The sequence below is a fragment of the Scyliorhinus canicula genome, chromosome 19 (assembly GCF_902713615.1).
Source record: "Scyliorhinus canicula chromosome 19, sScyCan1.1, whole genome shotgun sequence".
NCBI classification, from domain to species: domain Eukaryota; kingdom Metazoa; phylum Chordata; class Chondrichthyes; order Carcharhiniformes; family Scyliorhinidae; genus Scyliorhinus; species Scyliorhinus canicula.
In genome coordinates, this window is record NC_052164.1 from 3106055 (window position 1) to 3245957 (window position 139903).

The following is a 139903-nucleotide window of genomic DNA, read 5'->3' on the forward strand; positions in this document are numbered from 1 at the left end:
GCTGCACTGTCAGAGGGTCAGTACTGAGGGAGTGCCGCACTGTCAGAGGGTCAGTACTGAGGTAGTGCTGCACTGTCAGAGGGTCAGTACTGAGGGAGTGCCGCACTGTCAGAGGGTCAGTACTGAGGGAGTGCCGCACTGTCAGAGGGTCAGTACTGAGGGAGTGCTGCACTGTCAGAGGGTCAGTACTGAGGGAGTGCTGCACTGTCAGAGGGTCAGTACTGAGGGAGTGCCGCACTGTCAGAGGGTCAGTACTGAGGGAGTGCTGCACTGTCAGAGGGTCAGTACTGAGGGAGTGCCGCACTGTCAGAGGGTCAGTACTGAGGGAGTGCTGCACTGTCAGAGGGTCAGTGCTGGGGGAGTGCCGCACTGTGGGAGGGTCAGTACTGAGGGAGTGCTGCACTGTCAGAGGGTCAGTACTGAGGGAGTGCCGCACTGTCAGAGGGTCAGTACTGAGGGAGTGCTGCACTGTCAGAGGGTCAGCACTGAGGGAGTTCCGCACTGTCAGAGGGTCAGTACTGTGGGAGTGCTGCACTGTCAGAGGGTCAGTACTGAGGGAGTGCCGCACTGTCACAGGGTCAGTACTGAGGGAGTGCCGCACTGTCAGAGGGTCAGTACTGAGGGAGTGCTGCACTGTCAGAGGGTCAGTACTGAGGGAGTGCCGCACTGTCAGAGGGTCAGTACTGAGGGAGTGCCGCACTGTCAGAGGTTCAGTACTGAGGGAGTGCCGCACTGTCAGAGGGTCAGTGCTGGGGGAGTGCCGCACTGTGGGAGGGTCAGTACTGAGGGAGTGCTGCACTGTCAGAGGCTCAGTACTGAGGGAGTGCCGCACTGTGGGAGGGTCAGTACTGAGGGAGCGCCGTACTGTCAGAGGGTCAGTACTGAGGGAGTGCTGCACTGTCAGAGGGTCAGTACTGAGGGAGTGCTGCACTGTCAGAGGGTCAGTACTGAGGGAGCGCCGCACTGTCAGAGGGTCAGTACTGAGGGAGTGCCGCACTGTCAGAGGGTCAGTACTGAGGGAGTGCTGCACTGTCAGAGGGTCAGTGCTGGGGGAGTGCCGCATGTGGGAGGGTCAGTACTGAGGGAGTGCTGCACTGTCAGAGGGTCAGTACTGAGGGAGTGCTGCACTGTCAGAGGGTCAGTACTGAGGGAGTGCCGCACTGTCAGAGGGTCAGTACTGAGGGATTGCCGCACTGTCAGAGGGTCAGTACTGAGGGAGTGCCGCACTGTCAGAGGGTCAGTACTGAGGGAGCGCCGCACTGTCAGAGGGTCAGTACTGAGGGAGTGCCGCACTGTCAGAGGGTCAGTACTGAGGGATTGCCGCACTGTCAGAGGGTCAGTACTGAGGGAGTGCCGCACTGTCAGAGGGTCAGTACTGAGGGAGCGCCGCACTGTCAGAGGGTCAGTACTGAGGGAGTGCTGCAATGTCAGAGGGTCAGTACTGAGAGAGTGCCGCACTGTCAGAGGGGCAGCACTGAGGGAGTGCCGCACTGTCACAGGGTCAGTACTGAGGGAGTGCCGCACTGTCAGAGGTTCAGTACTGAGGGAGTGCCGCACTGTCAGAGGGTCAGTACTGAGGTCGTGCTGCACTGTCAGAGGGTCAGTACTGAGGGAGTGCCGCACTGTCAGAGGGTCAGTACTGAGGGAGTGCCGCACTGTCAGAGGGTCAGTACTGAGGGAGTGCTGCACTGTCAGAGGGTCAGTACTGAGGGAGTGCTGCACTGTCAGAGGGTCAGTACTGAGGGAGTGCCGCACTGTCAGAGGGTCAGTACTGAGGGAGTGCTGCACTGTCAGAGGGTCAGTACTGAGGGAGTGCCGCACTGTCAGAGGGTCAGTACTGAGGGAGTGCTGCACTGTCAGAGGGTCAGTGCTGGGGGAGTGCCGCACTGTGGGAGGGTCAGTACTGAGGGAGTGCTGCACTGTCAGAGGGTCAGTACTGAGGGAGTGCCGCACTGTGGGAGGGTCAGTACTGAGGGAGTGCTGCACTGTCAGAGGGTCAGTGCTGAGGGAGTGCCGCACTGTCAGAGGGTCAGTACTGAGGGAGTGCTGCACTGTCAGAGGGTCAGCACTGAGGGAGTTCCGCACTGTCAGAGGGTCAGTACTGTGGGAGTGCTGCACTGTCAGAGGGTCAGTACTGAGGGAGTGCCGCACTGTCACAGGGTCAGTACTGAGGGAGTGCCGCACTGTCAGAGGGTCAGTACTGAGGGAGTGCCGCACTGTGGGAGGGTCAGTACTGAGGGAGTGCTGCACTGTCAGAGGGTCAGTACTGAGGGAGTGCCGCACTGTCAGAGGGTCAGTACTGAGGTAGTGCTGCACTGTCAGAGGGTCAGTACTGAGGGAGTGCCGCACTGTCAGAGGGTCAGTACTGAGGGAGTGCCGCACTGTCAGAGGGTCAGTACTGAGGGAGTGCTGCACTGTCAGAGGGTCAGTACTGAGGGAGTGCTGCACTGTCAGAGGGTCAGTACTGAGGGAGTGCCGCACTGTCAGAGGGTCAGTACTGAGGGAGTGCTGCACTGTCAGAGGGTCAGTACTGAGGGAGTGCCGCACTGTCAGAGGGTCAGTACTGAGGGAGTGCTGCACTGTCAGAGGGTCAGTGCTGGGGGAGTGCCGCACTGTGGGAGGGTCAGTACTGAGGGAGTGCTGCACTGTCAGAGGGTCAGTACTGAGGGAGTGCTGCACTGTCAGAGGGTCAGCACTGAGGGAGTTCCGCACTGTCAGAGGGTCAGTACTGTGGAGTGCTGCACTGTCAGAGGGTCAGTACTGAGGGAGTGCCGCACTGTCACAGGGTCAGTACTGAGGGAGTGCCGCACTGTCAGAGGGTCAGTACTGAGGGAGTGCTGCACTGTCAGAGGGTCAGTACTGAGGGAGTGCCGCACTGTCAGAGGTTCAGTACTGAGGGAGTGCCGCACTGTCAGAGGGTCAGTACTGAGGTAGTGCTGCACTGTCAGAGGGTCAGTACTGAGGGAGTGCCGCACTGTCAGAGGGTCAGTACTGAGGGAGTGCCGCACTGTCAGAGGGTCAGTACTGAGGGAGTGCTGCACTGTCAGAGGGTCAGTACTGAGGGAGTGCTGCACTGTCAGTGGGTCAGTACTGAGGGAGTGCCGCACTGTCAGAGGGTCAGTACTGAGGGAGTGCTGCACTGTCAGAGGGTCAGTACTGAGGGAGTGCCGCACTGTCAGAGGGTCAGTACTGAGGGAGTGCTGCACTGTCAGAGGGTCAGTGCTGGGGGAGTGCCGCATGTGGGAGGGTCAGTACTGAGGGAGTGCTGCACTGTCAGAGGGTCAGTACTGAGGGAGTGCTGCACTGTCAGAGGGTCAGTACTGAGGGAGTGCCGCACTGTCAGAGGGTCAGTACTGAGGGATTGCCGCACTGTCAGAGGGTCAGTACTGAGGGAGTGCCGCACTGTCAGAGGGTCAGTACTGAGGGAGCGCCGCACTGTCAGAGGGTCAGTACTGAGGGAGTGCCGCACTGTCAGAGGGTCAGTACTGAGGGATTGCCGCACTGTCAGAGGGTCAGTACTGAGGGAGTGCCGCACTGTCAGAGGGTCAGTACTGAGGGAGCGCCGCACTGTCAGAGGGTCAGTACTGAGGGAGTGCTGCAATGTCAGAGGGTCAGTACTGAGAGAGTGCCGCACTGTCAGAGGGGCAGCACTGAGGGAGTGCCGCACTGTCACAGGGTCAGTACTGAGGGAGTGCCGCACTGTCAGAGGGTCAGTACTGAGGGAGTGCCGCACTGTCAGAGGGTCAGTACTGAGGTCGTGCTGCACTGTCAGAGGGTCAGTACTGAGGGAGTGCCGCACTGTCAGAGGGTCAGTACTGAGGGAGTGCCGCACTGTCAGAGGGTCAGTACTGAGGGAGTGCTGCACTGTCAGAGGGTCAGTACTGAGGGAGTGCTGCACTGTCAGAGGGTCAGTACTGAGGGAGTGCCGCACTGTCAGAGGGTCAGTACTGAGGGAGTGCTGCACTGTCAGAGGGTCAGTACTGAGGGAGTGCCGCACTGTCAGAGGGTCAGTACTGAGGGAGTGCTGCACTGTCAGAGGGTCAGTGCTGGGGGAGTGCCGCACTGTGGGAGGGTCAGTACTGAGGGAGTGCTGCACTGTCAGAGGGTCAGTACTGAGGGAGTGCCGCACTGTGGGAGGGTCAGTACTGAGGGAGTGCTGCACTGTCAGAGGGTCAGTGCTGAGGGAGTGCCGCACTGTCAGAGGGTCAGTACTGAGGGAGTGCTGCACTGTCAGAGGGTCAGCACTGAGGGAGTGCCGCACTGTCAGAGGGTCAGTACTGTGGGAGTGCTGCACTGTCAGAGGGTCAGTACTGAGGGAGTGCCGCACTGTCACAGGGTCAGTACTGAGGGAGTGCCGCACTGTCAGAGGGTCAGTACTGAGGGAGTGCCGCACTGTGGGAGGGTCAGTACTGAGGGAGTGCTGCACTGTCAGAGGGTCAGTACTGAGGGAGTGCCGCACTGTCAGAGGGTCAGTACTGAGGTAGTGCTGCACTGTCAGAGGGTCAGTACTGAGGGAGTGCCGCACTGTCAGAGGGTCAGTACTGAGGGAGTGCCGCACTGTCAGAGGGTCAGTACTGAGGGAGTGCTGCACTGTCAGAGGGTCAGTACTGAGGGAGTGCTGCACTGTCAGAGGGTCAGTACTGAGGGAGTGCCGCACTGTCAGAGGGTCAGTACTGAGGGAGTGCTGCACTGTCAGAGGGTCAGTACTGAGGGAGTGCCGCACTGTCAGAGGGTCAGTACTGAGGGAGTGCTGCACTGTCAGAGGGTCAGTGCTGGGGGAGTGCCGCACTGTGGGAGGGTCAGTACTGAGGGAGTGCTGCACTGTCAGAGGGTCAGTACTGAGGGAGTGCCGCACTGTCAGAGGGTCAGTACTGAGGGAGTGCTGCACTGTCAGAGGGTCAGCACTGAGGGAGTGCCGCACTGTCAGAGGGTCAGTACTGATGGGAGTGCTGCACTGTCAGAGGGTCAGTACTGAGGGAGTGCCGCACTGTCAGCAGGGTCAGTGCTGAGGGAGTGCCGCACTGTCAGAGGTCAGTACTGAGGGAGTGCTGCACTGTCAGAGGGTCAGTACTGAGGGAGTGCCGCACTGTCAGAGGGTCAGTACTGAGGGAGTGCCGCACTGTCAGAGGGTCAGTACTGAGGGAGTGCCGCACTGTCAGAGGGTCAGTGCTGAGGGAGTGCCGCACTGTAGGAGGGTCAGTACTGAGGGAGTGCTGCACTGTCAGAGGCTCAGTACTGAGGGAGTGCCGCACTGTAGGGAGGGTCAGTACTGAGGGAGCGCCGTACTGTCAGAGGGTCAGTACTGAGGGAGTGCTGCACTGTCAGAGGGTCAGTACTGAGGGAGTGCCTGCACTGTCAGAGGGTCAGTACTGAGGGAGCGCCGCACTGTCAGAGGGTCAGTACTGAGGGAGTGCCGCACTGTCAGAGGGTCAGTACTGAGGGAGTGCTGCACTGTCAGAGGGTCAGTGCTGGGGGAGTGCCGCATGTGGGAGGGTCAGTACTGAGGGAGTGCTGCACTGTCAGAGGGTCAGTACTGAGGGAGTGCTGCACTGTCAGAGGGTCAGTACTGAGGGAGTGCCGCACTGTCAGAGGGTCAGTACTGAGGGATTGCCGCACTGTCAGAGGGTCAGTACTGAGGGAGTGCCGCACTGTCAGAGGGTCAGTACTGAGGGAGCGCCGCACTGTCAGAGGGTCAGTACTGAGGGAGTGCCGCACTGTCAGAGGGTCAGTACTGAGGGATTGCCGCACTGTCAGAGGGTCAGTACTGAGGGAGTGCCGCACTGTCAGAGGGTCAGTACTGAGGGAGCGCCGCACTGTCAGAGGGTCAGTACTGAGGGAGTGCTGCAATGTCAGAGGGTCAGTACTGAGAGAGTGCCGCACTGTCAGAGGGGCAGCACTGAGGGAGTGCCGCACTGTCACAGGGTCAGTACTGAGGGAGTGCCGCACTGTCAGAGGTTCAGTACTGAGGGAGTGCCGCACTGTCAGAGGGTCAGTACTGAGGTCGTGCTGCACTGTCAGAGGGTCAGTACTGAGGGAGTGCCGCACTGTCAGAGGGTCAGTACTGAGGGAGTGCCGCACTGTCAGAGGGTCAGTACTGAGGGAGTGCTGCACTGTCAGAGGGTCAGTACTGAGGGAGTGCCGCACTGTCAGAGGGTCAGTACTGAGGGAGTGCCGCACTGTCAGAGGGTCAGTACTGAGGGAGTGCTGCACTGTCAGAGGGTCAGTACTGAGGGAGTGCCGCACTGTCAGAGGGTCAGTACTGAGGGAGTGCTGCACTGTCAGAGGGTCAGTGCTGGGGGAGTGCCGCACTGTGGGAGGGTCAGTACTGAGGGAGTGCTGCACTGTCAGAGGGTCAGTACTGAGGGAGTGCCGCACTGTGGAGGGTCAGTACTGAGGGAGTGCTGCACTGTCAGAGGGTCAGTGCTGAGGGAGTGCCGCACTGTCAGAGGGTCAGTACTGAGGGAGTGCTGCACTGTCAGAGGGTCAGCACTGAGGGAGTTCCGCACTGTCAGAGGGTCAGTACTGTGGGAGTGCTGCACTGTCAGAGGGTCAGTACTGAGGGAGTGCCGCACTGTCACAGGGTCAGTACTGAGGGAGTGCCGCACTGTCAGAGGGTCAGTACTGAGGGAGTGCCGCACTGTGGGAGGGTCAGTACTGAGGGAGTGCTGCACTGTCAGAGGGTCAGTACTGAGGGAGTGCCGCACTGTCAGAGGGTCAGTACTGAGGTAGTGCTGCACTGTCAGAGGGTCAGTACTGAGGGAGTGCCGCACTGTCAGAGGGTCAGTACTGAGGGAGTGCCGCACTGTCAGAGGGTCAGTACTGAGGGAGTGCTGCACTGTCAGAGGGTCAGTACTGAGGGAGTGCTGCACTGTCAGAGGGTCAGTACTGAGGGAGTGCCGCACTGTCAGAGGGTCAGTACTGAGGGAGTGCTGCACTGTCAGAGGGTCAGTACTGAGGGAGTGCCGCACTGTCAGAGGGTCAGTACTGAGGGAGTGCTGCACTGTCAGAGGGTCAGTACTGAGGGAGTGCTGCACTGTCAGAGGGTCAGTACTGAGGGAGTGCCGCACTGTCAGAGGGTCAGTACTGAGGGAGTGCTGCACTGTCAGAGGGTCAGTACTGAGGGAGTGCCGCACTGTCAGAGGGTCAGTACTGAGGGAGTGCTGCACTGTCAGAGGGTCAGTGCTGAGGGAGTGCCGCACTGTGGGAGGGTCAGTACTGAGGGAGTGCTGCACTGTCAGAGGGTCAGTACTGAGGGAGTGCTGCACTGTCAGAGGGTCAGCACTGAGGGAGTTCCGCACTGTCAGAGGGTCAGTACTGTGGGAGTGCTGCACTGTCAGAGGGTCAGTACTGAGGGAGTGCCGCACTGTCACGAGGGTCAGTACTGAGGGAGTGCCGCACTGTCAGAGGGTCAGTACTGAGGGAGTGCTGCACTGTCAGAGGGTCAGTACTGAGGGAGTGCCGCACTGTCAGAGGGTCAGTACTGAGGGAGTGCCGCACTGTCAGAGGTTCAGTACTGAGGGAGTGCCGCACTGTCAGAGGGTCAGTGCTGGGGGAGTGCCGCACTGTGGGAGGGTCAGTACTGAGGGAGTGCTGCACTGTCAGAGGCTCAGTACTGAGGGAGTGCCGCACTGTGGGAGGGTCAGTACTGAGGGAGCGCCGTACTGTCAGAGGGTCAGTACTGAGGGAGTGCTGCACTGTCAGAGGGTCAGTACTGAGGGAGTGCTGCACTGTCAGAGGGTCAGTACTGAGGGAGCGCCGCACTGTCAGAGGGTCAGTACTGAGGGAGCGCCGCACTGTCAGAGGGTCAGTACTGAGGGAGTGCTGAAAATGCAATCTTTGAGGTGAAACCATAAACAAAACCCTCGCCTGCCCCGTCGGTTGAAGTAGAAGATCCTTCCTTACTCCAGTCTACACAGCAGGGCAGTTATTCCTGGTGTCTCCATGTCTGGTACTTGTTGGATACAATCTTTAGCCAGAGGGCAGTTCTGGCATTTAACAGACTGGTCAAGTTGTGCAGACAGCTGCACCGATTGTAAATTACTGGGAGGCGAAAGGATTCTGAAAGAATTCCTGATGCTCAGTCTTAATAGCCGAGAGTTCAGTAATGGAGAGCTCAATAGTAGTGAAAGAGAGGGAGACGTGTATCTGTATAGCTGACCTCAGGATTGCACCTGCCCCCTCTCCCCATTGCCCCCTCACTCACAAAATGCTTCACATGTAACCATTGGAAGTGTAGTCATATGGTCAGTTTGCGCATAGCAAGCTCCCACCTACATCAATGTAATAGTGACCAGATCAGCTGCTGTTAGTGGTACACGATAAAGAGAAGAAGAGGTAGAACCTCCCCTGGCCTTCGAAACAGTGGTTAAGGGACATTTTACCTAAAGCTGAGAGTAGATGAGGCCTCAATTTAACAGGTGAAAGACCCACCTCCCTCAGTGCTGGGCTGCAAGGGTCAGCATCGATTAGATTCTCAAATCTCCAGAGTGAGCTTTGAATCCGCGACCTTCTAAGAGGTGGGATCACTGATCATTATTCACAAATAATACCTCCACAAATGGCAGCTCCAGTAGCAGAGCCGTGACCCACTGACCTGTGTTCAGTATGACCAAAGGCTGTATACCACCACAAAGCCCATATATAAAATTATCCCACTGAGCGTACATTGCCTGGAAAGATAACAGAGCTTCCGAACCCATTACTGGCCCCGTCTTCCTTCCTGTCAGCTTGTCAGCTCACATATATGGTGGCAGAAGTCAGAACAGACACTCAGTAGTTGATTCATAATTAATCCCTTCATCACCGTGAAGAGAGCACAAATTATTCACGGGAAAAGATTTAAACAATATTCTATCCATAAGATGCTGGGCATGAGGCCAGACAACCTTGCGAGAGGAAACCAGCCTCGTCACCGCTCATGAGATCTAACGGGATCTCGCGAGGCATCGTGATCCGGATCCCGCCCATAGAGGTCAGGACCCAGATTTCCATATTCAAGTGAGCAGTTAATCCCACTTGAATGTGTCAGCGCTGGATCTACCCAGTGCCCGGGATCGACCTGCCCCGCCTCGGAAACCCCGAGCGGACGCCATTTAGCATTGGTTTCCATAAACGTGCACCAGGCATACCACCAATTAAGGGGGGTCTCCGAGGCGATTGAGTGCTGGTGGGTGTTCGGGCTCTGGACAGGGTGGTACCCTGGCACCCCCCTGGGCACTGTGGCAACCCAATCTGTTACTGCACTGACGAGAAGAGCTTGTTAGTACAGGAAACGGAACTAAGTGTGTCCTCCGCGGAGATCTCGCCCTCCGCCAGCAGCACCAACCAAGACCCAGCTATTCAATGAGGCTTTGCTGTTTTTCTGGCCTCGGCGAGGCCAGTGGAGGAAGATATTCCCGGACGTTGGCGCCATTTTTAAAGGCAAGTCCAATCATTCGATTCCCCCTCAACAATCCCACCACAGCCTCTGGAACATCCCCCACTGCACCCAATGTGTCTCCTACTGGGTCCTTAAGCCCCCAAACCCCCTTATCCGACCTCTTATGAGCAAGGAATCCCCGTGCCCGACCTCTACCACAGGCAACATGGCACCCGGGCACGTTGACATTGCCATCTTACCACCCTGGCAGTGCCCCTGCCAGTCTGGCCGTGTCACCCAAGCACCCTGGCAGTTCTAGGGTGCCCAGGTGGTAATGCTGAGGTGCAAGGCTGGCAGTGCCAAGGTGCCTGGGTACCATCTGGAATGCCAGGGTACCATCCTGCCTAATGCCCGACCACCCAGTGGTCTCTAATGGCTTGGGTGCCCTCGAGGGTCCGTTATGCCTGTTACACATTAGGGGCAGCATGGTGGCACAGTGGTTAGCATTGCTGCCTCCGGCATTGAGGATCCGGGTTCGAATCCCGGCCCTGGGTCACTGTCCGTGTGGAGTTTGCATATTCTCCCCGTGTCTGCGTGGGTTTGACGCCCACAACCCAAAGATGTGCTGGTTAGGTGAATTGGCCATGCTAAATTGCCCCTTGATTGGAAAAATGAATTGGGTACTCTAAATTTTTTTTTTAATGTCTGGTACACGTTTGTGGAAACCGGTGGTAAACAGTGGCCTGGCAATGTCTCCCAGTTGCAGAGTTAGGTCCTGTGTAGCGGGAGATCTTGCAAGTGCAGATTTAGGATCTGGCCCAGTGAGGGTGAGATCCAGATCGCAAGGTTTGGTTGATTCTCACGAGACGTGAACACGTCTCGAACACGTGAACCTCGCGAGATTCAACAGCCTTGTTGCAACGCCAAGCCGGGAGCAATGAGGTCAGTAACTCACACCAATGGTGTACTTGAGATGTTTCAAACAGAAATGTAAACTAATGATCTTTCACCTTCAAAACAACCATTTGATTCTGACACAAGATGAATAATATATCTCTGATGGGATAACTGTAGACATCCAGTCTCTACAAGAGATCAGGGGTTTGCCACCCATTATTTATTGAGTTTCCTCACTCCCAACTCTGCACTTGCTACATTTTTGATTTACGGGATGTGGGCTTGGCTGGTTAGGCCAGCATTTATTGCCCATCCCTAGTTGCCCTTCAGAAGGTGGTGGTGAGCTGCCTTCTTGAACCGCTGCAATCCACGTGATGTAGGTACACCCACTGTGCTGTTAGGGAGAGAGTTCCAGGATGTTGCCCCAGCGACAGTGAAGGAACGGTGATATATTTCCAGCAACTCAATCGGTCTCCCCGCCCCCCCCCCTCGAGAACTGTTATTGCTAAAGGTCTACATGATTTATACTTACTTTTGGTTTGTTTATTAATTCCTCCACCAGCTGTTTCCATTTAAAAATTCCACTCCCCAAACTAAAGGTTATCTCCAAAATATTAACATAAACAATGAAACAAGAGGATTTTAACGCTGGGCATTGTCTGAACCAAAACTCTTTGCAAACGAGTTGAGTTTCTGCTTTTACACCTGTTCCTTTTTACTTTCACCCCATCATACTGCTGTCTGTGCTCAGTCCCAGTGCATCAGCTGGAGAAACCCTCATTCATACTTTTATTATCTCTAAACTCAATCATTTCTGTGCTCTCCATGCTGATCTTTCACCTCAGACCCTGCATAAATTTGAAGCCATCCAAAACCTTGCTCCTTATATCTAACTTGCACCAAGTCCCATTCACCAGCACCCTGTGCTCATTGATGTCCTTTGGTGTCTGGTCCAGGAATGGCCAACATTTTGTTTTTATAAAGTTAGAGTACCCAATTCATTTTTTCCAATTAAGGGGTAATTTAGCGTGGCCAATCCACCTACCCTGCACATCTTTAGGCTGTGGGGGCGAAACACACGTAAACACGGGGAGAATGTGCAAACTCCACACAGACAGTGACCCAGAGCCGGGATCGAACCTGGGATCCCGGCGCTGTGAGGCAGCAGTGCTAACCACTGTGCCACCATGCTGCCCCGAATGGCCTACATTTTCAATGATCATGCTTCTTTTTAAATTCCTCCTTGGCTTTGCTCCTTCCTGTCTCATTAATCTCCTACATCCCCATAATCCTCCCTGATCTATGCGTTCCTCTACTTCTGGCCTCTTTTCAAAAAAATTTAAAGTACCCAATTCATTTTTTTCTAATTAACGAGCAATTTAGCGTGACCAATCCATGTACCCTGCACTACTTTGGGTTGTGGGGGAGACACCAACGCAGACACGGGGAGAATGTGAAAACTCGGGTCCTTGGCTCTGTGAGGCAGCAGTGCTAACCTACTTCTGGCCTCTTAAGCATCTCCAAATTTGACCTACCATTGGAGGCCATGCTGTTAGCTGCCTGGGCCCTAAACTTGAGATTTCTTTCTGCTCCTCTTCCTCTTTTCTTTCTCCTTTGGATATCACTTTGATCAGACATGCAACCAGCTCTCCTAATATCTCCTCATGTAACTTGATGTCAATTCTTTGTCTGATGAAGTATCTTAAAACATTTTTGCTACATTCAAAATGCTCCATAAATATAAATTGCATTTGTTGTTGTTAATTTGTTCCGTTTAGTCCATTAGATTAGGATCAGTATAATTTCTCGCCAACATTGTGTGAGTAGTTTGTACAATTAAAATGGGTCACCTGTTGAATGTTGAGCTGAATCTGTCTCTTTCCCTGTTTTCCTGTTTCTCTGAATATTTATATTTTGCCATCAGAAAATTTGGCCTCAAATCCAATCTACCCTCAGCTAGTTCCTCTGAGGCGTTGAGGGGCCTCAATACCGCAGACTGACCTATTTAAACAGTGAAGCTACCTGGACAGGTCTAGTCTGGTAAATCTCACTGCTTTGCATACATCACACAACAGGCAGTCAGACTGGTTTGGATGACCTTGACTACAGTAAAATGTTTGATAAAGTATTTCCTGAAACTGTCTGTGGCACAGGTACAGACAGAGTCAGAAAGATAGAGACAGGGACAGATAGCTAGCTGTAGATTCTGTATCAGAAACTGAGAAACTATCTCAATGTGAGAACAATGATCAAAGAAGAACTTTTTTCAAAATTTGTTTAACCATTTGTATTAATTTCTGTGCACTGCCAAACTTCCTCCCCAACCGCCCAGCCCTTTTACACCTTCCCACTATCTTCCACACATCCGATCCTCCCTCACTCCACAATCCCCTCACTCTACCCTCCTTCATCCCACTCTCACCTCCCCTGACCCTCCACACATCCGATCGTCCCTCACTCCACCCTCCCCTCACTCTACCCTCCCTCGTCCCACTCTCACCTCCCCTGACCCTCCCCACATCCGATCCTTCCTCCCTCTGCCCTCCCTCATCCCACCCTTCCGTGCCCCACTCTTATAGAATCTTTACAAATCAGAACAAGTTCATTCAGCCCATCGGATCTGCACTGACTCTCTGAAAGAGCACCTAAGCCCAATCAGTCTACCGATCCCCATAACCCCACCTAACCATTGTACACTTAGGGCAATTTATCACGGCCAATCCACCTAACCTGCACATCTTTGGGCTGTGGGAGGAAACCGGAGCACCCGGAGGAAACCCACGCAGACACGGGGAGCACCCAAGGTCACAATTGAACCCGGGTCCTTGGTGCTGTGAGGCTGTAGCACTAACCATTATGTCACTATGCTGCTCCTCCCCTTACCCTCCACATATCTAATCCTACCTGGTTTCACCCTCCCTCACTTGGCCATCTGACTTCACCCTCACCTAACTCTCCCACAGAACCGCCCCCCCCCCCCCCCTCCCCCACACAACCTGCACCCACTCTCCAGTGACATGATAGAAATCCATGATCAGGAGGGTGAAACCTGACTGAGTCCTCCTCCCTGTCCCGAGGGCACAGAGCTGAAATTCATTATCTGGTTGTTGTCAGAGTGGGACATGAGAAATGGTGCTTTTTGTTTTGGATACAGGGTCCCTAGTATAGCACAGGAGGGGTGGGATACAATCAAACTCCGTCAATACAGCCCCACAGACATGCCTTTAATGCACGCTGACAAACATGTCTCCACTGCAGCAGAAAACAGAAACTATCTGTGATCTCCAGGAGGAGATTGTGATTCCTGAATGACTCAGTGTGTATATGTTGATAATGCATCAGTGAGTTCAGCAGTTTCTGCCTGCTCAGTGCTCCAGTGACTAATCAAAAGCGGCTTATAGCAACTTTTACAAACTTAGGATGTCGTAAAGCAGTTTACAGCTAATGAAGTACTACCTTCTGAAGCATAGTCACTGAGAGAACAGGGCAGCCAATTTGTGCACAGCAAGCTCCCACAAGTAATGTGGTCAAGACCAGATGGGGCAGCAGGGTAGCATGGTGGTTAGCATAAATGCTTCACAGCTCCAGGGTCCCAGGTTCGATTCCTGGCTGGGTCACTGTCTGTGCGGAGTCTACACGTCCTCCCCGTGTGTGCGTGGGTTTCCTCCGGGTGCTCCGGTTTCCTCCCACAGTCCAAAGATGTGCGGGTTAGGTGGATTGGCCATGCTAAATTGCCCGTAGTGTCCTAAAAGGTTGGGTTACGGGTATAGGGTGTATACGTGGGTTTGAGTAGGGTGATCATTGCTCGGCACAACATCGAGGGCCGAAGGGCCTGTTCTGTGCTGTCCTGTGTTCTATGTTCTATAATTAATTGTGTGTAATTGTATTCAGCTGGTGGGTATTAGCTGCTACCATAAATAGGTGCAGGCTGTAACTGTGGTTGTTGGATAAGGAGGTGCGTGCTTGTACTGTATATCCCAGTAAATAAATGCTTTTTTCCCTGCTTGGGCCAGCATTTATTGCCCATCCCGAATCGACCTTGAGAAGGTGGTGGAAGGGCAGCACGGTGGCACAGTGGGTTAGCCCTGCTGCCTCACAGTGCCGGAGTCCCAGGTTCGATCCCGGCTTTGGGTCACTGTCCGTGTGGAGTTTGCACATTCTCCCCGTGTCTGCGTGGGTTTCACCCCCACAACCCAAAGATGTGCAGGGTAGGCGGATTGGCCACGCTAAATTGCCCCTTAATTGGAAAAATGAATTGGGTACTCTAAATTTATTTTTAAAAAGAGAAGGTGGTGGTGAGCGGCCTTCTTGAACCGCTGCACTCTATGTGATGTAGTTACACCCACAGTGCTGGTAGAAAAGTATTTCCAGAATTTTGAGCCAATGACAATAAGTGAGTGTGTTATATTTCCAAGTCAGGATAGTTGTGTGAAAATTGGCTCCTTCATCACCTTGCCTTGTGGATTAGGCCAGAAAATGTCAGAGTTCTTCAGAAATAAGAACTTCTCTATGGCAAGCAGAATGAGATGAATAAAATATTGCATTTGGCCAGTGTTGCTATCTGGATATGAAAGTTGGAAAATAAGCAAGATAATGGAAGATAAATTAAAGATAACAGAGACATTGGGCTTGATTCTCCCGCCCGCCCACCCACCGCAAGATCGCCACGGGCGAGCCGCGTACAATGGAGCTCGGACAGGATTATCCGGTCACTGGGTGGACCCGGCTGGAGAATCCCGCCCACGGTTTCTGAAATGGAAGATGAGGAACAACAAACACAACGAGTGAGGAAGCTTTGAGGAAAGTGGGCCGACAACATTTCAGATGATCACCAAGAGACAGCTACATATGTCGGAGAGAAAAAATAGAAAATCATGACCAGTAAAGCTGAGGGCAGCACAGCAAGAGGTAGATAAAGGAGGAAATACACCGACTGTTCAAGACGTGATGCAACACCCTGGGCAAGTACACGGTCAATTCCAGACCCACATGACCCAGAGATGCAACACAAGTGAATTAACCAATAATTCTTATAAAAATACCCAAAGTCTTTGGCCCTTTGTAAATTTAAACACAATTACTGTTTATTTATAAGAAGAACTCTAATGGAATATGCAGCAAATAAACTGGTTAACTATTACCTAATTCCTAATTCCCACTTTAACTGCCCCCTCTACACACATACACAAGACACACCACACTCACAGGCTTTCAGAGAGGGAGAGGGAGAGGGTTCTTGTTGTTGTTTGCAGCCTGTAATGGTTTCCCTGTAGATTCATTTATTAATTCAGGGTTTTCTGCAGCCACAAGAATACTGCCTTTCTGGAGAGAACATGGAAGACAAAGAGTAGCTGAACTCATCTCTCTGCTGCCAGGATTAAACTGAAACCCCTTGGGACTCTGAAAATCATTCCACCTGTTACCGGGCAGAGTACGGCCTTTTGGGCCAATTCATTGGCAACCAGCCAATCAATTAAACCAATCCCACACCAGATTACTGATGAGATGTGCCTTTACATTACTTTTTTCTAATTACTAGATCGGAGCTTTTCATTTGAATCATAAAAAGGTGTAGCTACCCCGGGTGGAACACACCATTACAAGGGGACATAAATTTAAGATAAATGGTGGAAGATATAGAGGGGATGTCAGAGGTAGGTTCTTTACCCAGAGAGTAGTGGGGGCATGGAATGCACTGCCTGTGGTAGTAGTTGAGTCGGAAAATTTATGGACCTTCAAGCGGCTATTGGATAGGTACTTGGATTAGGGTAGAATAAGGGAGTGTAGGTTAACTTCTTAAGGGCAGCACGGTAGCATTGTGGATAGCACAATTGCTTCACAGCTCCAGGGTCCCAAGTTCGATTTCGACTTGGGTCACTGTCTGTGTGGAGTCTGCACATCCTCCCCGTGACTGCGTGGGTTTCCTCCGGGTACTCCGGTTTCCTCCCACAGTCCAAAGATGTGCAGGTTGGGTGGATTGGCCATGACAAATTGTCCAAAATTCTATGATTAACCTAGGACAAAAGTTCGGCGCAACATCGTGGGCCGAAGGGCCTGTTCTGTGCTGTATTTCTCTATCTCTACCGGGCAGCACGGTAGCATAATGGTTAGCACAATTGCTTCACAGCTCCAGGGTCCCAGGTTTGATTCCCGGCTTGGGTCACTGTCTGTGCGGAGTCGCACATTATCCCCGCGTGTGTGTGGGTTTCCTCCGGGTGCTCCGGTTTCCTCCCACAGTCCAAAGATTTGCAGGTTAGGTGGATTGGCCATAATAAATTGCCCTTTGTGTCCAAAATTGCCCTTAGTATTGGATGGGGTTACTGGGTTATGGGGATAGGGTTATGGGGATAGGCTGCAGATGTGTGGTTGGGAAGGGTGCTCTTTCCAAGAGCCGGTGCAGACTCGATGGGCCAAATGGCCTCCTTCTACACTGTAAATTCTATGAATCTCTCTCTCTCTGGTACCAACAAGGCTGGAGCTCCTGTTTAAACCAGCAGTGATTAGCAAAGGGTTCTCTCCTGTAACTTCTGAATTCTACTGCTTGCCTTAAAGAGACATGTCCATTAATCATCCATAGATCAACAATCACAACGGCAAAATAAAAGAGAGGGGAAAGAAGGAAATAAACAGGAAGGACCCTTACAGAAGCAAAACAGGGTTAAGATTTGAGGATAACACAGGAGGTGTTGTTTCTATCAAGGACCGTGTTAGTGGGAGAGACATGATCACTGATATTATAGGGCAGCACGGTGGCGCAGTGTTTGGCCCTGCTGCCTCACGGCGCTGAGGTCCCAGGTTCGATCCCGGCTCTGGGTCATTGTCCGTGTGGAGTTTGCACATTCTCCCCGTGTCTGCGTGGGTTTCACCCCTACAACCCAAAGATGTGCAGGGTAGGTGGATTGGCCATGCTAAATTGCCCTTAATTGGAAAAAATTAATTGGTACTCTCAATTTATTTTTTAAAAATGATGATAGATATTATTAAACCTGAAGAAGAAGAATTTGTTTTCAGTTACGTTGCTCAATATTTTCTCCAAAATTGTGATTTCTTCTGTCCAACCAAGAAATGAAATGAAATGAAATGAAAATCGCTTATTGTCACGAGTAGGCTTCAAATGAAGTTACTGTGTAAAGCCCCTAGTCGTCACATTCCGGCACCTGTTCGGGGAGGCTGGTGCGGGAATCGAACCGTGCTGCTGGCCTGCCTTGGTCTGCTTTAAACGTCAGCGATTTAGCCCTGTGCTAAACCAGCCCCAACAATTTAAGCTCTCATTTGACACTCATCGCCCAGGCCAGGCAGGATGAAAAGTTATTTCTGGGTGAGATAATTGATGGTGAGAGCCGTGGGTTCTTTACCCGAGCATAAAATCAGCTGCCTCAGGAGAGGAGGAAAGAAATTAAAATCCCTGCAATGGAATGGAACCAGACACAATCCCAGAGAGCCTCAGGCATCAACCCTCCCTTTAGCTATAATCAGCACACATTAAAATCTCTGTCCAGCTGCTCCTATCACAGTAAATCAATAGACAGTTCTTCCTTTATCTGGTATTCTGATAATAATTATCTTATATCAGTAAAAATGATGTAAAATGTACAGGGCTGTGCCGTTGCTCAGGGATTTGAACAGAAAATAACCGCATCTCCATCACCAGGGTGAAGAGATTTAGCAAGTATCCTTTGCCTATGTTATAACATTATTATTAAAATCTCCAGAATATTCAGCCTCTCACTCTGTAAACTCTCTCCATTGCCACACGGTGAGAGTCTTGTTGCTAGGGAGCAGGAGTTGGGATGCTCAGGCAGGCTTTGTGTTAGAGATATTACCAGATCCCTGTAAAAGTGCCCAGAGGCACCGTCAGCAAGCGACAGAGCTGGCTACTTTCGAGAGGAGGGGGAGGTGAATTTTCCATCTGATTATCCTGCGTTGGGTACAGTTATCGAATCATTGAACCCGACAAGACAGAAAGAGGCAGTTCTGTCCATCAGGTAAGTGCTTTGATGGAGATATCCAATTAGTCCCAATCTCCTGCTTATTCCTCAGAGCTCTACAAATTCTTCCCCTTCAAACGTTCACCTGATTTCCTTTCGAAAATTATCGTGCTCCAGTTCACAACTCACTGAGCACAAACAAAATTCTTATCTGGGTATTTTCCCAATTATCTTATATTGGTGTCCTCTGGTTTCTCCTTATTAACTCTATTAAAACACCTCATCAATTTAAACACCTTTAATTAAACTTTAATTAAATATCCTCATTCTTATTTGCTCGAAGGAGGGAGATTCCGGCTTCTTCAGTGTTCCCACGAGCTGCCTCATCCATGTTATCCCGGGGAGAGTGGTAAAATGGTTTGGTGGCACTCCTGGGGGATGGACCCTCAGGGAGAATGTTATTACTGAAACAAAATACTGCAGATGCCGGAGATGTGAAATAAAAACAGAAAATGCTGGAAATACTCGGGCAGCTTCAGTGTCGACAAAAACAGTCACTGTTTTAGCTTTGTGACCTTTCATCGTACCAGCCATCTGCCTCAACTCCTCTCTCTGCCATTCAATACAGATTTATCCCTCCGCAATGGTAAAACTAACATGAACTTGCATTTATCTAGCGCCTTAAATGTGGCAAATTGCCGCAAGGCATTGCGCAGGAGTATAATAAGACAGAAAATTGATACTGAGCAAAGAGGGAGATATTGGAACAGGTACGATTTAAGGAACAATCAGTAAGGACTGCCAATTTACACTTCAAAATCTCCCACAAACAGCAATGGGATAATTTCATAGAATTTACAGTGCAGAAGGAGGCCATTCGGCCCATCGAGTCTGCACCGGCTCTTGGAAAGAGCACTCTACCCAATGTCAACACCTCCACCCTATCCCATAACCCAGTAACCCCACCCAACACTAAGGGCAATTTTGGACACTAAGGGCAATTTATCATGGCCAATCCACCTACCCTGCACATCTTTGGACTGTGGGAGGAAACCGGAGCACCCGGAGGAAACCCACGCACACACGGGGAGGATGTGCAGACTCCGCACAGACAGTGACCCAAGTAGGAATCGAACCTGGGACCCTGGAGCTGTGAAGCATTTATGCTATCCACAATGCTACCGTGCTGCTTTTAAAAAAAAAAGATTACTTTTTTAAAAAAATGTTAATTAAGGAGTAAATATTGGCCAGGACGGGGCAGCACGGTGGCGCAGTGGGTTAGCCCTGTTGCCTCACGGCGCCGAGGTTCCAGGTTCGACCCCGGCTCTGGGTCACTGTCTGTGTGGAGTTTGCACATTCTCCCCGTGTTTGCGTGGGTTTCGCCCCCACAATCCAAGATGTGCAGAGTAGGTGGATTGGCCATGCTAAATTGCCCCTTAATTGGAAAAAAATAATTGTGTACTCTAAATTTATTATATAAGAAAAAAAATATTGGCCAGGACACTGGGGAGAGCACCCCTTTCTCTGAAATCATGCTTTGAGATTTCTTTATATCCACCTGTGAGGACCTTGGATTCATAGCCCCATTGGGCCCTAACCTATTTCTTTACTGTAAATTGTAAGTGGTTCTTTGCTGATCAAGGTTAAAGTTGTGGTTTGAAGGTGTGTCTGTTTTCATTCTGGCTGGAGGTGGAGGCAGGGCTGAGGGTGTGGAGGGTTTAAGAGGTTTTGCCTAGTGTAAATCAGCACCGCACCCAATGACGTAACTTACAGGGAAATAAAATGGGAATGTTCGTTAACTCATTCATTGCTTAATATTCTCTGACTAAAAGAAAGTCCTTTCATATATACAGTAACCTTCACCACCTTCGGACATCCAAAGATCCTTTTAAACCCAATGAAGCACTGATAAACAAAATTGTTGTTGCAATGCAGGAAAACCAGCATCCGGTTTGCATACAGCAAGCCCCCACAAACAGCAATCTGATCTTAGAAGGAGGCCATTCAGCCCATTATTCCTGTGCCAGCTCTTTGAATGAGCTGTCCAATTAGTCCTACTCCACTGCTCTTTCCCCACAGCCATGCAAACATATTTTCTTTTCAAGTATTTATCCAATTTCCTTTTGAAAGTTATTATTTAGTTTGCTTTCCTTTTTTTAAAATAATTTTTATTGAGAAATTTTGATTTTATACAACATTGACGCACCTTAGTAAAATACCGAAAATAACAATAATATTAACAATCATATACATTCGCCCCATCCCCATGAACAACCCAGCATTTTAACAACAACGTAAATTAACACACTATAAAGTTACAGAATAAACACTGCAATAATGCCCCCCCCCCCCCCCCCCCCCCCCCCCCGGTTGCTGCTGCTATTGACCCAGTTACCTATCTCTGAGCCAGGAAGTCCAGAAAAGGCTGCCATCGTTTATAGAACCCTTGTATTGATCCTCTCAGGGCAAATTTGACCTTTTCCAATTTTATAAAGCCCACCATGTCACTGATCCAGGTCTCCACGCTTGGGGGCCTTGCATCCTTCCATTGTAACATAATCCTTCAACGGGCTACTAGGGACGCAAAGGCCAGGACACCGGCCTCTTTCGCCTCCTGCACTCCCGGCTCCACCGCAACTCCAAAAATCGCGAGTCCCCACCTTGGTTTGACCCTGGATCCAACCACCCTCGACACCGTCCCCGCCACCCCCTTCCAGAATTCTTCCAGTGCTGGGCATGCCCAGAACATATGGACGTGGTTCGCTGGACTCCCCGAACATCTGGTGCACCTGTCCTCACCCCCGAAGAACCTACTCATCCTAGTCCCGGACATGTGGGCCCGGTGCAGCACCTTAAATTGGATGAGACTAAGCCTCGTACATGAGGAGGAAGAGTTGACCCTCTCCAAGGCATCCGCCCAAGTCCCGTCCTCTATCTGCTCCCCTAGTTCCTCCTCCCATTTAGCCTTCAGCTCCTCCACTGATGACTCCTCCACCTCCTGCATTACCTTATAAATGTCAGACACCTTCCCCTCTCCTACCCACACCCCCGAAAGCACTCTGTCCATCGTCCCCCGCGAGAGCAGCAAAGGGAATCCCTCTACCTGTTGCCTAGCAAACGCCTTTACCTGCAGGTATCTGAACATGTTCCCCTCGGGAAGGCCAAATTTATCTTCCAGTTCCCCCAGGCCCGCAAACCTCCCGCCAATAAACAGGTCCCTCAATTTGCTGATGCCCGCCCTTTGCCACCCCCTAAATCCCCCATCCGTGTTCCCCGGGATGAACCGATGGTTGCCACCCAGTGGAGCCTCCATCGAGCCCCCTGTTTCCCCCCGATGCCGTCTCCACTGTCCCCAGATTCTTAGGGTCGCCGCCACCACCGGGCTCGTGGTAAACCTCTTAGGGTAGAGCGGCAACGGTGCCGTTACCATGGCACCCAGGCTCATACCTCTACATGACGCCATCTCCATTCTTTTCCACGCCGCCCCTCCCCCCTCCATCACCCATTTACGCACCATTGCCACATTGGCCGCCCAATAGTATCCCAGAAGGTTGGGCAGCGCCAGCCCGCCTCTATCCCTTCCTCGCTCCAGGAACACCCTCCTCACTCTCGGAGTATTTAGTTTGCTTTCCTTTTGGTAGTGCCACATCACAACAACTGTGTGTAAGAACAAATGTTTCCTCGCATTGCCTCTGGACCTATTGCCAATCACCTCAAATGTGTGCTTCTGGTTATTGATCTTGCTTCTGGAAACTCATTTTCACTCTCTGTGAACTTGAACACTTCTGTCAAATATCCTCTGACATAGTCTGATGTGTGGGTGGGGTGGGGAGATGGATTAGTTATGGAGTGAATGCTCCATAGAGATAGAGTGGGAGAAAGAAAAATGAAAGAAAGAATTCAGGTGTTTTCCTGTTTCTCACCCACTGTATCAGTGAGAGAGGGTGGGCTGGGGGATAGTGATCTGAGCCTGTGCAACAAACCCAAGGACAAAATTTTAGTTCAGGGTCAAGCAGAAGTAGGGCCATTAGGGATGGGCAACAGATGCTGGCATTGCCACTGCAGTGCCCCATCCGTGAAAGAACTTTCAAAATCCTGAGACTTAAAGGAGAGTTGCTGTTCCTGGGCAAGTTTTTTTTGTTGCAATAATTACTCCCCACAATCTGCAGAATATATCCCCCCCCCCCCCCCCCCCCGCCCCGCCCCCACCGCCCCACCACACCTCCATTCCCTTGTTCCAAGGTGCGATCTTCGACTATTAGTATCTCAAAGCTATTTGACTATGGGAAGCATTGCAGTAGACTCACTCACTCACTCACTATTCAGGTGTACACACAATGCAGTGGGCTCTGATGTACACACACTCGCTATTCACGTGTACACACAATGCAGTAGGCTCTGATGTACACACACTCACTCACTATTCAGGTGTACACACATTGCAGTGGGCTCTGATGTACACACACTCACTCACTATTCACGTGTACACACAATGCAGTGGGCTCTGATGTACACTCACACTCGCTATTCACATGTACACACATTGCAGTAGGCTCTAATGTACACACACTCACTCACTATTCAGGTGTACACACAATGCAGTAGGCTCTGATGTACACACACTCACTCACTATTCAGGTGTACACACATTGCAGTGGGCTCTGATGTACACACACTCACACTCGCTATTCACGTGTACACACAATGCAGTAGGCTCTGATGTACACACACTCACTATTCACGTGTACGCACATTGCAGTGGGCTCTGATGTACACACACTCACTCACTATTCACGTGTACACACAATGCAGTGGGCTCTGATGTACACTCACACTCGCTATTCACATGTACACACATTGCAGTGGGCTCTAATGTACACACACTCACTCACTATTCAGGTGTACACACATTGCAGTGGGCTCTGATGTACACACACTCACTCACTATTCACGTGTACACACAATGCAGTGGGCTCTGATGTACACTCACACTCGCTATTCACATGTACACACATTGCAGTGGGCTCTAATGTACACACACTCACTCACTATTCAGGTGTACACACATTGCAGTGGGCTCTGATGTACACTCACACTCGCTATTCACATGTACACACATTGCAGTGGGCTCTGATGTTCACACACTCACTCACTATTCAGGTGTACACACATTGCAGTGGGCTCTGATGTACACACACTCACTCACTATTCAGGTGTACACACATTGCAGTGGGCTCTGATGTACACACACTCACTCACTATTCAGGTGTACACACATTGCAGTAGGCTCTGATGTACACACACTCACTCACTATTCAGGTGTACACACATTGCAGTGGGCTCTGATGTACACACATTCACTTCCCAGCTGAGAGTTTTGATAGTAATGGAAATAACTCTGTCTGCTGGCCCAACTCCCACCCCAGCTTTTCAGGTCAGGTACTGAGGTTAATTCGATCTCTCCCTGTTCGAGATTTGTCTCGCTGTGCTGTGTGACCAAATACCACATTGGACACTTTTGTACCTGTAAATCCAGACATTGCCTCTGTCTCTGTCTCTGTCAGACTGTCCAACCAAATTAAAATGATGGTCTGGGTCTCTGAAAGCCAACAACAATCTGGAAAGCATCAAACCTACACTGCCTGCAGAAACAAATCAATGTGAATCTGTACGCTATTCAGTTAACATTTCCTCACTGCACAATATTGAATACTCACTCCAGGGATCAAACAATATCCCCTGATCTCTCTGCACGCAATCTGCTCATTACAGCAATTTATTGGATGGGCTCTTCTCCGCCCCCCCCCCAAAACCTCCCCCCTCCCCCACAACCCCACTCCATTTGCCCCCCAAAACCAAATCTCCCTTTGCTCCCTCTGTTTTTTAAATCCACACACTCCTCCACTCCCCCCTTCATCTCACCCGATCAAGATGTGCGACTTTCCCCCCTCATGTGTTTATCCAGCTTCCCCAGTAATGTACCGATTCAATACCACTAACCACTCCCAGTGGTAGCGAGTTCCATATTCTCACCAATCTCCGGGGAAAGTTTCTCCTGAATTCCCAATCGGATTCATTAGTGACTTATCTTATATTGATGAACCATTAGTTCTCATCTCGCCTACAAGTGGAAATATTTTCTCTGTATCTCAGAGGTGGATTTACAGTGAAATACCCTGGGTCTGATCATAGCGTCCTGACCAATGTGCTGTGCTGTGCTGTGCTGACCTCCTGTGCTGACCAGTGCACTGGGCATCCAATCAGAGTCTGATTGCTCTGCATTTGCTGATAGGCTCATTTCTTAACAGGCAATTCAGATCAAAATCAGACTCTGTTTGGCGATTCTGAAAGAGCAGGAAATCAGTGGTCTGAACCGTACGAATGGTTAACTTGAGGTGGGCCTGTGTGCAAGAGGACCAAAGAGAGGAGTGAGTGTTGCTTGAAATCCAGAGTCACTACTCGTTTTTCTCCCACGTGCATAAGGCCTATTCCAGGATCGATTTTTTTGTCCTGAGCAGGGGGCTGATTTCGAGGCTGGAGGATGCCGAATACTCTGCCATAGCCATTTCGGATCATGCCCCGCACTGGGTGGACCTCGGGCTGGGGGAGGAGAGGGACCAGCGCCGGCTCTGGCGCTTGGAAGTGGGGCTGCTGGCAGACGAGGAGATGGGCGAGAGGGTTCGGGGGTGTATCAAGAGATACCTTGAGGCCAACGATAACGGGGAGGTCAGAGTAGGGACGGTTTGGGAGGCATTGAAGGCGGTGATTAGAGGGGAGTTGATTTCCATCCGAACCCATAGGGAGAGGGGAGAGCAGAGGGAAAGGGAGGGATTGGTGGGGGAGATGGTGAGGGTGGATAGGAGATATGCGGAGGCCCCAGAGGAGGGATTGCTGGGGGAGAGGCGTAGCCTTCAGGCCAGATTCGATCTACTGACCACCAGAAAGGCGGAAGCTCAGTGGAGGAAAGCACAGGGGGCGGTGTATGAATACGGGGAGAAGGCGAGCAGGATGCTGGCACACCAGCTCTGAAAGCGAGACGCGGCCAGGGAGATTGGGGGAGTGAAGGATAGAGATGGGAAGGTGGTGCGGAGGGGGGTAGACGTTAATGGGGTCTTTAGGGAGCAAATGGAGGAGGAGTTTAAAAGGTGGGATATGTTACCGCAAGAGGAGCTGGGTGAGGAGATTGAGGAGGGGACATGGGCAGATGCCCTGGAAAGGGTGAATTCCTCCTCTTCTTGTGCGAGGCTTAGCCTCATACAGTTCAAGGTGCTACATAGGGCTCATATGACCGGGACGAGGATGAGCAGGTTCTTTGGGGCGAGGATAGGTGTGCCAGGTGCTCGGGGAGCCCAGCGAACCATGCCCATATGTTTTGGGCGTGCCCAGCGTTGAGGGAGTTTTGGAAGGGGGTAGCAAAGACGGTGTCGAGGGTGGTGGGTTCCAGGGTTGAGCCAGGCTGGGGACTCGCGATATTTGGGGTTGCAGTGGAGCCGGGAGTGCAGGAGGCGAAAGAGGCCGGTGTTCTGGCCTTTGCGTCCCTAGTAGCCCAGCGGAGGATTCTTCTACAGTGGAAGGATGCGAGGCCCCCAAGTGTGGAGGCCTGGATCAATGACATGGCGGGGTTCATCAAATTGGAGAAGGTGAAATTTTCCCTGAGGGGATCAGTACAAGGGTTCTTTAGGCGGTGGCAGCCTTTCCTGGACTTCCTGGCGGAACGGTAGGGAAACAGGCCGACAGCAGCAGCAACCCGGGGGGGGTGGGGGGGTGGGGGGGGGGGGGTGGGGGGGGGTGGGGTGGGGGGGGTGGGTGGGGGGGGGTGGGGGGGGGGGGGTGGGGGGGGGGTGGGGTGGGGGTGGGGTGGGGGAGGGGGGGGTGTTATCACTTTCCTTTTTGTTGTTTGCTTTTTTGCTTTTGTAGTTGCTGGGGGGGGGGTGTTTGGTTGTTGTTCTTTGGTTTTTACTATGGTTGTCTTGTTAATATTGTTTTGTTGTTTATATTTTGTGAAAATCTTAATAAAAATTATTTTTTTAAAAAAGAAATCCAGAGTCACCGCTTCATAGTTGGCGAAAAGTGGCAGAGTAGTCAGCACTGTTGCCTCATAGTGCCAGGGACCCGGGTTCAATTCCCCGCTGGGTCACCGTCTGTGCGGAGTCTGCACGTTCTCCCCGTGTCTGCGTGGGTTTCCTCCGGGGGCTCCGGTTTCCTCCCACTGTCCAAAGACGTGCAGGTTAGGTAGATTGGCCAACCTAAATTGCCCTGCAGTGCCCAAAGGTTAGATGTGGTTATGGGGATGGGGCAGAGGAGTGGGCCTAGACAGGGTGCTCTTTCAGAGGGTCGGTGCAGACTTGATGGGCCGAATGGCCTCCTTTTGCAGAGCTTGAATTGAAGGTGATAAAGAAACGTGGGGTTGACTGTGCAAATACCTGCTCTTTCAGACACTTCATTAAAATCAAAATTAGTATTGTCGTGTTGTTCACCCTGGGGTAACACGGACTGCAACTGGATGCAGTTGTACTTGAAAGTAGACACCCAACTTAGACGTTGGTTCAATACGCTTTATTGAACTTGTTAAGCAGTGCACACAGTTTGCTGTGGGTTTGACACTCTACTAATCTAAGCGTGCTAACTATAACTAACTAGACCAGACTAGCTCTGAGCCACGCGTAGAAGGTGCTAACTGATATATACACCCTGACTGTCACTACAGTTGTCACCAGTGGAAAGAGGCGGGTGCTGATGCCTCTCGTGTGTGTTATAGTGGGAAACCAATCTCTAGTGTTCTGCCTGGTGATTGGTTGTGTTCTGTCCTGCATGTTGATTGGCTGTACTGGGTGTCTATCACTGCCTGTCTGTATCTCATTATGTACATGAGTGCATATCATGACAAGTATCTTTAGCAATATGAAGTGACTATCAATTTGGCTATCAAAAACACAGAAAATTGAAGGTGAGGAAGAGCTCAAAGCCAGACAGAAAGACAATTTGTCATTTTACTTTTAAAAGTTTGAAATATTGAACAATGCACAAACTGCACATTGATCCTCATCCAAAAGTATGGCTGAATTATCTGATGACTTAGATTTTCACAGATACCACATTATCTGAAAAAGTTTTTTTTTAAATTTAGAATATCCAATTCTTTTTTTCCAATTAAGGGGAAATTTAGCATGGCCAATCCACCTGCCCTGCACATTGTTTTGGGTTGTGGGGGACGTAGACACGGGGAGACTGTGCAAACTCCACACGGACAGTGACCCAGGGCTGGGATTGAACCTGGGACCTCGGCGCCGTGAAGCTGCATCATCTGAAAAAGCTGAATAAGAAGCGTACATCAGAATTACAAGATATTGCCATTTCTTTGAGAGGGAAGAAACCTACCCTGGAGACATTGCCTTGTGGCCAAAATCTGTTCCAGTGGGAATGGGAGAATATTTCACATCAAATAAAACAGAAAACATAGGAAATCTGGAATATTTGAGAAAAGAGTTTGAGGTTGGATCAGGTTAGAAATCTTCACAAATCCCATTTCCTGAGGGTGAAGAGAAATGGGATGACAGGAATTAGAAATTGGCTGATTTTGTTGGAAACCTCTAAGATAGTCACTGTTACATTTGCAAATTATTCCCAGACCCTGGTAAAGAGAAACAAGTATTTTTCGACAGGTACTCTAACTGGAGAAATGATGGAAGGTATATTACCGATCAGGAAACTTTCAAAGCTAATGCTAAAGCTGTGTGTGTGTTTGTTCAAAGAGGTCAATTATCAGGAAGAGAAGCTGTGTGTTGGGGGGCCCAGATATAAAGGTGAGCACATGTCCCCACTAACTGTAAATCCACCTCTGCTGTTTCTACTTTATCAAACCTCTTTGCCATTTTTGAAACCACTGTCAGGTCACACCGTGGCTTTCTCTGTTCTAGAGAAAAGAGCAAATCTCTCTTGATACTTCTTTTTTTTTATATATATATATTTTTAAATTTAAGTACCCAATTATTTTTTCCAATTAAGGGGCAATTTAGCGTGGCCAATCCACCTACCCAGTACATCTTTGGGTTGTGGGGGCAAAACCCACGCAAACACGGGGAGAATGTGCAAACTCCTCACAGACAGTGACCCAGGGCCGGGATTCGAACCCGGGTCCTCAGCGCCGTAGGCGGCAATGCTAACCACTGTGCCACCGTGCTGCCCGTTCTCTTGATACTTCTAACCTCTCTCTTCTGGCATTGCCTTTGCAAATACCCAGTTCATTGATGTCCTTTTAATAAAACGAGGACCTGGAAATTTCACATTGCGGGGAGGAGAGCACGGTGACGCAGTGGCTGGAACTGCTGCCTCACGGCGCTGAGGACCCGGGTTCAATCCCGGCCCCGGGTCACTGTCCGTCTGGAGTTTGCACATCCTCCACATGTCTGCGTGGGTCTCACCCCCACAACCCAAAAGATGTGCACGTAGGTGGATTGGCCACACTAAATTGCCCCTTAATTGAAAAAAAATAATTGGGTACTCTAAAGTTTTAAAAAAAAGTTCCCATTGCTGCGAATCCAGCAATGGTTTCAGCTTTGGTCATGTCAGACTCATAGACCAATGGAAAACATACATAGAAAATTGAGGCAAGTATAGGCCACTCGTTCCCTTAGGCCTGCTCTGCCATTCGTTATGATCATTACTGATCATCAAATTCGTAACCATGATCTCACCTTCCCACCATATCCCTCGATCCCTTTAGCCCCAAGAGCTGTATCTAATTCCTTCTTGAAATTACACAACGGTTTGGCCTCAACTACTTTCTGTGGTAGTGAATTCCACAGATTCACCATTGTTGATCTCCCTGTAGGGCAGGGCAAAGTCGGGGTGGCGACCCGCGGGTGGGTCGCAGACGGGTGTGGGGAGGGTCGCGGAGCCGTCCGTAGCAGCGCTCCCAATTGCACAAATTCGCGGATAACAGCCGCAGCAGCATTCCGCTATTAACAATGTCGGCTGCGAGCAGCCTTCAAAAAGCCTGCGACCACGTTAAAAAAATGCGGCCACACTGCGCATGTAGAACAGTACAGCACAGAACAGGCCCTTCGGCCCTCGATGTTGTGCCGAGCAATAATCACCCTACTCAAACCCACGTATCCACCCTATACCCGTAACCCAAACAACCCCCCCTCAACCTTACTTTTTAGGACACTACGGGCAATTTAGCATGGCCAATCCACCTAACCCGCACATCTTTGGACTGTGGGAGGAAACCGGAGCACCCGGAGGACACCCACGCGGAGGACGTGCAGACTCCGCACAGACAGTGACCCAGCCGGGAATCAAACCTGGGACCCTGGAGCTGTGAAGCATTTACACTAACCACCATGCTACCGTGCTCCCCTAAGTGTGCCCGCGTATTGGTGTGCATATGCAGAATTTTGTGCATGCACACCGATAAGCGGGCACGCATGCGCAGTGCAGTCGCAATTTATTTATATGGTCGCAGCCTTTTTGAAAGCCGCTCGCAGCCGGCATTGTTAAAAGCTGGACGCTGCTGCAGCTGTTGCCCGCGAATATGCGCAATCCACGACACAGAAGATTTTTTAAAAAAAATTCTCTGTAATCTTCCTGCCTCAAGGGAGGCCGAGAGCAGGTCACGGCCCCTGAACTTCGACATCACGTGCTTTGGGCGCGATTGCGATGCCTCCGTTTTGTCAGCAAACAAGGTAAGAGAAAATGGTGGGACCTGCAGGTCTGCCGGCGTGGGCAGCGATGGTCAGCCGGCGTAGGTCGCGAAGGTCGGCCGGCGTGGGCAGCGGTGGTCAGCCGGCGTGGGTCGCGAAGGACGGCCGGCGTGGGTCGCGAAGGACGGCCGGCGTGGGTCGCGAAGGTCGGCCGGCGTGGGCAGCGGTGGTCAGCTGGCGTAGGTCGCGAAGGTCGGCCGGCGTGGGTCGCGAAGGTCGGCCGGCGTGGGTCGCGAAGGTCGGCCGGCGTGGGCAGCGATGGTCAGCCGGCGTGGGCAGCGATGGTCAGCCGGCGTGGGTCGCGAAGGACGGCCGGCGTGGGTCGCGAAGGTCGGCCGGCGTGGGCAGCGGTGGTCAGCTGGCGTAGGTCGCGAAGGTCGGCCGGCGTGGGTCGCGAAGGTCGGCCGGCTTGGGTCGCGAAGGTCGGCCGGCATGGGCAGCGATGGTCAGCCGGCGTGGGCAGCGATGGTCAGCCGGCGTGGGTCGCGAAGGACGGCCGGCGTGGGTCGCGAAGGTCGGCCGGCGTGGGTCGCGAAGGTCGGCCGGCGTGGGTCGGAAAGGTCGGCCGACGTGGGTCGCGAAGGTCGGCCGGCGTGGGTCGCGAAGGTCGGCCGGCGTGGGTCAGAAAGGTCGGCCGGCATGGGTCGGAAAGGTCGGCCGGCGTGGGTCGGAAAGGTCAGCAGGGTTGGGTCCCGGAGGTTGGCCGGTTGGTAAAAATGGGTCCCTGGAAGAACGTCTGAAAAATACTGCTGTAGGGTCTTATTGGGTTCATCAAATTAACATAATAAAAGAAACAAACTCGGGGACAAACTAAATGGGGCCGCTCCTGGAAGGGGCAATGCCCCAAAATAGCAAAGAACAACAGAACCTTATCAACATCAAATGATAATCTGAAAAGAGGGATTGATAAAACAATCCAACCCCTGCGATACCCACCAGGCACGGAAGATCTCCCTGTAGGACTCATAGGACTTTTGGGCAGTACGGTAGCACAGGTTGACAGCACTGCCTTCACAGCGCCAGGGTCCCAGGTTCGATTCCCCACTGGGTCACTGTCTGTGCGGAGTCTGCACGTTCTCCCCTGTGTCTGCGTGGGTTTCCTCCGGGTGCTCTGGTTTCCTCCCACAGTCCAAAGATGTGCGGGTTAGGTGGACTGGCCATGATAAATTGCCCTTAGTGTCCAAAAAAGGTTAGATGGGGTTATTGGGTTACGGGGTTAGGGTGGCAGTATGGGGCTTAAGTTGGTTGGTGCAGACTCGATGGGCCGAATGGCCTCCTTCTGCATTCTATGTTCATGGGCTGGGTGTGGTTAGTTTTCCCAGCAAGGATTGTACTGGGAGTGAATGACTGCCTAGAGCAGGAGTTAGTAAATAATTGAATAAACCTTCTCTTGGGTATTTTAGTTGGTTTGATTATTTGCAGCCCTGTTGGTTTGTTTTGTTTTATGGCTGTGTTTGATGTGTAAATATAGAAATGCCTCCGTAAAATATTTTTTTAAAACCTTATGATCTGTAAAATGGAGAGATTAGAAGAGGGTAGGAAAGACCCTCCTGTCCGGTTATATTTCCTAAAGCCTATGGGCGGCATTCAGCCTGGGGCCATGCCGGAGAATCCCTGCCACTGGTGCGAATCACGCCATGCCACCCCCGGTCCACGATGGGCCGAGCGGCCACCTGTTTTCAGCCAGTCTCGTCGGCGTGAATTACACAAGGTCTGTACCGGCGGGCCGTGGCTCTGAGGGAGACCTGTGGAGTCCTCGGGAGGCACAAGGGGATCCGGACCCGGGATGAGCCGAGCGGCCGTTGTGATGGCTCTGGGAACACGCTGGCGCTCCTGCACATGCGCCAACTCGCGCCGGCCAGCGGGAGGCCCTTTGCCGCCTGTTGTCGCGGCGCCAATCACTCCAGCGCCGGCCTAGCCCCTGAAGGTGTGGAGGATTCCGCACCTTCCAGGCGGCCCGACGCCGGAGTGGTTCACGCCACTCCTTGGCGCCAGTACGGCACGCCTGCCGGGTACCGGAGAATCCGGCCCCTCAAGTTACTAAAACCTCTCTAGCTGAAGAAAGTTCTCCTCACCTCAGTCCTAAAAGGTTTCCCCCTTATCCTCAAACTATGGCCCTTTAGTTCTGGACTCCCCCACCATCAGGAACATTCTTTCTGAATCCACCCTGTCTAATCCTGTCCGAATTTTGTCAGTTTCTATGAGATCCCTTCTCATTCTTCTAAACTCCAATGAATATAATCCTAACCGAGTTAGCCTGTCCTCATATGACAGTCCCGCCATCCCACAGTTGGCATGAGCCGCTGAGATGGCTGTCCTGATAATTAAAACTTATAAATGGAAATAGTCTAAAGAAGAGTCTTGGAGATTTCCAGTGATGGGGCGGTGATTTTCCCCTTGGGCAGTTTGTTCCATTGTGGGAAGATTGTTGATACACTGTCTAGGGATCAAATGGCCTTTGTTATTTGTGAGGATGGCTCCTTGCTGTTCTCTCACTCAGAGGACACCAGGAATTTGTGTCAGCCAATTCCCGCCAGTCCATTCAGTTTTTCCAGAACCTGGTCATTCTATGTTTCCCTCCTCTGCTGTAGTGACAGTGTTGATTGAGCTGTTGGGTTGAATTGACTGTAAACTGACCATTTGTGTGACATGAAGGCTCTGCTTTAGAATTCTATTCCTTTAGAAATGAGTGCCTGTGTTTCACATGTTTTTATATCTTTGTTAACCTGTGTCACTACGTTTGGTGATTAGTGTTGTTGTATTATATTACTGGCAGCATGTTACATTATTTGAAGTAATATATGTTACTCATTTGTTTATGCCGAGAAGTTCTTAATTTGATGATGATGAATATTCAATGTTGTCCGGTGATAACAAATAATTTATTTAGTAACTAACCAATTAACTTGTGAGTTTGATTCTTTAATTCTTTTACTAGCAGTTAAATTAAACAAAATAGAATTAGATTAAACTATGAATATTATACTTGCACTCTGCGCTAACGTTACACTTATTTTTTTTAAATAAATTTAGATTACTCAATTATTTTTTCCAATTAAGGGGCAATTTAGCGTGGCCAATCCACCTACTCTGCACATTTTTGGGTTGTGGGGGCGAAACCCACGCAGACACGGGGAGAATATGCAAACTCCACACGGACAGTGACCCGAGCCGGGATCGAACCTGGGACCTCAGCGCCGTGAGGCGGTTGTGCTAACCACTAGGCCACCGTGCTGCCCTAACGTTACACTTATGGGGCGCGAATCTCCGCGATGGCTCGACATCGGCGTAAAAACCAGCGTGAACCACTCCGGCGTCAGGCCGACTGGAAGTTGTGGAAACCTCCACACTTCCGGGGACTAGGCCGGTGCCAGAGGGGTTGGCGCCATGCCAACAGGCGCCGATGGGCCTGCGCGAGTTAGCGCATGCGCAGAACCGCTGGCGTGGTTCCGCGCATGCGCAGACCGGCCGGCGTATTCTAGTGCATGCGCAGACCGGCCGGCGTATTCTAGTGCATGCGCGGGGGGGGGTGTCTTCTCCGAGCCGGCCATGGCGGTGCCCAAAAGGGCCGGCGCAGAAGGAAGGAGTGCCCCCATGGCACAGGCCCGTCCACAGATCGGTGGCCCCCGATTGTGGGCCAGGCCACCATGGGGCCCCCCCCCTGGGGCCGGATCCCCCCCCCCCCCCGGGCCGGATCCCCCCCCCGCCCCCCCCCCCCCCCCGGGCCCGGATCCCCCCCCCCCGGCCCGGATCCCCCCCCCCCTCGGGCCCGGATCCCCCCCCCCCCCCGAGGACCGCACCAGCCGGCCTCCTAGCCAGGTCCCGGCGTGTGGGACCATGTCCGACCGACGCCGGTGGGACTGGCCAGAGATCGACGGCTGCTCAGCTCATCGGGGCCCGGAGAGTTGCCGGGGAGGGGGGCGCTGCTGGCAACAGCCCCATACCCGGCACAGCGTGATCCACAGCCCCGCCCCCGCTCGAAAACCGACGCCGGAGAATACTGTATTTATTCTCCCTGTATTTATAATCCCTGTTTGTGTTGCCCTGTAGTAATCATTTGACTGTATTGACACATTAACCCCTTATGTACAGATACAGAGATCACTAAAAGTGCAGCTTTGTTTGTCTGCCCATCCTGCCAATTCACACTCTCATTTTCTAAGGAGGATTTCCTTCACCCAGGTTTGCACTCCAGTCCCTGCTCATCTCAGTGTTCCAGCTTCTCAACATAATTCACTGACCCCCAACGGAAAGTGTGTCTTTGGCCAGGCAGGATTCAGCCTCCAGCGTTGGATATCCCACTGCGTGAACAGCAGCTGATACTGTCCTGCAGTGAGTCAGCGTTAATTGCAATGGGCTGACAATAAATGGTTGCTGCACAACATTAAACTGGTGGAATAATTCATGACAATACATTTTCTCTCTGCCTAACTGGAGCTGGAACATCCAGCTGCTGTACTCGCTGCTCCCCCTTCGGGAGGGGCAGAGAGATCAACAAATAACGGGAACAATTCTTTCCCTTCCTCAATCGCTCTCTCCAACCCCGGGACAATGAGATAGCAATTTTAACCTGGTGTTGTAAGACTTCTTACTGTGCTCACCCCAGTCCAACGCCGGCATCCCCACATCATAGCAATGATTGACAGATAAGGTGAGAATGCAAGAGGACAGGCACTAGCTCCACCGTCCAGGTGAAGGTGAGTGACCCTGTTTGAATCTTTAACATTCCCATCCCTGTGAGTGTGGCTGCAGACCGGTCTGGGTCAGGTTTTTCCTGATAGGTCAGTGATGTCCCTCTGGGCAATAGAGATCCAGAGCCATCCTTCACAGAACATTCCAGACCTGATCAGTCAAAGCTCAGAGTCCCTGACCAATGGCTAAGCAAGACTGGACCCCAGAGAAATCCCAGAGTATCAGGGTGGGTGGGGAGGTGGGGGCAGAAATTTAATTTTTGAAATGGGAATCAAGAATCGTGAAAAACCACCTTAAATCCAGCTGATGAAATCTAATTATCAAACTCAACCAGGGACTGGCCTGGGATATGAGATAAAGGCAGCTGCAAAGTAAATGTGATAGTCAGATTACCCATTACTCCCCAAAAATGCTGTCTATGATTGACAACTTTTGATGTTTCCTTAACTCCAGTCACTGCTTTCTAATAGGCCACAGGGTCTTTCGATATAAACCCTCACCGAAAAGACATCACCTTCGACAGTGCGGCACTCCCTCAGTACTGACCCTCCCACAGTGCGGCACTCCCTCAGTACTGACCCTCCCACAGTGCGGCACTCCCTCAGTACTGACCCTCTGACAGTGCGGCACTCCCTCAGTACTGACCCTCCCACAGTGCGGCACTCCCTAAGTACTGACCCTCTGACAGTGCGGCACTCCCTCAGTACTGACCCTCTGACAGTGCAGCACTCCCTCAGTACTGACCCTCTGACAGTGCGGCACTCCCTCAGTACTGACCCACTGACAGTGCGGCACTCCCTCAGTACTGACCCTCTGACGGTGCAGCACTCCCTCAGTACTGACCCTCTGACAGTGCGGCACTCCCTCAGTACTGACCCTCTGACGGTGCAGCACTCCCTCCGTACTGACCCTCTGACGGTGCAGCGCTCCCTCAGTACTGACCCTCTGACAGTGCGGCACTCCCTCAGTACTGACCCTCTGACAGTGCAGCACTCCCTCAGTACTGACCCTCTGACAGTGCGGCGCTCCCTCAGTACTGATCCTCTGACAGTGCGGCACTCCCTCAGTACTGACCCTCTGACAGTGCGGCACTCGCTCGGTACTGACCCTCTGACAGTGCGGCACTCCCTCAGTACTGACCCTCGGACAGTGCAGCACTCCCTCAGTACTGACCCTCTGACAGTGCGGCACTCCCTCAGTACTGACCCTCTGACAGTGCAGCACTCCCTCAGTACTGACCCTCTGACAGTGCGGCACTCCCTCAGTACTGACCCTCTGACAGAGCAGCACTCCCTCAGTACTGACCCTCTGACAGTGCGGCACTCCCTCAGTACTGACCCTCTGACAGAGCAGCACTCCCTCAGTACTGACCCTCTGACAGTGCGGCACTCCCTCAGTACTGACCCTCTGACAGAGCAGCACTCCCTCAGTACTGACCCTCTGGCAGAGCAGCACTCGCTCAGTACTGACCCTCTGACAGTGCGGCACTCCCTCAGTACTGACCCTCTGACAGTGCGGCACTCCCTCAGTACTGACCCTCTGACAGAGCAGCACTCCCTCAGTACTGACCCTCTGACAGTGCGGCACTCCCTCAGTACTGACCCTCTGACAGAGCAGCACTCCCTCAGTACTGACCCTCTGGCAGAGCAGCACTCGCTCAGTACTGACCCTCTGACAGTGCGGCACTCCCTCAGTACTGACCCTCTGACAGTGCGGCACTCCCTCAGTACTGACCCTCTGACAGAGCAGCACTCCCTCAGTGCATGTGTCACGCCGTGTGGCACACTTTGTAGGATGCTGCACCCTTCACAACCTGACTCTGGGAAAAGGGGGCCCTGTGGAGGCTGCACTGGCAGCGGCACTGGAGGCTAAACTGGCGGCTGCACTGGAGGTTGCACTGGCAGTGGCACTGGAGGCTGCACAGGCAAAGGCACTGGAGGCTAAACTGGTGGCTGCACTGGAGGCTGCACTGGCAGCGGCACTGGAGGCTGCACTGGCAGCAGCACTGGAGGCTGCACTGGCAGCGGCACTGGAGGCTGCACGTGAGGCTGCATTGGCAGCGGCACTGGCAGCAGCACTGGAGGCTGCACTGGCAGCGGCACTGGAGGCTGCACTGGCAGCGGCACTGGAGGCTGCACTGGCAGCGGCACTGGAGGCTGCCTGCTGTCCCAGTGGCTGTGATGACTTTGCCGGTTGACTTCTGCCTGGTGCAGAATGAACAAGCTCCGTCTGGGTGCGCCTGTGGAGCCAACGACCTAATGCCCTCTGGAGTATCTGAGCCGGTGCCTGGTTCACAGAGAGGGTGTGACGCTGGAGCAGGTGTCAATGTGTCTTCAGAGCTTAAAGAGGGGCTCATCGTGGTCACCAGCAGGCTTGCAGACAGTGACTCTGTGGCATGAAGACACATCTCATTACATTCAATCACCAACGTCACAGAGCATGTTCGTCAGACGGCTGAGGCAATGCAGGTTGCAGCTGGTGGCTATCTTCACTGAAGCCTCAATGGGGACAATGACTGCGTACCACAGGGATCAGTGCTGGGTCCAGTTACCAGCGGTGTACCACAGGGATCAGTGCTGGGCCCAGGTACCAGCGGTGTACCACAGGGATCAGTGCTGGGTCCAATTACCAGCGGGGTACCACAGGGATCAGTGCTGGGTCCAGTTCCCAGCGGGGTACCACAGGGATCAGTGCTGGGCCCAGTTCCCAGTGCTGTACCACAGGGATCAGTGCTGGGTCCAGTTCCCAGCGGGGTACCACAGGGATCAGTGCTGGGTCCAGTTCCCAGCGGGGTACCACAGGGATCAGCGCTGGGTCCAGTTCCCAGCGGGGTGCCACAGGGATCAGTGCTGGGTCCAGTTACCAGTGCTGTACCACAGGGATCAGTGCTGGGTCCAGTTCCCAGTGCTGTACCACAGGGATCAGTGCTGGGTCCTCTGCTATTTGTGATTTTTATCAATGACTTGGAGGAGGGGGCTGAAGGGTGGGACAGTAAATTTGCTGATGACACCAAGGTTGGTGGAGTAGTGGATGAGGTGGAGGGCTGTTGTAGGCTGCAAAGAGACATTGATAGGATGCAGAGCTGGGCCGAGAAATGGCAGATGGAGTGTAACCCTGATAAGTGCGAGGTGATTCATTTTGGTAGGAAAAATTTGAATGCGGATTACAGGGACAACGGCAGGGTTCTGAGGAATGTGGAGGAAGAGAGAGATCTTGGGGTTCATGTCCACAGATCTCTGAAGGTTGCCACTCAAGTGGATAGAGCCGTGAAGAAAGTTTATAGTGTGTTAGCGTTTATTAACAGGGGGCTTGAGTTTAAGAGCCGCGGGGTTATGCTGCAACTATACATGACTCTGGTGAGACCACATTTGGAGTATTGTGTGCAGTTCTGGTCACCTCATTACAGGAAGGATGTGGAAGCATTGGAAAAGGTGCAAAGGAGATTTACCAGGATGCTGGCTGGTTTGCAGGATAGGTCTGATGAGGAAAGGTTGAGGGAGCTAGGGCTTTTCTCTTTGGAGCAGAGGAGGATGAGAGGTGACTTAATCGAGGTTTATAAGATGATGAGGGGATAGAGTGGACGTTCAGAGACTATTTCCTTGGGTGGATGAGTCTGTTACAAGGGGGCATAACTATAAGATTCAGGGTGGGAGATATCGGAGGGATATCCGAGGTAGGTTCTTTACTCAGAGGGTGGTTAGAGTGTGGAATGGACTGCCTGCTGTGATAGTGGAGTCGGACACTTTAGGAACTTTCAAGCGGTTATTGGATAGGCACATGGAGCACACCAGAATGACAGGGAGTGGGATAGCTTGATCTTGGCTTCGGACAATGCTCGGCACAACATCGAGGGCCGAAGGGCCTGTTCTGTGCTGTACTGTTCTCTGTCAATGATGAGCTTCGAGCAGCTGAATGTGGCAGCACAGAGAAACCTGGTATATATCACCACCTGGTGGCTGCAGGGAATACCACCCAGAACAGGGAACCTCTCCCACCGAGATTAGCAGCTAAATCACACAGAGCAGCAAGATCGATCCTGTTTTAGGATGCATTTAGAGAATCTCATTTAGTGACATTAAATTGTTCTCGATTCCCCTAACGTTTGGGAAGTTGAAATCATGTTTAATCAACAGCATCTTGTGTTTAACACAATAAACATCGAAGGCCTTTCACAAGAGAATTATCAGTCAAAAATTGACATTATGACCAAAAGTCTGGTCAGAGAGGAAGGGTTTACAGAACAAAGGAGAGAGACACAATGAGAACTGGGTCCAGACAGGAGACTTCTGGGTCAGATCACTTTTGCGCAACACGAAAGCCAGGCAGATTGTCAGAAAAAACACCAACTTTAAAATCATCGACATCATGTAACGGGACACATTGTGCTTTGGGTTTTGACTGTAAATAATAATGACCAGATCATTCTCAGGTCTTAATGATCCTGTTCAGGGGGCAGCACGGTGGCCTAGTGGTTAGCACTGCTGCCTCGCGGCGCTGAGGTCCCAGGTTCGACCCGGCTCTGGGTCACTGTCCGTGTGGAGTTTGCACATTCTCCCCGTGTCTGCGTGGATCTCACCCCACAATCCAAAGATGTGCAGGGGAGGTGGATTGGCCATGCTAAATTGCCCCTTAATTGGAAAAAAATGAAATATATTTTTTAAAAAAGGATTCCCACTCCATGTTGTATCCGGTGAGACTTGCTGAAGGTTTTGGGTGTCCGGTGAGGGTTTCGTGTTTGTGGGATGTGTACGGCAGTGAGAGTCACTGTGCATGAGGAAGGAATGGTTTTGGACAGTTTGGATAAGGAAACTTGCAGCAGGTGATCCCACCTTCACAGGATCAGCTTCTGTCAGAAGCTCCCCATTTTGAAACAGAGAAAATAAATCGGAACAAACTCTAAATTTTAAATACAAAATCTGACTTTTATTAAATTAATATCCACTTTGCAGCAAAACCAACAGGGAAAGACCGACTAGTCTAGTCGTTTTACACAACCTGTGTCCCACATCACAAAGCAGCTCCTTACAAACAGGCCACAGCCCAGGCGGGTTTGCCAATTCGCCACTAAATAGAGATTATTCTCTCGGTTATTGTTGAAAACAAAAACCCAGGAGATTGAGGCCATTAAAAAAAATTCTCCCCATTTCATTTGAAGATTTTTCATTTATTAAATATAAAAACATTGGCATTAGGAAAAACTGCCAGTCAAACGTGATCCAATTTTGTCTGTTTCCCTGGAGACCTGCACAGGGATAACTCACTCACATCTCTGAGAAATACCGAGTCTGAGAAATCCATTCAGCCTCGGTGGATTCAATGATGTTATTCCCATTTCACACCAATCACCAACATGTTACAAACTCAGCATGTTTGTTATCTTGGACCTTATCACTTTGTTGTACATCAGCTCGGTCCCCCACCCACATCAGTACCCCTCCCACCCACATCCCTACCCCTCCCACTGAAGGCACGAGACCAGGATATTCCCCTGTGGAGAACAAAAGGCACAAATACAACCGGGATTTGGATACGTATCAAAGAGGAAAACATGTGCAGTGCTTTGGAGATGGAGCAGGGGCCGTGGGATTAAATGGATAGCTTTCTCAAAGGTTAACTAAGGCACGACGGACCGAATGGCCTCCGTCTTTGCTGCAGAATTCTGTGGATGCAAGCTCTGACATGGTTTATTACAACAACGAGCTTGTCACAGAGCTGCTTCAGAAAGAATACAGTACAAGTCTCCGTTTATCCCTTAAAGAAAATACCCTGGATTCTGAAAACCTGAAAGCAAAACAGAAAGTGTTGGAAATACTCAGCAGGTCTGACATCGTTTGCTGAAAGAGAAGAACAGAGTTAACATTTTAAGCTATTTGAACTGAAGTAAAGTAATATTCCTCTTGGAACATTAATTGCAGCCTAATTTTTTACCGCAGAGAGGCATTCTGTGAAAATGACAGCAGACGCCCAAATCCTGAAATCCCATTCCCAAACCCCGGTAATGAGAAATGAAATGAAATGAAAATCGCTTATTGTCACAAGTAGGCTTCAATGAAGTTACTGTGAAAAGCCCCTAGTCGCCACTTTCCGGCGCCTGTTCGGGGAGGCTGTTATGAGAATCGAACCATGCTGCTGGCCTGCCTTGGTCTGCTTTCAAAGCCAGCGATTTAGCCCAGTGTGCTAAACAGCCCCTGGTGGGGGACGACCGGTTCCATATTGCACATCCGTGGTTCATGGAAGGCAGCTACCCTATGGATCAGCAGCTACCTCCACTCACATGTGAAGTGGGTGTCTTAAACTCAGTGTGCAAACGAGACCAGGTAGGAGCAGGTCTGAATCTTGTGAATTTGTTTAGATAGCCATGGTACTGGATAGGTAATGTACCCCTCTGGATATGGTCCTGAGACATCTCTGGGAGAGGTCGGAGCTCTTTGGGGTTGCTAACAGTAGACATGATTGTGTGCAAAAAAAATGCATAAACTTATTTCAAACTGTCAAAGAACTGTCAAGCTGTCAAATCACTATCAAGCTGTCAAAGAAAATATCATAGCTGCTGAAGAACAGAAAGAACTGTCAAAAGCTCATTGGAACTGCCAAAACTTATTGGAATTGCCAAAGCTGTCTAAGGCTTTAACTATGTTGGACTTTATTTTTTGGATTGGATTTTTTAATGTGGAGTTTTTTTTAAAAAGTGCTTGCTATTCTGACTGTTAGGCGGCACAGTGGCGCAGTGGATAGCACTGCTGCCCATGGCACTGGGACTCGGGTTTGATCCTGGCTCTGGGTCACTGTCTGTGTGGAGTTCGCACATTCTCCCCGTGTCCGCGTGGGTTTCACCCCCACAACCCAAAGATGTGCAGGGTAAGCGAATTGGCCACGCTAAATTACCCCTTAATTGGAAAAACAATTGGGTACTGTAAACTTATAAAAATAAATAATTTACTCTGTCTGCTGATTGAGATGAGGATGGTCATTATAGGATTTATGCTGTATGACCGGTTTAACAACTTAGCATTATTACAGTGGAATGCCTGATAAATGTGCAGTTTGATTGACAGCTCCAAGTGATTACAGAATAGAAATATTTGTTTTCATAAGAGATTAAGTACTTAAGTGAAACGTTTGTTTTCATAAGCAGTTAAGTTAGTTAAAGGGATCTCAATGTATTGTTTTTTTTTAAATTTGCGAGTGTTTCTTAAATAGTGAGGTTATAAATAGACACATGGCGTTTGTGATGAGTTGGCACAGAGAGACTATAAGGGAGACATTATAAGGACAAGGGGGTGGGGAGACTGTAGCTGGGATGGGTTAGCATTAAATTGACATAGGCCAGGATTCAAACCCGGGTCCTCAGCACCGCAGTCCCAGTGCTAACCACTGCGCCACATGCCGCACTTTAGTTACTGATTTTAAAGGCTGAATTCAAATTCTTAAACTGCAGGGCAGCATGGTGGCACAGTGGATAGCCCTGCTGCCTCATGGCGCCGAGGTCCCAGGTTCAATCCCGGCCCTGGGTCACTGTCCGTGTGGAATTTGCACATTCTCCCCATGTTTGCGTGGGTTTCGCCCCCACAACCCAAAGATGTGCAGGGTAGGCAGATTGGCCACGCTAAATTGGAAAAATTAAATTACCCCTTAATTGGAAAAATGAACTGGGTGCTCCAATCCCTACACAGTCCTCAGTGTAGACGGTGGGACAGAGCAGAGATCCAACAAGCTGGGCTCTTTCACAGGGAACTCAGAGTGACATGATGCAACCTGCTCTAAAGAGAAGTCAATATAGTTTTAAAAACTGACTGGAAAGTGAGGCCAATTGTGGGTGAATGGAAGGTGATTCATTGTGGTTCCAAGATTGAGGAAGTGTGATTTGGGATAATTTGGCACTTGTTTCTTGGGATAGCTTGTTTGTTCTCCTTCTGAAGCCCATTTCCTGATCAGAGGAAGCAATGATTTAGACCTTTCAAGGAACAACAGTACCAGCGACATTTCAGAACATTTCCTTCAACTTCAAGCACCTCCGGTACGTGTGCTTTCTCTGTCATCTAAACATTCCATCTCTCCCTGCCCAGTGTAAAGCATAGCAGACATGTAAAAACACACTAATTTCTCTCTCAACTCATAATCTTTGGCCACCAAACTGAACTTGGGAGCCACACCCGGGTATCAGCCGCATCGTCCAATCAAACTCTAATTCGGTGCGTCATCCAAATCTCCTTTTTCCCTTGGTTCCTGCCACCAGTCCGCAAGGATGGTCTCCTCGTAATCCCCGTCTCCCTCAAATTCTTCGTCAGTTATTTCCGCCTCACTGTGGGAAAATGTCTCATCCAACACTTCCATCTGTCAACAGCACAGGAAGGTGAGAGTTAGAGAGAGACTGCCTTCCATTTGTGACTGCCGTACGCAATGCAACAGAACAACAGAAAAACACCATTGTTTCCCCCCCCCCCCCATTCACCTCCATGTTAAGAGCAATGCAAAGGCTGGCTGGGGGGGAATATTCCACATCATTCCAGATATAATAGGTGTGAGATTAGGAAGACTACATTCCCACAGTATCTTTCACAACATCACAACCTGCCTCACGGGCATTAAATTGTATTTTAAAAAGATTTTCTTTTCGTAAATTTAGAGTAACCAATTATTTTTTTTCCCAATTAAGGGGCAATTTAGCGTGGCCAATCCACCTACCCTGCACATCTTTGGGTTGTGGGGGTGAAACCCACGCAAACACGGGGAGAATGTGCAAACTCCACACGGACAGTGACCTAGGGCCGGGATTCAAACCCGGGTCCTCAGCGCCGTGAGACTGCAGTGCTACCACTGCACCGCCCACCGCCCGATTAAATTACTTTTTGAAATTTCAGTATTGAAATGTAGGGAATCCAGCAGGTTATTTGTAAATATGCATCATTGTGTTAATGACCTGATAATCTGTTTGTGCTGATATTTGTTGAAGGATAAATATTGACGAGGACACCAGAGGGAACTCCTCTCCTTCAAAATATCAGTCAGTTCATTGTAGTGCTAATGTAATAATAATTTATTAGAGTCACAAGTTGGCTTACATTAACACTGCAATGTTACAGTGAAAAGCCCTTAGTCGCAACACTCCGCCACCTGTTCGGGTACACAGAGGGTGAATTCAGAATGTCCCAATTACCTCCCAGCACGTCTTTCGGGACTTGTGGGAGGAAACCGGAGCACCCGGAGGAAACCCACGCAGACACGGGGGGCACAGGCAGTGACCTAAGCGGGAATCGAACCTGGGACCTTGGAACTGTGAAGCAACTGTGCTAACCGCTGTGCTGCCACGCAGGCAGAGTCTTGGTTTAATGTGTCAATGAAGAGTCCGACACCTCCTGCAGTGCAGCGCTCCCTCAGTACTGACCCTCTGGCAGTGCTGCACTCCCTCAGTACTGACCCTCTGACAGTGCGGCACTCCCTCAGTACTGACCCTCTGACAGTGCGGCACTCCCTCAGTACTGACCCTCTGACAGTGCGGCACTCCCTCAGTACTGACCCTCTGACAGTGCGGGGCTCCCTCAGTACTGACCCTCTGACAGTGCGGCACACCCTCAGTACTGACCCTCTGACAGTGCAGCACTCCCTCAGTACTGACTCTCTGACAGTGTAGCACTCCCTCAGTACTGACCCTCTGACAGTGCAGCACTCCCTCAGTACTGACCCTCTGACAGTGCGGCACTCCCTCAGAACTGACCCTCTGACAGTGCGGCACTCCCTCAGTACTGACCCTCTGACAGTGCAGCACTCCCTCAGTACTGACCCTCTGACAGTGCGGCACTCCCTCAGTACTGACCCTCTGACAGTGCGGCACTCCCTCAGTACTGACCCTCTGACAGTGCAGCATTCCCTCAGTACTGACCCTCTGACAGTGCAGCACTCCCTCAGTACTGACCCTCTGACAGTGCAGCACTCCCTCAGTACTGACCCTCTGACAGCGCGGCACTCCCTCAGTACTGACCCTCTGACAGTGCGGCACTCCCTCAGTACTGACCCTCTGACAGTGCAGCACTCCCTCAGTACTGACCCTCTGACAGTGCAGCATTCCCTCAGTACTGACCCTCTGACAGTGCAGCACTCCCTCAGTACTGACCCTCTGACAGTGCAGCACTCCCTCAGTACTGACCCTCTGACAGTGCAGCACTCCCTCAGTACTGACCCTCTGACAGTGCGGCACTCCCTCAGTACTGACCCTCTGACAGTGTGGCACTCCCTCATTACTGACCCTCCGACAGTGCGGCGCTCCCTCAGTACTGACCCTCTGACAGTGGAGCACCCCATCAGTACTGACCCTCTGACAGTGCGGCACTCCCTCAGTACTGACCCTCTGACAGTACAGCACTCCCTCAGTACTGACCCTCCGACAGTGCAGCACTCCCTCAGTACTGACCCTCCGACAGTGCAGCACTCCCCCAGTACTGACCCTCTGACAGTGCGGCACTCTCTCAGTACTGACCCGCTCACTGTGCGGCACTCCCTCAGTACTGACCCCCTAACAGTGCGGCACTCCCTCAGTACTGACCCTCTGACAGTGCGGCACTCCCTCAGTACTGACCCTCTGACAGTGCGGGGCTCCCTCAGTACTGACCCTCTGACAGTGCAGCACTCCCTCAGTACTGACCCTCTGACAGTGCAGCACTCCCTCAGTACTGACCCTCTGACAGTGCAGCACTCCCTCTGTATTTACCCTCTGACAGTGCGGCACTCCCTCAGTACTGACCCTCTGACAGTGCAGCACTCCCTCAGTACTGGCCCTCTGACAGTGCAGCACTCCCTCAGTACTGACCCTCTGACAGTGCAGCGCTCCCTCAGTACTGACCCTCTGACAGTGCAGCACTCCCTCAGTACTGACCCTCTGACAGTGCAGCACTACCTCAGTACTGACCCTCTGACAGGGCAGCACTCCCTCAGTACTGACCCTCTGACAGTGCAGCACTCTCTCAGTACTGACCCTCTGACAGTGCAGCACTCCCTCAGTACTGACCCTCTGACAGTGCAGCACTCCCTCAGTACTGACCCTCTGACAGTGCAGCATTCCCTCAGTACTGACCCTCTGACAGCGCGGCACTCTCTCAGTACTGACCCTCTGACAGTGCGGCACTCCCTCAGTATTGACCCTCTGACAGCGCGGCACTCTCTCAGTACTGACCCTCTGACAGTGCGGCACTCCCTCAGTATTGACCCTCTGACAGTGCGGCGCTCCCTCAGTACTGACCCTCTGACAGTGCAGCACTCCCTCAGTCCTGGCCCTCTGACAGTGCAGCACTCCCTCAGTACTGACCCTCTGACAGTGCAACGCTCCCTCAGTACTGACCCTCTGACAGTGCAGCACTCTCTCAGTACTGACCCTCTGACAGTGCAGCACTCCCTCAGTACTGACCCTCTGACAGTGCAGCATTCCCTCAGTACTGACCCTCTGACAGCGCGGCACTCTCTCAGTACTGACCCTCTGACAGTGCGGCACTCCCTCAGTATTGACCCTCTGACAGTGCGGCGCTCCCTCAGTACTGACCCTCTGACAGTGTAGCACTCCCTCAGTACTGACCCTCTGACAGTACAGCACTCCCTCAGTACTGAACCTCCGACAGTACAGCACTCCCTCAGTACTGACCCTCTGACAGTGCAGCACTCTCTCAGTACTGACCTTCTGACAGTGCAGCACTCTCTCAGTACTGACCCTCTGACAGTGCAGCACTCCCTCAGTACTGAACCTCTGACAGTACAGCACTCCCTCAGTACTGACCCTCTGACAGTGCAGCACTCTCTCAGTACTGACCCTCTGACAGTGCAGCACTCCCTCAGTACTGGCCCTCTGACAGTGCAGCACTCCCTCAGTACTGACCCTCTGACAGTGCAGCGCTCCCTCAGTACTGACCCTCTGACAGTGCAGCACTCCCTCAGTACTGACCCTCTGACAGTGCAGCACTACCTCAGTACTGACCCTCTGACAGGGCAGCACTCCCTCAGTACTGACCCTCTGACAGTGCGGCACTCCCTCAGTACTGACCCTCTGACAGTACAGCACTCCCTCAGTACTGACCCTCCGACAGTGCAGCACTCCCTCAGTACTGACCCTCCGACAGTGCAGCACTCCCCCAGTACTGACCCTCTGACAGTGCGGCACTCTCTCAGTACTGACCCGCTCACTGTGCGGCACTCCCTCAGTACTGACCCCCTAACAGTGCGGCACTCCCTCAGAACTGACCCTCTGACAGTGCAGCACTCCCTCAGTACTGACCCTCTGACAGTGCGGGGCTCCCTCAGTACTGACCCTCTGACAGTGCAGCACTCCCTCAGTACTGACCCTCTGACAGTGCAGCACTCCCTCAGTACTGACCCTCTGACAGTGCAGCACTCCCTCTGTATTTACCCTCTGACAGTGCGGCACTCCCTCAGTACTGACCCTCTGACAGTGCAGCACTCCCTCAGTACTGGCCCTCTGACAGTGCAGCACTCCCTCAGTACTGACCCTCTGACAGTGCAGCGCTCCCTCAGTACTGACCCTCTGACAGTGCAGCACTCCCTCAGTACTGACCCTCTGACAGTGCAGCACTACCTCAGTACTGACCCTCTGACAGGGCAGCACTCCCTCAGTACTGACCCTCTGACAGTGCAGCACTCTCTCAGTACTGACCCTCTGACAGTGCAGCACTCCCTCAGTACTGACCCTCTGACAGTGCAGCACTCCCTCAGTACTGACCCTCTGACAGTGCAGCACTCCCTCAGTACTGACCCTCTGACAGCGCGGCACTCTCTCAGTACTGACCCTCTGACAGTGCGGCACTCCCTCAGTATTGACCCTCTGACAGCGCGGCACTCTCTCAGTACTGACCCTCTGACAGTGCGGCACTCCCTCAGTATTGACCCTCTGACAGTGCGGCGCTCCCTCAGTACTGACCCTCTGACAGTGCAGCACTCCCTCAGTCCTGGCCCTCTGACAGTGCAGCACTCCCTCAGTACTGACCCTCTGACAGTGCAGCGCTCCCTCAGTACTGACCCTCTGACAGTGCAGCACTCCCTCAGTACTGACCCTCTGACAGTGCAGCACTACCTCAGTACTGACCCTCTGACAGGGCAGCACTCCCTCAGTACTGACCCTCTGACAGTGCAGCACTCTCTCAGTACTGACCCTCTGACAGTGCAGCACTCCCTCAGTACTGACCCTCTGACAGCGCGGCACTCTCTCAGTACTGACCCTCTGACAGTGCGGCACTCCCTCAGTATTGACCCTCTGACAGTGCGGCGCTCCCTCAGTACTGACCCTCTGACAGTGTAGCACTCCCTCAGTACTGACCCTCTGACAGTACAGCACTCCCTCAGTACTGACCCTCTGACAGTACAGCACTCCCTCAGTACTGAACCTCCGACAGTACAGCACTCCCTCAGTACTGAACCTCCGACAGTGCAGCACTCCCTCAGTACTGACCCTCTGACAGTGTAGCACTCCCTCAGTACTGACCCTCTGACAGTACAGCACTCCCTCAGTACTGACCCTCCGACAGTGCGGCGCTCCCTCAGTACTGACCCTCTGACAGTGGAGCATTCCCTCAGTACTGACCCTCTGACAGTACAGCACTCCCTCAGTACTGACCCTCTGACAGTGCAGCACTCCCTCAGTACTGACCCTCTGACAGTGCGGCACTCTCTCAGTACTGACCCTCTCACTGTGCGGCACTCCCTCAGTACTGACCCCCTAACAGTGCGGCACTCCCTCAGTACTGACCCTCTCACAGTGCGGCACTCACTCAGTACTGACCCTCTGACAGTGCAGTACTCCTTCAGTACTGACCCTCTGACAGGGCAGCACTCCCTCAGTACTGACCCTCTGACAGTGTAGCACTCCTTCAGTACTGACCCTCTGACAGTGCGGCACTCCCTCAGTACTGACCCTCTGACAGTGCAGCACTACCTCAGTACTGACCCTCTGAAAGGGCAACACTCCCTCAGTACTGACCCTCTGACAGGGCAGCACTCCCTCTGTATTTACCCTCTGACAGTGCGGCACTCCCTCAGTACTGACCCTCTGACAGTGCAGCACTCCCTCAGTACTGGCCATCTGACAGTGCAGCACTCCCTCAGTACTGACCCTCTGACAGTGCAGCGCTCCCTCAGTACTGACCCTCTGACAGTGCAGCACTCTCTCAGTACTGACCCTCTGACAGGGCAGCACTCCCTCAGTACTGACCCTCTGACAGTGCAGCACTCTCTCAGTACTGACCCTCTGACAGTGCAGCAACCCCTCAGTACTGACCCTCTGAGAGTGCAGCACTCCCTCAGTACTGACCCTCTGACAGCACGGCACTCCCTCAGTACTGACCCTCTGACAGCACGGCACTACCTCAGTACTAATCCTCTGACAGTGCGGCACTCCCTCAGTACTGACCCTCTGACAGTGCGGCACTCCCTCAGTACTGACCCTCTGACAGTGCGGCACTCCCTCAGTACTAATCCTCTGACAGTGCTGCACTCCCTCAGTACTGACCCTCTGACAGCGCAGCACTCCCTCAGTACTGACCCTCTGACAGTGCAGCACTCTCTCAGTACTGACCCTCTGACAGTGCAGCACTCCCTCAGTACTGACCCTCTGACAGTGCGGCACTCCCTCAGTACTGACCCTCTGACAGTACAGCACTCCCTCAGTACTGACCCTCTGACAGTGCAGCACTCTCTCAGTACTGACCCTCTGACAGTGCAGCACTCCCTCAGTACTGACCCTCTGACAGTGTAGCACTCCCTCAGTACTGACCCTCTGACAGTACAGCACTCCCTCAGTACTGAACCTCCGACAGTGCAGCACTCCCTCAGTACTGACCCTCTGACAGTGTAGCACTCCCTCAGTACTGACCCTCTGACAGTACAGCACTCCCTCAGTACTGACCCTCCGACAGTGCGGCGCTCCCTCAGTACTGACCCTCTGACAGTGGAGCACTCCCTCAGTACTGACCCTCTGACAGTGCGGCACTCCCTCAGTACTGACCCTCTGACAGTGCAGCATTCCCTCAGTACTGACCCTCTGACAGTGCAGCACTCCCTCAGTACTGACCCTCTGACAGTGCAGCACTCCCTCAGTACTGACCCTCTGACAGTGCGGCACTCCCTCAGTACTGACCCTCTGACAGTGCGGCACTCCCTCAGTACTGACCCTCTGACATTGCAGCATTCCCTCAGTACTGACCCTCTGACAGTGCAGCACTCCCTCAGTACTGACCCTCTGACAGTGCAGCACTCCCTCAGTACTGACACTCTGACAGTGCGGCCCTCCCTCAGTACTGACCCTCTGACAGTGCGGCACTCCCTCAGTACTGACCCTCTGACAGTGCAGCGCTCCCTCAGTACTGACCCTCTGACAGTGCAGCACTCCCTCTGTACTGACCCTCTGACTGTGCAGCACTCGCTCAGTACTGACCCTCTGCCTCACGGCGCTGAGGTCCCAGGTTCGATCCCGGCTCTGGGTCACTGTCCGTGTGGAGTTTGCACATTCTCCCCATGTTTGCGTGGGTTCTGCCCCCACAACCCAAAGATGTGCAGGCTAGGTGGATTGGACACGCTGAATTGCCCCTTAATTGGAAAAAATTAATTGGGTACTCTAAATTTATAAAAAAAAAAAGTACTGACCCTCTGACAGTATATTTTGTTTCCTGTTGACACTAAGTGATTGAAGAATGTTAACAGACTTTAATTTTTGTCTTGTATTTTTCTGAGTTTAGAAGAGCTGATTGAGATGTTTAAATGTTAAAGAGATTTGGTCGGTGCAAAGGTCGGTAGATGGGTTTGACATACAGGCCAACCAGGATCCATCTGAATGGTGAATTTTAAATTTAGAGTACGCAATTCATTTTTTCCCAATTAAGGGGTTATTTAGTGCGACCAATCCATCTACCCTGCACATCTTTGGGTTGTGGGGCGAAACCCACGCAAACATGGGGAGAATGTGCAAACTCTACACAGACAGTGACCCAGGGCCGGGATCGAACCTGGGACCTCGGCGCCGTGAGGCAGCAGTGCTAACCACTACGCCACTGTGCTGTCCTTGGAACAGATTCAAAGAGCTGATTGGCCTCCTCCGACTCCAAAGTCCTAGGTGGGCGGGTCGCACAGTGCTTAGCACTGTTGCTTCACAGCGCCAGGGTCCCAGGTTCAATTCCCGGCTTGGGTCACTGTCTGTGCAGAGTCTGTACGTTCTCCCCGTGTCTGCGTGGGTTTCCTCCGGGTGCTCCGGTTTCCTCCCACAAGTCCCGAAGAAGTGCTGTTGGGTGAATTGGACATTCTGAATTCTCCCTCTGTGTACCCGAACAGGCGCCAGAATGTGGCGACTAGGGGATTTTCCCAGTAACTTCATTGCAGTGTTAATGTAAGCTTACTTGTGACAATAAAGATTATTATTATTAAAGCTCAGCAAAATCTTTTAAATACCACCCAATTCCGAATGTTTTCATCACTGATCCAGAAATCTCACTTCATCATCTGATTGCAAGAAGTTGTCTGCAAATTCCAGTAATTGAATCTGTAGCCGGGTCTGGTTATAGTAGAGATGAGCATCCTGGAAACAGGAGGAAAAGAACAGGCCATTAGAGGAATGATCAGTAACACCCTCCCCAAGGTCAACACCTCCACCCTATCCCCGTAACCCAGGAACCCCACCAAACGTTTTGGACACTAAGGGCAATTTATCATGGCCAATCCACCTAACCTGCACAGCTTTGGACTGTGGGAGGAATCCGGAGCACCCGGAGGAAACCCACGCACACACCGGGGAGAACACAGAAAGTGACCCAAGCCAGGAATCAAACCGGGTCCCAGGCGCTGTGAAGCAACAGCGCTAACCGCTGTGTTACCGTGCCACCATAATCACACTGAAATGTATAAAATTCTTGGGATGACTTGACAGGTTAGAGCAGGGGTGGGCAAACTTTTCCGTGCAAGGGCCACATTCAGAAATTCACAATTTTAAAGGGCCGCATAGTATATTAAGTAAAATAATTACTTCACCCGGTTATGATTCTGGGCGCCTCATGTAGAACATAGAACAGTACAGCACAGAACAGGCCCTTCGGCCCTCGACGTTGTGCCGAGCAATGATCACCCTACTCAAGTCAACGTATCCACCCTATACCAGTAAGTAACCCAACAGCCCCCCCCCCCCCCCCCCCCCCCCCCCCCCCCCATTAACCTTAAAAAAAAATGTTTTTTTTTAATGACTTGGTGGGCCGCATAAAGACCTTTGGCGGGCCGCATGCGGCCCGCGGGCTGTAGTTTGCCCACCCCTGGGTTAGACGCTGAGTGACTGATTGTCTGGAACTAGGGACCTTTTAGGATATAATCCTGATGCAGTGCCTCCATGAGATAGTGTGAAATCTGGGATGTGGAGAGAGCAGCAAAGCTCCAGACTCACAGTGCGAGGTTGGAAATCTCCTTCCTGTAAACTCCACTGTTCTCGGTAAAATCGATAATACACCAGGTTCTGCTGCATGATTTCATCTTGTGGATCGAAGAGCATGTAGGTAGCTACACAGGACACTGCGTTCTTAATATCATTCACTGTGCAAGGAAACAAGAATTACTTCCAACTAAAATAAAACCAAATAGCGAGCATGCTGGATAACAGAATTAAACATAGAAATTGCTCTGAATTCTGTCACCACCTGAGGTCCTCACCGAGTTGCCAATTGATCAGGTTCCACGATAGAAATATTCACCCAAGGGCCTTGGAGCAGAAAGGCCCATCTCAACCTTTTCCGTCCCCAATTAAATCAAGGCGAGTTGGGATGGCAGCCGATTCTTCAGCCTTCCCCATCCACCCCCACACCCCTGTGACTGTCAACCTGCTGCCAAATGGAGACATGACAAAATCCACCCTATGTGACTTCATTTCATTCAGAACAGGAGGAGGTCATTCAGCCCCTTAGTTCTGTTCCATCGTTCATTAAGGTCACGGTTGATCTGTATCTAAACTCCAGCTTCCCTAGTGTCACAGAGTCATAGATGTTTACAGCATGAAAACAGGCCCTTCGGCCCAGCTTGCCAATGCCGCCCAGTTTCTATCACTAAGCTAGCCCCACTTGCCCGCATTTGGCCCATATCTGTGGAGATTATCTTTTGGACAGCAGAACTCAGACTTTCTGACACCCGAAAGATCGGAGCAATTCAGTTTGATTGGTTGGCTGGTGGCCAATGAATTGGCCAAAGGCCATATTCTGCCCGGTGACGGGCGGTGATTGGGTCCGACCCACGTGGGATGGTTTTCAGAGGACCCAGGAAGTGACAATCAGGTTCTGGATGCTGAGGGAAGATGCTGAGAACTGCTGGTTCTGCCTCTCTCTCTCTTTCTCTTTCTTCAGACATTCTGTCTATCTGCTGTTTTCTGAATCTGCAGAGACATTTTTGAGACCTGGATGAATCTACAGTGAAAAACATAACAGACGGAAAACAAAAACCTCCAACTGAAGGTCCACCTGAAAAGAGTTTTATTGTGTGTGTGTGTGTGTGTGTGTGTGCGCGTCTGTGTGTATATGTGTGTGTGTCTATGTGTGTGTGCGTCTGTGTGTGTGCATCTGTGTATGTATGTGTGTGTGTGTATGTGTGTGTCTATGTGTGTGTGCATCTGTGTGTGTGTCTGTGTATGTATGTGTGTGTGTGTGTGTCTGTGTATGTATGTGTGTGTGTCTATGTGTGTGTGCGTCTGTGTGTGTGTGTGTGTGTCTGTGTATGTATGTGTGTGTGTGTATGTATGTTTGTGTGTGTGTCTATGTGTGTGTGTCTGTGTATATATGTGTGTGCGCGTCTGTGTGCGTGTGCGTCTGTGTCTATGTGTGTGTATGTGTATGTGTGTGTGCGTGTCTGTGTGTGTGTGTGTACACGTGTCTGTGTGTGTGCATCTGTGTGTGTGTGCATCTGTGTGTGTGTCTGTGTATGTATGTGTGTATGTGTGTGTGTATGTGCGTGTGTGTGTGTGTCTGTGTGTGTGTCTGTGTGTGTATATGTGTGTGCGTGTGTGTCTATGTGTGTGTGCATCTGCGTGTGTGTGTCTGTGTATGTATGTGTGTGTGTGTGTGTGTCTATGTGTGTGTGCATCTGTGTGTGTGTGTCTGTGTATGTATGTGTGTGTGTGTCTATGTGTGTGTCTGTGTATGTATGTGTGTGTGTCTATGTGTGTGTGTCTATGTGTGTGTGTGCGTCTGTGTGTGTGTCTGTGTATGTATGTGTGTGTGTGTGTATGTATGTTTGTGTGTGTGTCTGTGTGTGTGTCTGTGTATATATGTGTGTGTGTGCGTGTGCGTTTGTGTCTATGTGTGTATGTGTATGTGTGTGTGCGTGTCTGTGTCTGTGTCTGTGTCTGTGTACGTGTACGTGTCTGTGTGTGTGTGCATCTGTGTGTGTCTGTGTATGTATGTGTGCGTGTGTGTGTGTGTGTCTGTGTGTGTCTATGTGTGTGTGTCTGTGTATGTATGTGTGTATGTGCGCGTGTGTGTGTGTGTCTGTGTGTGTATATGTGTGTGTCTATGTGTGTGTCTATGTGTGTGTGCATCTGTGTGTGTGTCTGTGTATGTATGTGTGTATGTGCGTGTGTGTGTGTGTGTCTGTGTGTGTATATGTGTGTGTCTATGTGTGTGTCTATGTGTGTGTGCATCTGTGTGTGTGTCTGTGTATGTATGTGTGTGTGCGTGTGTGTGTGTGTATATAGAGGGTGGGATGAGTTAAAGAGGGGGATTAGGATTATGAATTAGAATAATAGTTAAACAGTTGTATTTGCTGCCTATTTACTCATAGTTATTAATAAAAATTAATTGTGTTTAAATTTACAAATCTGCTAACTGTAGTTATGGGCAGCCAGAAACTTTCGGTAGGTTCTAAGAATTATTTGTTAATCTCCCTTGACTCCGGGTCAAGTGGGCTGGAATTGACCGAGTGCTCGCACAGGGTGTGGTAACAGTAACAAAACCACCCCACCATCACACTCTCTACATTGTCTTGCTGGGATTCAGCTCCTTTAAGCACTGCAGAGCATGTTCTCTGCTTCAAATAGTTGGTGCTGTCCCTTTAATTGGAAGAAGCTGCCACAGGTCTGAGCTGAACGTGTGACTACACCCCCAAAGTAACAGAATCTGCAAAGGAAATTGAAGAAAAACCGTTAAAGTGCCCACGCACAGAAGCAGGTAGCGCCACAAGAGTAGCAGTGCACTGGTCTGCGGGTGTTTTCACTGTCGAAGGGGATGGATTGAGCCTGGGGTAGAGGCAGAGACAAGTTGTGTGCAGCATCGGGGGAAATAGAAACCCTTTGGACAATAGTGGGGTCAGTCAAAGAGACTCTACTTTGGACCACAGGAGCACGGGATGGATTGAGGGACAAACAAAGAAACTCATCCAAACTTACTTCAAAGAAACAGACACAAAATAACAGGGTCAGAAATGGCTGTAAAAATACAGAGGAACACAAGCAAGAACAGAAAGAGGGAAAGGTGCATCAACAGCCCGACGGACAGAGAAGTGAAATGAAAATCGCTTATTGTCACGAGGAAGCTTCAAATGAAGTTACTGTGAAAAGCCCCTAGTCGCCACATTCCGGCGCCTGTTTGGGGAGGCTGGTACGGGAATCGAACCGTGCTGCTGGCCTGCTTGGTCTGCTTTAAAAGCCAGCAATTTAGCCCAGTGAGCTAAACCAGCCCCCGCGAACAGAGCAGCAAAAACAAGCAGATAGAAATAGAGATAGACAAAATCTGACAAAGACTAACAGAGATACAGTGAGGCAAGAGAAAGAATGATGGACACAGACAGATACGTAGAAACGTGTTATCTTCACAAAGTGGTCAGATAGTGTGTGTGTGTTGGCGTGTGTGTGTCTCTCAGTGTCTGTGTGTCTCTCAGTGTGTGTGTTTGTCTGTGTGAGTGTCTGTGTATGCCTGTGTGTGTGTCTGTGCCTCTGTCTGTGTCTGTGTGTGTCTGTGTGTGTGAGAGGGGGGAAGTAGGAGCTGTGTGTATTGCTCTGTGCCTGTGTCAATGTGTGCAATGTGCATTAGGCAATATTGCTCTGCGTCGGCCTAGCGGTCAGTGGGTCGGCCTGGCGGTCAGCGGGTCAGCCTGGCGGTCAGCCTGGCGGTCAGCGGGTCAGCCTGGCGGTCAGCGGGTCAGCCTGGCGGTCAGCGGGTCAGCCTGGCGGTCAGCCTGGCGGTCAGCGGGTCAGCCTGGCGGTCAGCGGGTCAGCCTGGCGGTCAGTGGGTCAGCCTGGCGGTCAGTGGGTCAGCCTGGCGGTCAGCGGGTCAGCCTGGCGGTCAGTGGGTCGGGCTGGCGGTCAGTCTGGCGGTCAGCCTGGCGGTCAGCCTGGCGGTCAGCGGGTCAGCCTGGCGGTCAGTGGGTCGGCCTGGCGGTCAGCCTGGCGGTCAGCGGGTCAGCCTGGCGGTCAGCGGGTCAGCCTGGCGGTCAGTGGGTCAGCCTGGCGGTCAGTGGGTCAGCCTGGCGGTCAGCCTGGCGGTCAGCGGGTCAGCCTGGCGGTCAGCCTGGCGGTCAGCGGGTCAGCCTGGCGGTCAGCCTGGCGGTCAGTGGGTCGGCCTGGCGGTCAGCCTGGCGGTCAGCCTGGCGGTCAGCGGGTCAGCCTGGCGGTCAGTGGGTCAGCCTGGCGGTCAGCCTGGCGGTCAGCCTGGCGGTCAGCGGGTCAGCCTGGCGGTCAGCCTGGTGGTCAGCGGGTCAGCCTGGCGGTCAGTGGGTCAGCCTGGCGGTCAGCCTGGCGGTCAGCGGGTCAGCCTGGCGGTCAGCCTGGCGGTCAGCCTGGCGGTCAGCCTGGCGGTCAGCCTGGCGGTCAGCCTGGCGGTCAGCGGGTCAGCCTGGCGGTCAGCCTGGCGGTCAGCCTGGCGGTCAGCGGGTCAGCCTGGCGGTCAGCCTGGCGGTCAGCGGGTCAGCCTGGCAGTTGGCCTGGCGGTCGGCCTGGCGGTCAGCGGGTCAGCCTGGCGGTCAGTGGGTCAGCCTGGCGGTCAGTGGGTCAGCCTGGCGGTCAGCCTGGCGGTCAGCGGGTCAGCCTGGCGGTCAGTGGGTCAGCCTGGTGGTCAGTGGGTCAGCCTGGCGGTCAGCGGGTCAGCCTGGCGGTCAGCCTGGCGGTCAGCGGGTCAGCCTGGCGGTCAGCGGGTCAGCCTGGCGGTCAGCGGGTCAGCCTGGCGGTCGGCCTGGCGGTCAGCCTGGCGGTCAGCGGGTCAGCCTGGCAGTCAGCGGGTCAGCCTGGCGGTCAGTTGGTCAGCCTGGCGGTCAGCCTGGCGGTCAGTGGGTCAGCCTGGCGGTCAGCCTGGTGGTCAGCGGGTCAACCTGGCGGTCAGCGGGTCAGCCTGGCGGTCAACCTGGCGGTCAGTGGGTCAGCCTGGCGGTCAGTGGGTCAGCCTGGTGGTCGGCCTGGCGGTCAGCGGGTCAGCCTGGTGGTCGGCCTGGCGGTCAGTGGGTCAGCCTGGTGGCCAGCGGGTCAGCCTAGCGGTCGGCCTGGCGGTCAGTGGGTCAGCCTGGTGGTCGGCCTGGCGGTCAGCGGGTCAGCCTGGTGGCCAGCGGGTCAGCCTGGCGGTCAGTGGGTCAGCCTGGCGGTCAGTGGGTCGGCCTGGCGGTCAGCGGGTCAGCCTGGCGGTCAGTGGGTCAGCCTGGCGGTCAGTGGGTCAGCCTGGCGGTCAGCCTGGTGGTCGGCCTGGCGGTCAGCGGGTCAGCCTGGTGGTCAGCGGGTCAGCCTGGTGGTCAGCGGGTCAGCCTGGCGGTCAGCGGGTCAGCCTGGTGGTCAGCGGGTCAGCCTGGCGGTCAGCGGGTCAGCCTGGTGGTCAGCGGGTCAGCCTGGCGGTCAGTGGGTCAGCCTGGCGGTCAGTGGGTCAGCCTGGCGGTCAGCCTGGCGGTCAGCGGGTCGGCCTGGCGGTCAGCGGGTCAGCCTGGTGGTCAGCGGGTCAGCCTGGCGGTCAGCGGGTCAGCCTGGCGGTCAGCGGGTCAGCCTGGCGGTCAGTGGGTCAGCCTGGTGGTCAGTGGGTCAGCCTGGCGGTCAGCCTGGCAGTCAGTGGGTCAGCCTGGCGGTCAGCCTGGTGGTCAGTGTGTATAAGGATGGATACTTACGTTTGTAATACGCAAACTGTAAATAATGGTACATGGTCGCAACAAACTTCTCCACGAAAAATCCCCCGACATTGGGAGTTAGAATCTGTTCGCATTTCACTTTGCATTTCAGTGTTTCCACGTAATGATCTGTGAACAAAAAATCACCAGAATCACAGATTGCAGAAAACTTTGATCCATGGATGTTTAATGGGCATGTATCTTCAAGCCAAGCCGCAGAGAGAATTAGTTGCAACATTGTGTACAGTGCTATTTTCCGAGCAGCGGAACTCAGACTTTGTGGCACCCAAGAGATGGGGTGGAACTCAGTTCGATTGGTTGGCTGGTGACCAATGAATTGGACAAAAGGCCATATTCTGCCCAGGAACAGCTGTGGTGAACCGTGCTGCCCTTAGTTCTTGTTATAAATAAGAAATAATTGTGTTTAGATTGACAAACCTGGTGACTGTAATTATTGGGTCACAAAGGGCCAAAGACGTTGGGTGCACTTGTGATCCCAAGACACACAAAGCTATGGGCCAAGCGCTGGGAAATGGTTACATGGTTGTTTTTGAATAGCGCACAATCAATGAGCTGAAGGGCCTTTTCTGTGCTGACTCTGTTACTCTATTTTTCTAAGAATTATTGGTTAATTCAATTATGTTGCAACTCCAGGTCAAGAGGCCTGGAATTGACCACACCCTAGCACAGGGGTTGTAATACCTTCTCACCCCATTTTGTTCTTAAAGGGTCATAGCACGGGCAGCACGGTGGCCTAGTGGTTAGCACAACCGCCTCACGGCGCAGAGGTCCCAGGTTCGATCCCGGCTCTGGGTCACTGTCTGTGTGGAGTTTGCACATTCTCCCCATGTCGGCGTGGGTTTCGCCCCCACAACCCAAAAATGTGCAGAGTAGGTGGATTGGCCACTCTAAATTGCCCCTTAATTGGAAACAATAATTGGGTACTCTAAATTTATTTTTTTAAAAGGGTCATAGCACAAAAGAAAATACAGAGCGGCATGGTGGTGCAGTGGTTAGCACCGCTGTCTCACAGCCCCGTGGACCAGGATCGATCCTGGCCTTGGGTCAGTGTCCATGTGGAGTTTGCACATTCCCCCCCCGTGTTTGCATGGACCTCACCTCCACAACCCAAAGGTGTACAGGGTAGGTGAATTGGCCATGCTGAATCGCCCCTTAATTTGAAAAAATGAATTGGGTATTCTAAGTTTTAAAAATAAGTACAGAATGGCCTATTTCTGCTCCTATGTCTCACGATCAGGTAAGGCTGTGATTCAGATAGTAATCCTTCCTCAAGACGTGACTCACCTGCCACTGCTAGGTAAAAGTCCTTGAACCCAGTCACATCGCACGATGCCTCACAGCCACTGATGCATTCCTCATACACTTTGTAATACTCAGGTAGTGCGTGCTCCATCTCAGTTATACTGTTGCGGAAATTGCCAATGTTATAAGCCTTCACAGCCTTCAGGAACAGTGTCTACCCGGAGTTAAAGAATAACACAAGTTAGGACCCACATTCGCAGTTCCCTTCCTTCCTCTCCTCCGTATCCCCACACATCATTCCCTACCTGAGAGAGTGTGAATGTAACCTGCACCTATACTTCGGAATGGGACACCGCAACTCAGGATACCACCTGGGATTATGGGAACCTTAAGATACAGCATTCCATGATCAGGATAACACTGGGATGCAGTGTTCCAGGGAATGTGGAGATACCACGGGCGGGAGTCTCCGTCCAGCCACACTAGTTTTTGGCAGCAGGATAATCCGTTCCTCCAGCCGGCGAATGGGGAGCTGGATTCTCCGTTTGGGAGACTAAGTCCCCACGCCAGCGTGAAAACAGCGGTGTTTAACGCCAGGAAAACTGGCACAAAACGGCCAGCGATTCCCTGCTCCGGTGGGGGCAGCTAGCAGGGAGGCAGTGTCGAGCTCCCACGGCCCGGAGCATTGCCGGGTCTGTGGCCGCGCGGTGCTCAATGGCGGACCCAGCCCGCTAAATAGTCATCCCCCCTTCAGCCAGTTTGCCTGTCCCAGAACCCCTCCCTCCCCCATAGTGTCCCCATCCCCGAATATGTCCACCCCTGCCCGCAGATCGGCCCTCCCCCCGACTGTGGATTGAGTCCACAGCCATCACGCTGAGCTCCCAATGGGTGAGACCACAGGGTCCCACGCCATCGGGAACTCGGCCAATCGGGGACGGAGCATTGCAGGGTGGGCCTCAGGCAATGGCCTGGCCGTGGATACTCCTAGAATATGCCGCTTTTCAGGGGCGGAGCATCGTGAAATTTTCCGTCCCCTCGCTGAACGCAATTTTGGCGTCAGGGCTCGGAGAATCCAACCTGGGATTTCCCATTGTGGGCAGCCCCATGCCACCGGGAAATCCCTGGGCATGGGTGCATTGCCGGCGCAATGGAGAATCCAGCCCCACATCTCTGGAGGGTGGCCAGGACGAGGGATAGCAAAGGGAAGCAACAGAAGAGAACCCAGAATGGGCGGCACGGTGGCACAGTGGGTTAGCACTGCTGCCTACGGCGCTGAGGACCCGGGTTTGAATCCCAGCCCTGGGTCACTGTCCGTGTGGAGTTTGCACATTCTCCCCGTGTCTGCGTGGGTTTCACCCCCACAACCCAAAGATGTGCAGGGTAGGTGGATTGGCCACGCTAAATTGCCCCTTAATTGGAAAAAATGAATTGGATATTCTAAATTTATATTAAAAAAAAGAAGAGAACCCAGAATATGGGGCTGGTTTAGCTCACAAGGCTAAATCGCTGGCTTTTAAAGCAGACCAAGCAGGCCAGCAGCACGGTTCGATTTCCGTACCAGCCTCCCCGGACAGGCGCCGGAATGTGGCGACTAGGGGCTTTTCACAGTAACTTCATTGAAGCCTACTCGTGACAATAAGCGATTTTCATTTCATTTTCAGAATCAAAGGAGTCCGACACTCCAGGAGACAGGGCGACCTTTCTGGAAGGTGCTGCTCCTTTGAATCCTCAAAGGGGTGGGAGAGGCAGAAACACCTACAGCATTGAGATATACTTGGCAATGAACCGGAAGTGCTGTAACGTACAGGTCTATGGATCAAGATCTGGAAGATGGGATTAGCCTGTCAGACAGCGCAGACATCATGGACTAAACGGACATTTTTACTGCCACAATGTTTTTGGTAATTCTCTTTATGACCAGATACTCAGACACAGCTATTCAACTAGGTTAGGCCTTCAGCTGTCATTTCCTTTTTTTAAATAGATTTAGAGTACCCAATTCTTTTTTTCCAATTAAGGGGCAATTTAGCGTGGCCAATCCACCTACCCTGCACATCTTTGGGTTGTGGGGGTGAAACCCACGCAAACACGGGGAGAATGTGCAAACTTCACACGGGCAGTGACCCAGACTGGGATTGAACCTGGGACCTCGGCGCCGTGTGGCAGCAGTGCTAACCACTGTGCCACCCTGCTGCCCTTGAGCTGCCATTTCCATTTGTCACAGTTTACCTCATGCTCCCGAGCTTCCACATCGACGAGGTAAGTCTCAATGTCAGGGATGGTTTTATAATAAGCCATTTTCTTCTGCATTGCAGCATCTTTGGGATTCTTTTGCAGGAATGTGTGAGCAGCAGCAATGGATTTCTCCAGATTATTAATCTGTGATCAGAAAGTACGAGTTAGAGAGAGACAGGGAGAGAAAATCCATCACTCAGACACAGCAGACAGGGGTCCACAGAGCCAGACCCAGTCTTAGATACAGAACAGCCCAGAACTCCAGACAGAGCAGCACCTGGGTTAAAGATGTATCGTTCATTCCTGCCTTTGCTACATTGTGCACAGATCATTTGTCCAGCTTCTAACCTCAGATTCACACCATCATCTATTTCCACGTCTCTAACATTGCTAGACACTGTCCTTATCTGTGTTCATCTGCGGCTGAAACCCTCACCCATTAACCTCCATTACATACCTCCATTAACTCTCGCTTCAATTATTCCAACATCCTCCTGGCAAATATCCCACATTCCACTCTCTATGAACTTGAAGTAATTTAAAGTTCAACTGCCTTTGTCTTAACTCACACCAAAGCCCAGTCCCCTATCATCCGCAGTGTTTAAAGATCCACAAAGCTTGACAGAAGCCAATGTCTGGAATTTAAAATTCTTGTCCATGATTTTAATTCCTTCTGTTGACTGGCCGCTCCTTGTCTCTTAATCTGCTTCTATTCCAATATATCTGCGCTCCTCTAAATCCGTCTTTTTTTGATTTATTTTTATTTATTTAAAATTTAGAGTATCCAATTATTTTTTTCCAATTAAGGGAAATTTAGCGTGGCCAATCCACCTACCCTGCACATCTTTGGGTTGTGGGGGTGAAACCCACGCAGACACAGGGAGAATGTGCAAACTCCACAGGAACAGTGACCCAGAGCCGGGATCGAACCTGGGACCTCGGCACCGTGCTGCAGCAGTGCTAACCACTGTGCCACCGTGCTGCCCCTATGCTCAGCTTAATCAACGCTGAAGCAAATTACATAAAAGCTTTTCAACAGGAAAATGGATAAATATTACAGAAAGGGGCGATGGGTTTCAGAGAACAATTCTTACAGAGAACTACCACAGGCAGGATGGATTGAATAGTCTCCTTCTCCCGACCAAGTTGACCGATCGCTCCAATGGCCCAGACTGGCTCTCCTGGTCTGGAAACATTTCCACGTTAAAATTCCTATTTATCTTTACAATCACAGAGTTACAGTGCAGAAGGAAGCCATCAGCCCATCGTGTCTGACCTGGCACTGCAAATGACTGTTACGACGTAGTGCCATTCCCTTGCCTTCTCTCTGTACCCTCGCATACTGTTTCTGTCCAAATAATTATCTAATGCCCTCTTGGATGCCTCGATTGGACCTGCCTCCACCACACTCCCAGGCCGTGCATTCCAGACCCCCAACCACTCGCTGTGTGAAAAGTGTTTTCTCATCTCACACCTGCTTCCTTGTAACATACCTTTAAATCTGTGCCCTCTTGTTCTTGAAATTTTAGAGTACCCAATTACATTTTTCCAATTAAGGGGCAATTTATCGGGGCCAATCCACCTAGCCTGTACATCTTTGTGTTGTGGGGGTGAGACCCACGCAAACACGGGGAGAATGTGCAAGCTCCACACGGACAGTGACCCAGAGCTGAGATTGAACCCGGGTCCTCGGCACCATGAGGAAGCAGTGCTAACCACTGCACCACCTTAATCCTTTTATGAGCTGGAACAATTCCTCCCCATCACTGCGCCCCTCATGATTTTGAACATTTCTTTCAAATCTCCTCTCAACTTTCTTCTCTCTGAGAACAGCCCCAACCTCGCCAACTTCATAGAGTTTTTCGAAGCGGTCACAAAGATGATTGATGCAGGTAGGGCAGTGGATGTTGTCTATATGGACTTCAGTAAGGCTTTTGACAAGGTCCCTCATGGTAGACTGGTACAAAAGGTGAAGTCACACGGGATCAGGGGTGAGCTGGCAAGGTGGATACAGAACTGGCTAGGTCATAGAAGGCAGAGAGTAGCAATGGAAGGGTGCTTTTCTAATTGGAGGGCTGTGACTAGTGGTGTTCCGCAGGGATCAGTGCTGGGCCTTTGCTCTTTGTAGTCTATATAAATGATTTGGAGGAAAATGTAACTGGTCTGATTAGTAAGTTTGCAGATGACACGTAGGTTAGTGGAATTGCGGATAGCGATGAGGACTGTCAGAGGATACAGCAGGATTTAGATCATTTGGAGACTTGGACAGAGAGATGGCAGGTGGAGTTTAATCCGGACAAATGTGAGGTAATGCATTTTGGAAGGTCTAATGCAGGTAGGGAATATACAGTGAATGGTAGAACCCTCAAGAGTATTGACAATCAGAGAGATCTAGGTGTACAGGTCCACAGGTCACTGAAAGGGGCAACACAGGTGGAGAAGGTAGTCAAGAAGGCATACGGCATGCTTGCCTTCATTGGCCGGGGCATTGAGTATAAGAATTGGCAAGTCATGTTGCAGCTGTATAAAACCTTAGTTAGGCCACACTTGGAGTATAGTGTTCAATTCTGGTCGCCACACTACCAGAAGGATGTGGAGGCTTTAGAGATTTACCAGGATGTTGCCTGGTATGGAGGGCATTAGCTATGAGGAGCTGTTGAATAAACTCGGTTTGTTCTCACTGGAACGACAGAAGTTGAGGGGAGACCATTTTAGAGGTCTACAAAATTATGAGGGGCGTAGACAGAGTGGATAGTCAAAGGCTTTTCCCCAGGGTAGAGGAGTAAATTACTAGGGGGCATAGGTTTAAGGTGCGAGGGGCAAGGGTTAGAGATGTGCGAGGCAAGTTTTTTTACACAGATGGTAGAGGGTGCCTGGAACTCGCTGCTGGAGGAGGTGGTGGAAGCAGGGGTGATAGTGACAGTCAAGGGGCATCTTGACAAATACATGAATAGAGGGATATGGACCCAGGAGGTGTAGAAGATTTTAGTTTAGACGGGCAGCATGGTCGGCACGGGCTTGGAGGGCCGAAGGGCCTGTTCCCCTGCTGTACTTTTCTTTCTTTGTTCTATTCTCATAACTGAAGGTTCTCATCCCTGGGGTCCCTTCACAGCTTCACCCCCTCACTATCTCTGTAATCTCCTCCTGCCTTACAACACTGATCTCTGCACTCCCCTCATTTTGACCTCATGGCCATCCCTGACTTGAATCCCTCCACCACTGGTGAACACATCTTCAATTGCCTGGGCCCTACACCCTGGCATCCTCTCCCTAAACTTTTGTGTTTCTCCCTCTTGTAATAATAGTTCTTGTAAACACATCACCTTGTTAAAAATGTATTAATTCACATGATGTCAGTACCACTTGTTGGGGCAGCTTTCATTGCCCATCCCTAATTGCCCTTGAGAAGGTGGTGGTGAGCTGCCTTCTTGAACCGCTGCAGTCCATGTGCTGTAGGTACATCCACAGTGCTGTTAGGGAGGGAGCTCCAGGATTTTGACCCAGCGACAGTGAAGGAACGGCTGATATATTTCCAAGTCAGGATGGTGAGTGACTTGGAGGGGAACCTCCAGGTGGTGGTATCCCCGTGCATCTGTTTTGTTTCAAGGTGATAATGGTTATGTGTCTGGGAGGTGCGGCCTAAGGAGCCTTGGTGAGTTGCTCAGTGTATCTTGTAGATGGTCCACACGGCTACCACTGAGCATCAGTGTTGGGATGGGTGAATTTCTAAGGGGTGGATGGGGTACCAATCAAACAGGACTGCATATCTTTGGACACCCCAAGGGTCAATTTAGCATGGCCAATCCACAATCCAGGCAAACCTGCACATCTTGGAACTGTGGGAGGAAATGGGAGCGCCCAGAGGAAACCCACGCACACACGGGAAGAACGTGCAAACTCCACACAGACAGCGACCTAAGCTGGGAACCGAACTCGAGTCCCTGGTGCGATAAGCAACAGTGCTATCCACTGTGCAACCACGCTGCCCTGGCGCTGTGAAGCAGTAGTGCTAACCACTGTGCGACAGTGCCACCTGGTGCTGTGAAACAGGAGTTCTAACCACTGTGCTACCTTTCCACCCATACCATAAGGTATGATTCCGTGAATGTGCTTACATCAGGCTGTGCTTGTGTGGATGATGAGACAACTCTCCCAATTATTTCACCAAAGGTTGACTCTGCAGGGTCAACAGGGCTGGGTTTGCCATTGTCGTTTCTGCTGCCAAGGTCATTGGCGGGCGGTCTGTCAGCTTAATGCCAGGACATTGCAGAAGACATTTTAAGAGTCAATCACATTGTTGTGGGTCTAGCAAATCAGATGACTTTTAGCTTCTTGCTTCATGATCAGCAGCACCTTTATATTCCAAATGTAAATGTATTTGGGCAGCACAGTAGCACAAGTGGTTAGCACTGTGGCTTCACAGCGCCAGGGTCCCAGGTTCGATTCCCCGCTGGGTCACTGTCTGTGCGGAGTCTGCACGTTCTCCCCGTGTCTGCGTGGGTTTCCTCCGGGTGCTCCAGTTTCCTCCCACAGTCCAAAGACATGCAGGTTCGGTGGATTGGCCATGATAAATTGCCCATAGTGACCAAAAAGGTTAGGAGGGGTTAATGGGTTACGGGGATGGGGTGGAAGTGAGGGCTTCAGAGGGTCAGTGCAGACTCAATGGGCCAAATGGCCTCCTTCGGCACTGTATGTTCTATGTATGTAATCCATCATTAAACCACATGGTGTGATACGACCCCATGATCAGAGACTGGCTTTCTGGATGATCCCAGTGATATTTACCAGGATCCCCCACCCCCACACACACACCCCACCGGCTCAGTGGGTGTCAGATGTTGCTGAGAGGGTGACCTAATGGGAATTGAAAGATGATGGACCGTTTTGACAGGATACAGCATGTTTCCACATGTGGGGAAGAGGCCGTCAATGTCAGATAGCCACCCAGAAATCCAGCCGGGAATTCCGGAGAAACTCCTTTCCCCAGGGAGTGGTGGGAATGTTGAAGTGAGAATCTGGACATATTGAAGGTGAAGCTGGATAACGCATGAGGAAGGATTACCAGGATTTGGGACAGTTATGGAGTGTTTTTGTTCAACAGCAGACCGCAGGGGTTCCTGCTCGGTTGTGGGAGGAACCATCTGCAGCCCGGGGCCAGGTCTGAGCACACAGCCCGGGGCCAGGTCTGAGCCCGGGGCCAGGACTGAGCACACAGCCCGGGGCCAGGTCTGAGCCCGGGGCCAGGTCTGAGCCCGGGGCCAGGTCCGAGCCCACAGCCCGGGGCCAGGTCTGAGCCCGGGGCCAGGACTGAGCACACAGCCCGGGGCCAGGACTGACCACACAGCCCGGGGCCAGGACTGAGCCCGGGGCCAGGACTGAGCACACAGCCCGGGGCCAGGACTGAGCACACAGCCCGGGGCCAGGACTGAGCACACAGCCCGGGGCCAGGACTGACCACACAGCCCGGGGCCAGGTCTGAGCACACAGCCCGGGGCCAGGTCTGAGCACACAGCCCGGGGCCAGGTCTGAGCCCGGGGCCAGGACTGAGCACACAGCACGGGGCCAGGACTGAGCACGCAGCCCGGGGCCAGGTCTGAGCACACAGCCCGGGGCCAGGTCTGAGCACACAGCCCGGGGCCAGGTCTGAGCCCGGGGCCAGGACTGAGCACACAGCCCAGGGCCAGGACTGAGCACGCAGCCCGGGGCCAGGACTGACCACACAGCCCGGGGCCAGGTCTGAGCCCGGGGCCAGGTCTGAGCCCGGGGCCAGGTCTGAGCCCGGGGCCAGGACTGAGCACACAGCCCGGGGCCACGACTGAGCACACAGCCCGGGGCCAGGACTGAGCACACAGCCCGGGGCCAGGACTGAGCATACAGCCCCCGCGGGGCCAGGACTGAGCACACAGCCCGGGGCCAGGACTGGGCACACAGCCCGGGGCCAGGACTGAGCATACAGCCCGGGGCCAGGACTGGGCACACAGCCCGGGGCCAGGTCTGAGCCCGGGGCCAGGACTGAGCACACAGCCCGGGGCCAGGTCTGAGCACACAGCCCGGGGCCACGACTGAGCACACAGCCCGGGGCCAGGACTGAGCACACAGCCCGGGGCCAGGACTGAGCACTGAGCCCGGGGCCAGGTCTGAGCACACAGCCCGGGGCCAGGACTGGGCACACAGCCCGGGGCCAGGACTGAGCACACAGCCCGGGGCCGGGACTGAGCACACAGCCCGGGGCCAGGTCTGGGCACACAGCCCGGGGCCAGGACTGAGCACACAGCCCGGGGCCAGGACTGGGCACACAGCCCGGGGCCGGGTCTGAGCCCGGGGCCAGGTCGGAGCCCGGGGCCAGGTCGGAGCCCGGGGCCAGGTCGGAGCCCGGGGCCAGGTCGGAGCCCGGGGCCAGGACTGAGCACACAGCCCGGGGCCAAGTCTGAGCACACAGCCCGGGGCCAGGTCTGGGTCTGAGCCCGGGGCCAGGACTGAGCACACAGCCCGGGGCCAGGTCTGGGTCTGAGCCCGGGGCCAGGACTGAGCACACAGCCTGGGGCCAGGTCTGGGTCGGAGCCCGGGGCCAGGTCGGAGCCCGGAGCCAGGTCTCAGCCCGGGGCCAGGTCTGAGCACACAGCCCGGGGCCAGGACTGAGCACACAGCCCGGGGCCAGGACTGAGCACACAGCCCGGGGCCAGGACTGAGCACACAGCCCGGGGCCAGGACTGAGCCCGGGGCCAGGACTGAGCCCGGGGCCAGGACTGAGCACACAGCCCGGGGCCAGGTCTGAGCACACAGCCCGGGGCCAGGACTGAGCACACAGCCCGGGGCCAGGTCTGAGCACACAGCCCGGGGCCAGGACTGAGCACACAGCCCGGGGCCAGGTCTGAGCACACAGCCCGGGGCCAGGTCGGAGCACACAGCCCGGGGCCAGGTCTGAGCACACAGCCCGGGGCCAGGACTGAGCACACAGCCCGGGGCCGGGTCTGAGCCCGGGGCCAGGACTGAGCACACAGCCCGGGGCCAGGACTGGGTCTGAGCCCGGGGCCGGGACTGAGCACACAGCCCGGGGCCGGGACTGAGCACACAGCCCGGGGCCGGGACTGAGCACACAGCCCGGGGCCGGGACTGAGCACACAGCCCGGGGCCGGGTCTGGGCACACAGCCCGGGGCCAGGTCTGAGCACACAGCCCGGGGCCAGGACTGAGCACACAGCCCGGGGCCAGGTCTGAGCACACAGCCCGGGGCCAGGACTGAGCACACAGCCCGGGGCCAGGTCTGAGCACACAGCCCGGGGCCAGGTCTGAGCACACAGCCCGGGGCCAGGACTGAGCACACAGCCCGGGGCCAGGACTGAGCACACAGCCCGGGGCCAGGTCCGAGCCCACAGCCCGGGGCCAGGTCTGAGCCCGGGGCCAGGTCTGGGCACACAGCCCGGGGCCAGGACTGAGCACACAGCCCGGGGCCAGGACTGAGCACACAGCCCGGGGCCAGGACTGAGCACACAGCCCGGGGCCAGGACTGAGCACACAGCCCGGGGCCAGGTCTGGGCACACAGCCCGGGGCCAGGTCGGAGCCCGGGGCCAGGTCGGAGCACACAGCCCGGGGCCAGGTCTGGGTCGGAGCCCGGGGCCAGGTCGGAGCCCGGGGCCAGGTCGGAGCCCGGAGCCAGGTCTCAGCCCGGAGCCGGGTCTGAGCACACAGCCCGGGGCCAGGTCTGGGTCTGAGCCCGGGGCCAGGTCTCAGCACACAGCCCGGGGCCAGGACTGAGCCCGGGGCCAGGACTGAGCACACAGCCCGGGGCCAGGACTGAGCCCGGGGCCAGGACTGAGCCCGGGGCCAGGACTGAGCCCGGGGCCAGGTCTGAGCACACAGCCCGGGGCCAGGACTGAGCACACAGCCCGGGGCCAGGACTGAGCACACAGCCCGGGGCCAGGTCTGAGCACACAGCCCGGGGCCAGGTCTGAGCACACAGCCCGGGGCCAGGACTGAGCACACAGCCCGGGGCCAGGACTGAGCACACAGCCCGGGGCCAGGACTGAGCACACAGCCCGGGGCCAGGACTGAGCACACAGCCCGGGGCCAGGTCTGAGCACACAGCCCGGGGCCGGGACTGAGCACACAGCCCGGGGCCGGGACTGAGCACACAGCCCGGGGCCGGGACTGAGCACACAGCCCGGGGCCGGGACTGAGCACACAGCACGGGGCCGGGACTGAGCACACAGCCCGGGGCCAGGTCTGGGCACACAGCCCGGGGCCGGGACTGAGCACACAGCCCGGGGCCAGGTCTGAGCACACAGCCCGGGGCCAGGTCTGAGCACACAGCCCGGGGCCAGGACTGGGTCTGAGCCCGGGGCCAGGTCTGAGCACACAGCCCGGGGCCGGGACTGAGCACACAGCCCGGGGCCGGGACTGAGCACACAGCCCGGGGCCGGGACTGAGCACACAGCCCGGGGCCGGGACTGAGCACACAGCCCGGGGCCGGGACTGAGCACACAGCCCGGGGCCGGGACTGAGCACACAGCCCGGGGCCGGGACTGAGCACACAGCACGGGGCCGGGACTGAGCACACAGCACGGGGCCAGGTCTGGGCACACAGCCCGGGGCCAGGACTGAGCACACAGCCCGGGGCCAGGTCTGGGCACACAGCCCGGGGCCAGGACTGAGCACACAGCCCGGGGCCAGGACTGAGCCCGGGGCCAGGTCTGAGCACACAGCCCGGGGCCAGGTCTGAGCCCGGGGCCAGGACTGGGTCTGAGCCCGGGGCCAGGACTGGGTCTGAGTCCGGGGCCAGGACTGGGTCTGAGTCCGGGGCCAGGACTGGGTCTGAGTCCGGGGCCAGGTCTGAGCACACAGCCCGGGGCCGGGTCTGAGCACTGAGCCCGGGGCCAGGACTGAGCACACAGCCCGGGGCCAGGACTGAGCACACAGCCCGGGGCCAGGACTGGGTCTCAGGTCTGAGCCCGGGGCCAGGTCGGAGCACACAGCCCGGGGCCAGGTCTGAGCCCGGGGCCAGGACTGGGTCTGAGCCCGGGGCCAGGACTGGGTCTGAGTCCGGGGCCAGGACTGGGTCTGAGTCCGGGGCCAGGACTGGGTCTGAGTCCGGGGCCAGGTCTGAGCACACAGCCCGGGGCCAGGACTGGGCACACAGCCCGGGGGCCAGGACTGAGCACACAGCCCGGGGGCCAGGACTGAGCACACAGCCCGGGGCCAGGTCGGAGCACGCAGCCGGGGGCGGGTCTGAGTACACCCGGGGCTCCGGGTATTGTGTGAATGGAGAGGGCTGTCAGTCACACCGACCCCCCTCCCAGTCGGGAGGAGCCAGGCTCAGGACCGGCAGACGTGGCAGTTTCCATCCAGCTCAAAGCAACTCCTTAAATTAAACTGCAACATGACGGAGAGAATGGGAAAAGCAGCAGATTAGATTATTCCAATGGGGAAAACTAATTGGATACAAGAAATAATATCTCAGAACAAAGAATTCAGCCGCGCGGAAATGAATGGGAGAGTTAGCGGGATGGAGGGAAGGAGAGAGTGAGGGAAGGAGAGCGAGAGGGAAGGAGAGAGCGAGGGAAGGAGAGCGAGAAGGAAGGAGAGCGAGAAGGAAGGAGAGCGAGAGGGAAGGAGGGAAGGAGAGCGAGAGGGATGAAGGGAAGGAGAGAGTGAGGGAAGGAGACAGTGAGGGAAGGGGAGCGAGAGGGATGGAGGGCAGGAGAGAGTGAGGGCAGGAGAGAGTGAGGGAAGGAGAGTGAGAGGGAAGGAGAGCGAGAGGGATGGAGGGAAGGAGAGAGTGAGGGAAGGAGAGAGTGAGGGAAGGAGAGAGTGAGGGAAGGAGAGAGTGAGGGAAGGAGAGTGAGCGGGATGGAGGGAAGGAGAGTGAGAGGGATGGAGGGAAGGAGAGAGTGAGGGAAGGAAAGCGAGAGGGAAGGAGAGTGAGGAAGGAGAGCGAGAGGGATGGAGGGAAGGAGAGAGTGAGGGAAGGCGAGTGAGGGAAGGAGAGTGAGCGGGATGGAGGGAAGGAGAGTGAGGGAGGAGTGGGAGAGATAGGGTTTAGGAGCTGGAATTAACGATTAAAGCAGGTTCAGTGTCACGTCTATTTTCCCAGTTGGGATGTGTCCAATTTCCAAACCCCAGGTCAAAGATTGAGGACCAGGATACAAACTTTCTGGATTGTGGGAGTTCCGTTTGAACAATTATAATAATTACAATGCGGGTTCCCAGCTTTGAAATGAAAGTGAAAGTGCAGATTGGAGCTTTAGTGAAAGTTAAAGGTTTCTGAGATTCTCTGGAAAGTTGATGAATAAAAATGAGTGGCCCCCACCTTAATGAGAATGTGTCAAATCCACATCATTGTTCCTGTGGATCTGACTGAATGGAGACATTGTTGTGTTAATGTAACCAATAGAATCATCTCATTGATTTAATGTTGCCATTGAATAACTTCCTACCTGGAAGTAAGCATTTTCCAAGTATTTGTAGGGAATCCGCCTCTCGAACAGATGCAGAGTTTCTGTGTGGGGGGAGGTGAGTTTGAAGACCGGCAGAGAGAGTTTACAGCTCTTGATGCAGACAGCACGGTGCAGGATCCGAGAGAATTGGCGGAGCTCCCGGAGATGCTGCCTGTCCTCCGGCTCTGCCCGGGGGAGCTGCCTGTCCTCCGGCTCTGCCCGGGGGAGCTGCCTGTCCTCCGGCTCTGCCCGGGGGAGCTGCCTGTCCTCCGGCTCTGCCCGGGGGAGCTGCCTGTCCTCCGGCTCTGCCCGGGGGAGCTGCCTGTCCTCCGGCTCTGCCCGGCTGCAGTCGCTGTGACAGTGGAGCTGGCTGTCTCTCAGCAGCCGGTTCACTCTGAGGCTCAGCTCCAGGTACCTGATGCTCTCTCTCCAGTTGCCAGCCGTGTATTGTTCCAGGGAGTAGCGGTAAGCAGAGTCCAGGGGCATGAGCTCACTCTCCGGGAAGCTCCGGACACTGTACTTCTCATACTGGCCGCCTGCTACCGGCAGCAAAGCGCTGAACAGGAGCAGGGCCCCGGTTACACTGCAGCTCCCGGGCCGCTCCATCGCCATCCCCGCACTTCACTGCCTGCACGTCCCTCTGAAGCTCACATGGACAGGCCCACAGGCCCTGACAACAGCAGGGGAAGGGCAGACAGGCTGATGCAGGGTCTTAGAGCCCTCTGCCTCAGTATTCCAGCTTCCCAAATCCCAACATCAGGTCACTATTACAAGGTGTCTTCCCAGGTGTTCCAAGCAGGTCAGTTTTAAGCAGAACAAAACTACCGACTTAAGCTCCATCTACACTGTCCCCATTGAACACTCCCAGGACAGGAACAGCACGGGGTTAGATACAGAGTAAAGCTCCATCTACACTGTCCCCATCAAACACTCCCAGGACAGGTACAGCACGGGGTTAGATACAGAGTAAAGCTCCCTCTACACTGTCCCCATCAAACACTCCCAGGACAGGTACAGCACGGGGTTAGATACAGAGTAAAGCTCCCTCTACACTGTCCCCATCAAACACTCCCAGGACAGGTACAGCACGGGGTTAGATACAGAGTAAAGCTCCCTTTACACTGTCCCCATCAAACACTCCCAGGACAGGTACAGCACGGGGTTAGATACAGAGTAAAGCTCCCTCTACACTGTCCCCATCAAACACGCCCAGGACAGGTACAGCACGGGGGTTAGATACAGAGTAAAGCTCCCTCTACACTGTCCACATCAAACACTCCCAGGACAGGTACAGCACGGGGTTAGATACAGAGTAAAGCTCCCTCTACACTGTCCCCATCAAACACTCCCTGGACAGGTATAGCACGGGGTTAGATACAGAGTAAAGCTCCCTCTACACTGTCCCCATCAAACACTCCCTGGACAGGTATAGCACGGGGTTAGATACAGAGTAAAGTTCCCTCTACACTGTCCCTATCAAACACTCCCAGGACAGGTACAGCATGGGGTTAGATACAGAGTAAAGCTCCCTCTACACTGTCCCCATCAAACCCTCCCAGGATAGGTATAGCATGGGGTTACATACAGAGTAAAGCTCCCTCTACACTGTCCCCATCAAACACGCCCAGGACAGGTACAGCACGGGGTTAGATACAGAGTAAAGCTCCCTCTACACTGTCCCCATCAAACACTACCAGGACAGGTACAGCACGGGGTTAGATACAAAGTAAAGCTCCCTCTGCACTGTCCCCATCAAACACTACCAGGACAGGTATAGCACGGGGTTAGATACAAAGTAAAGCTCCCTCTACACTGTCCCCATCAAACACTACCAGGACAGGTACAGCACGGGGTTAGATACAGAGTAAAGCTCCCTCTACACTGTCCCCATCAAACACTCCCAGGGCAGGTAGAGCACGGGGTTAGATACAAAGTAAAACTCCCTCTACACTGTCCCCATCAAACACTCCCAGGACAGCGCGGGGTTAGATACAGAGTAAAACTCCCTCTACACCGTCCCCATCAAACACTCCCAGGACAGGTACAGCATGGGGTTAGATACAGAGTAAAGCTCCCCCTACATAGTCCCCATCAAACACTCCCAGGACGTGGAGATGCCGGCGTTGGACTGGGGTGAGCACAGTAAGAAGTCTTACAACACCAGGTTAAAGTCCAACATATTTGATTCAAACACGAGCTTTCGGAGCACTGCTCCTTCCTCAGGTGAATGAAGAGGTAAGTTCCAGAAACATATATATAGACAAAGTCAAAGATGCCAGACAATGATTAGAATGCGAGCATTTGCAGGTAATTAAGTCTTAACCGGGACCTGGGATTCATGTCGCATTACATTCACACACACACACCCCCCCCCCCCCCTCCCCCCAACCATCTGGCCTGGGCTTGCAAAAACCTACCAACTGTCCTGGCTTGAGCCAATTTACACCTCTTTAACCCCCTATCTCTGATTTAATTACCTGCAAATGCTCACATTCTAAGCATTGTCTGGCATCTTTGACTTTGTCTGTATATGTTTCTGGAACCCACCTCTTCAGTGTAAAAATAGATAAGTCCCCTGGGCCAGATGGGATTTATCCTAGGATTCTCTGGGAAGCCAGGGAGGAGATTGCAGAGCCTTTAGAACATAGAACAGTACAGCACAGAACAGGCCCTTCGGCCCTCAATGTTGTGCCGAGCCATGATCACCCTACTCAAACCCACGTATCCACCCTATACCCGTAACCCAACAACCCCCCCCCCCCGTAACCTTACTTTTATTAGGACACTACGGGCAATTTAGCATGGCCAATCCACCTAACCTGCACATCTTTGGACTGTGGGAGGAAACCGGAGCACCTGGAGGAAATCCACGCACACAGGGGGAGGACGTGCAGACTCCACACAGACAGTGACCCAGCCGGGAATCGAACCTGGGACCCTGGAGCTGTGAAGCATTTATGCTAACCACCATGCTACCCTGCTGCCCCTGCTTTGTCCTTGATCTTTATGTCGTCTTTGTCGACAGGAATAGTGCTGGAAGACTGGAGGATAGCAAATGTTGTCCCCTTGTTCAAGAAGGGGAGTAGAGACAACCCTGGTAATTATAGACCTGTGAGCCTTACTTCAGTTGTGGGTAAAATGTTGGAAAAGGTTATAAGAGATAGGGTTTATAATCATCTTGAACAGAACAAGTTGATTAGCGATACTCAACACGGTTTTGTGAAGGGTAGGTCATGCCTCACAAACCTTATTGAGTTTTTTGAGAAGGTGACCAAACAGGTGGATGAGGGTAAAGCGGTTGATGTGGTGTATATGGATTTCAGTAAAGCGTTTGATAAGGTTCCCCACGGTAGGCTATTGCAGAAAATAAGGAAGTATGGGATTGAAGGTGATTTAGCGGTTTGGATCAGTAATTGGCTAGCTGAAAGAAGACAGAGGGTGGTGGTTGATGGCAAATGTTCATCCTGGAGTTCAGTTACTAGTGGTGTACCGCAAGTATCTGTTTTGGGGCCACTGCTGTTTGTCATTTTTATAAATGACCTGGAAGAGGGTGTAGAAGGATGTGTTAGTAAATTTGCAGATGACACGAAGGTCGGTGGAGTTGTGGATAGTGCTGAAGGATGTTATAGGATACAGAGGGACATAGATAAGCTGCAGAGCTGGGCTGAGAGGTGGCAGATGGAGTTTAATGCGGAAAAGTGTGAGGTGGTTCACTTTGGAAGCAGTAACAGGAATGCAGAGTACTGGGCTAATGGCAAGATTCTTTGTAGTGTAGATGAACAGAGAGATCTCGGCATCCAGGTACATAAATCCCTGAAAGTTGCCACCCAGGTTAATAGGGCTGTTAAGAAGGCATATGGTGTGCTAGCCTTTATCAGTAGGGGGATTGAGTTTCGGAGCCACATGGGCATGCTGCAGCTGTACATAACTCTGGTGCGGCCGCTCCTGGAGTACTGCGTGCAGTTCTGCTCACCACATTATAGGAAGGATGTGGAAGCTTTGGAAAGGGTTCGGAGGAGATTTACTAGGATGTTGCCTGGTATGGAGGGAAGGTCTTACGAGGAAAGGCTCAGGGACTTGAGGTTGTTTTCGTTAGAGAGGAGAAGGCTGAGAGGTGACTTTTTTATAAATAAATTTAGATTACCCAATTATTTTTTCCAATTAAGGGGCAATTTAGCGTGGCCAATCCACCTACTCTGCACATTTTTGGGTTGTGGGGGCGAAACCCACGCAGACACGGACAGTGACCCAGAGCCGGGATCGAACCTGGGACCTCAGCGCCGTGAGGTGGTTGTGCTAACCACTAGGCCACCGTGCTGCCCTAGAGGTGACTTAATAGAGACATATAAGATAGTCAGAGGGTTAAATAGGGTGGACAGTGAGAGTCTTTTTCCTCGGATGGTGATGACCAACACGAGGGGACATAGCTTTAAATTGAGGGGTGATAGATATAGGACAGATGTCAGAGGCAGTTTCTTTACTCAGAGAGTAGTAGGGGTGTGGAACGCCCTGCCTGCAACAGTAGTAGACTTGCCAACTTTAAGGGCATTTAAGTGGTCACTGGATAGACATATGGATGAAAATGGAATAGTGTAGGTCAGATAGGCTTCAGATGGTTTCATGGGTCGGCGCAACATCGAGGGCCGAAGGGCCCGTACTGCGCTATAATGTTCTATGTTCTATTCACCTGAGGAAGGAGCAGTGCTCCGAAAGCTAGTGTTTGAAACAAACCTGTTGGACTTTTCTCTGTATTAAAGGGAATAAACAAAGCACATTCTGTGTGATACCACCCCCCCCCCCCCCTCCCCCCCATTCCTCTCTCTGGTTTCCCAGCTGGGTGGGTCCGCCCTCGCCTCAACTCCAGCCTCAGCTCCAGCCAGGGTGCAGACACAGTCACCCTGCTCCTCCTCGACCCAGAGATATTTATTCTGTACACTCCTGCCCCACCTGATAGTTAACATCGGATTTTAGTTCAACTGTAATTTTATTCAGACACAGTTTGGGGAGGCTGGAAGGATTGGAGTGACTGCCTTCTGCCCTCCCCCTGCCACAACCCGGCATCCCGGGGGGGGAGGCTCCAGACATCTGTGTCTGTCTCACTGCAATCCCTCAGATTGGGGACAATGTCGATGATCCTGTGGCCCATTCACTGAGCCTGACTGGGGGGGGGGGGGGGGGGGGGGACCGGTTAAACTAATGCCAATCCCCAGAAAAGAGGGTCAGAGGTCCTCTCAAGTTCGGGGGTGAAGGTTATGGGGGCAGGTTTGCTGAGACCCCCCCCCCCCCCTGTCACACTGGGCAGCGGGGATTAAATGGAGCATTCATGTTTCATTCGATCATCTTCCCGGCAGTTCCGGCAAAGTTCCCAATTCCCCGAGGACCCCTCAATGCGGAGAGAGTGAAACTTGGCAGAGTCACTCTGAACTCTGTACCCGTCCCCTCCATTCGGGGGCTCAGCTCCAGGAGGGGGAGGGGGTGGCAGATTCCAGCTCCAGCTGCTGTCCAGATGTGTACATCTCTGACCATTCCGTCACTTCCCTGCAATGGGGGGGGGGGGGGGGGGGGGGAATCAGACAGTCTGCCTTTTCCTGCAATGGGGGGGGGGGGGGGGGGGGGAATCAGACAGTCTGCCTTTTCCTGCAATGGGGGGGGGGGGGAATCAGACAGTCTGCCTTTTCACATGGGGGGGGGGGAATCAGACAGTCTGCCTTTTCACATGGACACCCTGCAATGGGGGGGGGGGGGGATCAGACAGTCTGCCTTTTCACATGGACTCCCTGCAATGGGGGGGGGGGGGGGATCAGACAGTCTGCCTTTTCACATGGACACCCTGCAATGGGGGGGGGGGGGGGGCAGACAGTCTGCCTTTTCCTGCAATAGGGGGGGGGGGAATCAGACAGTCTGCCTTTTCCTGCAATAGGGGGGGGGGGGATCAGACAGTCTGCCTTTTCACATGGACTCCCTGCAATGGGGGGGGGGGGGGGGGGGGGGGGGGGGTCAGACAGTCTGCCTTTTCACATGGACACCCTGCAATGGGGGGGGGGGGGGGGTCAGACAGTCTGCCTTTTCCTGCAATAGGGGGGGGGGGGGGGAATCAGACAGTCTGCCTTTTCCTGCAATAGGGGGGGGGGGGGATCAGACAGTCTGCCTTTTCACATGGACTCCCTGCAATGGGGGGGGGGGGGGGGGGGGAATCAGACAGTCTGCCTTTTCACATGGACACCCTGCAGTGGGGGGGGGGGGGAATCAGACAGTCTGCCTTTCCCTGCAATGGGGGGGGGGGGGAATCAGACAGTCTGCCTTTTCACATGGACACCCTGCAATGGGGGGGGGGGGGGGATCAGACAGTCTGCCTTTTCACATGGACTCCCTGCAATGGGGGGGGGGGGGGTCAGACAGTCTGCCTTTTCACATGGGGGGGGGGAATCAGACAGTCTGCCTTTTCACATGGACACCCTGCAATGGGGGGGGGGGGGGGATCAGACAGTCTGCCTTTTCACATGGACACCCTGCAAGGGGGGGGGGGGGGGGGGGAATCAGACAGTCTGCCTTTCCCTGCAATGGGGGGGGGGGGGGGGAATCAGACAGTCTGCCTTTCCCTGCAATGGGGGGGGGGGGGGGAATCAGACAGTCTGCCTTTTCACATGGACTCCCTGCAATGGGGGGGGGGGGGAATCAGACAGTCTGCCTTTCCCTGCAATGGGGGGGGGGGGGGAATCAGACAGTCTGCCTTTTCACATGGACACCCTGCAATGGGGGGGGGGGATCAGACAGTCTGCCTTTTCACATGGACACCCTGCAATGGGGGGGGGGGGGGGGGGGGATCAGACAGTCTGCCTTTTCACATGGACACCCCTCTCTCATTCTAACCCCCATTCGGGGAAGCAGCAGAGATGATGTTGAATGGGGCAGCTGACTACACACACACACACACATCTGAACCAAGTTATCTCAAATACTCCGCCTTGGAAACAAATCGAAAAGCTGATTTTCAGAGTAATTAAAAAAAAAAAAAAAAATTTTATTCAAATTTTCACATTTCACAAAAAAGAAAACAATAACAGAAAATTCTAAGAACAAAAAAAAACAGAACCCCACCCCCCGCCGTAAATACAAAAGAGAAACAATAAATTAACGCCTGTCATTGAAAAAACAGATATTCAACCCAAAACAAAAACAAAGAGACAACCCCCCCCCCCCCTGCTGCTGACCTTTTGTTTTTACCGTTCTGCCAGGAGATCTAGGAATGGTTGCCATCTCCTGAAAAACCCCTGCACTGACCCCCTTAGGGCAAATTGCACCCTCCCCAATTTAATAAACCCTGCCATATCATTGACCCAGGTCTCCACGCTTGGGGGCCTCGCATCCTTCCACTGAAGAAGAATCCTCCGCCGGGCTACTAGGGACGCAAAGGCCAGAACACAGGCCTCTTTCGCCTCCTGCACTCCCGGCTCCACTGCAACCCCATATATTGCAAGCCCCCAGCCCGGTTTGACCCTGGATCCTACCACCCTCAATACCGTCCTTGCTACACCCTTCCAAAATTCCCCCAGCGTTGGGCATGCCCAGAACATGTGGACATGGTTTGCTGGGCTCCCTGAGCACCTAATACATCTGTCCCCAGTCCCAAAAAAACGGCTCATCCTTGTCCCGGTCATATGAGCCCTATGCAGCACCTTAAACTGTTTGAGGCTAAGCCTCACACACGAAGAGGAGGAGTTCACCCTTTCTAGGGCATCCACCCACGTCCCCTCCTCAATCTCCTCACCCAGCTCCTCCTCCCATTTATCTTTCAGCTCCTCCACCAAGGCCTCTTCTACCTCCTGCATCACCTGGTACACTTCCAAGATCCTCCCCTCTCCAACCCATACCCCCGAGAGCACCCTGTCCTGAACCCCAAGCGGCGGCAGCAGGGGGAACCCCGCCACCTGCCGCCTGACAAATGCCCTTACTTGCATGTATCTAAAGGTGTTCCCTGGGGGGAGCCTGAACTTCCCTTCCAGCTCACCCAGGCTCGCAAACTTCCCGTCTATGAACAGGTCCCCCAGCCTCCTGACACCTACCCTGTGCCAACTCAGGAACCCGCCATCAATTCTCCCCGGAACAAACCGGTGGTTCCCCTGTATCGGGGACCCCATCGAGGCCCCCATGTCCCCCCTGTGCCGCCTCCATTGCCCCCAAATCTTGAGGGTAGCTGCCACCACCGGGCTCGTGGTATACCTCATTGGAGGGGGCGGCAGCGGCGCCGTTGCAAGCGCTTCCAGGCTCATACCGACACAGGATGCCATCTCCATCCTCTTCCATGCTGCCCCCTCCCCGTCCATTACCCACTTACACACCATCGCTGCGTTGGCAGCCCAATAATACCCACAGAGGTTGGGCAATGCCAGCCCCCCACCCCCACCCCCATCCCTGCCCCGCTCCAAGAACACCCGTCTCATCCTCGGGGTCCCGTGCGCCCACACAAACCCCGTAATGCTCCTGTTAACCCGCCTGAAAAAGGCCTTCGGGATAAGGAAGGGGAGGCAATGGAACAGGAACAGAAACCTCGGGAGCACCGTCATCTTGACTGACTGCACCCTACCCGCCAGCGACAGCGGAAGCATGTCCCACCTCTTAAACTCCTCCTCCATTTGCTCCACCAGCCTTGTGAGGTTTAGCTTATGCAAGGCCCCCCAGCTCCTGGCCACCTGAGCCCCCAAGTACCTGAAGCTCCTCTCCGCCTTTTCAGTGGAGCCTCCCAATCCCCCCCCCCTTCCTGGTCCCCCGCGTGTACCACAAACAGCTCGCTCTTCCCAAAGTTAAGCTTATACCCTGAGAAATCCCAAAATTCCTGGAGAATCCCCATCACCACCGGTATTCCCCCCACCGGGTCCGCCACATACAACAATAGGTCATCCGCATAGAGCGACACTCGGTGCTCCTCCCCACCCCGGACCAGCCCCCTCCAATCCCCCGACTCCCTCAGCGCCATAGCCAGGGGTTCAATTGCCAGCGCAAAAAGTAGGGGGGACAGGGGATACCCCTGCCTCGTCCCTCGGTATAGTCGAAAATACTCCGACCTCCTCTTATTCGTGGCCACATTCGCCACCGGGGCCTCATACAACAGCCTCACCCAACTAACAAACCACTTCCCAAACCCGAACCTTTCCAGCACCTCCCACAAGTACCCCCACTCAACCCTATCAAAGGCCTTCTCCGCATCTAGCGCCACCACTATCTCCGCCTCCCCTTCTACCGCCGGCATCATTATAACATTCAAGAGCCTCCGTATATTAGTGTTCAGCTGCCTCCCCTTCACAAACCCCGTTTGATCCTCATGAATAACCTGCGGCACACAGTCCTCAATCCTCGTGGCTAAGATCTTTGCCAACAACTTGGCGTCCACATTCAGGAGTGAGATCGGCCTGTATGACCCACACTGCAGGGGATCCTTGTCTCGTTTAAGGATCAAGGAGATCAGCGCCCGAGACATCGTCGGGGGCAAAGTCCCCCCCCCCCCTCCCTCGCCTCGTTGAAGGTGATTTTCAGAGTAATTGTGCAACAGGCTGAGAGAAACAATCTGTCCCATTCTCCAAAAAACAGCAAAAACTCAAAAAGCATAACTCTGTGTAATGTTAAACTGAAGACATCACACTTTCAGATACTAACAGGGAAATCTTGCTCTGCACCATGTGAATCCTGTAACTTCCAAAAAGAGCTAATATCTCAACTTTGGACAAAATGAATTCATGCATTTTAATCACAGTCGAGTCTTTTGATAGATTCACAACTTTTCATTGCTAGAGGGATGGAGTTTAAGACTAGGGAGGTTATGCTGCAATTGTATAAGGTGTTAGTGAGGCCACACCTGGAGTATTGTCTTCAGTTTTGGTCTCCTTACTTGAGAAAGGACATACTGGCACTGGAGGGTGTGCAGAGGAGATTCACTAGGTTAATTCCAAAGCTGAAGGGGTTGGATTACGAGGAGAGGTTGAGTAGACTGGGACTGTACTCGTTGGAATTTAGAAGGATGAGGGGGGATCTTATAGAAACATATAAAATTATGAAGGGAATAGATAGGATAGATGCGGGCAGGTTGTTTCCACTGGTGGCTGAAAGCAGAACTAGGGGACATAGCCTCAAAATAAGGGGAAGTAGATTTAGGACTGAGTTTAGGAGGAACTTCTTCACCCAAAGGGTTGTGAATCTATGGAATTCCTTGCCCAGTGAAGCAGTTGAGGCTCCTTCATTACATGTTTTTAAGGTAAAGATAGATAGTTTTTTGGAATTTAGAAGGATGAGGGGGGATCTTATAGAAACATATAAAATTATGAAGGGAATAGATCGGATAGATGCGGGCAGGTTGTTTCCACTGGTGGCTGAAAGCAGAACTAGGGGACATAGCCTCAAAATAAGGGGAAGTAGATTTAGGACTGAGTTTAGGAGGAACTTCTTCACCCAAAGGGTTGTGAATCTATGGAATTCCTTGCCCAGTGAAGCAGTTGAGGCTCCTTCATTACATGTTTTTAAGGTAAAGATAGATAGTTTTTTGAAGAATAAAGGGATTAAGGGTTATGGTGTTCGGGCCGGAAAGTGGAGCTGAGTCCACAAAAGATCAGCTATGATCTCATTGAATGGTGGAGCAGGCTTGAGGGGCCAGATGGCCTACTCCTGCTCCTAGTTCTTATGTTCTTATGTTCAGGTGTGAAGGAAATAAAATTCTACTGAAACAATTTAAGTTTTTTAAAGGAAGAACTTGTATTTAAAAAAGTGAACTTCGGGGTTAGTTACATGCAACTGAAATTGCTACTCAAACATACAGAGCCCAATAGGGCTGGGGAAGGGGGTTGGAATATCAACCAGGGTGCAAAACAATAGTTTTAGCGTAATCCGGGGGCCAGGAGCCATGTGTGTAACTTTCTAAATATTAACCTTGATGAAATGAGGGTACAATAAAATGGATAAATTGAGGGAGGTTGACCAACAACACTTTAGTAGAAGACTAGTGAATCACTTTAAAATATATCAAACTACGCATGGAAGTTAAATATATCCCCTGAAACCAACTAAACAAATATGGCCCTAAATGGATTAAGAAAATAATTAAAAATGAGATTTTAAAAAGGATAATTGACTGTAAAAAAAACAGGACATGATGAAAAGGAGCTCATTGACTTTATATACAGAAATATTGAGTACAAAATCAAGGATGTTATGATGAACCTTTATAAACCATTATCTTACAATCTATGATAGCATTTTAAAAGAAATACAAACTTGCAGTTAATAGATGAAAGAATGACAAATCAAGATTTCATGTTTTGGGGGCAGCACAGTGGCGCAGTGGTTAGCACTGCTGCCTCACGGCGCCGAGGTCCCAGGTTCGATGCCGGCTCTGGGTCACTGTCCATGTGGGGTTTGCACATTCTCCCCGTGTTTGCGTGGGTTTCACCCCCACAACCCAAAGATGTGCAGGCTAGGTGGATTGGTCATGCTAAATTGCCCCTTAATTGGAAAAAATGAATTAAATAGTCTAAATTATTAAAAAAAAAGAGATTTCACGTTTTAAAACTTTTACTGTAACAAATAACTAAAAAGACTTTTGATTAAATACTAAGATAAAAGCAAATTACTGTGGACGCTGGAATCTGAAACAAAAACAGAAAATACTGGACAATCTCAGCAGGTGTGACAGTGCAGAGAGAAGGGAGCGAACGTTTCGAGTCTGGGTGACTCTTTGTCAAGGCTGGAGTGAACTAGTAATGCTGCTGTGGGGGGGGGGGGCGTGAAACAATGGGGCTGGATTGGGGGCCAGCGATAGGTGGATATTGACAAGGCTGTCATGGGCAGAAAGACAAAAGGAATGTAAATGGGGGTGATCGAGGCTAAGAAGGGTGCTGATATATGACACATAAAGAGATTAGAATGAGTTAATGGCAGAACAAAGGTAAGCAATGTGTCAGAGGGCAACTCGGAAAAGGGAACAGGTGGCCTAAGTGGTGGGGGGGTGGGGGTGGGGTGGGGGGGGGGGGGGCAATGATTTCATAGGAAACTTATACTTTAAACTGTAGAGAGGAACATTCTACTCACACTTTCCACAGGATTACTCTCCGTATAGCAAACAGTCCACGTTTGTTCCCAGCTCCAATAATGCAGTTTCACTGAGTATAAATTCAAGTGAGTTTCTCGAGGCACTCTCCTTCGTTTTTGAGCATTCCTTTAAGGCACCAGCAGCCATTGCGATGATTCTCCTCCCTCCTGGCATGTTAGCTGCAGGAGGCATCCCTTCTACTGGAAACATGGAAATTGAAGCAGGAGGAGGCAATTCGGCCTTTGTGCCTGCTCCACCATTCAATCTGATCCTCTGTCACAACGCCAGACCCCTGCTCTCTCCCCATATCCCTCGACACCTTTAGAGCCTAGAAATCTATCTATTTCCTTCTTAAATATATTTAGTGACTTGGCCTCCACGACTTTCTATGGTTGAGAATTCCACAGGTTCACCTCTGAGGTGAAGAAATTTCTCCTAATCCCAATCATAAATAGCTGAGCCCATATCCTGAGATAGTGACCATTTGTTCCAGACACCCCCCCCCCCCCCCCCACCCCCAGCCAGAGGAATCAACACCTCTGCATCCAGTCCGTCCAGCGCTGACAGAATTTTATACATTTCAATGTGATCCCTTCTCATTCTTCTAAGTTCCAGTGAATACAGGCCCAGTCAGCCCAATCTGTCTTCTCCGACAAACCTGCCAAGCAAGGAATCAGACTGGTGAACCTTCGCTGATCTTCCTCTACAGCAAGTATAACCTTTCTTGTATAAGACCAAAACGTCACACAATAGTCCAGGTTTGATCTCACCAAGGCCCTGAATGGCTGCGGTAAGGCATCTCTGCTCCTGTGCTCCAATCCTCTTACATTGAAGGCCAACACAGCATTTGTCTCCTCATTGCTTGCTGTAGCTGGATGCTTGCTTTCAGTGACTAGTGTACCTCCAAAACGAATAACCTCCCATTTATCCACATTATCATACAATCATAGAATTTACAATGCAGAAGGGGCCATTTAGCCCATCAAGTCTGCACCGGCCCTTAGAAAGAGCGCCCTACTTAAATCCACGCCTCCACCCTACCCCCATAACCTGGTAACCCCACCTACCCTTTGGACACTAAGGGGCAATTTAGCATGACCAATCCACCTAACCTGCACATCTTTGGACTGTGGGAGGAAACCGGAGCACCCGGAGGTAACCCACGTAGACACAGGAAGAATGTGCAGACTCTGCACAGGCAGTCACCTGCGGCCGGAATTGAACCCGGAACCGTGGAATTGTCAGTCAGCAGTGCTAACCACTGTGCACCGCGCCACCCCACTGCATCTCAACTTGTCTAAATTACCTTGAAGCCTCCTAACATCCTCCTCACCACTCACAATCGCATCCTCCTCGCCACTCACACTCCCATCCTCCTCGCCACACACACTCCCATCCTCCCCACCACTCGCAATCGCATCCTCCTCGCCACTTACAATCCCATCCTCCTCGCCACTTACAATCCCATCCTCCTCGCCACTTACAATCCCATCCTCCTCGCCACTCATACTCCCATCCTCCTCACCACTCACAAACCCATCCTCCTCACCACTTACAACCCCATCCTCCTCGCAACTCATACTCCCATCCTCCTCGCCACTCATACTCCCATCCTCCTCGCCACTCATACTCCCATCCTCCTCGCCACTCATACTCCCATCCTCCTCGCCACTCACAATCCCATCCTCCTCGCCACTTACAATCCCATCCTCCTCGCCACTCATACTCCCATCCTCCTCGCCACTCACACCTCCATCCTCCTCGCCACTCACACTCCCACCGTTTCATGTCGTCAACAAATGTGGAAATATTACCACATTGCACGTCTGTAGAAGAATTATTTAGATCTGAAACGCTAACTCTGTTTCACTTCATAGATGCTGCCAGACCTACTTAGTTTATCCAATATTTCTGTTTTATTTCAGATTTTCAGCATCTGCAATATTTTGCTTTTGTTGGAAATATTACTTTTGGTTCCGTCATCCAAATTATTGATGTATGTTGTGTATAGCTGGGTCCCAAGCACTGATCCCTGTGGGACCCCACTAGTCACTGCCTGCCACTTTGAAAAGACCCATTTATTCCTACTCTCTGTTTCCTGTCGGCTCACCAATTCTCAATTCATGCTAATATATTAATCCCAACCCCATGTGCTTTACTTTGGAACTTTATCAAAATATTTCCGAAAATCCAAATACACCACATCCCCTGGTTCACCCTTATCTATTCTACCTGTTACATCCTCTGAAAATTCCAGTATGTTTGTCAAATATGAATTTCCTTTCATAAATCCATGTTGACTTCGTCTAATCCCGTTGATATTGTGTGTCCTGTTATCACATCCTTTAAAATTGACTTTAGCATTTTCCCTGTAATTCCCTGTTTTCTCCCTCCCTCCTTTTTTAAATACAGGGGTTATATTTGCCATGTTCCTATCTGCTGGGACTGTTCCAGAAACTAGAGCATTTTGGAAGATGTCAACCAAAACATGCGCTATTTCCATAGCCACCTCGGTTAGTAGCCTGGGATGTAGAGTATCAGGCCCTGGGGGTTTATCAGCTTCTAGTCCCATTGATTTCTCCAGCATCTTTTTTTATTAACACTAATTTTCTTCAATTCCTCCTTCTCATTAGACCAGGGTGTTTCAAAGAGCAGGTTGTGACCCAGGGGTTTGTTGCGGGTGGGTGTGGGGAGGGTCACGCAGCGATCGGTCACTGAGTGATCGGTTGTGGTGGTCCCGACCGCAGGATAAGGGTCCAATGGCTGCTACCGGCTTTTAAATGAGAACAATATAAGGCTGTGTAGTCTTCTGACCAGAAGCTGCAGCAGGGGATAGGGGATGTGCCCTACCTATACGCTTGATGTCAGGTGCCCTCACGTATGTGCTTTTGGCGCCAAAGCATGGAGGAGAGCTTTTTCCATTTTCTAGCAGCTAGCAAGCAAGGCAAGAGGACTGTGAAGATGGAGCATTTTGTTACAAGGAAGAGACAGCCAGAGACACAAATATTCAGTGTACCTACTGGCCAGCATCTGCTGGAGAAAGCTTCTCACGAGAGTCCAGGGCAGCACAGAGCAGTACTAGTGTTAGCTCTGTACAGAGCTAGGGCAGCACGGTGGCGCAGTGGGTTAGCCCTGCTGCCTCACGGCGCCGAGGTCCCAGGTTCGATCCCGGCTCTGGGTCACTGTCCATGTGGAGTTTGCACATTCTCCCCGTGTTTGCGTGGGTATGGCCTCCACAACCCAAAGATGTGCAGGCTAGGTGAATTAGCCACGTTAAATTGCCCCTTAATTGGAAAAAATGAATTGGGTACTCTAAATTTTTTTTTAAAAATGCTCTGTACAGTGCTCCTGTGCCTCTGGTTAACAGTCTACAAAAAATAAACTTAACCTGGGAACAAAGCAGAATAAAGATGATTTCTTGAGGTACGGTTTTGTCAATTGTACCGATGCAAAGTAAGGATGCAAAGCCCATGTGTGTTATATGCAGGGAAGTACTGGCAATGAGAGGAGAAGTTTCAGATTTTGAAAGAGAAGCGGCGGGTGAAAATGCTATTTTGAGGTTGAGACCCCAGTGTCAGTTATTTATTTATTTATTTAAAATAAATTTAAAGGTACCCAATTAATTATTTCCAATTATGGGGCAATTTAGCATGGCCAATCCACCTACTTTGTGTTGTGGGAGTGAAACCCACGCAAACACGGGGAGAATGTGTAAACTCCACACGGACAGTGACCCAGAGCCGGGATCAAACCTGGGACCTCGGTGCCGTGAGGCAGCAGTACTAACCACTGCACCACCGTGCTGCCCCCCAGAGTCAGTTATTAACTTACAGCTGACTCCAAATGAAAAGACTAAGCTGTTGTACCTGATCTGTGACAGCACATAAAAACACACCTAAAGTCCATGTGGCTGTCAGCATTCTGAAGTAACATCTCCCAGGAGTATCCAGTGCTGAGTAAAACAAGTATTTTGTTGCTATTGTCCTTCACGACGACCTACATATGTGAGTTTGGATTTTTCATTCTCACAAAGATTTTTTTTACCTTTCCCAATTAAGGGACGATTTAGCGTGGCCAATCCACCTACCCTGCACATCTTTGGGTTCTGAGGGTAGAACTCATGCAGATGGGGGATAATGTGCAAACTCCACACGGCAGTGACCTGGGGCTGGGATCGACCCAGATCCTTGGCACAGTAAGGTAGCAGTGCTAACCACTGTGCCACCATGCTGCCCCATTCTCACAAAGATGAAGATGGCACAAAGGAACTGGCTGAACTCTTCCCCTGATATGTGCATCACCCTCTCCTCCTGTGAACCTGTCAAGCAGACTACAGAACATGCCACCTGACCCCTACATATACACTAAATTTAAAGTTACAGTCCAAAGATAAATAATTTGTTAAATCCCATAATATAACTAGTCCAGCCTCAACTTGAGTATCATATCCAACTCTGGGCATCACATTTTAGGAGTAATAGGAAGACTTGAGAGAAAGTGCAGAAAGAACTTAGAAGAGTGTTTCCAGGGATGAGGCACTTCAATTATGTGGATAGATTGGAGAAGCTGGGGGTAGCCTTAGAGAAGAGAAGGTTGAGAGATGTGTTCGAGGTGTTCAAAAACATGAGGGTTTTAGCCAGACTAAACAGAGAAAAACTGTTCCCGTTGGCAGAAGGATCAAGAACCGGAAGCACCGATTTGCAAAAGAACCATAGATGACAGTGGCAAAACAGTTTAATGCAGCAAGTTGTTAGGATCTGGAATGCACTGTCTGCCTGGGAATATGGTGGGGGCAGGTTCAAATGTGGCTTTCAAAAAGTAGCTGAAGAGAAAATAATTGCAAGAATGCAGAGAATTTATGAAGCACAGGGTGACATATATGCTTTTAACCACTTTCTCATCCTCTCCTGCTGCCATCAATATGTGCAGATCTACCCAAGGTCTTTCTGTTCCAGCACCCCATTTAGAATTATACCATTTGTTTTATGTTATTTCTCCTCCTTCTTCTTGCCGAAATGTATCATTTCACACCTCTTTGCATTAAATTGAAACAGCTGCATATTGCCCATCCCACTAGCCTGTTCCTATCCTTTAGAATTCTATTGTTATCTGCCCCATAGTTCCCTATACTTCAAAATGTTGTACTGTCTGCAACTTCGGAAATGATGCTCTGTACAGCCAAAGTGAAGTCATTAATAGCTGTCAGGGAAGCAGAGATCCTAAGTACCAACTTCTGGGCGACACCATTGTAGAACTTCCTCCAGCCTGCAAAACAACCATTCACCATTACTTTCTGTTTCTCATCTCACAACCAATTACAGATTCAAGCTGCCTCTGTCCATTTTATTCCCTGGGCTTCAACTTTTCTGACAAGCCTATTATGTGGCACTTTATCAAACCCTTTTGGAAATCCACATCAACTGTGTATTCTCATCAACCCTCTCTGTAATGACATCAAAAACTCAATCAAATTAATTAAACATGATTTCCTTTTAATCGTCCTTGCTGGCTTTCCTAACTAATCCGCTCTTGTCCAAGTGACAGTCAATGTTGTTCTTAATTATCTTTTCTAAAAGCTTCCCTAACATTGAGAATAAACCATAGTTGCTGAGGATGGCACGGTGGCGCAGTGGTTAGCACTGCTTCCTTCGGTGCTGAGGACCCGGGTTTGATCCCAGCCCTGGGTACTGTCTGTGTGGAGTGTGCATGTTCTCCCCATGTCCACACTAAATTAACCCTTAATTGGAAAAAAAAAGAATTGGGTGCCCTAAATTTATTTTTTAAATCTGTAGTTGCTGGATTGATCCTTAATCCTCCTGTAAATTAAGGTTTAACAATCACAACTCTCCAGGCGGCTAGCATCATATTTAAGGATAGGAAGAAAGTGTCCCACCCTTTCTTACCTCAACATCCACAATTATGTCACATTTGGTCCAGGTGACTTCCCAACTTTAACTATAAGCACCTTTTCCAGTATATCTTTATAATTTTTAGACCAATTATCTCCTCTTTCCCTATGATCTTGTCCCTCCACACATGACACTTGCTGTGAATTTGGTTGTCAAGGACACATGGAGTTTCCCGGATTCCACAGGACCCTGACTTGCCCTACCATGTCTCTGTTTATTAGACTATTAACTAATGCGCACAGAAATAAACTTATGTCTTAAAACAAAATCACTCACTGGGCGGCACGGTGGCGCAGTGGTTAGCACTGCTGCCTCACATGCTGAGGACCTGGGTTTGATCCCAGCCCCGGGTCACTGTTTGTGTGGAGTTTGCACATTCTCCCTGTGTCTGCGTGAGTCTCACCCCCACAATGCAAAGTTTTGCGGGGGAGGTGGATTGGCAACACTAAATTGCTAATTGGGAAAAAGTAATAATTGGGTACTCTAAATTTATAAGAAATAGAAAACAAAAACACTCACCAATCAGCTTCTTCCCTTGTGCTAACTTCACTTTTAAGGTTTTGTTTTATACCCCGCCTGACGCTCCCCTCTAGGTTCTTCCTGGACTCTGGTTACTCCTATTGATCTGATTTCATATATTTGGTTACAGCTCCTTTCTATTGTTAGGTAGTTTATAATAACCATATATTAATGTAGTGGGTCTAATCTTATATTTTAATTCAATTCTTATGGATTCTGTTTCTAATCTTCTGGTATTTATGTCCCTTTATTCTACATACATTGTTATCCCGAATTAGTACAGCCAGCCAACCCCCTTCCTCCCCAACCATTTCAGGTGATGCTCTAACCTGCAATATTTACTCACCCGTCCTCTTCCCTATGCAGCAATGCTCAGAAATTTCTATTACATCTGCTTTCTTGCGACAAATTATTGCTTCCAGACCTCCCATTTTCTGTTGGTTGATGTATGTCGGGGTGGACTGAAGATGGAGCAGTGACCACTGTCAGACCAATCAGCATCTTATGGAACGGCGGAGCAGACTTGAGGGGCCGAATGGCCTCCTGCTCCCAATTTGTATGTTTGTATATATTAGATATATAGTATATTGTAGGTATATGTTTGTATATGTTTTATATATAGTATATTGTATTATATATTGTATATATGTTTGAATATATATTGTATGTATATATAGTATATTATATATTGTATATAGTTTTGTATATATATTGTATATGTATCTATAGTATATTATATTTGGCATATATTTTTGAATATATATTTTATGTGTATATATATATAATATATCATATATTGTATATATGTTTGTATGTATATTGTATGTATGTATCTAGTATATTATATATTGTATATATGTTTGTGTATATATTGTATGTACATATAGTATATCATATATTGTATATGTGTTTGTGTATATATTGTATGTACAGTATATTATATATTGTATGTATATTGTATATATATAGTATATTACATATAGTATATATGTTTGTGTATGTGTATATATATATATTGTGTGTGTATATAGTATATTATATATGGTATATATGTTTGTATCTATATTGCATGTGTATATATAGTATATTATATATTGTATATACGTTTGTATATGTTGCTCAAGAGGCAGTTTCATTTCTCTGTAATCGTTAGCTTTCCTTTTATGATTAAAAGCCTTTATATCGTTTTTTTGGTAATTATTTATTCCCTGACTGTCTTATCTTACTCTTGGTCTGACCTTAATTCATATTTCCTGTTTCTATTATGTGTTATTTCCAGAACCTCTCACTGAGATGCTCTTTGGGAATCTGGGATGACTTTGTTCCTGCTCATCAATATGTAATTTGGACATTCTGAATTCCCCCTTTGTGTACCTGAACAGGCGCCGGAATGTAGCAACTTGGGGCTTTTCACAGTAACTTCATTGCAGTGTTAATGTAAGCCTACTTGAGACAATGCAGATTATTATTATATTGGCAAATGGGTGGGTGCCTGCTGCCAGGGGGTGGGGGTGGATGATTCCCTTGCAGTCGAATATCCTGCCCATGTTTACACTGGATCGTGGTACTTGGGCTTGGATGTAGCTCATGGAGACTGGGTAGGAGAAGCGTTTTCTATTTCTAGAATATCTAAAGGCAATGTTTCCCCAAACGGTGAAATGGCAGTGAATGAAGTGTCTGTTCCTTTGAAGGTGAGAGTGATGCTGTGGGAAATAGGAGTTCACAGATTATGAGACTTCATGACATATTGAATTTTGTCAAGTATTAACTAGTTTGCCTGTGTTTATCCACTGAGAACAGAAACAAGCATCATTGTGACTAAACTGAATCTACAACATGCTTCCCACCACCTATGGTTCACCTACAAAGCACCAGCCAACCTGGGGTGAGAGGTTATCACCAGCAACAAGTTTCAACAGATAGCCATGAAGGATGGACCTGCTGTTTCCTGGGTGCATACAGCCTGTGATCTCAATGGGTCATGCTGTGACTAAACACACAAGGAATAATATCATCTCCTCAGAGTATAAAATAAGCAGTAGAAAATGATGATTATTACTTTATTTAAACATACGTATGCAAGGAATGCCTTCTGGATTGAAAGCTCCCTAGGGAATGAGTTTGTTCCTGTCCAATATAGTTGTGGACTACATTTCAGTCTTCAATGGAAACACTTTGATTTTATAAAGTAACAACAGCCAGAAAATAAATCAGAGTTCTTCACTGAAAAAAAAAGAAATGGCAGTGAATGAGGAGGGTCCACGACCCATTCCGAATGCTCTTTAGGACCCGCAGGAATCCCCTCTGAAGAGGTCCTGATTCTGTGGGATCTGGCCGGCTTTGCTGAATGAAGCTGTTTTCCCTGATCCCCATCGGCAACATTTCCAAACAATTGTCTAACTTCCCCGTCCACAAGGGCCGGCTATTAAAACAGGAGCTTATCGCTGGGGACTGGCGCTGCTGATGCGGATTGAGGATCAAACACAAGTTGAAATGTGGGAGAGGCGGAGCTGCTATCCTTGGGCAGCTATATCCCGGGAAGACCGCCTTACACGTTTACAACATTCCAGAGAGAAACCCAATGCAGGGAGGGGGCTGGGGATGTACAAGGAGTGAAGCCTTTCCTGTCGATCAGCTGCAGCATGGTAACTTGCCGGAGCCCAGCTCAGTGACTTTGTAACCATTGCAGTTACTTTGTAACCATTGCAGCGACTTTGTAACCATTGCAGTTACTTTGTAACCATTGCAGCGACTTTGTAACCATTGCAGCCGCTTTGTAACTTTCCCGGCTCGGTGTCAATAACATTGTAACTTTTGCAGGTCAGTTTCACCATGATGCTCCCTGGCGCCTGTCTGCTGTTCGCTCTGGCTGTGTGTGAGCCGGGACCCCTCACTGATGTGCTGGTGGATCGATACTTCATCCCCTCCCAGTGCCCCCGGGAGGTTCAGAGTGGCGATTCCATCCGTTATCATTACAACGGCACCTTCGCGGATGGGAAGAAATTCGACTCCAGGTAAAGGAACAACCCGGGAAAACAAACTGATGTTTCCAAATCAATAAAACGATCCCGCTGGAGATGTGACTTTATCACATTTCACCCCGGCCACCACCGGAGCTCCTTGTTCCTAAGGAATGGTCACTTTGCAACATCGTTTTCCCAGATTTTTCAATCCGCATTTAACCCCCGCACCTTTTTATTATTAAACGTTTAGGAACAATTATACATGAGCAGTTTCCCATGGATGGTGTTGTGTAAACCCCGAGGGATTATTTTAATCTGTGTCGAATTATCTCGAACTCATTTAATCGCCAATCGTTTTGGAAAATGTGAATATAATCCTGCGCTCCTGATAGTGTCAAATCCCAACACTTTCCCCCAGAATCTCCCCTTCACAAAGAGAGGAAACACTTTTTCAGGGACTTCCTGTCAATTGCCACATCACCCATTCCCAAAAACTAGCATATCAGTCAGAACATCCCAAATGCGTTCTGACCTCTGCATTTACTTTTTGGAGTGTAGCCAATTTAACCACAGTTGTAATTTCGGAAATGCTACACCCAGCAACCTCCCATCGGCACAATATGATTTTTAAAAAATCTTTTAAAATTAATACTTTAAAAAAAATTCAGATTAAGGGGCAATTTAGCGCAGCCAATCCACCTACCCTGCACATCTTTGGCATGTGGGTGTGAGACCCACCCATGCAAACTCCACATGGATAGTGACCCAGAGCTGGACCCTCGGCTTAAAATTGATTCTGGTTAGCCAGGATCCTGGGGCGAGCTCCCCTGCTTTTCTTCAAATGGTGCCATCTGAGGCTGGCCCTCTGGCTAACACCTCATCGCAAAGGTAGCACTGCCGACAGGGTGGCACTCCCTAGCACCGACAGAGTTCTGGCCCTATTAGCCAAGTAAACTGGACCTAGCTGCCACAATAACCTCCAACTCATTCCAACTGCATTGTAGACTAAAATATTGTCCTTTTTTGTGATTCATAGAATCTCTACAGTTCACAAGGAGGCCATTCAGCCTATCTGGTCTACACTGACCCGCTGAAGGAACACCATATTCCCATAACCCCTCGTAGGGCTAATTTAGCATGGCCAATCCAACTAACCTGCACATCTTTAGTTTGTGGGAGGAAACCAGAGCACCTGGAGGAAACCCATGCAGACACGGGAAGAACGTGCAAACGCCACATGGGCAGTCACCTGAGGTCGGAATCGAACCCTGGTCCCTGGTGCTATAAGTCAGCAGTGCTAACCACTGTGCCACCGTGCCACCCTAATGAAATGTAATGAAAATCGCTTCTTGTCACAAGTAAGCTTCAATGAAGTTACTGTGAAACGCCCCTAGTCGCCACATTCCGGCGCCTGTTCGGGGAGGCTGGAATTGAACTGTGCTGCTGGCCTGCCTGGGTCTGCTTTAAAAGCCAGCGATCTAGCCCTGTGCTAAACCAGTCCTTTATAGTTGGGAGGGTGAAGATAGAAATGGAACCAAGTTTTATACAAGGTTTTATTTAAAGGGACACACGTTATAGATCTGCACCGTTTAATCCAAGCACCATGATTCTCTATCCCAGTTGGTGCTTATCATTTTACGTACCCCATTAACATACACAACACCCAATGAGGAGCAGTGCTTGAAATGGGGGTCATTCAAACCTGAGCAATAGGAGGAGTGCAACATTACAGGATGAAGCCACGTCACTGTTGCAGAAGGGGGCAATCCTGTCTGTTTTAGCAGCAATGGCAGGTGGGACTGTGTGTCTGGGCCATGCACTCCATAAAAAAGATTGAACCCAGAAACCATTCTTTGTGTTGAGCAGCATTGGGAGGGGAGAAGTGTGCGGGAGTGGGCTTTTTGTGTAATTAAAAATTTAATTCTTAATCTTTTTTCTCCCCCTCCCCCCTGTCTCTCAGCTATGACCACAACAACACCTTCAATGTCCAAGTGGGAAAAGTCGCCTGATCCCAGGAATGGATAAAGCAATTTTAGGAATGTGTGTGAATGAAAGGCGTCGCATTGTCATTCCCCCTCACCTTGGCTACGGCAGTCAAGGAGTCGGTAAGAAGATTTCTGCCTCCCCTCCCCGATGGTCGAGTGGGTAGATGTGTCACCTTGTATGTTATTGAATCACAGAATATTCATTGCACAGGAGGAGGCCATTCAGCCTGTTGTACCTGTGCTGGCCCTCAATGAGCAATTCACCCAGTGCCACAACCCCACCGTAGTCCTGCACATTCTTCCTTTTTGGATAAAATTCCAATTCCCTCTTTAATTCCCTCAATTAAACCTGCCTCCACCACACTCTCAGACAGTGCGTTCCAGATTCTAACCACTCCATGTGTGAATATATTTTTCACTTGTTGCCATTGCTTCTTATTTACTGTACCCTTTTGTTCTCGATCTTTCCATCAATGGGAACAATTTACCCCTATCTACTCTATACAGGCCCTTCTTGTTTTTAAACACCTCTATCAAATCTCCTCTCAATCTTCTCTTCAAGGAGCACAGACCCAAATTCTCTGATCTATTTACGTAACTTTAGTTCCTCATTACCGGAACCAGTTTCCAAATCTTTTCACACCCTCATCTGCCTTCACATCCGTCCTAAAGAATGGCACCCAGAACTGGATTCGGCACTCCAACTAAGGATGACCCAATGTACATACACGTCTAATACAACTTCCCTGCTTTTATACTCTATGCCTCTTATGCTTCATTGACCACTCTACCTTAACCTGTCCTGCCCCCTTTCAAATCGTACCCTTTATTTTCTCTTTTCTCTCTGTGTTCTTGGAGACTCGCTTCACACTTCACTTTAAATTTCCTCTTGCCACTTGTCCATCCGTTCTGATCTGCCTATGTCCTTTTGAAGTTCCACATTATCCTCCTCACGTATTTCTAAGTTTTGTATCATCCACAAATTTTGAAATTGTGTACCCTGTACACCAATATCAGGAAGAGCAGGGGGTGACCCCTGGAGAACTCCACTATAAACATTCCTCCAGTTCGAAATCAAATCCATCAATCACAATTGTCTGATTTCAGTCGCAGCCAATTTTATATCCATTCTGCTACTTCCTCTTTTATTCCATGACTTTGCCCACAAGTCTGTTGTGGAGAATTTCATCAAATGCCTTTTGGAAGTCCCCGTACACCACATCAACAATATTACCCTCATCGATCCTCTTCTTGCTAGATCGAAAAATCCTGTAAGTTAGTTAAACACAATTTGTCCTTAATAATTGGGTGCTGGTTTTCCTTAATTAACCTGCATTTGTCCCTGTGACTATTAATTTTTTCCCAAATTATCATTTCTAGAAGCTTCCCTATCACTGAAGTTAAATTGACTGGCCTGTCTTTATATTTACATACTTTATTGAACCAGGGTGCAGCCATTGCGATTCTCCACTCCTCTGCACCACCCCGAGTTTAAATTAGATGGAAAATTCTGGCCAATGCCTCCACAATTTACTCACTCACTTCCTTGGATGCATCTCATCCAGTCCTGGTACTTTATCAATTTCAACTGCAGACAGACGATTCAATACCACCTCCTTATCAACTGTATGGATTTCTTTCACTTTCACAATGGCCTGCACAACATCTTTGGTAAAGACAGATGCAAAGCATTAATTTAGTACCTCAGCCATGCCCCCCCTCCGATGCCATGTGTAAATCGCCTTTTCTGGACCCTAATTGGCACAACTCCTTTTAACACCCCTATTATTCGTCTGCCGATAGAAAACTTTGGGATTCCTTTTTATGTTGGCTGCCAGTCTCTTTTCATGCTCTCTCTTTGCTTCTCTCATTGTCTTCAATTTCCCTTGGTGCTTCTCTTGGGTTTCAACCTTCTCTATTCAGCCCTGTTCTCAGTTATGTTATTCACCTGATATCTGTCATGACCACACTTTTTTTTGTTGTTGTACTGAGTCTAGGATCGGTCTTCCATCTGTGCTCCGTTTGCTTATCTCAGTTCAGGGCCAATTTTACCTCCACTCTGGGCAGGGGGACTAGACGCTCCCACTTCACTATCTGGGGATTTGTACTAGAAAGTCGGGTGTCATTGTTGGGGAGAACAGGATCTGGTTTCTCTGTGATTAAGACCTTTGTAACTCGCTCTCTTATTTTGCAAATCTAGGATAGTAGCAGAGGCAACCAAATGATGGGCAATATTTTGGGGGAATTAAGCTATGATATAAAGTATCTGTATTTGCCTTCTCTACAGTTTTTTTTTCATTCCTGTCTTCTTCACAGAAAATGTCATCCCTCCTGATACCACCCTCTACTTTGACGTCATTCTTCATGATATCTGGAACCATGATGACAAAGTACAAATGAAGACTGTGTACAAACCCACAGCTTGTAAACGTACAGTGCAGAACACTGACTACGTCCGCTATCACTACAATGGCACTTTGCTGAATGGGACTCTCTTTGATTCCAGGTGAAGGAGGTTTCTCGGGTGGCACAGGGTCAGTTTGCTTGTGTGTTGTAATCTCCCATGTGGCACAAGGTGGCACAGTGGTTAGCAATGCTGCCTCACAGCGACAGGGAACCGGGTTCGATTCCGACCTTGGGTGACTGTGTGGAGTCTGCACTTTCTCCCCGTGTCTGCGTGGGTCTCCTCCAGGTGCTCCGGTTTCCTCCCACAGTCCAAAGATGTGCAGCTTAGATGAATTACTCCTCAGTGTCTAACGGTGTGCAGGTTGGGTGGAGTTACGGGGATAGATAGGGTGCTCTTTCAGAGGATCAGTGCAGACTCGATGGGCTGAAGGGCTCTCTTCTGCACTGTAGGAATTCTATGGTTGTGTGTGGATCAAGTTCTCTGTGGTCGTTGTCTTAACCTAGTGTTTGATATAAGGAGTGAGTGAGGTGCAAGCCATGGGATGCTGCTACCTTCCCGTTAATGTTCTGGTCAACGTTCCAACCCTAAATAATCATCACTAGAATAGATTAAAGATCTCATTGCTGTTTGTGGGATCTGGCTGTATGTCAAATTCCTCAAGTACTTCATTGGCTATGAAGGGTCATCCTGAGGTAGGGGTGTGGGTGCAAAATATAAGTCACTTATTGTCACGAGTAGGCTTCGTTCAAGTTACTGTGAAAAGCCCCTAGTCGCCACATTCCGGCGCCTGTCCGGGGAGGCTGGTACGGGAGCAAGTTCTTAATGCTGACTCCTTGGGTAGGTAAAGGGACAAAATTCAAGTCCGTTTGAGGAGAATCTTTGGCAAATTCCTCCTAAATCCCAGAGAAACCAGGCGAGCTCTAGGTGACTGATTACCCAAAGCTACATCACACAATGTATACAATGACTCCATTTCCCAGCCCTGAAATCGCTGATAACCCTTCAGTGCAGAGACCATACAGGAGTGGGAGAGAGCGTCTCCAGTCCACCACTCTGTATTCAGCCTCGGGGCCAGATGGAGAGATTATAGACCTTGCTCCTCACATCATTCATTATCCAACCATCAGAAAGTTTCCTCCTCCCCGTCTGAAATGTTGCTGCCTTCCTGAGTTAACCAGGCCACACATACAACAATTTTCAGCTGTTCTTGTCTAACCTTGAATCTATGTCTCCGTGTCCTGGAGACTGTGGTAATATCGTTTCTCTGGCATTAAGTTTATTTATTCCTCTTGGGATCATCTCCAACTCTTTGATTTAAAAAAAAAAATATATAGCTTTAAGATTCTGAGCATGTTGCTGCAATCACAGGCTCCTTGGGAGTGCCTTCAGGATCTGTTGCTCTTTGTGAATGGGGTGGGGGGAGGGGGGGGATGAGAAAATGTGTCCAAGAATTCCTCGTTCCCGTCTCGCTACCTCCACTTAGGCAGCCCATCAGTGGAAAGTGACCAAGTTTGGTTCAGAGCTGTTCTTTGCATTGCCATTGAGAGACAGGGTTATTATTCCAGCTTCTCTGCACTAAATGAAAGAGCCCTTTAAATAAAGTATTTATAGAGCTACTGTACATTCATTCAGTGTTTTTCTTCCCATGTGCATACCCCTGAGCCACACTTGGCACCGGCTCACAATTGGAGAATTGTATCAGTTCACTGTGTGGGGAGTCCAGGGCACAGGCTCGAGTTCGATCAGACAGAGCAGAAACGCACAGCGCAGAAGGAGGATATTCGGCCCATTGTGTCTGTCCTGCTGTTCCCCAAACCCGTGCTTTTTGTCTGTAATCAGGAATAGTGAGACGTTCCCAAGAGGGAACTTTCAGTCACAGTGAAATATGATTGGTTGGTGGCTGGAAGTTAGATTTTGTAAATGACTTATTTTAAAATCTTCCAACTAAATTGGGAAATGTAGGAAACCCTCAGCAGGTTTGCCGACATTGGCACCAACCACTGTAGAATTCTTACATTACAGAGGGAGACCATTCGGCCCATTGAGTCTGCACCGACCCTCTGAAAGAGCACTCTATTTAGGCCCACTCCCCGCCCTATCCCTGTAGCACCATAACCCCACCTAACCTGCGCATCGTTGGACAGTGGGAGGAAACCGGAGCACCCGGAGGAAACCCACGCACACACGGGGAGGAAGTTCAGACTCCGCACAGACAGTCACCAAGGAATTGAACCCGGGTCCCAGGCGCTGAGGCAGCAGTGCTAACCACTGCGCTGCCCGAAAGTGAATGTTGGAAAACATTTATTTGCAACACGGGAGAAGCATTTTCACTCTTTTGTTCCACAGGGAGTGTTTGAGGTAAATGGTACAGATACATTTTAATGAGAAATTTGCTAAACATGAGGGAGAAAGGAATAGAAGGGAATGTTGATGGAGTTGGAGCAGACCCGGGAGGAGATGAAGACCATGGACCAGTTGGGTAGAATGGCCCGTCTCTGTTCTGTCGATTTGTTTCCGAGGTAAAGTCCGAGTCCAGTGTTGGTGTCCCTTTTGTATGTGTCACCCGCTCCCGAGTTCCCTTCTTTTTTTCTCCATCCTCTCACTTCTCTTCCCTCCCACCCCAGCCTCCAGAGGGAGGCGAGTGATTCCTCAGCTCCCTTTTCTCATTCTTCAGTCTCTCTTTCTCCCTCTCCTCCCATAGTCACAATCGCATGAGGACATACAACACCTACGTAGGCATCGGCAGCTTAATCAAAGGAATGGATGAAGGTCTCCTGGGGATGTGTGTAGGAGAGAGGAGAATCCTCACTATCCCTCCCTTTCTGGCCTATGGGGAAGCTGGATATGGTAAGTGAAATCTCCAATACTGAGCATCTGCACTGGGAGTTGTTTTCATTACTGGAGCCCGTCCAATGTTGGGTTTAACCTCCTACTGCCCCCCCTCCCCCACCGGCACCTTCCTCTGTATAAGCAAAACACCCCTCCCCCTAGTCTGGGATCATCTGTGCTCAGTGATCTGATGTCTAGCGTGTTCAGGTAACCTGCTTGATCCCTGTTCCCTGCTTATCTCAGTGGCCAGGGTTTTAAAATTGGTTTTACTGTTGCTGAGCTGGAACTTTGGGAATCATCCATGGCTCCTGTTCCTGATCTGTGATTCTTGTTGTATGATGGGTACATTGAGTCAGGATAGGATTGTGCTGAACTGTGATGCCTTGCCAGTCAAATAGCCTGCTAACAATCGTTCATCATCTGAGTTCAATGGGCAAAGAATGACTTGGGGGACAATAGCCCAGGAATGAAATATACTGACGATGACCTCTTACCCACAAGTGTTGGGTGGGTATGCAGAGGGAAATAGCTGACGGACAGTGAATCAAAGGATCTGACTGTTAAAAGCCGGGGTGAACTTGGGAACAGAGGAGGCCATTCAGCCCCTTAACTGTTTCCCCATTAGTTTTGATCATGGTTAACTGTATCTTAGCTTCATCCACCTATCTTGGTTTCATAAGACTTGATATTATCCTGCTGTTTATTTTGGTTGGTGATTGAGATCAGATGGGGTAATGGGAGGAATAAGCAGTGACCAGCCCGGCAGCTTTCCTCTGCCCTGAGGTTCTCTGGGTACAGAGTGTCAATAATGATTTTGATGCTTCGCAGTGGTTAGCACTGGGACTGCGGCGCTGAGGACCTGGGTTCGAATCCCGGCCCTGGGTCACTGTCTGTGTGGAGTTTGCACATTCTCCCCATGTCTGCGTGGGTTTCACCCCCACAACCCAAAGATGTGCAGGGTAGGTGGATTGGCCACGCTAAATTGCCCCTTAATTGGGAAAAAAAATAATTGGATACTCTAAATTTAAAAAAAATGATTGTGATGCTTCTCATTAAAGGACTTCAACTCCCTGACCCCTTATACCGTGGGATGGGAGAGTGCCGTCTGCCTGGAATCTTCTCTCATTTTGTTGTTCTCACCTGTGGTTTCCATCCCCCACTCACAATCCCAATCCATAATAATTGTTTCTGCATCTGCCTCCATCTCCTGTTCAGACAGCTCCTGTGTGGAATCTGGAATATTTGCAGCAGACACCCAGTTATACAAGTCCAGAATGGTTCCTGACATTCTCATACGAAGACAGGAGCAGTCAGCTCGGGTTTGCTATTCCGTTATGCCACGATAACGGGCTCAAAGAGATTTGTTTTTTCTCAAGTTCTTTTATTTAAAAAAAAAGATGCAACTTCACCTCTTAAGGTTTTCAACCAGCTGGTAATTGGGGAGGTGCCAAGGCCAGTCACACACAGGATGAATGAACAAAGAAAATAGTTTCGAAATTGATGGAAACTCGGTGAAGAGTAAAGCCTTGCAGTGAAAGACAGCACAGGTCGAGGGTCAAGGGGCCACAGTGCGGGACAGCATTGAGGTCGAGGGTCAAGGGGCCACAGTGCGGGACAGCATTGAGGTCGAGGGTCAAGGGGCCACAATGCAGGACAGCATTGAGGTCAAGGTGCCACAATGCAGGACAGCATTGAGGTCAAGGGGCCACAATGCAGGACAGCATTGAGGTTGAGGGTCAAGGGGCCACAATGCAGGACAGCATTGAGATTGAGGGTCAAGGGGCCACAATGCAGGACAGCATTGAGGTCGTGGGTCAAGGGGCCACAATGCAGGACAGCATTGAGGTCGAGGGTCAAGGGGCCACAATGCAGGACAGCATTGAGGTCGAGGGTCAAGGGGCCACAATGCAGGACAGCATTGAGGTCGAGGGTCAAGGGGCCACAATGCAGGACAGCATTGAGATCGAGGGTCAAGGGGCCACAATGCAGGACAGCATTGGGGTCGAGGGTCAAGGGGCCACAATGCAGGACAGCATTGGGGTCGAGGGTCAAGGGGCCACAATGCAGGACAGCATTGGGGTCGAGGGTCAAGGGGCCACAATGCAGGACAGCATTGAGATCGAGGGTCAAGGGGCCACAATGCAGGACAGCATTGGGGTTGAGGGTCAAGGGGCCACAATGCAGGACAGCATTGGGGTCGAGGGTCAAGGGGCCACAATGCAGGACAGCATTGGGGTCGAGGGTCAAGGGGCCACAATGCAGGACAGCATTGAGGTCGAGGGTCAAGGGGCCACAATGCAGGATAGCATTGAGGTCGAGGGTCAAGGGGCCACAGTGCAGGACAGCATTGAGGTCAAGGGTTAAGGGGCCACAATGCAGGACAGCATTGAGGTCGAGGGTCAAGGGGCCACAATGCAGGACAGCATTGAGGTTGCAAAAAGGAAGATGTAAGCAAAATGATCACCTGACCTGAAGCTTTGTTTATTTAAAAGCTCTTCAGGTTGAAGTTCTGGAACTGACTGATCTGGTGGAAGTAGATGGGAAAATTATAGTGAATCATATGTTTAGGGGGTGGAGTTTTTGTGTGAACAAGAGGAGGTTCAGAAGAGTCCCAAACTCTCCTCTCATTGATTCCATTCTGTGAATTAGGAGCGGGTCTGTTGGGTTTCTGTCTGCCTCCTGGCAGGGATTGTTCACCTGAGCACATAATGATATTTTGTATCCTCTGACCATTTAACAATCTGAATTTAGTTCCCTGCTGTTCTGTCCATTAGGTAGTGACATCCCCCCCCAGGCCAGCTTGGTGTTTGATACGTTGCTGCTAGATCTGCACAACCAGAATGATACAGTCACCATAGAGAAGCTGGTCGTGCCGGAGCACTGCACCCGACAGATTGAGTCTGGAGACTTCATTCGCTATCACTACAATGGCAGTCTGTTGGATGGAACCTTCTTTGACTCGAGGTGGGCTCTCAAACACACATTTTTGATCATTACCTTTTTAAAATTACATGCTAGAATTGGTAACCGTGCAGCCCAGAGGATTTTCCCACAGCACCTCCCTTTCTCAACAGAATCATCTTTGAGGACTGTAACATACCTAACAGTAACCGCTATACTGCCCAAATACCTCGCCAACTAACTCCAGCTGGCCATTAAACATTAAACACCATTGGCTCACGCTTGCCTGAGTCAAAAAGCCAGGGGATAAAGTTCTATTCCAAAACGTAAGCACATAATTTATATGGACACTCCTACTTTAGAGTTGAGGGAGTGCCTCACTGTCAGAGGTGTTGGCTTTTCCAATGTGACATCAAAGCACAGCCTAACTTACTTTTCGGCTGGATGTTATATGTACTTTGAAGAACATACAGGTTTTTCCCGATTTCCTCAACCAACATCACTTCTTTTTCCAAAAAAAAAAATGGTTTTCTGGTGATTATCACATTTCTGTTTGTGGGACCTTAATGTGTACAAATTGACCTCTGCTTTTTCTTCATTAAGACAGTGTCTATAATTTTCAAAAGTTCCTCATTTAGTTGAACTGAGACAATGAGCCGTGCTGTAGAAACGGAAATATTTCTTTTCTGGGTTTTTTTTACTAGTCAATGACCTCTGAACTGCTTTGCCCCCAAAAAATAAAGACCAGAATATACCACCGGGAGAACCCTCGACAATTAATCCTCACGAGGAAGTTTGCTGTAAATGTTGAGCGCAATGCTCTGCTGTATTGGACAGCAGCTAGGAATGGGTTAATAACAAGAGAGTTTTCATATTCATTGTCCATCCTGAGTTTCAGTTCATGGAAAGGTCACAATGGTAGGTCATCATCTCCTCTGGGTTTTCTTACAAAGAGTAACCAATGAGGTGATTTATTATGTTGCGGGTTGTTGATGTGCTTTTGAAGCTGGAATTCAGTATCTGGTGAGTGATCAGTTTTCCTTGGTGTCATTCTGGTCAGGAGTTGTCTAGTTTAACTCTATCTGGAGTCTAAAGGAATCCGTGTAGTGATACCTAGTGGTTGTGTTGTAATTCACTGATTGACCACTAGGAGTCTCAGTGGTATATAAGTGAATGTTAGAGTCTGGTGACCTCAGACTGCCTAGGGAGCTGTGAGAGAGGTTGCTTGTGGATGTTCATATTATTATTCATGTTATTTTGTATATATTTGATCCACAGTTAATGTTAATAAATCATTTGTAGCTTTAGCTACAAGTGTTCTTGTAATATAAATCAGGCCATCCGACAAGAACTTTACATCCGGTTTTCATTGAAGGGAAAGACATCAGCCCAGGCAGCTCAGTACTTTGCATTAGTGTAAGAAAACCTCGTCGCCATCGACAAGTAAGAAGTGTGATGAAATACTCTCCACTTGCCTGGATGAGTGTAACTCTATTAACACTCGGAAGCTCAACACCATCCAATCAGCCTGCTTGATCACCACCCATCCACCACTGGTGCACAGTTGCAGCCATGTGTACTATGTACAAGATGCACTGCAAGAACTTACCAAGGCTCCTTAGACAGCACCTTCCAAATCAACAATCACTGCCATCATTTATAGGGTTACGGGAATAGGGTTACGGGGATAGGGTGGAGACTCGGGCTTGAGTAGGGCGCTCGTTCCAAGAGCCAGTGCAGAATCGATGGGCCGAACGGCCTGATGATTCATCATGAAGGACAACGGCAGCAGATGTAGGGGAGATCAATACCTGGTGGCCCGGTCGCACAGTGGTTAGCACTGTGGCTTCACCGCTGCAGGGTCCCAGGTTCGATTCCCGGCTTGGGTCACTGTCTGTGCGGAGTCTGCACATTCTCCCCATTCCTGAGTGGGTTTCCTCCCGGGTGCTCCGGTTTCCTCCCACAGTCCAAAGATGTGCAGGTTAGGTGGATTGGCCATGATAAATTGCCCTTGGGTTAGGTAAGGTTACAGGAATACAACATAGAACAGTACACACAGTACATAGGGTGGCGGTGTGGGCTTAAGGGGGGGTGCTCTTTCCAAGAGCCTGTGCAGACTCGATGGGTCGAATGGCCTCCTTCTGCACTGTAAATTCTATGATGATAGAAGTCACTCATCACCCTGACGTCGCTGCGTCAAAATCCTGGAGCTCCCTCCCTAACAGCACTGTGCGTGTACCTACACCACATGGACTGCAGCAGCTCAAGAAGGGAGCTATTCACCCCCTTCTGCAGGGCAATTAGGGATGGGCAACATATTCTGCACCCTTTTCTTAAGAAAGAACCATTAAAAAGAAAATGTGTACTGAATGTAGCCACTGGAGTGTGTACTAAAGCAATGGGAATTAACTAATCTCTCAAAATCCATGCCAGCCTCTTTCATCCACTCAATCTCCCTCTGCAGATGTGCTGACATTTTGCTGCCACGAGTTAATAAAATGAGGAAAGAAAAGCAAATGGCCTGTGGTGACTTGCTGTTTTCTCTATATTGTCTGTGAGGAGCAGACGTGTGCTGACAGATATGCTCAAAAATATTCTGCAGCAAAACGTGTACCTTCAGACAGACCTCCCTCGTTACTCTTCTCGGGATATATTTGGTAAAGGGGACAAGTTAAACTGATGATTATTCGCCAACAAGCTCCCCTAAAGGTGACCTTTCAGCAATATCTATTTGCACCTTTTTAAAAACATAGGTTAAAAAGAGATCCAGCACCGGGCCAGTCAAAGATCTCCGTTTTCAGGAACCTGGTACAGGAGGAGGGAGGTGGCACAGGTTATGGGAGAATTCCAAAGTTTGGGGTCCAAGCAGCTGAAGGTGGATTGATGGGAATCTGGGATGTCCAAAAGGCCAGAATTGGATCTGCGGAGTCGGAGGATGGAGCTGAAGAAGGTTGTGCGATGAGAATTTTAAAATTATAGTGTTGGTGGACGTGTTTCACTTTCAGATTCTGGGTGTCACCGAGAAGAGGGACACATTATCTTTGAGTATGTGGTAGTGAGATACCTTCTCGAATCCTAATCCATGTGGTAATGATTCACATGAAGGGGACCTAATCAGTGAGGTATCAGATCAGGATTGAGCACCTGTATAATTCAACATCACCATCAATCAATGGTTTCTTGAGACGGAAGATAAAAATGACTCCGTGGATATTGATAAAGAAGAAATGTAAGAAATGCAGCAGTCAATTTTCACTGTGAGGTCCCACAATTGGTGATCAGTTAATCTATTTTAGTGATGTTGCTTGTGGGATAACTAATTACAGGAGTCACTAGCTGTTCAAATATTGCCATGGAATCTTATTTATTTTTTTTAAATTTTAGAGTACCCAATTATTTTTTTCAATTAAGGGGCAATTTAGCATGACCAATCCACCTACCCTGCACATCTTTGGGTTGTGGGGGTGAAACACACGCAGACACGGGGAGAATGTGCAATCTCCACACGGACAGTGACCCAGAGCCGGGATTCGAACCCGGGTCCTCAACTCTGTAGGCAGCAGTGCTGACCACTGTGCCACCTTATGGAATTTTTTATATCTACCCGAGAGGGTAAATTGGTTCAGCTTTAACATTCCATCCAAAATATGGTATCTCTGACAGGGCAGCACTCGCTCAGTACTGAAGTATCAGCAGGATCTGAACCCACAGTCTTCTTTCGAACTGAGGTGACCCAATGAGTTACAGCCGATCGCTTGGTCGGGGTGGTCCTGGTACTGACCAACATCTTCCACATAAAGCAGAAATTGCACAGTGATGTGAATAATTGAGTCTCTCATCGGCAGGTGTGATTGCGAGAGCAGGGACCGAAGTCATGGCTATTCTTGCAGTGCTAAATTATTTTGTTTTTTTCTAAAATAAAATAAAACCCATGCACATGGATATCTGATGTGTCCTGTTTCCCTCGCTCAGCCTACTTTCTGTAGCTGCTGCTGCCCCAATCAATTGGGACGAGAGAGAAACGGAGCCCAGCAATGATGCTGCTGCTTTCTATTTCTCACCTAAATCTCATCAGCCGGCACAACAGGGGAGTAAAGAATAGATCGGAATGCTGGGTTAAATATGGCTAAACTGGACCTGGCCCGGCACAGGCCGGGGGGTGGGGGGGGGGGGGGAGGCCGGGGGGCACCCACACTGACTGGTTAGTTGGTGACTGAACCAGATTTTAATAAAGGGTTTTTGCACCCTGACAATGGTGTACCTCGTGCAGGACTTACAGGCCCAACACAACCAGATACCCTGAACTGGCACCTTTCTTAAAATATTGATTTGAACCCTTTGAGTAACAAGTTCTCCGAATAAGAATTTATTTAAAAATCTTGCTGAAGTTTTAACATGTCGAATTTGATGAACAAAATGCGACAGGTAATGCAAGTTACCCTGTAGTTGTAAATATTTATATGGTTCTTGTTAAACTAATTGTTTGTGATTATTGTGTGAATATATACACAAACAGCAGGGTCTAAAGGGTTAATGTTAGAACCTTCGGTTCCTGCAGGTCTCTGGAAGATTCTGGCTCTGATGGAACTTTGACCTTTCACCTTTGCATTCCCAGGAGCTTTTGGGCGGTCTGTTACTGAGCAGTTCACAGGGCTTCGTGGCTGTGAGCTGGGAACCTTCGGTCTGGCCTGTAAACGCCCCTTGGGAGCAGGTAGTGTGGTTTGGGTTTGAGTTGGTTTATTGCAATTGGAGCAGGGGTTGGGTTGGGGGGGGGAGGGGGGTTAGTGAGGGGTGAGGGAGGGCAGTGAGGAGATTTTATTTTGTATGTGTCTTTTTTTTAAAATAAATTTGGAATACCCAATTCATTTTTCCAATTAAGGGGCAATTTAGCGTGGCCAATCCACCTACTCTGCACATTTTTGGGTTGTGGGAGCGAAACCTATGCAAACACAGGGAGAATGTGCAAACTCCACACAGACAGTGACCCAGAGCCAGGATTGAACCTGGGATCTCAGCGCCGTGAGGCAGCAATGCCACCATGCCCCCCTCGTGTCTTTACTAACTTTCGAAAACATTTTTTGCCCCTCTATGAATGATCTAATTTATTGGGTACCAAGCTCCTAAAACATCTTGGCAAAGGGGCAGCACAGGTCAATGGCACCAAGAAAGATAGTCAACAACTATCGCTTGGCCAATTCCCTGGTGCTGGCTTATGCTGGGATACAAGTCTGCCGGTCAGTCCCAGCGTAATCTCTTCATGTGCAATGCCTGGACACTTGTGTATCGGCCGGCTATTGGACATGTATGCACTTCTCACTCTGAACTGCCTTTGCCTCGGGTTCAGATTCAGATGTTTTCCAACAAGACTCTCCAATCGATGATCAGCAAAGACCGCTGTCCATCTTTGTCCACATTTTGTGCTTTTTTTCATTGGGCGGCTGGGATACAGACTGGGGCCATAATTGTAATTCCCTGGTGGATAGAACAGTGGGTGCTGCATGTTTCATCGAGGAGGAGGTAGGGGATAGTTCTCCAGCTGATGTCAATGTAGCTCCGTTCCTGTTGATTCCACAGCTTAACATCTGTAACTGAAGCAGAAATTGAAATGGCGTCACCACCTGGTACTGATCAAACTCGCAGAAGCCTCTTGTGGTGTTGTCATATTTGACAAAATACTCAGTGTTTCTAAATTTGTTTTTAACCCAGTTACTCACGGAACAATACGTATGATACTTACATCGGGATGGGTTTCGTCATTCCTGGGGTAGACCAAGGTTTACTGGGAGCATGTTTGGGAGAGAGACGGCGCGTCATTATCCCACCGCACTTGGCCTACGGGGAGGATGGTGTTGGTAAGAAATGTACATTTTCACTCCAGCCGCACTGAGATTTGGCCTCTCTATTCCTTATCTTTGTAATCTCTAACAACCCTCCTAGATATCTGCATTCCTCTATCTCTGCTCCCTCGGCCTCTCTCAATCTCTCTGCCACACTTTACTCTTTTTAAAACATTCATTAAAATCTATCCCTTTAACCAAGATTTTCATTTCTGTCCAAACATCTCATTATTGGTTCAATGTCAGCAATAATGTTACTGAAGGAGTTTTACAGCACAAAAGGAGCACCTTCAGCCCATCATGTCCGTGTCAGCCATCAAGCACCTATCCACTCTAATCCCATATTCCAGCACTTGGTCCATAGCCTTGTCTGCTATTGCTTTCGAAACGCTTCTTAAATGTTGTATGGGCTCCTGCTTCTATCCCCTTTCAGGCAGCAAGTTTCAGATTCCCACCACCCTCTGGGTGAAAAAGATTTTCCTCTCAATCTCCTGCCCCTTATCCTGAATCTATGTCCTGAATCTATGTCCCTATGTCGACTGGAGTGGGACATTTTACTATATTAAAGGTGTTATTTAAATGCAAGTTGTTGTCATACTAAAATCATAACTGACAAATCTACAGAAGAAGAGAAAACACAGATAGCTTGTTGCTGTTTTTGTTGCAGTTTTCTCTGATTGTCAAACTGGTATGTGTTCTCCACAGAGAATACAGAGTCCATTTAGAGGAATTTTGAACAGCACCAGTAATTAGCTTCTCTTGACCCTGGATGTCTTTAGACCACTTCCTCACCTACCTGAGTCTGTGTAAAGGGCAAGAGTTAGTGGCTAACTATTGGAATCAAACCCCAAATAACCAAACTAGGAACAATACCATAGACAGTCGGGAATTATTGGACGATCGAGATCTACCATTGGGTAGTCACATGATCCAGTGGTAATGGTATTACTGACCAATCACCATGATCTATCTCCATCAATGAGTCTACAACAGACCCAATGATGGAGGGATTTGGGAACCAGATATTGACCCACCCCCTGCTCCACCTGAGCACAAACCAGTCACCATGCCTCATATCCTATAATGTTATCTTTCCTTCAGCAGTCTTTAATATGCATTAGAATTCACTAATATTATCTACTGTTGGTTGTTGATTGTATCCTCTGGGTCTATTATTGAAACAGTCAAATAGTTTGTCATGCTGAACAGTACCTATTCCGTCTTTTTTTTAAGAATCCTAAAACAGCATTCTCAATACCCCTCAATTTCTTCCAGTGAGAACATGCCCAATACACATGCTCCCTCACCTCCCCCCATAATCCAATCCCCTCGGACAGTATATGACAAAAGATATCCTCATTTAAAGGGACTGTGAAAGTCTTGGTGATTGCTGATGTGGTGTTGAGCCAAATACAATGGAAATTCCTTTGGTTTCAGCCTGGTTTGTGCTGAGTGGGTTGGGCCAGTACACAGGTGAAAGGGAAATGTACTTTTGGCCTCAGCACGGGGTAGAGAGGCTTAAAAACCATCCAGAAATCTTACTCCTGCGTTAATATAATTGAAAAACCAACTGACTCGTGGGACGAAGGAATTCCAGGCTAACTTGGAGATGATGCCAACCCCACCTGGTCTGTATGGCTCTATTTCATCAAGTGGGCCTTCGCTCAATAGGCAATCCAGAGATTGCTGGTGTATATCTTGGGTGTATGCAAACTCGGGTATTTCAAAGAGCAGGAGAACTTTGTCCCTCAACATCACCATAGTAGATCTTTGGATCACTTATATTTTGTTAAAATAAATTTAGAGTACCCAATTTTTTCCAATTAAGGGGCAAATTAGTGTGGCCAATCCACCTACCCTGCACCTCTTTGGGTTGTGGGGCTGAGACCCACGTAAACACGGGGAGAATGTGCAAACTCCACACGGACAGTGACCCAGGACCAGGATCGTACCTGGGACCTCAGTGGCGCGAGGCAGCAGGGCTAACCCACTGCGCCACCATGCTGCTCAGATCACTTATTTTCTGGCTTAGTTTTTGGGATCTTGCTGTGCACACATTAGCGGCTGCTTTTCCTACATTACGATAGTGACTACATTTCAAAAAGTACTTCATTGGCTGTAAAATACTTTGAGATAGATGTCTCTCGTCTTCCTTTCTTCCTAATCCTTATTTCTCCGCTGAATTCCTTTGTGTCTCAATGGTGCAATGGGTGTATCTGCTGAATAAAGTTGATTTTATGTTTTACAAAGTTCTTCTGTCCTGTGGATTGACTCTGTCTGGATTTTGATCTGCAGCCAATACGATTCCACCCTCTGCTGTCCTCGTCTTTCATGTTCACATCATCGATTTCCACAATCCAAAGGACAAAGTGGAAATCCAATCCTACTTCAAGCCAGATGCCTGCAATGAGATGTCCCAGATAAATGACTATGTGACATACCATTACACTGCCTCTCTCCTGGACGGTACCCAGCTTTACACCTCGTACGTCATACAGCTTTTTATCAAAGTTATTATTTGAGATGGGAATGGGGCAAAAGGGGACAATGCAAGTTTGTATGACCGAGAGTATTAAATAGTTGATGTATATTCCCTCAAAATGCAATGGAGTCTTCACACATCAGATCCTCATTCCAGAGTCCTTGCCCACAGTGATAGACAAAACCCAGTGAGGTAAAGTGGCCACAGTCCCAGATGACCATAGGCTGCTTTCCCCTTTGATTGGGAGGCTGGTGGTGATTTAACCTGAGGGTTGCCACACCTCAGGCGAGAGGCAAGGTTGAGAAGTAGGGACCTTTTTATGAATAACTTCAGCCGGTACGGGAATTGAACCCATGCTGCTGTACTCGCTCTCTATCACAAACCGGCTGTCAGGTCAACTGAGCTAAACCAGCCCAGTACAGCCTGAGCACATAATCTGGATTGATACTCCAATGCAGCACTAAGGGAGTACTGCACTGTCAGGGTGCTGTCTTTTGTATAGGACATTAAACTGAGGCCCCTTCCATCCTGCACGGGTGGATTTTGGATTCGGCCGATCAGCTATTTTTGATTTGGGAAACTCGAGGAGAAAAAAAATATTTCAAATTACCAAATAACAACCGAGATTAATTGACTCAATGGCAACAGCTCTATAGTTATACCATGTGCGATGTTAGAATTGAGGTTTAGCATTGACTGGGTTTGGGAGAATAACGATCAGACCGAATTCTCACTAAGATTCATCTACAGGAAGGGGCGGGTGTGTGGATTTGGGGGCAGACAGATATAGGGCTTGGCTGATGGGATCCACTGCGGCGATGTCAAACAGCTTGTCTGTCTGCCTTGGCTCACATTCACCCCTGGGATAAGGAGGGTAGTATTATACCGATGCCAGATATCCGAGCAACCATCCGGGTTAACAAGAGTATTTGGTTCTGAAGTGATTGAGTGGGTGGGGCAACACTCCGCTAAGGGAATAGACATGATTGGGGTTGATTGTCAACAGTACTTTACTCCTGATATCAGCTTTTCCTAACAAAGGAATTGCTGAAGTTTTAACTGCAAGAAATTTCTCTTCCCACCGCCCCCTATTATTCCTCTAGCTATGATTATGACGCTCCTCCAACTTTAATCCTGGGCTCCTCCAAAACGATTGCAGGACTGAATCAAGGCTTGCTTGGAATGTGCGTTGGAGAGAAACGAATTTTGACGATTCCACCACATCTTGGTCATGGAGAGAAGGGAGGTGAGGAAAGCTGAATCTCGGTCATTATAGAACTTGGTTACACACTACACCTGACCTGTTATCACAGGAAATTGAGTTTGGGCAGTCCTCCAGTCCTGTGCGTCCACACACAATTCCATGTCGGATAGACCCCCCCCCCCCCCCCCCCATCTGAAAACCAATTTCCCCCTCCATGCTGGACTAGCTCCAAATGATTAAGGTCCTTTTGAGAAAAGAAGCTTTGTGTCCTTATTAGGTCTGAACTTACACCCGACTCCATACCCCCACCAAGATCTTAACTACCAACAAGACATATGGTTATGTCAAACCCACCCTCAGAGGTTCATGACGACAGCCATGCCAACTAGGGCTGGGCAATAAATGCAGCAATGCCCACGAACCCTGAATAAATACTGTTCTTCACGTTCTTGCTCATCCTACATTACCCTCCCTGAAGTTAATGTCCAGCATTGTGATTTTACCTGATGTTTGTACATTGAGCCTTGTTCAGCAGAGTCATGTGATTCTGACTTGCTACTTTCCATTGAATCCCTTGTCCCATTCTGCCTGCTCAATGTAAGGAACAGGTTATTCATTTTCCAGGGCGTTCTGCCATTCTATTAGTTCTTTCCTAATATGTGTCTAAACTCCATTTACCCACCTTGAGTCCATAACCTTCTATCCTTCCTTATCCAACAAAAACCCATCCAATCCTGATCCCCCCCCCCCCCCCCCCAATTCAGTGTTCCTTTGAAATGTGATACTAATCCAATGTTCAGAGCTGTAGAAGATCCTTTACTGTCTGTGTTCTTAGATTGAGATGTTTGTCTCCTTGCTCAAATGTCGACCACAGGGTACATTTTGGAGTGATTTTTTTTTTGTCTTCTTTCCTCCTGTCCTATTACCCACAGCTGGAAATGTGCCAGGCAGTGCAGTGATGCAGTTCAATGTTGAACTGCTGAAAATGAAGCCAGGGGTTCCAGAGGGTTACCTGTTCATCTGGAATGATAAAGCACCAGCCAAACTTCATGAGGAGCTTGACAGCAACCAGGATGGAGAGATCCTATTTGAAGAGGTAATGTGCAGCAGTTTCTTCACAACTAATGGAACCCTGGTTCACAACATGAAATGTGACTAAACCAACTCCTGCCACATTCCATGCACATCTACTGTAATCACTTTCAATTCTGACCTCTGCCACATTCCTATGCTGTTTTCCTAAGCCTGGTGTGATTCAAATGGATCTACGAATGTCTCCATCGCTCTCAATCCCTTTATGCAACATGAATTGATTAACAGCTTTCATCTGCAGAAACTAATTGACTCCCCAGTGATCAGCACTGCTGCCTCACAGCTCCAGGGACCCGGGTGGCAAGGCGGCACAGTGATCAGCACTGCTACCTCACAGCTCCAGGGACCCGGGTGGCAAGGCGGCACAGTGGTTAGCACTGCTGCCTCACAGCTCCAGGGACCCGGGTGGCAAGGCGGCACAGTGATCAGCACTGCTAACTCACAGCTCCAGGGACCCGGGTGGCAAGGCGGCACAGTGGTTAGCACTGCTGCCTCACATCTCCAGGGACCCGGGTGGTAAGGCGGCACTGTGATCAGCACTGCTGCCTCACAGCTCCAGGGACCCGGGTGGCAAGGTGGCACAGTGGTTAGCACTGCTGCCTCACAGCTCCAGGGACCCTGTGGCAAGGCAGCACAGTGGTTAGCACTGCTGCCTCAAAGCTCCAGGGTCCCAGGTGACTGTGTGCAGTTTGCACTTTCTCGCCATGTCTGCCTGGGTTTCCTCCGGGTGCTCCGGTTTTCTCCCACAGTCCAAAGATGTGTAGGTTAGGTGGATTGGCCATGATACATTGCCAAGTGGCCAAAAGGTTAGGTCGGGTTACTGGGTTATGGGGATGGGGTGGAAGCCTGGGTTTAAGTGGATGCTCTTCCCATGGGCTGGTGCAGACCCGAAGGGCTGAATGGCCTCCTTCAGCACTGTAAATTCTATGATCTTGAACATAGTCCCATAGGGTTCCCAAAGTGCTTTAAGAGCATCATAAGACCAAACCTTGACACGGATTGTGGGGGGGGGGTCAAAGAGTTAGGATTGAGGCAGAGAGATTTGGAGAGGAAATTCCAGAATTTAGGAGTCTAAGCAACTGAAAGTAAAGCCGTTAATGGTGGGATGAAGGATATTGGAAACAAAAGAACAAATCAGAATTCTCGGGGCTTATGGAGCTGGAGGAGATTACAGATTGGGAAAGTCGTGGCCATTTACAGAATTGAAAATGAAGTTGAGAAAAGGCTTGTTGGACCAGGACCCAATGTTAGTCAGTGAGCATAGGGTGTGACTTATTTTATGAAGGGAATTAATTGACCCACAATCAATCCCTGCTCGGTGGGATAGAAATGTTCCAATTTCTAACTGTGAAAGAGACTGCAAGTCTTCCAGTATTCTGAAGAATCTAGAACCGATCTCGAGTCTCCAGATAACATGTTTATTCATCTTGAATCTAGTTTCTCAGTGAAGGGAGAAAGAATTTCCAATCACTGGGTGTTTGACATGTTTTTATTTTAAGGTAGAGTAACTGAAACGGGACTCAGTCCTCCGAAACTGGATAAAAGTGACCTGGACAGCGCCAGAGTAATTGTTTTGATTTGTATCCATGATTTGATTTTTGATTTACTGACTCCTCTAACTTTCTTTCTCCTCTCACACCTCAGTCCCTTGATCAAACATGGCAGGAGAAACTCTGCAATCTGTTATTCCCTGAGGCAGATGTAGACCTTTGGGGGCCACACAGCCCCTCTGACCCCCTGGGTGAGGGCCCCCCCCCAAAATCCAGCCCTCACTGTCCAGCTCAGCCGTCTCACTCTCTCCCTTGTTGCCTGCCTGGCCCCTGGTCGAGCTGTCCCACTCCTGCTGACCACTGCTCCCAGATTCCCCAAGACACTCTACTGGTGCTTGCCTGGCCCTCTTCGCTCCTCCCAACTGCTGCTCTGCTCAATCTCGACTCTTGCTTGGGCTGGGCCTCGACTCTAGACAACCGTTTGTCCTCCTGGTTCTGGCTATCTGGCCTGATCTCTGCGCCTCTCACCCTCGCTGGCCGGTCCCGTTGCTGCCCGGTCCAAGCCTCTCTCAGCTCCGCCTGGCTGGCTTTTTTCGAATCGCCCCACTTCCCACTGCTTGCCGATTTCCTGAGACATGATGACAGCGCTTGTCTGGCCTTCTATGCACTTCCTGACTAATACTAATAATTATGACTATTTTAAAAGAAACAACCCCGGGTTGAGAATTGAACCCTGGGTTTGCCACGTGACAGGCGGGGATACTAACCACTATACTAACGAGAAGTGGACGAGGTTAATGCTGTTGATGTGATATAAATGAACTTCCAGGGGCGGCACAATGTTTAGCACTGCTGCCTCACAGTGCCAAGGACCCGGGTTCGAACCCGGCCCCAGGTCTCTATTCGTGTGGAGTTTGCACATTCTCCCCATGTCTATATGGGCCTCACCCCCACAACCCAAAGATGTACAGGTTAGGTGAATTGGTCACACTAAATTGCCCCTTGGAAATAAAAATGAATTGGGTACGCTAAATTAAAAATAAATAAATGGCCGTACAAAAGGCATTTTAGAAAATGCTGCAGGAGTCTTGTGAACAAAGTTAGAGCTCATGGAATAAAAGGAACAATAGCAACATGGATACAGAATTGGCTGAGTGACAGAGGAATGGAGGAAGGGTTTATAGTGATGTTCACCACACCCTAATTATTCTGATTCGATTGAATGACCTAGACCTCTCTTTACAGGGTAAAATTTCAAAATTTGCGAATCATATAAAACTTGAAAGCATTGTCGACTGAGAATATTGCAGAACTTCAAAGGGACAATCACTGAGCACAAATCTTTGTTCTGTTAACACGTTCTGCTATCTTACGTTTATGCTACCATCAGCATCTTCATTAGTCTTTAATGCTCCCATTAACATTCCCGTTATCTTGTAACCGTGATGTCTTTGTCAATCTCTCCTTAGCACCAATCAGTCTCTGACCCTCTATGCTTCTCCACCCCCCACTCTCCAACCATATAATCTATCACATTTCTACCCCCTTCAGCTCTAAAATAAAGTCAGATGGACTTGAAACACTAACTCTGTTTCTCTCTCCACAGATGTTACCTGACCTGCTGAGTCTTTCCAGCATTTTCTGTTTTTATTTCAGTCCAGTTCTGGGTGTCATACTCTGGGAAGGGTGTGAAGGTGTTGGAGAGTGTGCGCACCTGCAGAATTTGCTTTTATTCACAAGTATAGGCAGGTTGAAATGGGCAGAGTATTCAAGTAGGTGAATCACCTTGGTACGAAGAAAATGGAGATTTAATATAAAGGATACAATTCTAAAAGGATTGCAGGAGCACAGGATGTACATGTATATCGGTGTGGATTTCCTCCGGGCACTCTGGTTTCAAAGAACAAAGAAAAGTACAGCACGGGAACAGGCCCTTTGGCCCTCCAAGCCCGTGCCGACCATGCTGCCCGACTAAACTACAATCTTCTACACTTCCTGGGTCCATATCCCTCGATTCTTATCCTATTCATGTATTTATCAAGATGCCCCTTAGATGTCACTATCGTCCCTGCTTCCACCACCTCCTCCGGCAGCGAGTTCCAGGCACCCACTACCCTCTGTGTAAAAAAAAAAAAAAAAAACACTTGCCTCGTACATCTCCTCTAAACCTTTCCCCTCGCACCTTAAACCTATGCCCCCTAGTACTTGACTCCTCTACCCTGGGGAAAAGCCTCAAGCCTTTCCTCCCACAAGTCCCCAAAAACGTGCTGTTAGGTAAATTGGATATTCTGAACTCTCCCTCCGTGTATCCGAACAGGCGCTGGAATGTGGCGACTGGGGGATTTTCACAGTAACTTCATTGCAGTGTTAATGTAAGCCGACTTGTGACAATAATAAAGATTATTATTATTATATAATGGAAGGTGGCAGGACCAGGTTGAGAGTGTGATTAATAAAGCAAGGGAGTTATGTTAAACCCGTATAAAACATTGGTTCGTCCTTTTGTACAAAAGCAAAACACTGCAAAAACTGAAATGAAAACAAAAATGCTGGAAATAGTCAGCAGGACAGGCAGCATTTGTGGAGAAAAACAGTTAACATTTCAGTCAATGATCTTTCATTTAGACCCCGTTTAGCCTCAGCTGGAGTATTGTGTTCAGTTCGGAATGCCACACTCTGGGAAAGCCTTTCCTTGAGTGTAGAAAAGATTAATGAGAATCCTTCCAGGGATTAGGAACTAATTACATCAATAGATTGGAGACATTAGAATGGTTTTCCTTGGAGTAGAGATGGTTATCTCTAGATCATCATAGAATTTTGGACACTAAGGGCAATTTATCATGGCCAATCCACCCAACCTGCACATCTTTGGACTGTGGGAGGAAACCGGAGCACCCGGAGGAAAACCACGCATACACTGGGAGGATGACAGACACACAGACAGTGACCCAAGCCGGAATCGATCCTGGAGCTGTGAAGCAATTGTGCTATCCATAATGTTACCGTGCTGCCCTTAAGAACAAATTAATCTACACTCCATTATTTTACCATAATCCATGTACCTATCCAATAGCCGCTTGAAGGTCCCTAATGTTTCAGACTCAACTATTTCCACAGGCAGTGCATTCCATGCCCCCACTACTCTCTGGGTAAAGAACCTACCTCTGACATCCCCCCTATATCTTCCATCATTCACCTTAAATTTATGTCCCCTTGTAATGGTTTGTTCCACCCGGGGGAAAAGTCTCTGACTGTCTATCTATTCCCCTGATCATCTTATAAACCTCTATAAAGTCGCCCCTCATCCTTCTCCGTTCTAATGAGAAAAGGCCTAGCACCCTCAACCTTTCCTCGTAAAACCTACTCACCATTCCAGGCAACATCCTGGTAAATCTCCTTTGCACCTTTTCCAAACCTTCCACATCCGTCCTAAAATGAGGTGACCAGAACTGCACACACTACTCCAAATGTGGCCTTACCAAGGTTTTGTACAGCTGCATCGTCACCTCACGGCTCTTAAACTCAATCCCTCTGCTAATGAACGCTAGCACACCATAGGCCTTCTTCACAGCTCTATCCACTTGAGTGGCAACTTTCAAAGAACTATGAACATAGACCCCAAGATCTCTCTGCTCCTCCACATTGCCAAGAACCCTACCATTAACCCTGTATTCCGCATTCATATTTGTCCTTCCAAAATGGACAACCTCACACTTGTCAGTGTTAAACTCCATCTGCCACTTCTCAGCCCAGCTCTGCATCCTATCTATGTCTCTTTGCAGCCGACAACAGCCCTCCTCACTATCCACAACTCCACCAATCTTCGTATCATCTGCAAATTTACTGACCCACCCTTCAATTCCCTCATCCAAGTCATTAATGAAAATCACAAACAGCAGAGGACCCAGAACTGATCCCTGCAGTATGCCACTGGTAACTGGGCTCCAGGCTGAATATTTGCCATCCACCACCACTCTCTGACTTCTATTGGTTAGCCAGTTCGTTATCCAATTGGCCAAATTTCCCACTATCCCATGCCTCCTTACTTTCTGCATAAGATTACCATGGGGAGCCTTATCAAATGCCTTACTAAAATCCATGTACACTACATCCACTGCTTTACCTTCATCCACATGCTTGGTCACCTCCTGAAAGAAGTCAATAAGACTTGTAAGGCAAGACCTACCCCTCACAAATCTGTGCTGACTATCCCTAATCAAGCAGTGTCTTTCCAGATGCTCAGAAATCCTATCCCTCAGTACCCTTTCCATTACTTTGCGTACCACCGAAGTAAGACTAACTGGCCTGTAATTCCCAGGGTTATCCCTATTCCCTTTTTTGAACAGGGGCATGTCATTCACCACTCTCCAATCCCCTGGTACCACCCCTGAGGATTATCTGGTATAACCCTCAATTCGAGGAGTGGTTAGAAACTGGAATTAACTACACGAGTTTCCGAAGGCAGAATCATTGGAGGTGTTAAAGAGGGAATTGGATTATTATTTGAAAAGGAAGAATGTGCAGGGTTAGAAGGAGAAGACTGGGGTGTGTCATTAGATGAGTTGCTCCTTCAGAGGGCCAGTATGGACTTCATGGGCCAAACGGTTACAACACAAAAGGAGACCATTCTATATTAGTTTTGTGGTAAGGCCCTGCCCTGGGTTACTCTGGGTTTTAACTTTCCTTGTGCTCTGTTTGGACAGTTTTCTAGTTACATCATGACACAGGTCGATCAAGGCAAGGGCCGTCTCTCACCCACCGATGATCCTGTCAAGCTGATAAAGGACATGTTTGGGAATCAAGACCGAAATAATGATGGGAAAATCACTCCAGATGAACTCAAACTGAAAACCGACGAGGATAATGAACAGCTTGTGAAGGACGAGCTCTGAATATTTTACAAGAAAACAAACTTTCTATAGCTTCCCAAAGCAGGCACCCTCTAAACACAACGTTGGAAGAAAACATTTTCAACTCTGTTATGTTAAATAACTCACCTTGTTCCCGATTGAATTTTCCCTCTCTCTATTCTCTCTTTAATGCTATTGGTCCCGAGTTTCTCCTTTTCAAAATTGTTCCTTCTACATGGTCCTGGGATCAACTCTCCTGCTATCGGCGTTAGAACTGTGAACATTACTCAATGACACTCAAACCTAAATATTCTGGGTGGGAGTGGCAATCAGTTCAAGGAGTGGACATTTCTTCGTAAACAGATCTAGCAGTTTGGTGCAAACCTCATGTATCCCCAATTGGAGATGGACAACAAAGATTTTCATAGAGAACTTAAGTGTGATCTGAAACACAGGGACTTGAATATTTCTCGTCCTTCCATTCCACTTTTGTCTTTCCTTTCCCCTTGCCCATATAGTGAGGTCAGCTTTGGATCTCTAAAGCCACCTCACCAGCAATCACACAATTGCCCAAGTTCAGGGAATGAGCCACACTGGGGGAGGGAGCGTGCACCTTTAACGCTTTGGGAGAACTGCCTTCTGTGCCCAGGGCTCAGAATCCTGCCTCACGGCTTATGTCCTGGTTGAGTTCAGTACCTTCCAATCGCTGTGTTTATTGGATGGGGAAAGATACTCAAGGCCATGTCTTGTCTTATACCCATCCTTGACTATCATTCTTGTTAATTTTCTTGTGTTCAGGGTATTTCACATATTTTTCCATGTGTTTATTTTTTACATTGAGTGGATTTTTGTGCAGAGTATTTGTTGGGTGCAGTGTGTCGCTGGGCTCTTCTAGTTTGGAGCGTGAGCTTCAGGGTTTGCCTTGATGTTTGGTGCTGTATATTTAGGATGCAAGTGTGGAGGAGAATTCCCATGGTGTTTAAGAAAGGGTAAATAAATGTTTTTCTTTATATAAAGACTTTCTTTTAATTTTGCGTCATTGAGATGGTTATAGTCTCAGGAAATTAACAGCTGTTGCTGGCATTTATTACCCATCCCTGGTTGCCCTGAGTGGCAGCAAATGATGGGCCTTCGATATCAATCACTTTTACGTATCGGTGCAGATCACTTAAGGATGGGCAAGTTCCCTTTTCCAAAAGGATACGAATAGCTATGTTTATAATACTGACCGACTTCCAGGGTGAGCTTGTGTTTTATGGAAAACTAGTTCAATAACAACCTGTATTCTTCCTGGGATTGCTGAACGTGCGATGTAATCAGATGAGGCTCTCGAGATCTGCCAGCAACCATAATCCAGTAGGATTGAATTCTTTCAGAGGTTACTTTACCAGGAGGGATTAAAATGGCAATAACCAAAACAATTCTTTGTAGCACTCATCAAGTTCACACATTTCCATCACCAACATACAACAGTGATGGGCAACCCAGGTTAGCGTGGGTTACATGAGGCCCTCCTACATCTCAGTGGGCTGCAAGATTGACATCAGTCTTATTTACTCACCATGACCACAGTTGTAACATTTAATTCATGCCGAATATTTCCTAAATTATGGAAATCAACTTGAAATGGTAATTGCAAAAGAAATATTTGCACCTTGGACAGTGAGGGAGTGCACGGCTCTCAGTCAATGTTGTGAGCAATCAGCACGCACCTCACTTCACCCCCCTTTGCTTTAGGCGCAAATCAATTCAGCCACACCAACAGGAACAATCTAACAATGTGGTAAACTTGCGTGTGGGCAACAGTCAACAAAATGTCTCCTGGGCCACATAGCCACTAAAGACTTTGGTTCTTTTATGTTGCAAATATTTTATTTAAAATCAGAACTTTGAAACCGTGACAGGAGTGTAAGGGAGCCAGCAAGTTAAACGCCCTACAGTTGTACCCACGAAGACACGGGGAGAACGTGCAGACTCCGCACAGACAGCGACCCAAGCCGGTAATCGAACCTGGGACCCTGGAGTTATGAAGCAATTGTGCTAACCACTATGCTACCATGCTGCCCACGAGGGTGGAGGTGTGGGCTTAAGTAGGATGCTCTTTCCAAGGGCCGGTGCAGACTCAATGGGCTGAATGGCCTCCTTCTTACTATAAATTCTATGATAACACAATTCACAATTTACCTACACAAAGAAACAGAATAATCAAGAAAGTAGATTTTCTTAAAATAAATTTAGAGTATCCAATTCTTTTTTTTCCAATTTAATTGGCAATTTAGGGTGGTCAATCCACCTCCCCTGCACATCTTTGGGTTGTACGGAAGAGACCCATGCTGACATGGGGATAATGTGCAAACTCCACACAGACAGTGACCCGGGGCTGGGATCGAATCTTAGGCTAAGTTTGACATTAAAAACTCTAAAACCTCCACTCTTGTTTTAAATACGACACTGGATTACGAACAGGGCGAGTCCAGTTGTTCTGACCCTGCTCAGCACAAGGTGCCTTGTTTGTGCATCACAGACCACATAAATCAAACCCCAGATTTATGCAGGAGGCAGCCGCGCAACGGAGAGCTCCCGTTCGGGAATGGCATTGTCGGGGCTTTAAGCCCACTCCCAGGCTCCATGGACGCAGAAAAAGCAGGCAGAAGGCACGTAGAAGCCACACAGGAGGCACAGCAGAAGAGGATGTCCAGGATCAGCAAGAAGACGACCATTAAAAAGACAGCTGAGGGTCTGTAGGGGAGCGGAGAGGTCACCACGGGGTCACCTAGGAAAATGGAGGCTGGAGCACCAGGAGAGGCCGTATTGCCTACGGCTGAAGAAATAACCAAGGTGATAGCTGCAGAATTCGAAAGGCAGTTTACAACACACTTGGAGACAATGAGGAAGGAGATGAGGGAGGTTTTCAGTGTGCTGGTGGAGGAGGCGATTTCCCCGGTGACGACGGCGGTGACGAGCGCAGTGGCGGAGGTGTGGGCGCAAGGGGAGGTGCTGAAGGAAGTGGAGGAGACATTATTGCAGCACGGTGATCAACTTACCTCGATGGGGAAGGAGATGCGGAAGGTGATGGAGATTAACAAGGATCTGCGAGGGAAAAGGGAAGACCTGGAAAACAGACCCAAGCAACAGAATTTGAGGATTGTGGGGCTGCCCGAAGGAGTTGAAGGGCCGAGGCCGACTGAGTATTTTGCCGCTATGCTGGCTAAACTATTGGCGGAGGGGGAGGATCCCTCCCGATATGAGCTGGATCGGGCTCATCGGTCGTGGAGGCCTGTACCAAAGGCGAGTGAGCCGCCAAGGGTAGTGACTCTGTGCTTCCGAAAGTGCAGTGTGAAGGAGAAGGTCCTGTCCTGGGCCAAGCAGAAGCGGGTGGTGCAGTGGGCTGGATCTGGTATACGTGTATGCCAGGACTTTACGATGGAGCTGGCGAGGAGGTGGGCTGCTTTCAACCGGGTGAAGAGGGCACTGTACATTAGCAAGGTGCAGTGCGGCATTGTATATCCAGCGAAGCCGAGGGCGACTTACAAGCTCAAGGACTTTTATTTTGGAACAGAGGAAGCAGCGGAGGAGTTTGCGAAGGCTGGACTGTGGCAGAACTGAGAAATTGAGAATTGGCCATGTGCCGTTGTAACCTGAGGACTGTATTTTCTTCCTTTTTGTTTCACTGCGTGCGGGTGTATGGGCTAAAGGAGCCAATGTTGTATACACTTGGACATGGGAAGTGGGGGAACTTGCACTCGAAGTGAGGGCTCTTTGGGGTGTAGGTGGATATGCGGGGTGTGTGTGCTAAAAGGGGATTTCTGGGCTTTCCTGGGGCCAAGTAAGGGGAAAGGGACGGGAGTGAGGTGGGGGTGGGGCTGCGGCCATCGGAGCCTGGCAGAACAGGGTCCGAGGGGCCTAGCCGGGGTGGAAAGTTGGGGGGAAGGAACCGAGGCTGGGGGGAGGAGTTTTACAAGAGGCAGTGGATGGGAGGAGTTGGGGGGGGGGGGGGGGGGGGGGGTTTACAACTCTTGGGTATCACGTACGGTACTCTTTGAGAGGTTGGACGGCATTGAGTGTGGGGTGGGGGGGTGGGGGGTGGACTCTATGGTGACCATGGGCTGTCCCAAACTCCTTTTTTCTTTTTTTCCTTTCTTTTTTGTTTCCACCGTGGGAGGGTTTGTTTTATTGGATGCATATCTTGACAGGTGGGCCGTTGTTTGGGGTGGTGGGTGGATGGGATCGTTGTTATTGTTAAGGGGATTGATTTTGTATTTGTTACCGTTTACTGTCTGTGGGTGGAGTGTAAATTTTGGAGGAAAATGTGAAAATGGAGAATAAAAACATTTTATAAAAAAAACCCCCAGATTTCTCTCCCAAGTCTGAGCCAGCATTGATATTTTCAGGATGCCTAATTGTCCTCACAGTAATTTGGCAATGGAACAGGATCAAGAACATACTGCAGGATTCCATTGGCTACATCCAAGGTTTCGTCACTCACAAGGACAATGTCATATGAGGCCAGGTATTTGTCTAGGAGTTGATCGACCTGCAGGAGAAACAGACACAGAAAGGTGTGAGATTAATAGGAGAATCTACAATGAATTGTCTTCAGTGGATAAACATCTTCACACTGGTACTGAGCCCTGCAGGTCAGCAATACCAGCTCTGTGCTGAATTAACTGATTGCAGCAACACCAAGCCTTAACCTGGCTTCGGTGACCAGAACAAAGAACAATACAGCACATCAACAGGCCCTTCGGCCCTCCAAGACTGTACCAGTCATGATACCGACCTTTGCCAAAACCCTCAACACTTCCTTGTGCCGTATCCCTCTACCCTGGGGTCACAGATGAAAAGAAGTCCACATTCTAACTCTTGATGCATGCAGAGTTAGCACTTGAATTTGGGTGACAAAGGATTGGATGTTGACAGCAATGCCTATCCTAGTCAAATATATGTCCTGTCTGGCACATGAGGAATAGCATCTTGGGCAAGTCACCGCATCCATTTATGTAACTGTACCCCATCATGGCTCAAAAAACAATCTGCTAACTGATTGAGGTTTTAGGATTTTTAAAGGAGTTTAGAGGTTAAATAGACCTTTCTGGCTAGAACAAGGGGCTATAACCTTAAAATCACAGTTATTCAGGACAGAAGAAATGCTTCAGGCACAGGATAGATGATGCGAGGAGCTCACTCCCATTTGAAAGAAACATTCAATTCTCGCTTAATTAATAATTTTAAATCTGAATGATTTTTTTGCTAGCTAATGGCAATGAGGGATGTTGATTTTAGATAGGTAAAGAGGAGTTTAGCAATACCCAATTTTTTTTTTCCAATTAAGGGGCAATTTAGCGTGGCCAGTCCACCTACCCTGCACATCTTTGTGTTGTGGGGGTGAAACACACGCAAACACGGGGAAAATGTGCAAACTCCACACAGACAGTGACCCAGAGCCAGGATTGAACCTGGGTCCTTGGTGCCATGAGGCAGCAGTGCTAACCACTGTGCCACAGTGCTGCCTGGAGCTTAACAATGATATTGAACGCTGCAACGTTCCTAATCTTCTGTCAGTGTTAACCACCTGTGATTCTGGGATGGCAAATAATTTTGACTGAACCCCCTGGCAAGGGGCAAAGTCAGGAGTGTACTTTGCTCTCTCACACATCTCCCCTCACCTTGTCATTCAGAAACCCAATCTTCAGGGTGTTCTCCTGATTCTGCACCCCATCAGCCATGCTGAGATCTCCGAGTGAGTCTCCCAGGAGAATAATGTTGCTGTATTCCCCCAGCTGCTGGAAGTGTTCTGTATTCCGCAGGGCACCTTCACGCTTATTGTAAACATGGATCATTTCACCTTTAAATCCTTTCAGAAGACCCTGAGTGGGGAAAGAAACAAACACATGATAAACGTGTAACAAGAAAGTTTCACTGCCTGCCTTTGCAGTTCAGCCCTAGTCTAAAACTGCACTTGTGTTTGTCTCCAAGACTTGCATTTGTATAGCATCTTTCACAATCTCAGGACACCTCAGAATGTAGTACTTTTGAAGTGCAGTCAGTACTGAAAAGTACAAAACATGGCAACCAAATATGCACACAGCAAGATCCCACTCAATGTATCCAGTTATGGAATATTGAGACATCTGGCATTTCCTTGGCCTGGGAAGCAGTTCTGCTACATGTTGAATTTATATTTTTACACACAAACCAATAGAACAAGGACCCAATGTTTCGTTCACAGAAGCCATCCCCACCAAAAGGAGAAAGATAAAGCTAGTTGGAGTGCGGGTGTTTAAGTTTCTAACATTGACTATTAGCCTTTACACTAGGTTCCAGCTATAAGGAATTTTTAATGTGCCCCTCCCTCAGTGGCAGGAATTGCACCCCCCCCCCCCCCCCCCCCCACCCCCCGATTGGCAGTTACCATCTCCCTTGCTTGGTAATGAATCCTGACTCTTCCATATTCCAACTGCGGACACAGACAACTCAACAATGTCATCGTCCATACTCACTGTAAACATCCATGGGGAGATTCCTAAATTCCCATCTCGAACCAGCCCCAGAAATAATTCACCGGACCATCGGACCTATTCCCTGCCCCCCCCCCGAAAGCCCCGCCCTAACATAGGAGGCCACCCCCCCCAAATCTCAGTCAATCACTCACATGCTCATCGAAGTCCATGAAATTTGACACCACAGTAACGTTTCGGTGATAGACGCCAATCTGTCGGATTATTTCCTCCAAAATGTCACCAACACCAGCCGAGAATATGAAGACAGGAACATTGTATTGGTGAAGTCTATCAAAGAAAATGTTGTATCCATCCCTTCGAGAGAAAACAGTACATCACACACTAGGGTGCTTGCTAAATGAAGAGCAAAATTAATTCAATGGAGTACAACAGCTGAATTAAATGGAGGATGGAAGAAAGCTGACCACCTTGCATTGATATAGTGTCTTTCATAGTCTACAGATGTCCCAGAGCACATTACTAGCAATGGGGTACCTTTAGAAGTGTAGTCATTGTTATAGTGTAGGACACATGGCAGTTAATTTATGCACAGTAAGCTGCCATAAATGGCAATGTGATAATGATCAGATCATTTGATTTGGCAATGTTGATGGAGGGATAAATATTGACCAGGGTACCAGGAAGAAATCTGCTCTTTTTCAAAAAATGCCATGGAATCTTTTGCGTTCACCCATGGAGATAGATGGGGTCTCAGTTTATTGTCTGACCCAAAATGATTCAGAGTGCTGCCAACTTGGAGCTAAAATACAGAACACACAATGGATGACGCCTACCTCAGCTGAGCATCCGATTCCCTCACGGTTTTGGCCAGCTTGCTCTTTTCGATCCTTTGACTGACAAGCTGCTCATGGACCTTTGTCCACCTGTAGAGAGAACACAGATCATGTGATCAGTCAAGGGTCAGAATTTTATCGTTTCCAATTACCCCATGCTTGCAACAACACTCGGGAGGCTTGACACCAGGTGTTTTAATCACCATCGTCAAGATTGCCATTCCACCAACACGCACAGTGACAGCACTGGTATCATCTATAAGATGCACTGCAGCAACTCATCAAGGTTCCTTTGACTGCACCTTCCAAATTGTGATCTCCACCATCTAGAAAGACGAGGACAGCAGACGCATGGTGACACCAGCACTTGCAAGCTCCCCTCCAAGTCACTCAACATCCTGACGTGGGAAATATATTTCCGTTCCCTCACTGTCACTGGGTCAAAATCCTGGAACTCCCTCGCTAACAGCACAGTGGGTGTACCTACACCACATGGACTGCAGCGGTTCAAGAAGGCAGCTCCCCACCACCGTTTCAAGGGGCAATTAGGGGATGGGTAATATTAATGCCGACCAGGTACACGTAACCCAGAATGAATTTGAAGAAAAACGTATCTAAATTGTGTTAAAAAGAATGACTAAATAAAAAAAGAAAATCGCAGGATTTCTGCAGATTTATTTAAACTCCTGCTCTACAAGATCCAAACTGTCAACTGTGCATCGCATCAACCTCAAAGCGGGATTGGGGGGGGAAGGATCATAAATAATTCCCCCTCCGCCCCCGAGCTCGTGGACAATGAAGGTGTTCAGGGTTCAACAGAGCAGTTGGGGTCCAAGGTCTTGGACACCAATCGGCAGTGACTATTGTGTTGTCGTCTCTTTCTAACCCAGAGGTGCCGAGGCCAAATGTCACCCACCCCACTCCCTCACCTGTTCCTCCTGAGCATGCTCTACCCATCACTGAGAGTATCCGCTGCATCCTGAACCCAATACCATTCTGCTCTATGTGGCTGGATGGAGTTAGAACAGGGGTGGGCAAACTTTTCCGTGCAAGGGCCACATTCAGAAATTCACAATTCACAAAGGGCCGCATAGTATATTAAGTAAAATAATTACTTCACCCGGTTATGATTCTGGGCGCCTCATATAGAACATAGAACAGTACAGCACAGAACAGGCCCTTCGGCCCTCGACGTTGTGCCGAGCAATGATCACCCTACTCAAGTCAACGTATCCACCCTATACCAGTAAGTAACCCAACAGCCGCCGCCCCCCCCCCCCCCCCCCCCCCCCCAATTAAAAAATTTTTTTTTTAAAATTTTTTTTTAATGACTTGGTGGGCCACAGAAATACCTTTGGCGGGCCGCATGCGGCCCACGGGCCGCAGTTTGCCCACCCCTGAGTTAGAATAAAAGTACAAGCAAGCAAACTCTGAGGATCATGACCCACCACTCAATCATCCGGGGAAACTTCTCTTCGATGCTGCGAGAGGGGTCGATCTCAATCGGATAATAAGTTTTGAAAAGGTCCTCCAGCTGTAATGAGAGAGAGAGAATTATTATTGTAATAATGCGTAGTTTTTCCTGTTTAATTGCTGCTGTAACCTCCATAGTCCCCCGGGGTGGAAACGGACGAGGAGCGGGCTACGGTCTCATGTTGGATTCCACACTTAGCTGCTCGTACACATGCCTGAGACTGAGAGTGGGTAAACTTTGGTAACATTCCCAGGAGGTGAAAGGTCGATCTGACTGTAGTGTTTAAAATAATGAAGAGTTGTCAGAGAGAAAAGGGAACAATTCTTTCTCCAGGATGAGGAATCCAGTATGTTAGGATACCGGAGCAGACGCCAACATTTGTTAGGACACCAGGTGAGAACCCCAAACCCTATTTTTTTATTTGTAAAACTCTGAGGAAAGGATATTTCACTCCGCAAGTGACAGCAGTTAGGTGGGATATTCTGGGCCCACAACACTGCCCCATACTCAGAGCAATCTACCATGTGAAAAAATGGATTCAGTGAGTTGATATGATCATGACAATTCCCACATCTTAGAAGTTCCCTTATAATTCCAAATTATGGAGAGAGCTATGTTCATATATATCTGTAAAGTGGAAACACCTCATACCTTTAACCTGCATTCTTCACTAATCAAATTGCTGTCTTGAATAATGTCTGCAAAAATCCAAAATATATAAATAGTATTATAACCAGATTGCTTTTGCTTCACATTAAACAATTTAGTTCACTTACACTGTTCCTTTTGCAGATTCCATCATACTTTCGAGAACATCATATGCTCACTGAGGCGATATCAATGTTGGGAGCGGAAGCTTGTCAGAATCAAACACTCCCAGGACAGGTACAGCACGGGGTTAGATACAGAGTAAAGCTCCCTCTACACTGTCCCCATCAAACACTCCCAGGACAGGTACAGCACGGGGTTAGATACAGAGTAAAGCTCCCTCTACACCGTGCCCATCAAACACTCCCATGACAGGTACAGCACAGGGTTAGATACAGAGTAAAGCTCCCTCTACACTGTCCCCATCAAACACTCCCATGACAGGTACAGCACAGGGTTAGATACAGAGTAAAGCTCCCTCTACACCGTGCCCATCAAACACTCCCAGGACAGATACAGCACGGGGTTAGATACAGAGTAAAGCTCCCTCTACACCGTGCCCATCAAACACTCCCAGGACAGATACAGCACAGGGTTAGATACAGAGTAAAGCTCCCTCTACACTGTCCCCATCAAACACTCCCAGGACAGGTACAGCACGGTGTTAGATACAGAGTAAAGCGCCCTCTACACTGTCCCCATCAAACACTCCCAGGACAGGTATAGCACGGGGTTAGATACAGAGTAAAGCTCCCTCTACACTGTCCCCATCAAACACTCCCAGGACAGGTATAGCACGGGGTTAGATACAGAGTAAAGCTCTCTCTACACTGTCCCCATCAAACACTCCCAGGACAGGTACAGCACCGTGACGGGGGCTGACAATACTCACTGTGACAGGTCGGGCTTCTTTTGCCTTTGTTGGCAAAACGAGTTAAAGTCATATCGAAATCTGTGATAACCTGGAATCGAAAAAGTGACCCATCAGCAGAGCAGACTTCACAAGCACCTCACCTTCCAAAACTCCTTAAAACGCCGAAAAACACAGAGCTGGAACCCCGCAGACAATTCAGCATCTGCCTTTCATACAGAGTTGATGTTCTGTGGCTCATCACAACCACATTTCATCCCACTGGGACAGAGAAACCATTCATCATTGAGGGCACAGAAGGGGCCTTTCAGTCACTTGAGTCCTTGTAAGCTGCCCATGGAGAAATCCATTTAAGAACATAAGAACTAGGAGCAGGACTTAGTGCCATGGGACAGTCAGAGTAGAAATTCAAGAATAGTCAGAATGAATACGTGGCTTGAGAGATGGTGCAGGAGGGAGGGGGGTTCAGATTTTTGGGACATTGGAACCGGTTCTGGGGGCAGTGGGACCATTACAAACCGGATGGTCTACACCTGGGCAGGACTGGAACCAATGTCCTAGGGGGTGCTTTTGCTAACACTGTTGGGGAGGTTTTAAACTAATGTGGCAGGGGGATGGGAACCAGATTAGGAAGTTAGAGGTCAGTAAAGAGGCAGCAACTAAAGCCAGTAAGGTACTAGATAATAAACTCATTGTGACTCAGGGGAAGAGTAGACAGGGAAGAGATGATGAACGCAAAAGGACAGGTGGTCTGAGGTGCATTTGTTTTAATGCGAGAAGTGTAGCAGGTAAGGCAGATGAACTTAGGGCTTGGATCAGTACCTGGGAATATGATGTTATTGGTATTACTGAGACTTGGTTGAGAGAAGGGCAGGACTGGCAACTGAACATCCCAGGGTATAGATGCTTCAGGAGGGATAGAGAGGGAGGTAGAAGGGGGGAGGAGTTGCATTGCTCGTCAGAGATGATATCACAGCTGTGATTAAGGAGGGCACGATGGTGGATTCGAGCACTGAGGCAATATGGGTGGAGCTGAGAAATAGGAAGGGTACAGTAACATTGTTGGGACTTTACTACAGGCCTCCCAAAAGTGAGCATGAAGTAGAGGTACAAATATGCAGACAGATTATAGAAAAATGTAGGAGCAATACGGTGGTTGTGATGGGAGATTTTAACTTCCCCAACATTGAATGGGATTCATGTAGTGTTGGAGGCGTAGATGGAGCAGAGTTTGTTAGGAGCATCCAGGAGAGTTTTTTAGAGCAGTATGTAAATAGTCCAACTCGGGAAGGAGCCATACTGGACCTGGTATTGGGAAATGATCCCGGCCAGGTGGTTGACGTTTCAGTCGGCGATTACTTTGGGAATAGCGATTACAATTCCATAAGTTTTAGAATACTCATGGACAAAGACGAGAGTGGTCCTAAAGGAAGAGTGCTAAATTGGAGAAAGACCAACTATAACAAAATTCGTGCAGGAGCTAGGGAATGTGGATTGGGAGCAGCTGTTTAATTGGTAAATCCACATTTGAAATGTGGGAGTCGTTTAAGGAAAGGTTGATTAGAGTGCAGGTCAGACATGTTCCTGTGAAAATGAAGACAGAAATGGCAAGATTAGGGAACCATGGATGACAGGTGAAATTGTGAGACGAGCTAAGATGAAAAAGGAAGCATACATAGGATCGAGGCAACTCAAAACTGATGAAGCTTTGGAGGAATATCGGGAAAGTAGGACGAATCTCAAACGCGCAATAAAGAGGGCTAAAAGGGTCATGAAATATCTTTGGCTAACAGGGTTAAGGAAAATCCCAAAGCCTTTTATTCGTATGTAAGGAGCAAGAGGGTAACTAGAGAAAGGATTGGCCCAATCAAAGACAAAAGAGGGAATTTATGCGTGGACTCAGAGGAAAGGGTGAGATTCTTAATGAGTACTTTGCATCGGTATTCACAAAGGAGAGGGACAAGACGGATGTTGAGGCTAGGGATGGATGTTTAAATACTCTAGGTCAAGTTGTCATACGGAAGGGGGAAGTTTTGGGTATTCTAAAAGACATTAAGGTGGACAAGTCCCCAGGACCGGATGGGATCTATCCCAGGTTACTGAGGGAAGCGAGGGTCGAAATAGCTGGGGCCTTAACAGATATCTTTGCAGCATCCTTGAGCACGGGTGAGGTCCCAGAGGACTGGAGAATTGCTAATGTTGTCCCTTTGTTTAAGAAGGGTAGCAGGGATAATCCAGGGAATTATAGACCTGTGAGCTTCACGTCAGTGGTAGGCAAACTGTTGGAGAAGATACTGAGGGATAGGATCTATTCACATATGGAAGAAAATAGACTTATCACTGATAGGCAGCATGGTTTTGTGCAGGGAAGGTCATGTCTTACAAACCTAATAGAATTCTTTGAGGAGGTGACAGTTAATTGATGAGGGAACGGCTGTAGATGTCATATACATGGACTTTAGTAAGGCGTTTGATAAGGTTTCCCATGGTAGGTTGATGGAAAAAGTGAAGTCGTATGGGGTTCAGGGTGTACTAGCTAGATGGATAAAGAACTGGCTGGGCAACAGGAGACAGAGAGTAGTGGTGGAAGGGAGTGTCTCAAAATGGAGAAGGGTGACTAGTGGTGCTCCACAGGGATCCGTGCTCGGACCACTGTTGTTTGTGAACTACATAAATGACCTGGAGGAAGGTATAGGTGGTCTGATTAGCAAGTTTGCAGATGATACTAAGATTGGTGGAGTTGCAGATAGCGAGGAGGACTGTCAGAGAATACAACAAAATATAGATAGATTGGAGAGTTGGGCAGAGAAATGGTAGATGGAGTTCAATCCAGGCAAATGCGAGGTGATGCATTTTGGAAGATCAAATTCAAGAGCGGACTATATGGTCAATGGAAGGGTCTTGGGGAAAATTGATGTACAGAGAGATCTGGGAGTTCATTGTACCCTGAAGGTGGCAACACAGGTGGATAGAGTGGTCAAGAAGGCATACAGCATGCTTGCCTTCATCGGAAGGGGTATTGAGTACAAGAGTTGGCAGGTCATGTTACAGTTGTATAGGACTTTGGTTCGGCCACATTTGGAATACTGCGTGCAGTTCTGGTCACCACATTACCAGAAGGATGTGGATGCTTTAGCGAGGGTGCAGAGGAGGTTCACCAGGATGTTGCCTGGTATGGAGGGTGCTAGCTATGAAGAAAGGTTGAGTAGATTAGGATTGTTTTCGTTGGAAAGACGGAGGTTGAGGGGGGACCTGATTGAGGTCTACAAAATTATGAGGTATGGACAGGGTGGATAGCAACAAGCTTTTCCCAAGAGTTGGGGTGTCAGTTACAAGGGATCACGATTTCAAGGTGAGAGGGGAAAAGTTTAAGGGAGATGTGCGTGGAAAGTTTTTTACGCAGAGGGTGGTGGGTGCCTGGAACGCTTTACCAGCGGAGGTGGTAGAGGCGGGCACGATAACATCATTTAAGATGCATCTGGACAGGTATATGAACGGGCGGGAACAAAGGGAAGTAGACTTTGGAAAATAGGAGACAGGTTTAGATAAAGGATCTGGATCGGCGCAGGCTGGGAGGGCCGAAGGGCCTGTTCCTGTGCTGTAATTTTCTTTGTTCTTTGCTCCGCCATTCAATGAGATCATGGCTGATCTTTTGTGGACTCACCTCCACTTTCCGGCCCGAACACCATAACCCTTAATCCCTTTATTCTTCAAAAAACTACCTATCTCGGGCAGCACGGTGGCGCAGTGGGTTAGCCCTGATGCCTCACGGCGCCGAGGTCCCAGGTTCGATACCGGCCCTGGGTCACTGTCCATGTGGAGTTTGCACATTCTCCCCTTGTTTGCGTGGGTTTCGCCCCCACAACCCAAAGATGTGCAGGGTAGGTGGATTGACCACACTAAATTGCCCCTTAATTGGAAAAAATGAATTGGGTACTCTAAATTTATTTTTTAAAAACTATCTATCTTTATCTTAAAAACATTTAATGAAGGAGCGTCTACTGATTCACTGGGCAAGGAATTCCATAGATTCACAACCCTTTGGGTGAAGAAGTTCCTCCTAAACTCAGTCCTAAATCTACTTCCCCTTATTTTGAGGCTATGCCCCCTAGTTCTGCTTTCACCCGCCAGTGGAAACAATCTGCCCGCATCTATCCTATCTATTCCTTTCATCATTTTATATGTTTCTATAAGATCCCCCTCATCCTTCTAAATTCCAACGAGTACAGTCCCAGACTATTCAACCTCTCCTCGTAATGCAACCCCTTCAGCTCTGGGATTAACCTAGTGAATCTCCTCTGCACACCCTCCAGTGCCAGTACGTCCTTTCTCAAGTAAGGAGACCAAAACTGAACACAATACTCCAGGTGTGGCCTCACTAACACCGTATGCAATTGCAGCATAACCTCCCTAGTCTTAAACTCCATCCCTCTAGCAACTCCCTCTAACCCTGGTAAGTGACTGGTAAGTAGTTTTTCTTTTCATTGTCTAATTTATTTATTTTTATTTTGAAAGTGTAGTTGTATAAGTTAGGTTTAAGACATGGCAGGAGATCCCAGACCCGTGTCATGCTCCTCGTGTGCGATGTGGGAGCTCAGGGACATGTCCACTATCCCTGGCTCTTTCACGTGCAAGAAGTGTGTTCAGTTGCAGCTCCTGTTAGACCGCTTGACGGCTCTGGAGCTGCGGATGGACTCACTTTGGAGCATCCGCGATGCTGAGGAGGTCGTGGATAGCACGTTTAGCGAGTTGGTCACACCGCAGGTTAAAGTTACTGAGGGAGATAGCAAATGGGTGACCAAAAGACAGAGCAAGAGTAGGAAGGCAGTGCAGGTGTCCCCTGAGGCCATCTCCCTGCAAAACAGATATACCGCTTTGGATACTGTTGGGGGAGATGGCTCACCAGGGAAGGCAGCAGCAAGGTTCATGGCACCGTGGCTGGCTCTGCTGTGCAGCAGGGCAGGAAGAAAAAATGGCAGGGCTATAGTGATAGGGGACTCGATCGTAAGGGGAATAGACAGGCGGTTCTGTGGACGCAATCGAGACTCCAGGATGGCATGTTGCCTCCCTGGTGCAAGGGTCAAGGATGTCTTGGAGCGGCTGCAGGACATTCTTGGGGGGGGAGGGGGGGGGGGGGGGGGGACAGACGGCTGTCGTGGTGCACATAGGCATCAACGATCTAGGTTAAAAACGGGAGAGGTCTACAAGCGAAAATTCAGGGAGTTAGGAGTTAAACTAAAAGTATGACCTCAGAGGTAGTAATCTCAGGATTGCTGCCAGTGCACGAGCTCGTCAGAGTAGGAATGTCAGGATAGATAGGATGAAGCATGCTCGAGAGATGGTTGCAAGAGGGACAATTTCTATCCAGATGCTTCGCTATTTCTTCCTGATGATAGATTCCGCATCTTCCCTACTACCGAAGTTAAGCTCAATGGCACTATAATTTCAAGCTCTCTGCCTACCTCCTCTTTTTTAAACAGTGGTGTCACGTTTGCTAATTTCCAATCCACCGGGAACACCCCAGAGTCTAGTGAATTTTGGTAAATCATCATTAGAGCAACTGCAATTTCCCTAGCCATCTCTTTTAGCACTCTGGGATGCATTCCATCAGGGCCAGGAGACTTGTCTACCTTTAGCCCCATTAGCTTGCCCATCACTACCTCCTTAGTGATAACAATCCTCTCAAGGTCCTCACCTGTCATAGCCTCATTTCTATCAGTCACTGGCATGTTATTTGATCCTTCCACTGTGAAGACCGACCCAAAAAACCTGTTCAGCTCCTCAGCCATTTCTTCATCTCCCATTATTAAAACTCCCTTCTCATCCTCTAAAGGACGAATATTTACCTTAGCCACTTTTTTGTTTTATATATTTGTAGAAACTGTTACCATCTGTTTTTATATTCTGAGCAAGTTTACTCTCATAATCTATTTTTTTTTTGTTATAAATTTAGAGTACCAATTATTTTTTTCCAAGGGGCAATTTAGAGTTGCCAATCTACCTATCCTGCACATCTTGGGTTGTGGGGGTGAACGCCACGCAGACACGGGGTACTCTCATAATCTACCTTACTCTTAATCTATCTTATTCTTCTTTATAGCTTTTTAATATCTTTCTGTTGCCCCCTAAAGATTTCCCAGTCCTCCACTAATCTTTTCCACTTTGTATGCTTTTTCCTTCAATTTGATACTCTCTCTTATTTCCTTAGATATCCACAGTCGATTTTCCCTTCTTTCTACCGTCCTTCCTTTTTGTTGGTATAAACCTTTGCTGAGCACTGTAAAAAATCGCTTGGAAGGTTCGCCACTGTTTCCTCAAATGTTCCACCATAAAGTCCTTTGCTCCAGTCTACCTTAGCTAGTTCTTCACCTCACCCCATTGTCATCTCCTTGTTTAAGCACAAAACACGAGTATTTGATTTTACCTTCTCACCCTCCATCTGTATTTTAAATTCCACCATATTGTGATCGCTCCTTCCGAGAGGATCCCTAACTATGAGATCATGAATCAATCCTGTCTCATTACACAGGACCAGATCTAGGACCGCTTGTTCCCTTGTAGGTTCCATTACATACTGTTCCAGGAAACTATCGCGGATACATTCTATAAACCCCTCCTCAAGGCTGCCTTGACCGACCTGGTTAAACCAATCGACATGTAATTAAATTCCCCCTTGATAACTGCTGTACCATTTCTACATGCATCAGTTATTTCTTTGTTTATTGCCTGCCCCACCATAATATTACTATTTGGTGGCCTACAGACTACTCCTATCAGTGACTTTTTCGCCTTACCATTCCTAATTTCCACCCAAATGGACTCAATCTTATCTTCCATAGCACCGATGTCATCCCTTACTATTGCCTGGATGTCATACTTAAATAACAGAGCAACACCACCTCCCTTACCATCCACTCTGTCCTTCCGAATAGTTTGATACCCGTGGATATTTAACTCCCAGTCGTGACCATCTTTTTTTTACATAAATTTAGAGTACCCAATTCATTTATTTCCAATTAAGGGGCAATTTAGCATGGCCAATCCACCTACGCTGCACATCTTTGGGTTTGTGGGGGTGAAAACCCACGCAAACATGGGAGAATGTGCAAACTCCACACGACAGTGACCCAGAGCCGGGATCGAACCTGGGGACCTCAGCGCCGTGAGGCCTTGCAGGGCTAACCACCTGCACACCGTGCTGCCCATGACCATCTTTTAAACCATGTTTTCAGTAATGGCCACTAAATCATCGTCATTCACGATGATTGCGCCATCAACTCATTTACCTTATTCCGAATACTACGAGCATTCAGGTAAAGTACACTTATGTTGGCTTTTAACCTCTGTTTTGAATCTTAACACCTCGATCAGTAACCTCTCCTAAGTTATATTTCCTCTTAACTTTTCTCCTAATTTCCCTTGTCGTTGAACCCATATCTTCATGTAACAACCTGCCGCGTCGCTTACCATTTATGTTTTTACTTCCTGTTTTATTACTTTTAGTATTACTGGGCCTATTCACTGAGCTCCCCATAGTCACTATACCTCGTATGTCGCCCTTTTTGGTTTTTGACTATGGCTTCTCTGCCTTACACTTTCCCCCTTACTTCCTTTTGCTTCTGTTCCTGTTTTACTACCTTCCAACTTCCTGCATCGGTTCCCATCCCCCTGCCACATTAGTTTAAACCCTCCCCAACAGCTCTAGCAAACACCCCCCCCCCATGGACATCGGTTCCAGTCCTGCCCAGGTGCAGACCGTCCGGTTTGTACTGGTCCCACCTCCCCCAGAACCGGTTCCAATGCCCCAGGAATTTGAATCCCTCCCTCTTGCACCATCTCTCGAGCCACGCATTCATCCTATCTATCCTGACATTCCTACTTTGACTAGCTCGTGGCACTGGTAGCAATCCTGAGATTACCTCTTTGAGGTCCTACCTTTTAGTTTAACTCCTAACTCCCTGAATTCAGCTTGTAGGACCTCGTCCCCTTTTTATTATCTATATCGTTGGTGCCTATGTGCAATATTTATTGCTCAGCCCCACATTCCCCGAAGTGACGATGAGCAGTCTTCTTGAATGAACCATTGGGGTATGTGTGGTGAAGGTAAACCCCACAGGGAACCCCGGGATTATGGCTCAGTGACGATGAATGAAAGGTTAATACAACTCCCAAATCAGGATGGAGTGTGATTTGGAGGTGATGGTGTGCTCACACATCTGTTGCCCTTGTCCTCTTATTTGTTAGATGTCACCATTTTGGGAAGTTCTGCTATAAAGATGTTGGCAAGTTGCTGAAGTACAACTTGTAAATAGTTGACTCTTCAATCAATGGTAGCGGGAGTGGATAGAGAGTCTGGTGTTTGGGATACCAAACAATTGAAAAGCTCTAAAATAGAAACAGAAAATGGAGGAAATATTCAACAGGCAGGGCAGCATCTGTGGAAAGAGAAAGGTAGATAAAGGCCTGAATGTTTTCCCCAGTGTGTGCCCGAGGTAAGCACAGCCGGAAACGGAGGCGAATCCACTCCCGCCCGACGTCGCATGTTCAATGCAATATTACGCTGCGTGCCCAATTAGGGCCTGCCCAGAGCGAAATGCATTGCCAGTTTGGTATCTATGCAGTTGGCGGAGGGAATGCATCGGGTGCTGGGTCTGTGGGGACCTGGCTGAGGTTTTAAAAGTGCAGGGACAGTTCGATAACGTTGCCAGGTGATCCCTAGGAGGCTGGGGGAGCTTCAACAATCCAGTTCTGCAAACGGACATTTGCTTGGCAATGGCCTCAGCACCTGGCGACCACAGGAGGTTAATATAGAGAATAACACAGAAAATAGGAGTAGGCTGTTCGAAGCTGCTCCGCCATTCCTGATGATCATGGATGATCATCCAACTCAGAAACCTCTTCCCACTTTCCCCTATATCCTGTGATCTTTCGCCCCCAGAGCTATATCGCATTCCTTCTTGAAAACATACAATGTTTTAGCCTCAACTACTTTCTGTTGTAACAAATTCCACAGGTTCACCGCTCTCTGGGTGAAGAAATTTCTCCTCATCCCTGTACTAAACGGTCTACCCCGTATCCTCAGACTGTGACCCCTGGTTTTGGACACCCCATCATCAGGAACATCCTTCCTGCCACCCTGTCTAGTCCTGTGAGAATTTTATAGGTTTCTGCCCCCCCCCCCCCTTCTTCTAAACTCTAAGTGAATATAATCCTAAGGAACTCAATCTCTCTTTATAGGTCAGTGCCGCCATCTCAGGAATCAGTCTGGCAAGCCTTAGCTGCTCTCCCTCTAGAGCAAGAACATCCTTCCTCAGATAAGAGGCAAAGTTGAGAAGGCCTTTGTGAATAACTTCAGCCAGTACGGGAATTGAACCTGCGCCGTTGGCCTTGCTCTGCATCACAAACCAGCTGTCCAGTCAACTGAGCTAAACCAACCCCCAATCCTCTCTGCCCTTCTGGAGGCATGACTCCTGTTGTATTTCTCT

At 49.9% G+C, this 139903-nt stretch overlaps 3 protein-coding genes across 7 annotated transcripts; 1 reads left to right on the forward strand and 2 right to left on the reverse strand.

Moving 5' to 3' along the window:
- Positions 1 to 18221: 18221 nt before the first annotated feature.
- On the forward strand, positions 18222 to 121147 carry LOC119954522 (peptidyl-prolyl cis-trans isomerase FKBP10-like). The gene is given in 12 exon segments (XM_038779816.1): positions 18222 to 18240; positions 92912 to 93105; positions 95015 to 95052; positions 95055 to 95159; positions 97356 to 97545; positions 100148 to 100293; positions 103050 to 103239; positions 108883 to 109028; positions 111309 to 111498; positions 112599 to 112741; positions 113632 to 113795; positions 119985 to 121147. Coding segments are annotated over 11 exon segments (1683 nt in total). The 5' UTR covers positions 18222 to 18240; positions 92912 to 92923; the 3' UTR covers positions 120174 to 121147.
- LOC119954524 (cartilage-associated protein-like) lies at positions 41398 to 72253 on the reverse strand. Of its 5 annotated transcripts, none has more exons than XM_038779819.1 (8): positions 71918 to 72252; positions 71591 to 71887; positions 61152 to 61301; positions 58965 to 59136; positions 57660 to 57788; positions 51991 to 52136; positions 51055 to 51138; positions 41398 to 42914 (listed from the first exon to the last, which is right to left on the reverse strand). In XM_038779819.1, exons 1-8 carry the CDS (start codon positions 72200 to 72202, stop codon positions 42765 to 42767), a joined length of 1413 nt encoding a protein of 470 aa, XP_038635747.1. In that variant the 5' UTR covers positions 72203 to 72252; the 3' UTR covers positions 41398 to 42764. The 5 variants fall into 5 exon arrangements, with proteins under 5 accessions (XP_038635747.1, XP_038635749.1, XP_038635748.1 ...); XM_038779821.1 differs by having other exon boundaries at positions 71591 to 71822; positions 71913 to 72252; XM_038779820.1 differs by having other exon boundaries at positions 71591 to 71762; positions 71823 to 72252.
- Positions 121148 to 124447: 3300 nt separating the features above from the next.
- Positions 124448 to 130511, reverse strand: LOC119954457 (cytosolic 5'-nucleotidase 3-like). Its single transcript, XM_038779677.1, has 7 exons — positions 130440 to 130511; positions 129551 to 129597; positions 128874 to 128959; positions 127426 to 127515; positions 126784 to 126946; positions 125798 to 125998; positions 124448 to 124665 (listed from the first exon to the last, which is right to left on the reverse strand). The coding sequence occupies exons 1-7, from the start codon at positions 130489 to 130491 to the stop codon at positions 124528 to 124530; spliced, it is 777 nt and encodes a 258-aa protein (XP_038635605.1). The 5' UTR covers positions 130492 to 130511; the 3' UTR covers positions 124448 to 124527.
- Between the last annotated feature and the right edge of the window lie 9392 nt (positions 130512 to 139903).

Bases quoted from the DNA above. Each gene is read 5' to 3' on its own strand.
- LOC119954524 (XM_038779818.1), bottom strand. From the start codon at position 72,202: ATGGCGATGGAGCGGCCCGGGAGCTGCAGTGTAACCGGGGCCCTGCTC. The intron at 61,302-71,590 runs GTAGGAAGTTAT...TTCTGATCACAG, and splicing joins TGGAAAATGCTTACTTCCAG to ATTAATAATCTGGAGAAATC. The intron at 52,137-57,659 runs GTAAGTATCCAT...TTCCTTGCACAG, and splicing joins ACAGTTTGCGTATTACAAAC to TGAATGATATTAAGAACGCA.
- LOC119954457 (XM_038779677.1), bottom strand. From the start codon at position 130,491: ATGACTTTAACTCGTTTTGCCAACAAAGGCAAAAGAAGCCCGACCTGT. The intron at 126,947-127,425 runs GTAGGCGTCATC...TTTCTCTCGAAG, and splicing joins GAATCGGATGCTCAGCTGAG to GGATGGATACAACATTTTCT. The intron at 124,666-125,797 runs GTGAGGGGAGAT...TTTCTCCTGCAG, and splicing joins TTGGGTTTCTGAATGACAAG to GTCGATCAACTCCTAGACAA.